Here is a 119,377-nt window from a genome sequence, read left to right on the forward strand (position 1 = left end):
TCTCTTCATAGCTGAAGCGCTCCAGCCCTGGTAACATCCTGGTGAATCTCCTCTGCACCCTCTCCAAAGCGATCACATCCTTCCTGTAGTGTGGCGACCAGAACTGCACACAGTACTCCAGCTGTGGCCTAACCAGTGTTTTATACAGCTCCATCATAACCTCCTTGCTCTTATATTCTATGCCTCGGCTAATAAAGGCAAGTATCCCATATGCCTTCTTTACCACCTTATCTACCTGTTCCGCCGCCTTCAGGGATCTGTGAACTTGCACACCAAGATCCCTCTGACCCTCTGTCTTGCCTAGGGTCTTCCCATTCATTGTGTATTCCCTTGCCTTGTTAGTCCCTCCAAAGTGCATCACCTCGCACTTTTCCGGGTTAAATTCCATTTGCCACTGTTCCGCCCATCTGACCAACCCATCTATATCGTCCTGCAGACTGAGGCTATCCTCCTCGCTATTTACCACCCTACCAATCTTTGTATCATCAGCGAACTTACTGATCATACCTTTTACATTCATATCCAAGTCATTAATGTAGACCACAAACAGCAAGGGACCCAGCACCGATCCCTGTGGTACCCCACTGGCCACAGGCTTCCAGTCACAAAAACAACCTTCGACCATCACCCTCTGCCTTCTGCCACTAAGCCAGTTTTGTATCCAAAGTGCCAAGGCACCCTGGATTCCATGGGCTCGTGCCTTCTTGACCAGTCTCCTGTGGGGGACTTTATCGAAGGCCTTACTGAAATCCATGTATACCACATCCACTGCGTTACCCTCATCCACACGCCTAGTCACCCCCTCAAAAAATTCAATCAAATTAGTCAGACATGATCTTCCCTTGACAAAGCCATGTTGACTATCCCTGATTAATCCTTGCTTCTCCAAGTGGAGACTAATTTTGTCCTTCAGAATTTTTTCCAATAATTTTCCTACCACTGATGTTAGGCTCACTGGCCTGTAGTTCCCCGGTTTTTCCCTACTCCCCTTCTTGAATAATGGTATTACATTAGCGGTTCTCCAGTCCTCTGGCACATCCCCTGTGGCCAGAGAGGTTCTGAATATATGTGTCAGAGCCCCCGCAATCTCCTCCTTTGCCTCACACAGTAGCCTGGGATACATTTCGTCCAGGCCTGGGGATTTATCCATTTTTAGGCCTGCTAAAACCGCCAATACCTCCTCCCGCTCGATGTTAATATGTTCATGACTGCAGCTACGGCGGCCCCCATCCGGAAGATGTACATCTGAGAGGGTCCGCAAGGTAGGTACATGTCTCTGGACCCCGGGGTAAGTGTGCAAGTTGGTGACTTTGATTGTCAGGAGGAAGGTGGTGGAGGCCAAACTTTGTCCCAAGTGACAGAGTGGCCTCCTGCAATGAGTGAGGGTCTCCCCCCACCTGTCAAATGGACCTTTGCAGCTGCCACAGGCTGACGGCTGCAACAGGTCCATTTGAACTGGGAGTGTTTCCTCCAGTGTGGGAAACAGTCCCAGTTTGCTATAAAATCCCACCCCTCCTCACATAATCCCTTAATCAGGTCAGTTAATGACCTGAACAAGCAAAATAAATACTTTCAAGAGGAACCCCGCTGGCTTTAATTGCCTGCAGGATTCCCACCAGCGGGGGATGCGCGCGCACGCCGGTGCGTCAGTGGGGAACCCGGAAGTGGGCGGGTTGGAGCCGGGCTCCCGAACCACTCCGGGATTCTCCGATTTTCGGAGCCCCCCCGCCAGGAACACACCCGATAGCGGGTGCTAAAATGATGCCCAAAGTGTCTGCAAAGGGATATTGACAGGTTAAGCGAACGGGCAAAAATTTGGCAGATGTAATATAATGTGGGAAAATGTGAAGTCATCCACTTTTTGGGAGGAAAAATAAAAAAGCAAAATATTATTTGAATGGAGAAATACTACAAAATGCTGCAGTACAGAGGGATCTGGGTGTCCTCGTACATGAAACACAAAAAGTCAACATACAGTTGCAGCAGGTAATCTGGAAGGCAAATGGAATATTGACCTTTATTTCTAGGGGGATGGAGTATAAAAGCAGGGAAGTCATGCTACAACTGTACAGGGTGCTGGTGAGACCACACCTGAAGTACTGTTGACAGTTCTGGTGCCCTTATTTAAGGAAGGACATACTTGTATTGGAAGCAGTTCAGAGAAGGTTCACTAGATTGATTCTGGGTATGGAAGAGTTGTCTTATGAGGAAAGATTGAACAGGTTGGGTCTATACTCATTGGAGTTTAGAAGAATGAGAGGAGATCTTATTGAAACATACAAGATTCTGAGGGGACTCGAAGGGTAGATGCTGAGAGGATGTTACCCCTCATGGGGGAATCTAAAAGTAGGGGACATAGTCTCAGAATAAGGGGTCGCCTGTTTAAGACGGAAATGAGGAGGAATTTCTTCTCCCAGAGGGTCGTGAATCTTTGGAATTCTTTACCCCAAAAAGCTGTGGAGGCTGAGTCATTGAATACATTCCAGGCTGAGTTGGACAAATTTTTGGTCAGCAAGGGAGTCAAAGGATATGGGGAAAGGGCAGAAAAGTGGAGTTGAGGTAAAAATCAGATCAGCCATGATCTCACTAAATGGCGGAGCAGACTCGAGGGGCCGAACGGCCTACCCCTGATCCTATCTCTTATGGTCTTATTATGGCCTCTCTCACACACACATACTGGCGTACACAAAGATAGTCTTTCTGTTAAAAAAAACCCACTTAAGTCCTGATTTTAACTCAGGCGGGAATCGGGCGGACAGGGCCGAGGAGGGCAGCAAACCATCCCAATCCTGGCAGTTTGAGGCCCAGGAGAGTTTAACTAGGAGGTTACTAGAATTATCAGTTTATTTACAATCTTAAATAACAGGTTTCTTTTTCCATCTGCTCCTAATGATGAACAATATAGTACCAAACAGTACTATTAAAATCAAAATTCTTGGTTGCATCTCCTAATTTCTATGTCAAAACATAACCAAATATTTTGTTGCTGATTTGATTGCCTTCAGCCAGATTTAATATTAAAGATAATCAGACAAGTTACATCATGCCTAGACTGCAATGAGATTAAACCAGAAGTCACGTTAAAACAGAACATGAAGGAAATTAAAGACTTGCTTGCTCAGTTCATTTTAGGATGAAAATATTCTTCTTGTAATTGCTAGCCTTCAAATCCACTTCTTTGCATTTCAGAACAATTAGATTCTAAACAGAAAAAGGTCTGTGTAATTTAGCATCTACAGGAGATGAACTTTCCATGGCCTCTATTTTCCTTTAATTTTGCTGAGGACTCCAAGTTATGAAGCTTTTCCTTCCACAAACCAGCTATGCAACACAACTGTTTATTAAAGAACCTGAATAGAAAATGTACGTTCACACACCCATTATATCTCTCAAAACCTATTGCATTAATAGATAGGTTGCCGCAAACGCACACTCGTTTCTAATGTGAACAAATTTCATATACATTGTCAAATGATGCTGAAAAATATGAGTACATCTGTGCTAATTATCATGAAGAGCTGTTCCAATATATTGATTTGGAAATAAGGTGAAAAAAGCATTACATGAATTTTATTTTTTTAGTGCTCATCCTGAACATGTACAGCCTGACATTAAAATCAATAATATGTTTCTCAGTATTTTCATAAGATGTGAACAACAGGAGAATTTCTCCATCTAGTGTCACACAAATTACCAGCTACTTTGTTTTTATTAATTTAATTAACACCAAGCATTGCCCCTGTTACTCTTGTGAAATCTCTTCTGCATGAAACCTTAGTGACACACTGGCATACATCAGTGTGATGAGCCATTGCCTCTTGCAATGGTCTCACTGCACTTTGCATAAGCGTTGTCACACTTCCAACGAGGGACAGACACCTGCCATATTAGATGCTAAGGCGCCCATTTTTTGCCTGTAAAATAGGTGCGGTACTAACGAATTTCTAGGCCAAATTCTTTTCACCAACAATCTGTAACATAGTCCAACACTAGCTTTGAGTTTTGTTTCACTCAGGACCACCCTGGTTGCTATGCTTCTTGTGGTTCAGTGTTTCTTCCTCTCTTTCACAGGCCATGGGCTTAAAAGATCCATTAGCCTTTGAACTGTCTAGATTACTTAATGTTGTCTCTGCTAATCCCATTTCTAGGTTGAATGTTCCACAGATGGGTGTTCATACTATATAACTGAAGGCTTCCTGGGTTAATTAACATATTAATGCTGTATTGAAGTCGAAAACCAAAGCCACCTTCTGGAAGTCAGACATGCTGGAGTTGGGCAGTCATTATAGACCTTCCCCCGCTTCTGTTTTAAATTGATACAGAACACAATGGGGTACATTTTCATCTTCACCGCATGGGCGGGAAACTGGTGGAGCGGATTGCCTGCCCGTTATAGAACCCCCCCAATTTTCATTCCATTGACTTTTTTATGCAGAGGATTGTCAGGACATGAAATGTCCTACCAGAAACAGTGGGGGAAGCAGAATCAATTATAGCTTTTAAAAAGGAAATGGATAAAGATTGAAAAATAAAAAATGTAAAAGGGTATGGAGAAAGACAAGGGAATGAGATTAAATGGACAGCTCCTTCAGAGAGCTGGCACAGGTATATTGGGCCAGAAAACCTCCTTCTGTGCTGTAAAATTCTGCTACTCTAAATTATGATTCTACAAGTTAACTTGTCTGTTCTCCTTTCACACAAAAGTAGTTTTATAAAGTTTCTGCAAACACGGATGGCTGTCCTTATCTGCAACATATCTTTAATTTCAAAGCAGTTTCATACAGTTTGCTTAATATGATTTTAATGTGGATTCTCATTGAATTTTGTTGGACCACAAAGGTCTCCTGTGCTGCTGCCATGTAGTTCAGCTCTGTCACATGTAAATTAGATCACTATGGATTGCAATCCAGATATGTTTATAGGAAAAAAAGTTACAAATAACTTGACTTTTACTCACGACATATTAACAAATTTTTGTTTAATTATAGGTTGATATTTGTTAATGTAACCTGCTCCCATTAATGGGATCATCTAATTACCGCTAATACTAATACCGCATTGCCACGCACCCGGTCATGTGGCAAACAGAAACTGAAGGGGCGATTTTAACCCTGCCCGCCTAGGAGAAACTAGGCGGACAGGCAATTAAAATTGCCCAGAGGACTCAACCACCAACGTCCCACAACGATCCTACAGGTCCAACTTTAATCTCTTTTGAGCAGGCAAGAGGAACACCCACCAGAAACAAGTGAAGTGCTTCTATAAAAAGGCAGATCGGGCTCCGATTACATCATTGGGGCCCGACTGCTAATTTACTCAGAGGCCTGATGAAGCCATTGTGGTTTTCCCACCAGGCCACTCTAACGGGAAGAGGAGTTGGGGCCAGAAGAGGCCCATAAAAGATGAGTCTTTTTACTTTTTGTTTTACTTTCGTTGTGGGGCTCGGATGAGCAGGAATTCTCCTCCGGGCTCCGCAAGGAAAGTGAAGACCTCCCCTGCCTCCGGGTTCCCCCCTTCCTCCAATTGCGATGCTCTCCCAAACCCCCTAACTGCTGCTTCCCACCAGTTTCAGGCAAGAGACTGACTGAGGCTATGCAGATGAGGTTTGGGAGTCATAACCTCCCAGGTCCCATACTGCCGAGGGTCTCATGTTGCCCGCCTCTGTCCCACCCGCCTGACTCTCACCTGGCGTTAAAAACCTGACTTGAGTGTTCAATTTAACAGACGTACAAATAATTCAATAGAAGGGATTATTATCTTTGGCACTGATATGGATTTGCACATTACAATAATTCAAACTGAGTCTAACAGTAAATTATGTTTTACTAAATGCAAGATTGCTAGCCATCAGATTTCATAAACAAGCATCTGTAAATCTGATCCATAATGCTTATACTATCTGAACCCTTCACTAGCAGTAAGCGTATTATATGTTTGCTTGGTTGGGATATCACAAAAGCTGCCACACAATTATTTTTTTTAAGTTCCTTCATGCCCATTGATAGGCCAATGAAAATCTTGAGGTAAATTTACTGATCCTAATGCTGAATCACAGAGCTTATCATATGTCAACATCATGCTGATGAACTCCCAGGATTTCCTGAGGTTGGCCGTAACTCGCCGTGCCTGATGAGCTCATGGTCCAGACTAAACCCGATGATGGGACTTCTCACCAAAGAGGAATGGAAATTGCAGGTGTCATCAGTTCTTAAAGATATTGGAAGGGATGTAGCCACTTAAAGGCTTACATATGGGGACATAAGTCTCAAAAAAATTATCGAGCTATGGGGAAAGAGCAAGGGGGAGTGGGACTAATTGATAGCTCTTTCAAAGAGCCAGCACAGGCACGATGGGCCAAATTACCTCCTTCTGTGTTGTACGATTCTATGATTCTCAGATAAATTGTTTCAGACTTTCTAAAAGCTTCAAATATTTAAAATGTGTTTATTTCCCAAAAGATTTATGGGGAAAACAAATAATTGCCAAAAATCTAGGGAATACAAAACAAATGTGGAGGTAGGAAATGGATGTGGGTAAATGATGAATGGGTGGAGCCCCAAAACACCTTTTATAAGGCCGGCAAAGTGGAGGTGCATCACATGAGATGGGTGCGAAGAGGATTACACTGTTTGGCTCTCCAAGGCACTTGCCAGAAGCAACATGCCCGACAGGAGGTGGTGTCAGACTCAACCCTGCATACATTGCACAACAACCTGGCAACAGATGTGGAAGAAAAGGTACACCTTAACGAAGCTACCAGGGTAAGACTACCCAACAGTATAATTTACCGGTTAGAAGGCACAAATATACATAGCATAAGGTGTTGCCTGCTAAGCTGTTCCACATTTACTGCTCGCCCATGCCAAGCCCTCACACAGCCTTACAGCTCTTTCATTGGTTATCATGATAATCATACTCCTGGGCACACATTCAAATTGCAATTTAGAATTGATAGCCTAGGCACATCCACAGGTATTCACACATAAAATCAATCTAGCTGCTTGATGTATAGGCACTTCCTGACCCACAGGATGTTAGAGATTAAGCACCCACCCTATGGGTCAGGAAGTGACTATGTGTATATTCCCTCCTTTTACCTATAACATCTGAAAATTTCTCTGTTTCCATAACAAGATGTCACACAATTAAAAGGGCACAGACCCAAACTGGAGGAGGGCTAGGAAATTACAAGCTTTATATTTATTTTGAGTATACCACCCTGGACATCCTTGTACATAAAATATGGAGGGAATAGATGGATTTCTTTCAGAAAATATTTTGGGATACAGTATATGAGTAATTGAAGACATGATATATCATAAGTGTAATATGCTTCGGAGGAACTGGTGACTTTGGACCTATGGTTCCCAAAGCTCTCTACCACTGGGGGTTTCCTCACCTCATGTCTGGGTCGGTTGTAAACTAACTGATAGAGGTTGATTGCCATGATTAGTCAACAACTCCATTATCGTTGTATTGTGCGACTACCAGGATAATTTTTGTCTAGCAATTCCTATGTTCCTATGAATATGAAGGTGAAACTACAGATCTCCCCCAAGTTCAGGGCTGGGACCATTCTTTCCACATTCTGACTTGTTCCTACACAAACATGCACACACAACCATGTAAACATCGGATACGGTTGGTATCTTGAAATGTAAGCTCAGTTTGTAGGTTTGTCTTGGAGCCAGCATTCTAACATGTGTTCCTTTTCTGTCATTGTAGGCCTGGAAAAGCAGCCTGCCTGGACCTCCAATGGCCCAAAATGAGACATCATCACACAGCACCATGCATCCATCTAACCAATGTTGTGTGCATAAGCTATGCTAAAGTTTTGTATACATTAATATAACAATTGCCAGGAATTGCCTTTCTCCCACTCCATTGCCGTAACTCTGGTGGAAGTTCAGCAGAAATCCAGTTTACGTGCAGAAACGGGGTTCCACAGAAGGTACAGCAACAGAGCGGGAAAAGCCCCGAGGAAATTCCCAGCAAATATTACTATTTTTTCTTCAATGTCTCAGATTTTTTCAGCAGTCAAATGGGAAAAATGGCTTCATAAATAATGACATGCTGATGGCAGGAAAATCTCAGCAATATGTCTAGGAACCTCCCATCATCAAAGTGACCTATTCACTATTGGGACAGCTTTATCATTATCACAGGTTGTGCCACTACTTTTGTGGTGTTACCTGTGTTTGCTATCCATAGTATATTTTAGATATCTTATCTTCTAATTGAATGGTATATTTATAAAACATGATAATAAAAGGAAATATTCTGGTAAATATTAACCAGGATTTACTTTCCGCTATTGTTTAATGACTTGTAGTTTGGCATTGATTCACTGTTGACTTTGTCGAAGAACAAATATCATTCTATTAAACATGTCAGTTAAAATTGCACTGTATTAATATGTTGACATGGAATTCCTCTGCTATTTTAAGAAACTCATTATTAATATCATAGCACAATTTAAATGCCATGGTTTCTTGCAATGGAGGCTAATTTTCAGACATTTTTATCTGTAGCTACAATCTAGACTAATTACTACTCAAAATGTGCTCAATTTGTTTCTTATACTGTTAGCTTTGGCTCAGTGATAGCATATTCACCTCTGGTCATGGGTTTAAGTTCCACTACAGGATTTGAGTACATAATGTAGGTTAACACTTCAGTGCAGTACTGATGAAATATGCATTGTCAGAGGTTCTGCACTTTGGATGAAGCCCCGACTGCCCTCTCAGATGGAGGTAAAAGATCCTATGACACTATTCAAAGAGCAGGGGAATTCTCCCAATGTCCTGGCCAAAATTTATCCCTCAACTAACACCATCAAAAGCTAATTGACCAGTCATTTATCTTATTGCTGTTTGTGGAACCTTGCTGCATGCAAATTGATTGTCATTTACCTACAAAATAACAGTGACTGTATTTCAAAAGCAAATCATTGGCTATAAAGTGCTTTGGGATGTCTTGATGTGAAAGGTACTATATAAATGCAATTATTTTTTGTCTATTTTTATTTTAATGCTTGTTTAACAGTGATACATGCTGACTATTAAAAGTATCTGTTCATGCCCTGATGGCTTAGATTCATAGAATAATAGGATGGTTACAACACGGAAGGAGGCCATTCGGCCCGTCGTGTCCGTGCCGGCTCTCTGTAAGAGCAATCCAGCTAGTCCAACTCCCCAGCCCTATCCCCGTAGCCCTGCAAACATTTTCCCTTCAAGTATTTATCCAATTCCCTTTTGAAAGCCACAATTGAATCTGCTTCCACCACCCCCTCAGGCAGTGCATTCCAGATCACAACCACTCGCTGTGTAAAAAAGTTTTTTCTCATGTCGCCTTTCATTCTTTTGCCAATCACTTTAAATCTATGTCATCTGGTTTTGCCAATGGGAACAGTTTCTCTCTTTCTATTCTGTCTAGACCTTCATGATTTGAACACCTCTCTCAAATCTCCTCACAAACGCCTCTGTTCTAAGGAGAACAACCCCAGCTTCTCCAGTCTATCCACATAACTGAAGTCCCTCATCCCTGGAAACATTCTAGTAAATCTCTTCTGCACCCTCTCTAAAGCCTTCACATCCTTCCTAAAGTGTTGTGCTGAGATTGGATACAATACTCCTGTTGTGGCCAAACCAGTGTTTTATAAAGGTTCATCATAACCTTCTTGCTTTTGTATTCCATGCCTCTATGAAGCCCAGAATCCCGTATGCTTTCTTAACTGCTTTCTCAACCTGTCCGGCCACTTTCAATGATTTGTGCATATATTGCCTCTCCTAGTTCTTCCTACAGAAATGTATCACTTCATACTTCTCTGCCTTGAATTTCATCTGCCACATGTCCACCTATTCCACTATGTCCTCTTGAAGTCTATCACTATCCTCCTCACTGATCACTAACCTTCCAAGTTTTGTGTCATCTGCAAATTTTGTAATTGTGCCCTGTACACCCAAGACAAAGTCATTAATATATATCAAAAAAAGCAGTGGTCCTAGTACCGACTGCTGGAGAACACCACTGTATACCTTCTTCCAGTCCGAAAAACAACCATTCACCATTACTCTCTGTTTCCTATTACTTAGCCAATTTCTTATCCATGCTGCCATTGTCCCCTTTACTCCAGGGGCTTCAACTTTGATGACAAGCCTATTATGCGGCATTTTACCAAATGCCTTTTGAAAGACCATATACACATCAACCGCATTGCCCTCATCAACCCTCTCTGTTACCTCATCAAAAAACTCAATCAAGTTGGTTAAACACGATTTGCCTTTAACAAATCCGTGCTGGCTTTCCTTAATTAATCCACACTTGTCCAAGTAACTGTTAATTTTGTCCTGGACTATTGTTTCTAAAAGTTTTCCCACCACCAAGGTTGAACTGACTGGCCTCTAATTGCTGGGTTTATCCTTACACCCTTTTTTGAATAAGGGTGTAACATTTGCAATTCTCCAGTCCTCTGGCATCACCCTTATATCTAAGGATGATTGGAAGATTATGGCCAGTACCTCCGCAATTTCCAGCCTTACTTCCCTCAGCAACCTAGGATGCATCCCATCCGGACCGGGTGACTTATCTACTTTAAGTCATCTAGCCTTTTTAGTACATCCTCTTTATCAATTTTTAGCCCATCCAGTATCTCTTCACTTACTGTGACTTTGGCAGCATCTTCTTCCTTGGTAAAGACAGATGCAAAGTACTCTTTTAGTACCTCAGCCATGCCCTCTGCCTCCCTGCGTAGATCTCCTTTTTGGTCCCTAATCGTTCCTACCCCTCCTTCTACTATCTGTTTACTGTTTACATGCCTATAGAAGACTTTTGGACTCCCTTTTATATTAGCCACCAGTTTATTCTCATACTCTCTCTTTCCCCCTCTTATTTCCTTTTTCGCTTCCCCTCTATACTTTCTATATTCAGCCTGGTTCTCACTTGTATTATCAACCTGACATCTGTCATACCCCCCTTTTTTTATACTTCATCTTATTCTTCATCTCTTTTGTCATCCAGGGAGCTCTGGTTTTAGTTGCCCTACCTTTCTTCCTCGTGGGAATGTATCTAGACTGTCCTCGAACCATCTCCTCTTTAAAGACTGCCCATTGTTCAATTACAGTTTTGCCTGCCAATCTTTGATTCCAATTTACCCGGGCCAGATCCGTTCTCATCCCATTGAAATTGGCCCTCCTCCAATTGGCGATTACAACCTTTGAGGTACTGCTTATTAATCTCTTTCCTAACTCCCTAAAATCTTCCTGCAGGACCTCATCCCTCTTTCTATCTGTGTCATTGGTACCGATATGGACCACGACCTCTAGCAGTTCACTCTCCCCCTTCAGAATGTTCTGCAGTCGTTCAGTGACATCCGTGACCCTGGCACAAGGGAGGCAACATACCATCCTGGAATCACGTCCACGGCCGCAGAAATGGCTGTCTGTTCATCTAACTATAGAATCCTCTATCACTATCGCTCTCCTGACCTTTGTGCTCCCCCCCGTACAATTGAGCCACCCATGTTGCTGTGAACTTGGCTCCGGCTGCATTCCTCAGAGGAACCCTCTTCCCCACCAGTATTCATGGTTAGAGAGTGAGATGCCCTCAGGGGATTCCTGCACTACCTGCCCGGTCCTCCTTGTCTGTCTGGTGGTCACTCAGTCCCTCTCTTAAGCTGTGGGGTGACCACCTCCAGAAACGTGCTATCCATGTAGGTCTCAGCCTCGCGGATGCACTGTAGTGACACCAGCTGTTGCTCAAGCTCCAAAATCCGGAGCTTGAGCAACTCTAGCTGACGACACTTCCTGCACCTGAGGTTGTTTAGGATATGGGAAGTATCCTGGAGTTCCCACATGGCACAAGATGTGCATTTGAGGGGACTGAGGTGCCCTGCCACGCCTCGATTTATTGGACTTAACAGAAACAAACTAAAGACTAAAAAAAAGTACTAAGTCACAAGGGCCAATTTTCCTGGGATCCATGTAAATGAACACAATGCATGGGTAGCACACTGGAATAATGCTATGGCTGATGTCACATTACTGCCCCCCAATTTCCTCTCAGGGTTAATTAGCACGTCGTGGGCATAGTCATGAAGATACAGGAAATTGAAGTGCTGCTATAGGCCTTAAAAGAGGCTGGTTCATCTTGCAGCCTTGGGAGAGCGGATGGAAGAAACAGTGAAGGCTGAGACTGGGTGAACAAATTGCAGCCAAATATCCTGCAGTGTTTCTGAGAAGTTACTAAGTGTTGGAAAATTGAGTCTCTGGAGCAAAGGATCTCTGTGCTCGAACAGCAATTGGCCACAGCATCAGATAGGATGGGACCAGGGTTTCTGGATCATACTCTCCAAAATGTGATTACCCAAAAGACAGTGCTAGACAGTTCGGGGCACAGGGATAATGTAGAGAAAAGAAGAAGTGGGTGGCCATCTGCAGGAGCAGCAGAGGGTCGCAGGACTCACAGGTATAAGGAACTCCTGAGTTACTGGAACTGTCCAACAGATACTTAAGTCCCGATTTTTTAAACCTGGAGTGGGATTTGGCAAATAGGGGCAGGTGAGCACCAATCCCCCTAACCGTAGCACGGTGAGGCCCGGGCAATTCTAACTCCTGGGCCTCATCTGCATGTCCAGGTCAGCTGCCTGCCTGAAACAAGCAGGAAGCAGCAACTAGCTGGCGGGCACGGAATTTCGGGCAGCAGGAGGTTGCTGGCTGGCACCGAAGCAACGGTTGTCAGCATCATGGTAAGTCATGGGGAGGTGATTTCAGGAGGGTCTCACTTTCGGGAAGCGGGGAGCCCAGGGCAGGGAAGGCCTAAACTTTCCTTGTGGAGCCTGAAGAAGCACTTCTGCTCCTCCTGGTCCCACAAGGAAAGTAAATAGAAGTTTTAAACATTTAGCTGTTTTAACCTCTTCTGGCCCTGCATTCTATTTCCACTGTGTTCACCAAACAGAGAAGCCACAACGGCTTCCCCGCTCAGGTTACCAGTTAAAATTGCAGTTGGGGCAGATGATCTCATTGGACTCCGATCTGCATATTTAAAGTAGGATTCCGTACCGTGAAGCATGAGGGTGATAGGCAAGCTGACTACAAGAACAGGAGAGGGGTACTACTGGGAGATTCTACAGTCAGGGGTAGAGACAGCGCTTTTGCAGTTATGACCGGGAGTACTGAATGATATGTTGTCTCCCTAGTGCCAGGGTGAAGACCATTACAGAACAGATGGAAAAACTTCTAAAAAGGTAGGGAAAGCAGCTAAAAGTCATGGTCTATGTTGGAACCAATGACATGGAAGTACCTCTGCGGTGTTGCAGTGGGAATCTAAGGACTTAGACACTGGTTTGAAAAAGAAGACCTTAAGGATAATAATCTCTAGATTGCTTCCTGTGCCAAGTGTTGGACAGCAGAGCTGGTACAGGAGGGAAATAGTCACATTCTTGGGATACTGGAGTGATTTCTGTAACAACAGGGACTATATCAAAGGGATTGCCTTCGCCTGAGTCAAAATGGCTTGAGGAGAGGGTAAATTGACCAATGGGGGAGGAGGGGTGCTCCTCCGGGCCTCCCATAAGTCTTCTGGCCCGTTCTCATTCCCCTCCACATCCATACCCTCCTCTACAGGCCTCACCTGCACACAGCTGATTTTCAATCGGCATACTGCAGCCTGTTTGGTGCCCACAGCTCAATGGAAAAATATTAATGAGGCAAGAAAACAGATTGGACCTCCCAAATGCCAAAATTGGCCATAGAAACATGGAAAATAGGAGCAGGAGTAGGCCTTCGGCCCTTCGAGCCTGCTCTGCCATTCAATATGATCATGGCTGATCCTCCATCTCAATACCATATTCCCACACTTTCCCCATATCCCTTGATGCCTTTTGTGTCTAGAATTCTATCTAGCTCCTTCTTAAATATATCCAGTGACTTGGCCTCCACAACCTTCTGTGGTAGAGAATTCCATAGGTTCACCACGCTCTGAGTGAAGATTAGGAAGGATAACATGTGACTGCAGTGCTGGTACAGGTGGAAAGTATTCACATTCTTGGGACACTGGAGTGGCCAGGCGCAGTGAGGGAACACTGCCAATATCGAGCCTGTTTGCCACCCAAGTATAAAATCTCCCCCAATTTCTCAAAGTGTTTCATATAATGAATTAATTCTGAACTGCTGAGACTGTTGTAATGTCGGCAAATGCTATTGAGTACATTGATATTAGAAATATTTTTAGCATAACGACTAAATGAAACTTCTTGGTACAAACCAGTGAAGACTGACAACTGATAAAATGAGTGTACCTTGAACTGCTGTAAGAGAACATATGAAATTTGGCTTAATAGATAGCAACAGCAGGTACAAGAGTCACACAGGAAAGTCCTGACTTTCATCAAGAAGATAGTTGTGTGCTGCAATAATAAAATCTTGGCAATTCATAGTCCATAACACTCCTGCACATCTTTACTGCCACAGTTTAGGACATCGGCAGAACTCTGAGATTGTGTTTCAGCTTTGTAGCACACACCCGCTCATGTTCTTCTCTGTATATATTTATTACTCTCTGTGTGTTCTATATGGTCATGAGATGTTCCATTGAGTTATTACTGCAAGTGTTGCTCTCAGATTATTTTTAAATGCTGCCCAAAAAATTGGTTCTGGATTTCAGTTTCCAAGTGTGTGAAGTAGCAGGTGTGTCATGGTCAACAGTGAGATACGATAAATATTCGACATGACAAAGTCACCAATGAGTTATGATCAGCCTCTCTGCTGGTAATGACAAACGCTATGTTGTTGTAGTTTGTTTCAATGGAGAAAAAATATAAATCTGTTGAGTTCAAGAAAATCAGATGAATAAGGCTGGTCAGATCACATTTATATTGTGATGTCAATCCACTGGGAATATGATTTTAATTTTTCTGGTGCTATGAAATGAATATAGCTCTAACTTTTATATTTTAAAGAAAGGCATGGAACTATTAACTTTTAAACGTGCTGAATTGCCGTTTTTATTTCTATTTTTATAGTAACTTCCAATTATAATTTAGAAGGTAATGAAAGAGGATATTTTTTCCAATACTCTACCAGACAAGCCTGTAAGATTACAAAGAGATTCTATCATATACTTTTTAAAGAGAAATTGGGGTAGAAATTGCATAGTGACAGATTGCCAGTGTGAACTGGGCACAGGGAACAATCGCTGCACTGGAACAGGTAGGCCCAAGGCCCAATCAAAATTCAGCCTCAGGCTTCATTTAAATTAAACAGGCGAGCTGCGGATACCTGCTACGCATCCCCAGGCAGCTCACGGGTGAAGCGAGCATCAATACCAGGCCGCTGCGGCGTTAGCAGCAGCCCTCAGGTAAGTCCTGGGAGGGGGCTTGGAGTAATCGACAAGGTGGGGGGGGGGGGGGAGGTATCATGAAGCCTGTGGAGTCGGGGGAGAATTCCTGCTCTTGCTGGCTTTACAGGAAAGTGTTCTTTTTTAATAACATTCTTTTATTATATAACTTACCTCTCGTTGGCTGCTGCAGGGGCCGCTGAAGAATCCTGAGCGGGGCAGGCCCTACTAATTTTGAAAAGGGGTCCTTCAACATATTCAATTTACATATTCAATGGGCCTAACACCTGATTTGGGCATCCACCGGGGCACGAATTGAGCAGTGGGATCAATGTCTGCGCAGATTGGGCGTATGCAGTCCCACTGCTAAATTGCATGTGTTACGCCCCATTTATCCCTGAAAATGGGTGCAATGCATACCAATTTCTACCCCATTACATCCTCTTTTTAAATCAGAATTTCAGTGGTTCATTCATAGTCTTCTCTCAAGTGTATTGTCCCATGTGTATATACAGAAATCCCGCTTAACCATTTGTTTTTCACCAGTACTTGAATATCGCTCCTACAGGTTTTTTTTATTATTCATTCATGGGATGTGGGCGTCGTTGGCGAGGCCAGCATTTATTGCCCATCCCTAATTGCCCTTGAGAAGGTGGTGGTGAGCCACCTTCTTGAACTGCTGCAGTCCGTGTTGTGAAGGTTCTCCCACAGTGCTGTTAGGAAGGGAGTTCCAGGATTTTGACCCAGCGACGATGAAGGAACGGCGATATATTTCCAAGTCGGGATGGTGTGTGACTTGGAGGGGAACGTGCAGGTGGTGTTGTTCCCATGTGCCTGCTTCCCTTGTCCTTCTAGGTGGTAGAGGTCGTGGGTTTGGGAGGTGCTGTCGAAGAAGCCTTGGCGAGTTGCTGCAGTGCATCCTGTGGATGGTACACACTGCAGCCACTGTGCGCTGGCAGTGAAGGGAGTGAATGTTTAGGGTGGTGGATGGGGTGCCAATCAAGCGGGCTGCTTTGTCCTGGATGGTGTCGAGCTTCTTGAGTGTTATTGGAGCTGCACTCATCCAGGCAAGTGGAGAGTATTCCATCACACTCCTGACTTGTACCTTGTAGATGGTGGAAAGGCTTTGGGGAGTCAGGAGGTGAGTCACTCGCCACAGAATACCCAGCCTCTGACCTGCTCTTGTAGCCACAGTATTTATATGGCTGGTCCAGTTAAGTTTCTGGTCAATGGTGACCCCCAGGATGTTGATGGTGGGGGATTTGGCGATGGTAATGCCATTGAATGTCAAGGGGAGGTGGTTAGACTCTCTCTTGTTGGAGATGGTCATTGCCTGGCACTTGTCCAGCGTGAATGTTACTTACCACTTATGAGCCCAAGCCTGGATGTTGTCCAGGTCTTGCTGCATGCGGGCTCGGACTGCTTCATTATTTGAGGGTTGCGAATGGAACTGAACACTGTGCAATCATCAGCGAACATCCCCATTTCTGACCTTATGATGGAGGGAAGATCATTGATGAAGCAGCTGAAGATGGTTGGGCCTAGGACACTGCTCTGAGGAACTCCTGCAGCAATGCCCTGGGGCTGAAATGATTGGCCTCCAACAACCACTACCATCTTCCTTTGTGCTAGGTATGACTCCAGCCACTGGAGAGTTTTCCCCCTGATTCCCATTGACTTCAATTTTACTAGGGCTCCTTGGTGCCACACTCGGTCAAATGCTGCCTTGATGTCAAGGGCAGTCACTCTCACCTCACCTCTGGAATTCAGCTCTTTTGTCCATGTTTGGACCAAGGCTGTAATGAGGTCTGGAGCCGAGTGGTCCTAGCGGAACCCAAACTGAGCATCGGTGAGCAGGTTATTGGTGAGTAAGTGCCGTTTGATAGCACTGTCGACGACACCTTCCATCACTTTGCTGATGATTGAGAGTAGACTGATGGGACGGTAATTGGCCGGATTGGATTTGTCCTGCTTTTTGTGGACAGGACATACCTGGGCAATTTTCCACATTGTCGGGTAGATGCCAATGTTGTAGCTGTACTGGAACAGCTTGGCTAGAGGCGCAGCTCGTTCTGGAGCACAAGTCTTCAGCACTACAGCCGGGATGTTGTCGGGGCCCATAGCCTTTGCTGTAACCAGTGCACTCAGCCGTTTCTTGATATCACGTAGAGTGAATCGAATTGGCTGAAGACTGGCTTCCGTGATGGTGGGGATATCGGGAGGAGGCCGAGATGGATCATGCACTCGGCACTTCTGGCTGAAGATGGTTGCAAACACTTCAGCCTTGTCTTTTGCACTCATGTGCTGGACTCCGCCATCATTGAGGATGGGGATGTTTACAGAGCCTCCTCCTCCCGTTAGTTGTTTAATTGTCCACCACCATTCACGACTGGTTGTGGCAGGACTGCAGAGCTTTGATCTGATCCGTTGGTTGTGGGATCACTTAGCTCTGTCTATAGCATGTTGCTTCCGCTGTTTAGCATGCATGTAGTCCTGAGTTGTAGCTTCACCAGGTTGGCACCTCATTTTTAAGTATGCCTGGCGCTGCTCCCTGTCATGCTCTTCTACACTCCTCATTGAACCAGGGTTGATCCCCTGGCTTGTTGGCAATGGTAGAGTGAGGAATATGCCGAGTCATGAGGTTCCAGATTGTGCTGGAATACAATTCTGCTGCTGCTGATGGCCCACAGCGACCTCATGGATGCCCAGTTTTGAGCTGCTAGATCTGTTCTGAATCTAGCCCATTTAGCACGGTGGTAGTGCCACACAACACGTTGGATGGTGTCCTCAGTGCGAAGACGGGACTTTATCTCCACGAGGACTGTGCCAGTGGTCACACCTACCAATGCTGTCATGGACAGATACATTTGTGACAGGTAGATTGGTGAGGACGAGGTCAAGTAAGTTTTTTCCTCGTGTTGATTTGCTCACCACCTGCCGCAGGCCCAGTCTGGCAGCTATGTCCTTCAGGACTCGGCCAGTAGTGGTGCTACCAAGCCACTCTTGGTGATGGACATTGAAGTCCCCCACCCAGAGTACATTCATGTGCCCTTGCTACCCTCAGTGCTTCCTCCAAGTGGTGTTCAACATGGAGGAGGACTGATACATCAGCAGGAGGTTTCCTTGCCCACGTTTGACCTGATGCCATGAGATTTCATGGGGTCCAGAATCAATGTTGAGGACTCCCACGGCCACTCCCTCCTGACTGTATATCACTGAACTGCCACCTCTGATGGGCTCTGTTCTGCCGGTGGGACAGGACATATCCAGGGATGGTGATGGAAAAGTCTGGGACTGTGGCTGAAAGGTATGATTCTATGTCAGGTTGTTGCTTGACTCGTCTCTGGGACAGCTCTCCCAATTTTGGCACAAGTCCCCAGATGTTAGTGAGGAGGATTTTGCAGGGTCAACTGGGCTTGGTTTGCCTTTGTCGTGTCCGGTTTTATTCTTATTATGATTTTTTTTAGCAAGATTGTACAACTGAGTGGCTTGCTAGGCCATTTCAGAGGGCAATTAAGAATCAACCACATTGCTGTGGGTCTGGAGTCACATATAGGCCAGACCGGGTAAGGACGGCAGGTTTCCTTCCCTGAAGAGCATTAGTGAACCAAATGGGTTTTTACGACAATCCGGTAGTTTCATAGCCACCATTACTGATACTAGTATTTTAATTCCAGATTTTATTTAATTAATTGAATTTAAATTCCACAGCTACCGTGGCAGAATTTGAACTCATGACTCCAGATTATTAGTCCAGTCCAAGGGATAGTTTTCTAGAAAAATATGTTTTAGAACCAACAAGAGAACAGGCTGTACTGGATTTAGAGGTGAGTAATGAATCAGAATTAGTGAACAATTTGACAGCAAGGGAGCATCTTGCAAATAGTGACCATGATATGAGGGAGGGGCAGGGGAAGGGGGGAGGAGTGGGAGAGGACAAACAGAGAAGGCAGAGGAGACACTCGGGAGGGTAAGCCAAACAGCCTGACAGTCAGTTTAAATAGGCAAACTATTACCAAATACATGTAAGTACTACATAAAGACATTTAATACGTGTAGGAATATATTATGTAATTAATAAATTAAAATTGAGCAGTTTTAGGCTATAACAAACTATTCCATACTTATTTTTTGGAAGGTCACCTTAAAAATCAAGATGATAGTGGAGCTGGCACAGGCAGCGTAATCAGTGTAACAAGTTTACATAGGCAAATCGCATGTTAAATGTGGGCTTAGGGATTTATAATATGAAAAAGATGACAAAAATGTGGCAACGGGAAGTGAACTGTCACAGATGGGAAGTGTGTGATGTAGTTTAAAAAAATATATTATAGGTAGTTTTATATATGCACTCTTATTATGAATATATAGATTATGGCAGTTCATCTTACTGTAACAGGTTCTAATAAAGGTGGTGAAGTCTTTATATTAAAAAATTCAGCTTGACCAGCTGGTAGGAAATATTGTGGAGATACAGGTAGTATGAAAGTTAAGGAGGATGTTAGGGGCATTACAATTGGCCTCAGCATTGCTGGACCTGGAATGGGATAAAACAGTCAGGACTTCTGCTCCTGATCACTACTCATGACCCCCTGTCTGGGAATTGTGTATGTGAATGACAAATAAGGAAAAGGTCAGGCTTTGCTGTGATACTCTGCCAATTCTCACTGTATAAGCTTACATGTGAAGAATGATCATATGGCTAAGGCACAGGAAGGTGGCCAGCAACCATTGAATCCTACCCAAGCATGAGCAAGTCACTGCCTTTGGGGAAAAAGGGGAGACAATTAGGAAAGAAAAAGGGTTATGATGATTTCATAGTACAGGGATGTTTATCACAAGATAGGTGGAATCCTGATTTTATTTTAATTTAGTAATTGATGATATCAATCCTTAATATTTTGAGCACTTAATATTAATAATTATACATAGTTAGTGTATATTGTATAATCAAAAATATGATGGTTAGCTGTGAAAATCCAACTATGGGTATGGGGATCAGAGTTACACTGAATCCTACACCACCCTCCCTCCCTCCCTCCAACACAGGCACTTATTTTCCAGCAGGGGTCAGTAGATAGTTCTAATGAGAGGTCTTTGACCTGAAACCTTAACTCTCTCCACAGATGCTGCCTGACTTGCTGAGCTTCTCCTGCATTTTTCTGTTTTTATTTCAGATTTCCAGCATCTGCAGTATTTTACTTTTGATAGCAATCAGGAGCAGGAATAAGATTTTCCCCTCCCTAGCCCAGGGATATGAACTACAAAAATTCAATATTATAAATATTCTATCTCTAATGTTCTAGCCCAGACATTTGACACTTTATTTTACTCCAATGAACGATTAAGGATGTTATTCAGCACAAAAAACTATTCATATACAAGTAATTTGCCAGTGTTCAACATTCAGAGTTGCTCCATCCTCAGGGCAGAATTTCTGCCATAAAAATCAATGAATCAGTCTCTCTTGATAGGTGAGTAGATAAATGCAGAATGTGGTATGTTAATCAGTCATACAGACCAGGAAACCGTCATTCCTAGTTTCTGCTCCGTTTGCTCGTCTTACCTATGGCAGAGGAGGGAAATACTATTATCAACCTCTGTGCCCCTGGGTTAGAAAGGGGAAAAAATATCAACCATTCCTCCTCCTGATTGCTTTCAAAAGAAAAATACTGTGAATGCTTGAAATTTGAAATAAAAGCAGAAAATGATGGAAAAGCTCAGCAAGTGAGGCAGCATCTGTGGAGAAAGAGTTAACGTTTCAGGTCAAAGACCTTTTGTCAGAACTATCTATTGACCCCTGCTAGAAAATAAGTGTGTGTGTTGGAGGGAGGGTGTTGGTGCCCCATTCAGTGCAACTCTGATCCCCATACCTATGGTCAAGTAGCTTGTCTATGCTCACACATGAAGATTAGCCACTTGACAAAGTACCACAGTGCTTCAGGCATCCATTGAACAGTATCCTATCATGGGTTACTGCTTTTGGGAGGGGGGATGAGAGAGAATAAGTGGTGCAGTACCAATGCTATCTTACCAGGACTACAATATTAATTATGACTTAAGTAGGCAGAGCAGCCTGTAGCGCACATTCTCACACACTTGCAACCTGATCTTAGTTCTGAAGCATTGCGTGGCAGTTAACTTGGAATGGGTCTGGGCAGGTTGGTTTAGGGAATCAATTTCCTAATTACTTAATTTAAAAAAAATAAAATGTAACATCATAAGGGATTTAGTCATATTAAATTAACATTTTTAGAAAGTAATTTTAAAAAGTATTTAGTTCTTTCAATTATATTCTTGGTATATATACTTATGGTGTATACATAATATTCCAGGGGAATACAGAATTTATTTAACTTAGTGAGGAAGACCTTAAATCGCAAATGCCTTATATATCTCACAGCTCCCAAGTTAGTGTCCACATATATTTTAGAAAATATAGGACGATTAAGTAATTTGCAAATTCTCTATCAAAATTTGTCATTCAAAATGTGATTCCCGCTAGTAGACTATTTTATCAAATTTGTGGGAAAGGGGTACAGTTTTAACATCCAGATCTTACTAAGCAGTGATCATTCATACTAAGTAATAGAAAGATATCAATTTGCCTCCTTCCCCCTCACTTGGAAATTATTGCCTGCTCCGCAGTGGGTGCAGTGGTGGAGCACAGAAGCTGCTCCCGGAGAGCGATCGCACTTAGTTGACAACAGTTAGTGCGGCGCTTTCGCTGCCCCGAGCGGTTTCCTCGGTCACCCCTGCACCGTCTCAGCTCGCAGAGAGAGGGAAAGAAATGAGTGAGGGGGGTACAGGCAGTGCCATGTAGATGACGGCGGCTCTGAGATGTGTCAGTGGGGACCACGCCTTGCTCTCACTGGCGGCCATGTTGCGTTCTTACGACTGAAAATTGCACAGCTTCATCATCACGAGCAGAGAAATTTGAGAAGGACAATTTGTTTGGGGAGTTTTTCTCACGTGACCTTTAAAGAGGTCAGTTTTTACGCCCAGGTAAATTCTGTTTCTATTTTTTTTGCCTTACTATGAAAACATAGCCTATACTGAGTATGAGGATTTCCAATTGCTTCTCTTTCCCTGTGTCTCTGTCTCGTTGGCAGGCTTAAAGCTACTAATGAAGGCCGGGGCCAGGGCCCTTCCCGCTACATTCCTCTACTTAAAGAAAACTGTTGATCCTGACATTCTTTAAATGAATGTGGAAAAAAAAATAACAATCTGCATAGCTGATGGATAGTGTGATGAATAATTATATTGCACGATGAACGTTATTTAGTTGCGAATCGTTAAGCATTGAATTAATAATATCGCGTCTTTTTTTCTCTATTGAAACATGGTAACAAACCAGTCGCGTAAGACTTTGAACTGTAACAGTTGAGTGGACGGGGATATTTGCGGTACATCAGAACAAAAGGTTCGAATATTGGAATTTGATTTGAAGTATGCATCATGTCTTGGATGTTTCGCCATTTTTCATGCAACAATACGTTCCAAATCAACATATTTTATCACTCTCATTTGTAAAAGGTTTTAAACCATCCCCGCCACAGCTGCAGAGTATGTGTGTTCATATATTGTATGTGCGTGGGATAAACGCCGACGGGTTCTGTTATTCGTAAGGCTTTTTGCTTGTGACTAATTTGAGTTTCTAACACAGTGCAAAGGTAAAATTAATTTCATCTGTGGGCTTTTAAACAAATGTGCATTTTAATATTAGCAATATCAAAGTTGCAACAAGACAGGGAACTTGCAGGCACGATGCGGTTTTATTCTGTAGGTGTGTTGAACGGACTGCGCCAACAGTGAAATCATTGTCCTCTGCAGTTTCTGTTGCTGTTAACAGAAAACATGATTTGTGTAAAACTTCCTTTTGCAATGCATCGGTTAATCATTCTCCAGCTTGCGTATTTAAATATTTTTAGCTTAACAATAAATGTTTGTCTCTTTTTTTTCCCCCGTGGATTTTTTTTCCATCCTAACAACTGTCTGGTGGCGCCAAACAGTAGAAACCATAACTTGTGTTCACTTCTCTGATAATCAAACTCAACACCACGTCGAATCGCTAAGAAGATTGAAATCCAGCCTCCCGACCGCGCAGATTGGTTTAATAAAACCGTTAATGGCACAAATTATACCTCGGCCAACCGCTGCTGAGCGCTGGCAGCGGCGGCTGTCACTGTCAATCACAGCCCAGACACCTGCACGAGGAGAGGCCGGGAGCGCACCAGAGCCTCCCTCACACCCTCTTCATTGGCTGTACGAGCCATCAATCATCCCGTTTAACCCGCCCCCTTGTTGGCCTGGCTGCTTCCGAATGAATATTGAAGCTGCCACTCAGCAAATAGGCAAGGGTGTGCAATTCAATGCTGTAGAGGTGGGCTGTCGGAAAAGTGAGGGGAGGGGAAATAGTAAGCGCAACGAGAGCTGATACAATGTATTGACATGTTGTAATTAAAAGGTGAAATGTAATTAAAAAAATGTGGACTTGATACTTTATTTATAACCCTCTTGCTTTGGTGTACTTAATTCTTCACAGAAAGCAGAACGATTGGACTGTGTTGTGTTAGTGTTTAACCGGGACAGACAAAATGCCGAAGCCGGTAAGTAAAGGATGTGTAATGTTTGAATATTTTAAAATAGCATTTTAGAATTCGTTTAACGTGTTTGTTTGCTTTTTGGTAGTAGTTTATGGTTGAATGAGCTAATAAATCCGTTTGTCAGAAAACATTGTGGTTGGACCATGGTTTATAATTCCTTGTGTGGAAGGGGTGCTCTGAAATTCTGTATCGACAGTCTGGTGCTAGTAATTCGTCTCTTTCCTTCTCTTCCACCCCCCCATCGTATTGTAAGCTTTATTTTCTGAGCTGCGTTAAGAGCTTGTGGGGTGGGGGTGGGCGACATGCAAAATTTAAATGACTGTCCCATTAACTTGCATATATCTGATGCTGCTGATATTAGTACTTTCATCTATGAGGCAGCAGTTCTAAAAGTAGGTCTTTCCACACCTCCAGGTCCAGAAAATTCGAACAAGAAAAACCAACAAATAAGAAATATGACCATGAAGAGCATTGAGTTGTACCTTCACCACATGGATTGCAGTGGTTCAGGAAGGCAGCCTATCACACCTTAAGTGAATGGGCCATAAATGTGGGCTTTGCCAGTGATGCCTATATCCTGAGAATGAATTTAAAAAAAATTATAATCTATTTTCCAGTCAAAATGTTGAGGTAATAAACCGTAAACTATCACTTGACTGCAGTTGAAATACAGAGAAAATTGTCTCCTTGATTAAACCCATGCTTTTCCTGCAGTGTATTACCCAGAAGTTGAATGATGTATCTAGGAGCCAAGGTAAATGGCAGGTGAGAGGTGCCTCCTCTCCCAACCCCAATAGGAGCATTTAAGGGGCTCTTGCATGTATTACATGCAAGAAGTTATTCTTTAACCCTCCTCTTCCAAAATCTTTCAACTTTTTGCAGTATTACATTTTTCATGTTTGCAATCTAGGCTGTGTGGCATGTATAATGTACTTCATAAACATAGATGTGATGAGGTCAAGTTTATATTTCCTCTTATGTTGACCATAAATTATTTAGTAATTTGATGCTACTTTTAGTTACACTACCAGTCTTCCTATGGGGTGGAATGTGAGCTGTGAGGAGGATGCAAAGAGGTTCCAATGTAATTTAGACAAGTTGGGTGAGTGGGCAAGAACATGGCAGATGCAGTATAACGTGGATAAATGTGAGGTTATCCACTTTGGTTGTAAAATCAGAAAGGCAGATTATTATCTGAATGGTGATAGATTGGGAAAAGGGGAGGTGCAATGAGACCTGTGTGTCCTTGTACACCAGTCGCTGAAAGCGAGCATTCAGGTTCAGCAAGCAGTTAGGAAGGCAAATGGTATGTTGGCCTTCATTGCAAGAGGATTTGAGTACAGGAGCAGGGCTGTCTTACTGCAGTTATATAGGGCCTTGTTGAGACCACATCTGGAGTATTGTGTGCAGTTTTGGTCTCCTTATCTGAGGAAGGATGTCCTTGCCATGGAGGGAGTGCAACGAAGGTTTACCAGACTGAATCCTGGGATGGCAGGACTGACGTATGAGGAGAGATTGGGTCGACTCGGCCTGTATTCATTAGCGTTTAGAAGAATGAGAGGTGATCTCATCGAAACATATAAAATTCTGACGGGACTAGACAGACTAGTTGCAGGGAGGATGTTTCCAATGGCTGGTGAGTCCAGAACGAGGGGGTTATAGTCTCAGGATATGGGGTATGCCATTTAGAACTGAGATGAGGAGAAATTTCTTCACTCAGGGTGGTGAACCTGTGGAATTCGCTACCACAGAAGGCAGTGGAGGCCAAGTCATTAGATGTATTCATGAAGGAGATAGATATATTTCTTAATGCTAAAGGGATATGGGGAAAAAGCGGGAACAGGGTACTGAGTTAGACGATCAGCTATGATCATTTTGAATGTCGGAGCAGGCCCGAATGGCCTACTCTTGCTCCTATTTTCTATGTTTCTATCCCATCTATAAGATTATCCCTGTACCAAATACATGAGAGGCTTTCTATCACTAAAGTTGATCTCTGATCTAAAGCCAAAGCTTCTACTTGCACTGACGAATAGATTAACATTCATATGAGTACTGTCTTAATCCTGAGCTATAGGCTGCTGGATGTTAATAAATTCTGATGCATGGAAAGACTCCAGAGAAATCTGAGATAAGTACCACCATGCATTAATGTACAATTTTTAAAAGAAGAAAAACATTAACCCAAAGCAGTAATAGTTGTAACTTCTATCCTTTCTGTGTGCCAGTATTTCTTTATTTTATGAAATGAACAAAGCTGACTACCTGGCAATGAGTTGTCATGGAAGCTGGTTAGTGTCTGGAGTGGCCTCTGGTTTTAAAACAAAAAGGTCATTTGATGGTGTTCCTGCTACATTGACTCAGAATTTGCAAGTGAGGAGGGTAAAGCAAATGGATACAAAGAAAAAGTGAACAGGTGTGTAATTTGTTTTTACTGCTATTGGGAAATGAGTTTTCATGTAAAACAAGAATGTGTTCCTGGAGGGAAAAGATGGTAGTGAATTGAAGAATTAATACAGCTGCAGTGACACACTATAATGTGACCTTGAGTCAAAAACTTTGCCAGGCTGAAGCACCAGTGAATGTGGATTCAATAGGAATGGTGAAATGCTAGTCACTTGTTTTAAGAGTGAAGTATGGCTGTTTAAGCAAGGTACATAAATGACTGTATCCTGCACAATTAGGTCACTTTTTAACAAATTGGAAGTCTTCTATTTTAAAAAATCACATTTAAATAACCAATGTTGTCCAGACTTTTACTTGTTTATAGGGCACAGTCCAGTGTGTAAACTTTCTAAAATGATCCTTGTTTGTTTTTGTACATCCTTCACTGACCAGCTGCAACTTTTGTATTCTAGCTACCTTCAGCTAAGCCATGTGTCAAGCAAGACAATTGTTACATTTTGTTAGTGATTTCTCAGTAAAGTGTTCCTGGTAGTTCTGAGCTACTGGCTTTGCACTTGAATTAATGCTGTTGTGGGTGTTGGTGTATAGAAGTCACTACTACTGGAAATTAGATGAGTTTTTAAAAAATTGTGCTCATCAAAGTGAAGGTTGTTCATGCTGGGGACTAGAACACTTTTCAGGCATCCAGTGTCAGCATCAAGGACTCTCTGGTTAGATATAGCACAGCTAGATACGTATTAGAGCTTATATTCTGCCTTACTGCCCCTTTTCCATTTCTCATGCAAGCCATCACACTAGGAACTGGATTGACTTTACCCAAGCTAATTTCACACAGGAGACTTTCACCCCATCCATCTGGGCTGGATTTGAACCCCGCTGCAAGGGTAAAAGTCCAGTATCTAATCCATTGTGCATGCAATTCCCCAGAGTTGTTAGACGCATTGCATAAATAGTCTTGGCAGAGGAGGATGATCCAGTACTTGATCTAAGATCGTCAACAGGTAAATTTGTATAGAATTTCAAAAAATAAATTTGGGGCAGTATCTCTAATATGCTATACATGTTTTTGTTTTATATAAAAAAAATGTTTAGTACAGCTTTTTTAACATTTCCAACTTAGCCAGTGTGAGTTGTCATTTTCTCCCTTCTTTCTCCTCTTCCCCTTCTTCCCCCCGCCCCCCTCCCCTGTGGAAATTTGCCCTTTTGCTTCCTTTAGACAAGTCCAGTTGAGATTAGGAACTTGCAATATTGTTAATCTTGAATCATAGAAGATTGTAAGTGTGTTACATGTAACAATGTGCCATTGTATTAACTTGCTGTGTCTCTGAGCTGCATATGGATAAACACTTAGTGCTGTAATGCTCCAAAAGATTTTCTGTGAACAAATTGGGCATAGTGGCCAGTTGGGGTTTTGTATTTTGAAACTGAAATGCTATTAGGCTTTCCCAGGTGTTCTTTCCTCCCAAGGGTTCTGAGATTTTGGAGAAATGTGAATTTGTTTATTCAGGAAGACAGCTACAGTTTCCAGTAATGAGGTGTGTGATATTAGTTTTCACATGCACCTCCTAGCAAGCTGTAAATTGTCCGAGGGAACCTTGTTCTAGATTTCATAGGTCCAATGTGGTAAACTTCTCACAAACTACAAGAATAATCTGTAAATTATGTAATAGGGAACAAACAATACTAAACATAAAGGCACTTTTAGACTAAACTATTACTGTGACTAGTAATGACTTATGCAATCTGACATGTAATTTTTATAGATTGATACTTTGTGGTTTTAATTGTTACTTAAAATTTGTTAACAGTTGCTTTTAGGAACTTGAACTTTGAGAAACTGTTCTTAGTCTAGAACTTCTTGCAATATTTTTTCATGTTTTGTTAAATAACATTTAGGTACTCATTGACTATCATGTTTTCAAATTTCTTGTATTTAATTTAAAATGCTTTGTAACAATTGGGAGGAATCCAACTGATTTAACTTTGCTTTTGTTTCTTTAAAATATAGTTTGTTAATTGTACCTAGTTTTGTCCTCTGAAGCACCTACACTGGCTTGTACTGTTCTGCAAATAGTATGGAAATGTTCCGAAAGTGACTGATATTGATTCAACATCAAAGGTCAAAATTTGAACCAGTTTTGGATGATCTATCCAAGAACACCTGATAGTTATTACAAATTTCAGGTCTGCCTTAAATATTCTCTCAAAGAAAAAAAATTGCATTTATTTGGTGCCATTCACATCTTCGGGATATTCTAAAATGTTTCACAGCCAATGCTTGTTGTTTCAAGTGTAGTCATTGTGATGTAGGCAAATTTTGTAGCTAATTTGGGCACATCAAGGTCCCACTGACTAATGAAATAAATAACTAACTAGATCCTCTGTTTTTGATGGTGTCGGTTAAGGGATAAATGTTGGCCAGGACACTGGGAGAATTCCCCTGCTTCTCTTCGAGTAATGCTACTGGATCTTTTACATCCACCTGAACAGGCAAATGGGGCCTCTGTTTAACACCTCATCTGAAAGACTGTACCTTTTGTGCAGCAAAAAAATCCTGAAAGGTGACAGTGGTTCTTACTTTTTCTCTGCTGCAGATCTAATCGCTACTGAGTAGGACAAATATAGATTTGTTTCATGCTCAAATTAATTTCTGGCCTGAGCTGCAGTGAGTGAATGTTGTGGCATTTTCCTGCAACAGTGAGAGGGATACTAGAAAAGTCATGCTGTAGTGATATCACCTAGTCCCCTCTAGTGGTTGACCACAGAGGACACTGGCAGAGGTATAGGAGTAGGCAGTGTATTTGCATATTGGCAGTAGAAACATGGAGGCCAATTGAAATTAGGATAACTTGCAAAAGGAGAAATTATGTTTAAAAAGTAAATGTTCTTTGCTGTATTTTATATCAATAATTAACATTTTTAATGTTGTGCAGCATGTTACAAATCTAAGTGTTTGCATTTTAAAATTTTGGTTTCCCGGTGGCTGTGTAAATGCATTATCTGATGCAGTATTGAGCCTTTCAGATCAGGACAGTCCCAGGATTGACACCTAGTCAATACTAGATAGCTGTTGGTTTGGTGATTGAAGCACTACAGCTTGCCTTATTGGACAGAATTTCTGCTCTTGATAATTCAGTGACTCCTGCTGGAAAAATCTGTTAATGTTGACTGAGGACAGGATTAGGTTTGATTGTGATTCTCTCTCCTTCCCCGCAATAGTTATGGTACACACTGATGCACTCTGACTAGGCTTGTACATGAAGAATGGCTACTTGGGGAAGGTACCAGTGGGTTGAAGGTATTTGATCAGGGAGAAGATTTTTTAAGTGAAAAATTGACCTCCATTAAAATTGCTACATAATCTTCTGGTATGTTTAGTACCATATATCTGAACTCTTCAATTGTCCTGTGTGGCTTGTATAGTAAAATACTAATTTTATAATCATTTTCATGACTGAACTGATTTTTTTGTCACTTTGTTTAAGTAATTTAATGTAAACTCAACTGTTTACTTTCAGTCTCTTGCTATGTCATGTTGAATTGTACATGTAAATAATTACGTGGGAGTATTGAATTTAGTGTATTTCTTCTTATGTTTGCTGCTTATAACTGAAGGTTAGCCATAGTAAATACCATGCTGGTTCCAATGGGTACAAAATTTTAATAAGTAGAACTTATTGCACATCATATGAATGACAAGTCATGGGTTAGTCGAGTCCATGTTGTTGAAATGTTGAACCTGGTACTGGAAAAAGCTTTCATTTATACAATGTATAGGTGTTGTGAAAACTTGAGGCGTTGATGATTTTGTAGACCTACCACTATATATGTACATTCTCTGGAAATTTCTTCGCGTCTTCTCCCGATTGACTGCCATAACTTTGGAGGGTCAGCTCTCAAATGAATTTCCACCATTCTTCCACTGATGTTATGGCCGCCAATTGGGAAAACCACCAAGGAAATTCCCGGTGATAGCGTCACAGAAGTACACTGTAGTTTAGTGCAGTGGTTAGATTGGCGTGCTGCTAGTTTGATTTCCCCGATTATTACTTCAGATGTATGTTCGTAATCAGGATGTGCAGTGCTAGAGTTCAGAAATGCAATATGACTTAAATTTATCATAACAAAAGTAGCACGTAAGGAAGAACTTGAATTTACATGGCACCTTCCACGACCTCTATGTCCCAAAGCATTTCACAACCACTCAGTACTTTTTGAAGTGTAATTCGCTGTTGTAATGTAGGGAAATGTGGCAGCCAATTTGTGTACAGCAAAGTCCCACAAACAGCAATGAGAGTGATGTTAGTTAAAAGAATAAATATTGGCCAGGATATCAAGACAACTTCTCCTGCTGCTCTTCGAATGGTGCTATGGATCTTTTGCATCTACCTGAGGGCAGACAGAACCTCAGTTAATGCCTCATCTGAAAGACTGCGCCTCCGAAAATGTAGCACTCCCATAGTACTTCACTGAAGTGTCAGCCTAGAGTGTATGCTCAAATCTTTCTTATATTCATTCTCTGGATATGGGCGTTGCTGGAAATCTCAAGTGGTGCTTGAATCTGTAATTGTCTGACTCGGAGGCATCAGTGCTGCCATTGAGCCAAGGCCTACACCTGTTAGCATGTATAACATGAGCAACTTAATCAGCTCATTCAAAAAAAAGTGGCTGAAACCAGCATTTTGATACTTAGCTTAATGTTTGTAAATGGACTCTTGCAGACATTTACATGTGTGTAGGATTGGCTATGCACTTCAGTTGCATCTCTGACATGGACACATGTGCATACTTCTCTAATTTTATTGTTAATCAGAATAAAATGCTTCTGTCAAGTAGAGCGCAAGTAGATATAAAGTATCCTTTACGCTTTTCTGCAGCCCTGTACTGCTTCATTGAATGTTCCCACTTCCTGCACTAAATATCCTCGTTGGCTCAGATTACTGCTTTCTTGATTTTTGCATGGGGAAGTGTTTGCATTGCAAGCTTAGGACTTACAACGGCTCCAGTAGGGTTAGGAAATCCCAATGGCGTTTCATGGAGGGCTGTTGTAGCTGACAAAAAGGGTTTTTAAAAAAAATCTTGGTCTGAAGTGGATTTAAACCCATTTTATCACTTAGTCCCCCTCCTGAAGTGGCCATAATATTTATACATATGGTATTTGAATTGGGATGATTTTTATTTGGGATTTCAATTCTCTGCTTTAAATTGAAAATTTGACGTGATCAAATCAATGTGACACCTGGTTGTGGTGCAACTTGCAATTCAGGAATATCACTAGGATTTCAGTAAAGTGTCATTGTTGGCAAGTAAAATTTTGATATGTTAATTATAGATTTTGTTCTAACCAGGTTAGAGAGATTTTGAGTCGTGTAATGTTTGGGTGAAGTACTGGTGGTTACAGATCTGTAGTGGTGGAAGTAGTTTGAAGAGACCAATTACAAGTATTGCGTCAGAATTGTATTGGCACAAAACCACATTGCTTTGGCTTAAGTGCAGTTTTTCATATAGTATGAAGGAATATAGCCTAAAGTGTTAATTCTCTGATCGTGTAATGTACAGTGGATCCTTTAACTGTCGTAATGGAGGAGACCATCACCCCAACCCCTGCTAGATAATAGTCCCCAAATTGCCATTCAAGTATTTATTTAAACTAACTTCATAAACTACTTTTCTTTATCGTAAACTGAACTTTAAAAAAAAAATTGTGGCAGCCGTGACTCCTGCAAAATCTTTGATTAAGTGGTTCTTGAAACCTATTATATAGGTTTTTCTTAACAAATTCTGAGTTCCTATCAGTCTTTAGACCCAAAGCTTTGACTTCTGCAAAAAATTCTGGGGAATAATTGAAAATGCCGATAATGAAAACCTGGATAATCAAGGTTATGCTGTATCCATTGGAAATTTTGCAAGCATAAGTGCTTGGAACTTGCCATGTTATTATGGGCCTCTTGATCTATTATTCAGTCAAGCTGTTTCACTGAAAACTAACTTACAAGGTCAGCTTGTTTTTAAAAAAAAAATTAAAATGAAGCCATTGCTTTTCAACGTTTCAGGCATACAGGCCTCTTGAAGGGCTGTACACCTGAAACAGTAACTAGTCCTTTCTCTCAGCAGATGCTGACTGACCTGTGGATTTGTGGCATTTTCAGTTTTTTGCCTTTCATACTTGTATAAAAAAAGTCCTCTGGTATTGTGGTACAAGTATAAAGCAGTGATGAATCTGATTAATATTTGAATTTACATATTACATATTCAGCACATTACATACAGTACTTCGATGGTTACTGTAACTTACCGCATTGTCATCTTGGTAATGAGCTGAACAGCTTTTTGCTTTATATAAAAATAGACTTGTAATATTTTTCTAGAAATTAAGTGCTGACTCATGCTGGGGCATGGTTCCATGGGCACTTGTATCCACCTGATAGTTCATCTAAGTGGTCATTATTCAGATGTGAAATTGATGTTGGCGGTCTGTTTGATCGAGGGGCTCATAATCGATCCTTTACTTGATGTCCATTCACGTACGCTTTCCAGTAAGATTTGCTGGATAATCAGACCTTTTTGGAGAAATAGTGGGAGAAAGCAACAGAATTTGTAAAATAGTCAACACGGCTTTTTTTGCATTTTTATCTTTGGTTTTGTACCTTGGCTGTTACATTTTTTTTTACGAAGGAAATCGGGGAATGCACAAGAGATCAGAATGGAGTTGGTGGCATGGGCTGAAAACCGTGGCGGTGGCAGAAGGCAATGGCTTTAGTCTTCCCAATATTTAATTGAAGGAAATTTCTTCTCATCCAATACTGGATGTCACACAAACAATGTGACAAATCAGATGCAGTGGAGGGGCTGAGACCCCTTCGTACCATACCATTTAATACAAAAGCATATCTAAAAAGGCACTTCTAAATCCCTTTACATGCAATTTTTTTTAAAAAAGGTAATATTGAGCCAGGCTGAAGCTTGCTGTAAAATAGTCCAGACCAGACCATAGAAGATAGTGATGGCACTTAGAAAACCTAGGCTAAGCTGTGAAAAAACCATGTGAAGGAGGTCCCACTTAATTATCGTTGTGGGCATCTTGTGTTCAGTAGCTGTATTGTATAACTTGCTGCAACCTCTGTTCATAAACCTATTGAAATAGGTCGTATCTCCTAAAAGTTTTTTTTTCTACATTACATAAAGGAGGATTTTCTCAATCAAGAAATCGGGTTTCCTTGCATTATGGTCTTAACTTTTTTTTAAAATCTGCTTTTGAAGGTATGTTTTACATGGAGGCAATTTGTGGTGTCGTTAACCAATTATGAAGGTTGCCCTGGAGTCCCATTAGCGGATTTTATAATTACTTGGATGAGCTTCGTAAAGCCACTGGGAAAGCTTTGGGACTGATGTTTTGAGGGTGTATTTATGTGTAGCATCATAACTAGAGCATTGCAAGTGCATAGCAGATGAATAAAGATGCAGTTAACTTATTTTCCTGGTTCTTATCAAGTTTCTTTAGATGGGAAACTTATATTAATGGCAGTGGGAGATTTATAATAGAAAATGTTTGGCCCTTAGTGATTTTAAACTTCAACCATGCATATTATACATTGACAATTAGATTGGGGAAATATGGGGATGTTTATCCTTAGAATGGACAGTATTAGTAAAAGAACAACTGCCTTGATGTAGCAAATAATTTTCTGTTTTTTGTAATGTGCCCTGTAGTCTGACAATCTGCTAGACTTTCTGGCAGTGGCATTACATATATCTGTCATACTACTTTTTTCTATATATTAAAAAGCTTGTATTTTGTAGAACCTTGTGTAATTAATGGTTAATTTGTAGGTTTAAAGTATCTGATAGCAATAACTTTTTTAAGGGGGAAGCAAATAGACATCAGTCTTATGCTGAGAACAAAGATCAGTTGTAGCCATACTGTTCAAAAATAGAAGAAAATGCAAGGCCATCTACCAGTTTAAGACTTGAATAATTAAGAGTTGCCCTATACTGACTTTTTTGTATTAAGTACTTTGCATTTATCCTGCTGGTAGTGGTGTGAATTCTACAGAACAGTTAAACTACAATCCTTTTTAGTTGCTTTGTGTCTCTTAGCGTCTGAATTTGGACTAGCACCAGCAAAAGTAATACCTATTACAATGTCTCATCAAAGTTGGTCCATCTTTTGAGCGATGGTCAAAACCTTTCCCACTTCGACTCATGCTGGTGAATAGTTCTAAGTATGTGTGGCCAAGTGAAATGGGCAGTGTTCCACTAGGAAGCCAGGATTCCTCTTAAAGCTTGGAACACCAATCTTTGATACAGTGGATCATATATGATCCATTCAGTATTATTTGGAGGAAATCAGTGTCATTCAATCTTTGTTAGCATGAAAATAGGTACAGAGGAGGGAGGTCTGTTAGCTCATCCTTCCATAGAAACCTACAATCTCTACCATCACAGCATCTAAATGCCTCTTGAATGGCTTCACTGCCCTACCTTAAAGACCATTACCGATATTAATCACTCTCATCGTGTAAAGAAGTGCTTTCTGTCATCAGGCCTGCACTTATCGTTTACTAGTTTGAACCTATATCCCCTTGTCCTACAACCTATATAATATAAATTTGCTACATATCCAAATGAGTATGTGACATATCGGTATTCATAGAAATACACAGCTGTTGCAACATAGAATTGGAGGAAATTTTGGCTCATTCAGGACTTGATGTTGGCCATACAGTCTGACAACACAGGAAAATTGCCCAAGTATGTCCTGGCTACAAAAAGCAGGACAAATCCAATCCGCCCCATCAGTCTACTCTCAATCATCAGCAAAGTAATGGAAGGTGTCGTCGACAGTGCTATCAAGCGGCACTTACTCACCAATAACCTGCTCACTGATGCTCAGTTTGGGTTCCGCCAGGAGCGCTCTGCTCCAGACCTCATTATAGCCTTGGTCCAAACATAGACAAAAAGCTGAATTCCAGAGGTGAGAGTGACTGCCCTTGAAATCAAGGCAGCATTTGACCGAGTGTGGCACGAAGGAGCCCTCGTAAAATTGAAGTCAATGGGAATCGGGGAAAACTCTCCAGTGGCTGGAGTCATACCTAGCACAAAGGAAGAATGGTAGTGGTTGTTGGAGGCCATTCATCTCAGCCCCAGGACATTGCTGCAGGAGTTCCTCAGGGCAGTGTCCTAGGCCCAGCCATCTTCAGCTGCTTCATCAATGACCTTCCCTCCATCATAAGGTCAGAAATGGGGATGTTTGCTGATTGCAGAGTGTTCAGTTCCATTTGCAACCCCTCAGATAATGAAGCAGTCCGTGCCTGCGTGCAGCAAGACCTGGACATCATCCATTGGGCTGATAAGTGGCAAGAAACATTCGTGCCAGACAATGACCATCTCCAACAAGAGAGACAGAGTCTAACCACCTCCCCTTGACATTCAATGGCATTACCATCACCGAATCCCCCACCATCAACATCCTGGGGATCACCGTTGACTAGAAACTTAACTGGACCAGCCATATAAATACTGTGGCTACAAGAGCAGGTCAGAGGCTGGGTATTCTGCGTCGAGTGACTCACCTCCTGACTCCCCAAACCCTTTCTACCATCTACAAGGCACAAGTCAAGAGTATCATGGAATACACTCCCACTTGCCTGGATGAGTGCAGCTCCAACATCACTCGAAGCTCGACACTATCCAGGAAGTGGCACCCTATCCACTACCCTAAACATTCACTCCTTCACCGGCGCACTGTGGCTGCAGTGTGTACCATCCACAGGATGCACTGCAGCAACTCGCCAAGGCTTCGACAGCACCTCCCAAACCCACGACCTCTACCACCTAGAAGGACGAGCAGCAGGCACATGGGAACAACACCACCTGCATGTTCCCCTCCAAGTCGCACACCATGCCGACTTGGAAATTTATCGCTGGGTCAAAATCCTGGAACTCCCTTCCTAACAGCATTGTGGGAGAACCTTCACCACATGGACTGCAGCGGTTCAAGAAGGCAGCTCACCACCACCTACTCAAGGGCAATTAGGGATGGGCAATAAATGCTGGCGTCGCCAGCGACGCCCACATCCCATGAACAAATAAAAAAAAAAGGCAGTGCAGGTGAGGTAGAGCTGGGTGGCATCAGTATACATGTGGAACCTGACATTGTGTTTTCAGATGAAGCTGTCATGGGGCAGCATGTAGATGAGAAATAGGAGGGGGCCAAGCATAGATCTTTGGAGGTCTCTAGAAGTAACCGTGCTGGGGCAGGAAGGTAAGCTATTGCAGGAGGCAAAGGCTGCAGATCGGTCGAGAAGGATGAGGAGGGATAGTGCACCACGGTCACCATCACAACGGATGTCATTTGTGACTTCGATTAGGGCTGTTGAGGGGGGCGGGGGGAACTCTGATTGGAAAGGCTCAAACATGGAGTTTTGGGAAAGATGGGCATGGATTTAGGAGCAGACAATACGTTCAAGAATTTAAGAGAAGGAGATGTGGTAGTTTGGAAGGTAGAGGGGTCAGAGGTGAGTTGTTTTTGAGGGAGCTGCTGACTGCAGATTTGAAAGGGAAGGGGACAGTACCTGAGGAGAAGGAACAGTTTACAATATCAGCTAGTATAGCAGCCAGGAAGGGAAGTTGGGTGGTCAGCAGTTTAGTGGGATTAGTGTCGAGAGAGCAGGAGGTTGGTTTTATGGACAAGGTGAGCTCTACGAGGGCATGAGGGGAAATACCAGGGAAAGATAAGGGTTCAGGGCATTGCCACTGACCAGAGGAAAAATCCCAAGTAATCCTTCTCTTGTATTTACAGCTGCCACATTAAAGCTTCAAAAAAAAAATGTCTGCATGATGGTTGAAGGAAAACCTTCAGTTTTTATACATTATCCTAAAATATCCTAAGTGAAGTAAACTCAAGTTACAGAAGTGGTAACAAAAACAAATACTGCACAGTACATTCCTTTTACTACAGAACATTAAGCACGAACAGGTGCCAGTGTTGTCATTCTGCTCTGATTAACCAACTAGTGGTTCTTCACCCACTTCTTGTTTTTTATTTATATATATATATATATATATATATATATATATTTTGTCCATATAATTCATTTCAATGTTTTCCATTAGCTTGGAAAAGCAATTTTCTTTTTTTCCATTAACTATTCTGCTCGAAGATTTGCATGTAGGTTCCGCTTATAATTTCATTAATGGCTGTAAACATGGTCCCTTGTTTTTTATGTTTAAATATAAATTGTCTCAATAATATCTCTTGCTAATCGAGAAAAATGAAACCATTCATAAAGTCTGGAAAAGAGCTGCTATGGTTTGCTGCAGTGTGCTATTTTGTTTTTAACCCTAGGTTTTCTGCACATTTTCCTCCCCCCCCCCCCACCACCATGAAAAATAAATATAAGCCTAGCACATTGGTATAAGTCCATATCTTCAATAAGGCTCTTAAACATTGAAGTTAAGTATTATGTTTATTAAGCATACAGTACATGCAATAGTACTTAAACATACCATTTAAAAGTAGTAGTTATAACCATACCTGATGAGGGTTGGGGATTCAAACATGTTACAGTTCTGCATTCATATCTTTAGGCCTTTATGAATCCAAATCCTCATGACAAATTGCCACTTTTTATACAGTTCTCTCAATCCCTCTATGTAACAATCCACACTTCTGCATTATATAAAAGTTAAAATACAACACAATATAAGGAGAATTTAATTGACTTATCCCTTATCAATAACTTTTTAGTTTTCCTTGCTTAACAAGCTCTTGTTGAGCTAATGGGTTAATTCCCTTACTTCGTTATCTTCTCAATAGTTTCACTCGTTCTATGTAATTGCTATTCTACCAAGTGAAACCTTTAATTATAGGTCTTTCTGTTTCATTCGCACCAATTAAAAAGGATGTTTTCCTTTGCAGAACTAACTTTTCTCACACTTACAAATGATTAAAGTTCTCTGAAATGTTAGGAACCAGTATCTTTTTTTAAAATTTGTCGTCTTACTTCATTTTGAAACTGACCATTGCTGCAGGATCAGCCCTGGCCCAATAGTACTCTAAATTGACTTGTACTTTCCTGCTTAACAGACAAAGGCTAAAGGTTAACATTACTGCAATATAAAGGGAAATCATTAGTAGACTTGAGATCAGTCTGATTTAACCCCTCCTTTACAATGGGTAGATGAACAAAAGGATTAAGGGGTGAATAACTCCTATCTCGAGTGCAAAAAAGCAATCAAAAAGGCTAATGGATTGCTGGACTTCATCACATGAACCAAGTACTACTACAATTGTGGAGAGCTGGAATATTGTGTTCAGTTTAGGAAGCATATAGTAAGTGGTCTTGGAGAAAGTCCAGTGATGAAAGCACTGATTTATGTTTAAAGAATGGGTAAATTTAGATTTTATTACCTGGAGATGAAGGTTGAAGGGCAATCTAATAGAGGCTTTTTTAAAAAAAAAATGATGAGAATTGACTGGTTTGATGGGGTCTGACCTAGCCCTCTAGTAGTGGAATTGAGTACAAGGCCTCATAATCTTTGAATTTAAGCTGTGCTAATCAAAATTGATTCTAGAAGAAGCTTCACATGGAGTTGCAAGATTATGGCACACATTTCCTCAGGCTATAAATGCAAATCCATTGAGGTGTTTAAAAGAGAGATAGCTACTTGGGAAGCAAATGTTGAAGCGAATAGAGAAAGAGCTGGGGATTGGGATTGAAAAGATAGCAGGCTAGAGGGGCTGAAAGGCCGTTGCTATTTCTAATTTACTTCAGTACCCTATAGATTGTTCTGTACATTTGTGATCAGCTTGCCTCATTTGATAGCACTCATAGCTCTGAGTCAGGATTTGGGCATATAATCTAAACTGACATTGCTAGTGCAGTACTGAGGGAGGGCTGCATTCAGAGATTGAGATCACATCTGCTTGTTCTGGTGGATTTTAAGGATCCCGTGGTACTATTCAAAGATGAGCAGTGAGTTATCCTGGTGTTCTGGCCAACATTTCCCCACCAAAAACTGATTATTTGTTGCTTGTGGGACCATGCTGTATGCAAAATGACTGCATTTTTATACGTCAGTGTACTTCAAATTATGTGCAATGCTTTTTCAAAGATGTGATACCATGCTATGTAAATGAAAGTAATTTTTTCTCTTGCATTCATTGTTTTCAGTACTGGGTTAGTATCTCTAACCCATTTTGATCAAGTTCAATAACGGATCACATCAGTACTTGAAGCTAAAGATGATTGTTTTAACAATGCTCTGGGAAATTGCTGAAGGACTTCCCTGTGTTGGGTCCTAAGACTGATCAGCCCTTGGATCTAAACTGCCTTACAAGGCAGTAACCTATTATTACAGTTCACATCTAATTATAGATAATTTTGGAACAAAATGTCAACACTAGAAACTTAATCTGCCTCCAGTTGTACAGTTGGTTATTTTGGCAAACATTGACAGTTTCTAATTACTGTGCTGATTCTGTGCCTCTGGGTTGCATTTCAAGTAATGTGTGAGAATGCAACTGAGAAATGAAGCTGTTTTGCAGCCAGGTTTCTCTTATTTTGTGCATCGTCTCTGTGTGATGTGACTAGAATGCACGGAATGTTGCTAACTTTGTAAGGTTAATGCACCTGAATTGAATTAAATGAAGGAAAAACTACCCAGATAATCAGCTTTTAATGTTTGTTTTAGCCAAATCAGAAAATATTAGCAAAATAACATTTTGCTTCCTTTTTGTTCCATTTTTATTTTAGGTATATTCAAAATCTGCATCTAAAATCTATTAATTTCAAAGGAGGAGTAACTGAAATGCCAATAGCACAGGTTTTGTATTAACCTTTTAACAGGGAGGCATAGATTCAAGACTATTTTCTGCACTTGAGTTCATATTATGCTGTCGAACACTGGTGGGGAGGAGAAAGAGAAATCGTAGCCATACCTGGGAATGGGCAACTTGCTGGCTGCCTCAACTGTGCAATGGGGATCCCTAAAAATGGGTAGGCAAGAAAGGAATAATGTAATATTAAAGCTTTTAAACTATAAAGAAATGATCCATATGTCTACCTGTTGGATTCCTGATTAAAAGATAATGCTGTGATTGGCTTTATAGTGTTTATAAAATCCCTAGTATACTTTGTTTACCATCCAAATGTTTGATACAGATTGTTCCCTCCATTTGCCTTTTTTTCTTTTTCTTCCAGTTTGAACTTAGTTTGCTATCCATTTTAAACTGGGCAAATATTACCTGTTAACAATGAATATAAATTTAAAAGATGAGAGGAATCATGGAGCACGTCCAGTGTTCTGAACTTTCCAAATATAGAAACCTAGGCCACATTGAATGATGTGGTCCACTGGTGGACTAACATGCTGCACCAACTATTTTAACACAACCTGTCCAGTGGACATTTTGGTGCCCTTTCCCTTTTTGAAGTTTAATTATTTTAATGGAAAATTCCTTTTTTAAAATGTCAGCTTCTGTCTGCACATTATGTGGGGCACTGCAGTGTTGAATGTAATAAAAGGTGAAATGAGAGTGATTACCCTTTCATTCTTGCAGACATAGTCCTTTCCTGACCAGGTTTGTTTTATATTGCTTAGGTGCTTTTAGACATATAGCTGTCAAAAGCTTTGACTATTCACAATTTTTTTTTCTTACAGCAAAAATTTGGATAACATTGACTTTCAACTTATTAACCTAATCCTTCTACCCAGAGCTTCCTTTTAGATCAAAATTATGACTACTCAGATATTAATCCAGTTTGAAAGACTATCTTGTTTTCAGTTTTTTAAAAAAAAATGAAAGCTGCTATTTTGGATAAACTTTCTGGTTCAGATTGCAAATGATTCCTCCATGGCAAGTATTTTTCTTGACTGCTAGATAGTTTAATATCAGTGGTCATACACTTCTATTCACACAGAACAGTGCCCAAAGTGGATTTGCACTTATGATCTATCTGCACTGTCTTCCTCCTTGGATTGTGATTTTTGGTAATGCCAAGCCAAAAAATAGGCTAATGCCTATACAATTCAGATAAAGGAAACTGCTCTTATGCATCTGTAAATCAAAATTGGGACTTAAGTACTAGCACAGACATCCCTGTTGTATGTTTGCTGTTGATGCTTTTTTTTGCACAGGAATCCATGGCACAGATAATTAGGAATTTCTCTGAACTTTTAATTCAAACCCGTTGCTGTTACAGCTGGCTTGAAGGATTTTTTTTTTGGTAAATTAACCGCTCTCCATTGCTCATAGTCGCTTTAGAGGAAGTACTGTTTTATTACTACAAGAATGTATACTATGAAAAACAATATTATCAAAAATACTGTGCAATTATAACAGCCATCCATTCTCAAATCTTGTGCCTATGTGCAAATCCTGTCAACTTTTTTCCATTATAAATTCCTATATTCAGATTTTTTTTAATGGAAGTTACATATATAAACTTGTCACTCTCCTGTCTGATGGTACTGCAGCACCTCAAATTTGCATCTCTAAGCTCCTTGGCTTGTATTGCATCCAAAATTGCCATAAGTTTTGCTATTTAACTGTATTTAATGTAAAGTCAAAGTATTATATAAAAATAAGGACAATGTATGATTTTAAAATGAGGACTGAATTATGTCTGAGTACCCTGGTCCAGTTATCCTCTGTCCTCTTAAACCCCACCTGAGCTGAAGACTACACTTAGCCACTGGACAGCTGTTGAGCATTTTGAGTGATTAGCATTTCTGCTTTTGTGCTGACTAAAATCAGCTAGATCACACCTCCGATATTCCTGGGCTGTAAGGATTTGTTTACTTTAAATTGTTATGTAAATATCCCTCAGAGATTGGACATCCAAAGCAGATAGAGGGAACCTCGGGAGTATGTCAACTGGAGTGGCAGCTGCAAGCCAATGATGAAGTGCACTTTTATTTTCAGCAGTCCTGTGCACCAGGGTAACTGGGAAAGGTTCAATTTTGCATTACTGCATTTTATTCTTCATCTCAGTCTGAGACCCAAGGGTGAATTTCTCACTTCATTATTGAAGAACATTAATAACACTCAGTTATGTGTTGTCTTCTCAGAACCTAAAACCTCAATGTTAGTTGTATTCCAAAAGTCTCTGTCCAGGATTCCACAACTCCAGTGTTATGGAGATTACTGATCTTCCAGTTATGAGTTGTCTTCTCAGAATCCAATCACTGAATAACTATTCTATTTTGAATGAATCTGTCTAGAATTTTCACTTCACTATGATGGCGATTTGCTTCTCAAAACTGAAGCCCTGAATTTTATATTGAGTGCATTTACACTATAACAGTGTGGTGTGCAAGAGTAGAACTGCTGTTTAAGCCCTAAATGTTCTCAGTTGCTGTCCAGTAAGTCCTGGTCCGGAAGATGCATATGTGAATGTCGGGTAAAAACAAGATTGGGCTTGGCTATGATGCTGTACAGTCCAATCGCCTGATCTCGTTTTTCCTCTAGACCACTGACACTGGGGATCAACCTCATTGCTCTCATCCGCACTGCCTCCAGTGTTTGAATGTGTCTCCTGTTTCTTGATGACCAGAACTCAAATATTCAATGTGTGGTCTGACCAGAGCACTATAAAATTTGATTACCTCCTCTGACCTATATACTCTTTTGGCACGGTAGTTGAAAATCCTATTAGCTGTTGATTGCTCCTTTGCATTGGTTGAACATGATTAGCGTTGAATCTACTGACTTGTAGGCCTCTTCCGGGTTCATTGGTGCTGAAATTGCTAACGCTCATGAAGTATCGTGTTGTCTTTTTTTCTTCTTATGTGTAGACTTTATATTTACCTTAAATTTCATCTGCCATTATTCTGCCCACTTATACTTTGTCCAACTCATTCCATAATTTCTGATTTCATTGCCGCTCCTAGTTTGGTATCAACCGCAAATGTGACCACTTTGCATTGAGTTTCCGAATTCAGGAAATTTATGTAAATTGGAAACCGTAGTGGTCCCAGCACTATGCCCTGAAGCATCCTGCTCATTTTCTCTTTTTCCCCCCCCCCCAATTTGGACATAACTAATTCTTGTTTCAAACCCTTCAAAATGATTCATTTTGGTAGGAAGAATGAGGGGAGGCAATATAAACTAAATGGTACAATTTTAAAGGGAATGTAGGAACAGAAACACCTGGGGGTGTACATACATAAGTCTTTGAAGGTGGCAGGACAAATTGAGAAATGCCTTTTTTAAAAAAAAAGCACCAAGAGGTCCTTAGTATGTGTGGAGGCATAGAGTACAAAAACAAAGATGTTATCCTAAATCCTTATCAAACACTGGTTAAGCCCCAGCTGAAGTATTGTCCCATTCTGGGTGCTGCACTTTAGGAAGGATGTCAAGGCCTTAAAGAGGGTGCTGAGGAGATTCACTAGAATGGTATCAGAGATGAGGGACTTCAGTAATGTGGCAGGACTAGAGACTCTGTGGTTGTTCTCCTTTAGAGCATGGAAGGTTATGGGGAGATTTGTGAGAAGTGTTCAAAATCAAGGATTTTGATAGAGTAAATAAGGAGAAACTTTCCAGTGACAGAGAGGTCGGTGACCAGAGTACACAGATTTAAGGTAATGGGCAAAAGAACCATAGGCGACATGAGGAAACATTTTTTTATGCAGCAAGTTGTTATGATCTGGAATACTAGAGCTATGGGGAAAGAGCTGGGAGGTGGGACTAATTTGATAGCTCTTTCAAAGAGCTGATTTGGGCTGAATGGCCTCCTTCTATGCTGTATCATTCTATGATTCTAGAACTAGTTTGTCATCTATTCCTAGGGTTTACCTTGAAAACCCCACAGCTTTGCGTTTTAATAGCCTTTTACTTGGAAATTTCTCAACTTTACAAATCGAGGTACATCCTACCCACTCGGGTTGTCGCTTCCTCAAAGAAGTCGAGTATGTTGGTCATGCAAAATTCTGCCTTCTGAAACCGTGCCGCCCACTGATGATTAGGTTATTGTACAGTTTACTGCTGATCAATTCTATTTTACGTGGAACAGAAGGAAGACTAAAGTCTTTAGTTGCACGTGTCTCTTCACCCTTGTTGAATATGGGCACCACAGTAGCCTCAGTTGGCCAATACCATCAATTTTAGATGGCTAGTTTTAGCATTCCAATGCTGGCTTTTTTTTTGTTGCACTTTGTTATAAGGCTTGCTCTGCGAGAATGATCAAACTGCTACGTGTGCACGTGTCCTTGTGTAGAAGGTGTTCAGTTTCCATTTATGGAAGCATTGGAGGAGGTGAAAGTTGGTGCTTGAATGAAGCCATATAAGAAATTACAGTAACTAGCCTTTTATAATTGTATACGTGCACATCTGGAGGATTGGGTGGAAATGTTTAAATTGTGTGCTTTCACTTTGTGTATGGATACAGTTGAGATTACACTACCAATGTAGTACAAGTTTGAGCTTGAATTTTAATGGTAACTAATTTGATTTACATCCATTCAACCCTATTGGGGGAGGAGAAATTATTTCATGGAGCATTGCCACATAAATTTAAAAAAAAATTATAACCACATTTTGATTCTTGACATACTGGGTTATTTTCTAGAATGGGCTTTGAGTGTCTAATTCCTGATCAAGTCACACATGTATAAATATTGAAATTATTCATGTTATCTTTCTGTTTATTGCTCTCTCATTGAACTTCTCATTGAACTTCTCATTTACCTGAGGAAGGAGGAAGCCTCCGAAAGCTTGTGAATTTAAAATAAAATTGCTGGACTATAACTTGGTGTTGTAAAATTGTTTACAATTGTCAACCCCAGTCCATCACCGGCATCTCCACATCATTGAACTTCTCATTAGCCTTTTGTTTAAAAAAAAATCTAGTATTAAAATATATTTCATTTGCATGTTCTCTAATCGATTAAGAGTCTATTATCATACATGCAGTCTGTCACTGAAAACTCTAACATGCTTTGCAAAATGACCCCAAATTGGAAGCTATAGTTAATACTGAGGAAGACTGACAATACAAGATGTTAATAAACTTGCGGAATGGGTGTGTGAATTTCAATATAGATAAGTCTGAGGTGGTATATTTTGGCAGGAGGAATAAGGAGGCCCCATACTCCTTGAAAAATAAGAATCTAAATGGGGTAAAGGAGCAAATGGATCTAGGGGTACAGGTACACAAATCACCTAAAAGTAGTGACGCAGGTTAATAAAGCCATTTAAAAAAAACAAAGCAAGCACTGGGGTTCATATCTAGATGGATAGAATAGAAAAGCAGAAGTTATGTTAAACTTGTATTGAACCTTGATTAGACCACACTTGCTGTGCACAGTACTGGTCTCCATATTATGAAAAGGATGTAGAGGCACAGGAGAAGGTACAAAAATGATTTACAAGAATGATACCAGAATTGAGAGGTTATACCTATCAGGAAAGATTGAACAGGCTGGGACTCATTTTCTCTAGAAAGGAGAAGGCTGAGGGATGACTTAATAGAGGTCTTTAAGATTATGAAAAGGTTTGATATGCTAGACGTAGAGATGATGTTTCCACTTATGGGGAGCCCAAAACTAGGGGCCATAAATAGAAGATAGTCACTAATAAATCGAATAGGGAATTCAGGAGAAACTTCACTAAGAGTGGTTAGAATGTGGAACTCGCTACCACAAGGAGTAGTTGAGGCGAATAGCGTAGATACATTTAAGAAGCTATATATACACAAGGGAGAAAGAAATCAAATGTTATGCTGATAGGGTTAGATGAAGAGGGGTGTGAGGAGGCTCATGTGGAGCATAAACACTGGCATGGACCAGTTGGGCCGATTTGGCCTGCTTCTGTGCTGTACGTTCTATGTAATGTAAAATAATTTGTGACTTTTTAAAATGATGGTACATTGATCTATTGTTTTCAGAGCAGTGTTACAAGTGGGAGATGAAGTTGATGGGATAGACATCCTTTGTTTAAGCCTCATTAAACAGGCAATCAACTTGCATAAAATCATAAATGCTTATCTAGCAATAGCATTGAGCAAGCTGGTTGCAAAATTACCCTTTCAGCTAGAAATAAGATAACTTACAAAAATCAAAGAACTAAAGGTTTGGGTGAAGTAATCAAAGCTTTCAGTAACAATTCATAACTTCAAAAATTTTACAAAAAGCTTTAAAACTCAGTAAATCTTGCAGTAGCCAACTATTCTTGGCAGGAATCTATAGTTTTTTTAAAAACTAATCAGCCATGAATTCTGTAACTATTGACTCAAAAGAATGATTGTTATACACAAGATCAACCTAAATAATTCTGAACATCTCCAACTGGTGCAGTTTGTCTTTTTGTTACATTGTTTATGAAACCTTTCCAAATAAATGTATGTATTGATTTTTTTAAATATATAATGACTTGGGTGTACAGGGCACAATTTCAAAATTTGCAGATGACAAAACTTGGAAGGGTAATGGACAGTGAGGAGGATAGTGATAGACTTCAAGAGGACATAAACAGGCTGGTGGAATGGGCAGGCACATGGCAGATGAAATTTAATGCTGAGAAGTGATACATTTTGGTAGGACGAACTAGGAGAGACAGTATAAAGTAAAGGGTACAACTCTAAAGGGGGTGCAGGAAGAGAGACCTGGGGTATATGTACACAGGTCATTGAAGGTGGCAGGACAGGTTAAGAAAGAATACGGGATCCTGGGCTTTATAAATAGAGGCAGAGAGTACAAAAGCAAGGATGTTATGTTGAACCCTTATAAAACACTGGTTCGGCCACAATTGGTGTATTGTGTTTCATTCTGGGCACCGCATTTTAGGAAGGATGTGAAGGCCTTAGCGAGGGTACAGTAAAGATTTACCAGAATGGTTCCAGGGATGAGGGATCTGTTATGTGGCTAGACTGGAGAAGCTGGGATTGTTCTCGAGCAGAGAATGTTGAGTGGAGACTTGATAGAGGTGTTCAAAATCATGAAGGGTCTAGACAAAGTAAATAAAGAAAAACTGTTCCCATTGGCAGAAGAGTCGCGAACCAGAGGATATAGGTTTAAGGTGATTGGCAAAAGAACCAAAGGCGTCATGACTAATCTTTATGCAGTGAGTAGTTAGGATCTGGAATGCATTGCCTGAGAGGATGGTGGAAGCAGGGTCAATTGTGGCTTTCAAAAAGGAATTAGATAGGTACCCGAAGGAGAAAAATTTGCAGGGCTACAGGGAAAGAGCGGGGGAGTGGGACTAGCTGGATTGCTTTTGCAGGCTCGATGGGCTGAGTGACTGCCTTCCTATGCCATAACCATTCTATGATTCTAAATTTGTGATTCAAAAAGGTTAAAAGTGGTTAAAGCCTAAAAGTGGTTAAAGCCAAATACTGGCTGTTTGTGAAGTAGTACTTAGTCACTGGAAAAGCCCTGGTTTTTGGCTCAGAGGAATTAAAAGTTGGATTTTAAGTATGAAAGAGCCCACATTCATAGCAATTACGTTTGTGTAATTAAACCTAGAGTTTAAAAAAAAAAAATCATATTTGAGCAGAGGATATCACTGAAAATACTTTCATATCGGCCTCCTGAACTTTAGCAACGGATATGTGAAACATCGAAGACTGTTATTCTTCCTCTGAAGGCAGCCATTCACCAGTGCTGGAGCGCATGAAGCTGACATCATTGTGGATTAAAAATGCAAAAGAATGAAAGCTAGATGAAGAGTTGGAATCTAATAATTGATAAAGATGGTGAAAAGGAAGAAACAAAGTATTGTTAGGCTGAAGATTGGAAGAATCTGCTAGCACTTTGTTTTGCATCTGTGATGATCTTAAGCAAGATAGAAAACCAGAAGTGGTAGATTCTGTTGAAATGGAGCTTGAAACTTACATGCATTTTTCAATTGTCACATTTCTCTCTCCAAAAAGCAACTAAAATCTGACCTGACACTGTGTTTACTTAACAGATTTTGGTGACCATAACAGCAGAATAATAACACTGCCTTACATGATGAAATACTCTTGTGCTTATAAAACCAGGGCACCACTTGATTTACCATGATCCACTAATATAATTAAAATATGTATTCAAAACAGTTGGGCTTAGTAGCAGTATTTCTCCCCTTTCCTCTTCTCGTGAAGGCATGGCTAATTGCTGGAATATAGCTCTATTGTTGTTGGCTGCTCTTCAGTATCTTGACCAGAGACACTTTATTCATGTGAGCTTTGAAGGTGTGTTGACTGACTACTTGACTGCAGGGGCTATCCCAGCTAAACTCAATCCTGTGTTGCCCAGCATTCATATGCCCTTCCAAGAGGGATCACTGCATAGTAATCAGGAATGGGAACCTTGATTACTTTTGCTTTTCAGCTCCTTCCCCCTAGAGGTGGTAGGGCTAGATGTGGAACCCATGCTGTCTTCCTTCAGATAAGATCAGTCACCCTTCATGCAGAGTGGGGATCAAATCTAGAATATTTCTAGTTTAAATGACTCTGCTACTCAGGGATTAAGTTGCAGAGCCATTGGAGGAGTTCCATGGATACTGCTTAAATTGAAGATGACACAAAGGTGTCCCTGTTATCATATTCAGGGTAAGATGCCTGTTTACTGGTTGCCTGCATTGTTTGTCAATGGGAGTACATGCAGGAATGGGTTAGAAAATTGGTGTGCTGCCCCAGGCACTTTTTGTGCGGCGATGCAGCAGGTGTTCTACTAACGATAATGGGATAGTCAGATAGTGAATGGTACCCTATTATTTGAAAGGAACATGATATTCCTGTACAATGCTCTTGAACTGTCATTGATTTTCAAAATTCACTATACTGAATGCAATATGTCGAACTAATAGTCTATCACTGAAATATACAGGACAGTGAAATGTTATGCAACTAAAGTGGCATACTATTTTTTGGAGAAATAGGGTGCTAAAATATTTCAATGAAGAATAAACTGGTGATTAACTGTGCATCTAAAGGGTGAAACCCTTGATGCGGATTCAAAATTTATAACCATGCTTATTTTCACTCTTACAGCCAGAAAGTGTGCAAACTTGTTTTTGTCTTTTCTGAACCTAACCAGTAATTGGCACATCATGTGCTACTAATTATTTTTCATGGATGAAGGTAATCCCCTGATGCTTCAGTTATGTTTCAAAAATATTTTTAAACTTCTTCTGGGAGTATAGTAATAATTATAGCACTTTAAGGGATTTGTATAGAAATGATAGTTTCTGGTTATTCAAAGTAGGAGAGTGTTAAAATGGTGACTTAGTCTACAAGATTAGTTTGTATTTTTTTTCTTTTTCTACTCCCTCAAATAATTACAAAATTGATTTTATGGCTTGCTTGTAGATAACTAAGTTAATAGATTTAATTTTCTGCCTCTTGACAGATCAATGTACGGGTTACTACCATGGATGCAGAGCTAGAGTTTGCCATCCAGCCAAATACAACTGGCAAGCAGCTCTTTGATCAGGTAAGTTTAATCATCTTGTTCACTTCATAGGGTCAAAATTTCTAATTTTATTTAGAAGTGAAGCTTATCTTAATTTTGCTATGTGGCTGAAAGTTCAAGTGAATTCCTATTACACTGCTTTAGAGTATTAAAGCTCTTCAGTTGAAGTCACAATAGCCATCTGCATTTATATAGCACCTTAACATAGTAAACATCCTAAGGTATTCCACAAAACAAATGAATGCTGAGCAGCAATGAAAGAAATGGGGGAGATAGCCAAAAGCATGGTCAGACATTTTGAAGGTGAGTGGAGGGAGTTAGCAAGGTGGAATGGTTTAGCAAGGGCGATTGAGAGTAGAGCCAAGGCAGCTGAAGGCTTGTCCATGAATGATGGAGGGCTGATGCACAAGAGACCAGCAGGTCACAGGCTGGCACGTAAAGGCGGAGGAGGTTGCAGGTGTAGAATGTGAGACCATGGAGAGATTTGCAAATATGGATAAGGATTTTGAATTCAATATGTTGACAGGACAGCATAGACAGGGATGATGGGAAAACGGGGCTCTGTGGGACAGGATTAGCCAATTAGGCAATTTAGTTTTTGCAGGGTGGAATTCATAAGGTTGCTGATAAGGGCATTTGAGACGTTGAACCTGGGAGGTATTAAAAGTACAGAGAAGGGATTCAGAAAGAGGCAGGCAGTTTTGCAGAGGTGGCAGTGAAGTGGTCTTGATGATGACTGGGATATGAGGTCTGAAACTCAGCTCGGGGTAGAATAGAACACTGAGGTTGTGCACTATTGGGTTCAGTCCGAACAACTAGGAAGTTGGGAAGAGTCCGAGGCAAAAGTGCAGGGGTTGAACAAAGTGGCTTCGATCATGTGGATTTGGAGAAAGTTCTGGCACATCCTTAACTTGATATCAGACAATCCTAACAGCATCGTATTGGTTGTAGAGTTGAGAGTCGCAGCAGAAGTAGAGCTGGGTTTCATCAGCATATATGTGGCATGTTTTCCATGTCTACAGAAAATGTTGCGAGGAGCAACGTGTAAAGGAGAGGGCCAAGGATAGAATGTTTGCCCAAGGTGATTTGAGTGGGGCTGGGAGGTGAAGCAATTGATAAAAATTGGTCTGAGTAGGAATGGAACCAAGTGGAGACGGTGGCAGGATAGAATGGCCAACTGTTGAATGCCAGTGGATGGGTTAACAACAACAGCTACTTGGTCTTGCGGCTGGTCGCACTCCCTCACTCTGGCTTTAATGTCCTTTCTATAATGGCTTGCAGAAAAGTGCATGACAGTATTCTAACTGTAGCTGGAACAATATTTTGTATACATTCTTCATTACTACTTTACTCTGTAAGCTATGCATCTAAAATATTAAACCCAAAATTCAGTTGACCTTTTTATCACTGTACCTGCATTTACACTTTCAAACATTTATGTATTTGAACCTCCTAGGTGTCTGTGTTCATCCACACCTTTCATAGTTACATAAAGTCTGCAGTACTGAAACAGGCCATTCGGCCTAACCGGTTCATGCCAGTGTTTATGCTTCACGCGCGCCTCCTCCCACCTAATCATCTAACTCTATCAGCATATCCTTTCTCCCAAGTGCCCTTGTGTGTTTATCTAGTTTCTCAAATGCATCTATGCTATTTGCCTCAACTACTCCTTGTAGCGTTCCACCTTCTTACCACTCTTTGGATAAAAGAAGTGTCTCCTGAATTCCCTATTTGATTTATTGGTGACTATCTTTATATTTATGACCTCTAGTTTTGGACTCTCCACAAGTGGAAACATTATCTCTGTCTACCCTATTAAACTGTTTCATAATCTCAAATACCTCTATCAGGTCACCTCTCGACCTTCTCTTTCCTAGAGAAAAGTGCCCCAGCCTGTTCAGCCTTTCTTGATAAGTGTATCCTCTCGGTTCTGGTATGATCCTTTATGAATCTTTTCTGCACTATGGAGACCAAAACTCTGCACAGTACTCAGTGTGGTCTAACCAAGGTTCTGTACAAGAATGACATAACTTCTCTGCTTTTCAATTCTGTCGTTCTAGAAATTACTTTTTTATGGCCTTATTAACCTGCATCGCTACTTTTAGTGATTTGTGTATCTGTAACCCTAAATCCCTCTACCCCGTTTAGACTCTTATCTAAGCAGTATCAGTGTCTTTCTATTTAGTGTATACTCCCACTCATTTTTCCTCCCAAAATGTATTATCTCACACTTAGTTGCATGGCATCTGTCACCTGTCTACATGCTGAATTTTTTTTTACAGTTTTTGTCAAACCTATTTTTGTGTCGGGATGTTTCAAATTTGAGCTCCCTACACACAAGTGCAAACTATGTATGTATACCAAGAACAAAAGTGCACCCAGCACTGACCCCTGCACTATTCCACTTCCAATCCTAGCAATGCCCATTTACCCTAATTTTGTTTCCTGTTTATCCAGGCTGCCTCATTTATTCTTGTATCATACATCTGAATTTTTCTAACAAGCCTCTTGAGGCACCTTATCGGATGTCTTTCAAAATCCTTATATATTACACCTACACATTTCCTTTATCTCCAGTTGGTTACTTTTTGAAAAAAAAGTGTTTGCCGAATACTGCTTACCTTTAAATCTGGAAATAAATGGCTGGTATCAGCATAAAGGACTATGAAGCTGTCGGAATATTGTTAAAAACCCAATTGGTTCACTGATGTCCTTTAGGGAAGGAAACCCGGTCTGGCCTATGTATGACTCCAGTCCTACACCCAACATGGTTGACTCTCAACTGCCCTCTGATGTGGCCTAGCAAGCCACTCGGTTGTATCAGACTGCTACACTGCAGCAGTTCAAGCAGGCGGCCTGCCACCACCTTCTCGGGGCAACTAGAAATGGGCAACAAATGCTAGCCTTGCCAGTGATACCCACCTCAGTGATTTTTATTTTTAAAACTGCTTAAATGCTTAATAATTTTCTCATTATGCCTTTTGAAGCCAGCCCATGCTTATAAATGGAAACCATACAGAAGATATTTTGGGTGCATGCATAAAGTATTAACTAAATGTAGAAAATATGCCTGTCTATTCTGTGAGGATAATTTTAAAATCTAACTTCTGTTGATGCTCAAAATTCCTAATTTTCATGCTCCTTTAGCAAACTGTGAGCTACTGACTTAGGATTACTCCATTAATGTGTTTTGGAACCTTGTTGAGCTACCTGGCATCTTTTTTTCACTTGAGGCAGAATAATTAAACATTCTAGTTGACTTATATCATTGTTAATGCAATTGAATTAAATTTTTCACTTTAGTCCAATGCATTAATAGTTAAATATATATTGGATGCTTGGGAGTGATTTTTATGGCATTCTATTTAAGGAGTTCAAATGATAGTGATCCATGACAACTCAGATCAGATTAATGCCTCAAAATTGCCCTGAAGATGTTTTCAGTAGTTTTATTCTGTCTTTTTGAGCTGACAGCCAGTTCACTGTCATGTCTGCCATTTGCATTGAAGGATTAATGACCAAGGTGTTGCTCTAAGCTAATTAACAAGTGCATTGGTATCGATTTCTGTAAGATTCTTTTTCCACTATATATACTAAACTAATTGGGAACTGAATTTGTAACAGGGTACTTAATTTACATTCAAATGTAAATTTTAATTTCATGAATTGTAATATTTATGGTAAGGGATTTTGAGCATCCCAGTCAGTTAATTATAATGAGTTTGTTATTTGCCCCTTAGACAACATTTCACATCAGATACTACATTAGTCTTTTAGAACAAATTTAGTAATGGTTTGCTAATTCTTTGCTAAGATACTTAGATGTGGAGATGCCGGTGATGGACTGGGGTTAACAATTGTAAACAATTTTACAACACCAAGTTATAGTCCAACGATTTTATTTTTAATCCCACAAGCTTTCGGGGGCTTTCTCCTTCCTCAGGCGGTGTGGAAGGGGAAAGCCCCCGAAAGCTTGTGGGATTAAAAATAAAATCGTTGGACTATAACTTGGTGTTGTAAGATACTTAGAGTACAGGGACCAGGTGAAAAGGGGATGCGATTTAAAGTTTTTTTTTTAAGTGAGACTTGCTATGTGTATTCACATTACTGATATTCAACCAACAATTGGATTGTTTGACAACTTTTTTCCCTCGCTGAAAGAAGAGGCTTACACAAATGCAAGAAAAGTGGAAGTCAACAGACTGGGAGAGCTATAAAAAGCAACTAAGGGATTCAAATAAAGTAATAGGTGTAAAAGGAATATGAAAAATCTTGCAAGGGATATCCAAGTTAACAGCAAAATATTTTATAAATATATTGAGAGAGAGAGAGAGAGAGACTGCTAAAGAGGAATGTGGGCCCATTAAAAACAGATGCAGGCAAGATTTGTTAATTGAGTACTTTATATCTGTTTTCATACTCTTTTTCCCTTCCCCCTCCCCACCTCAAAAGGCTGGATGCTGGGGCAATTTAAATTTTCAAGACTGATAATAGATTGTTAGCTAAGTATTGTATCAAGGGATATGGACCAAAGGTGGGTAAATGGAGTTGAGGCACAGATCAGCCGTGATCTAATTGCATGGTGGAATAGGCTTGAAGGGTTGAATGGTCTACCCCAGTTGTTATGCTCCCTCAACCATTTGTTGAAACTCACATTGCACACTTCTCTGGTCCCATATTTGAAAGTAAAATGTGTAGTATATTGCTGTAATGGTATTTTCCAGCATGAATAGGTGAGGTTTGCTTTATGCTGAAATATTTTGGCTTACACTGACTAAATGTTCTGTTTTATGATTACAATAGAAATTACTAGATATTAAGCTAACTTTCAGATAACTTGAATTCATGTTGACTTGGGATCATAAGCTTAACATAATTTTGAAACGTTAAATGTTTGTGGAATGGTACTGATGAATGTTCCTATTTCAGGTTGTAAAGACCGTAGGCCTACGAGAAGTGTGGTTCTTTGGCCTACAGTATGTAGACAGCAAAGGATACACCACATGGCTGAAATTAAACAAAAAGGTATTTTTTTATATTCCCCTGTGAATCATTTTATTTCATAAGGACTGGAAAAAAAATTCCACCAAGAAATATTTTGAAAATATCACTAACTGCAGCACATACATTTATTTAACATGGATTGTTAGTTATTTTAAAAGAAAAAAAATCATGTCAGACATTTAATAGATACTGCTAATCAGTAATCACAAGTCACAAGAAGGACTCTGTTGTACCAATATTTAGAGCATACTTTCAGTTACATGCTTTTATAATTAGGGTATTTCCACTTGATGTGTGATATCGCCATTATTTTTAAATTTCAAACATCGAGTCAAAATCTAATCTGGATCCGTAGTTTGTGTAACAGCAAAATTCATTTGCTAAATTCTTAGTGGTTTGGAAAAAATTGACACATTTTAATAGTAAATTCACTGCTAGGTCATCCATGACTGCACCAGTACAAAGAATATTTCCTTTTGTTAGATATTTGACTATTTGTGCTGAGACACTCTTCTGAGAAGTAGGGTGGATTAACGCTAACTATATCACAGCTGTGAGGCTGGAAATCATCATGTAAATTCAGAGGGTTGTTACAGAAAACAAACTTTTCTCCATAAACAGAAAACTGCCTGTTGTAATCCAACCGAACAGTCAAGAACTCTTCAGTCCAGAGCTGTACCAGTTTCTGATGTACACTTCAGGCACTGTGCAAGCTGTTCTTCCACCACTTGAGGCAAATAGCATAGGTGCATTTGAGGGGAAGCTAGATCAGCACATGAGGGAGAAAGGAATAGAAGGGTATCCTGATAGGGGTAGATGAAATAGGGAGGGAGGGGGCTCGTGTGGAGCATAAACGCCGGTTCAGACCAGTTGGGTCAAATGGCCTGTTTGTGCTCTAGTCTCAGTGTAACACTTCCTGCAATTCCAGTGGCCTCCCAGGCTAGCCCTAGAGCAGTTTCATCACTGCACCAAAACTGCCAGCTTTCTTCCATGGACCCAACAGAATAATTATTGAACTCTGGATATTCCTCCTTCTTCTGATCCAGATAAAGCTCTTGGTGGGTTACTTGCCTTCTAATTGAACCCCAAACATTAACAGACAAACCCAGAGCCCCTCCTTTACATATGCTTCCACCTTCCATTTAGACACCAAAAGTAATTTTTTATTTTGGCTGGGGTTATACATGGGTTTTCTAAGTTATGAAATTGTATGTTTAAATTATCCAATAATGTTTGCAATCTGAATCATGCCTGAAGAAGGCTTTGTCCTATATTTGGTTCTAGTTGCATGTATGGTAGGTATTTTTCAAACATTTCTTTAAAAACATTGTCCATTTAAAAAAAAATATTGTCAATTTTTTAATTAATTGAAGCTGTAGTGCTACCAATTTTTGGTACAGAAATTCTTCAGTGAGTTTGTGCTTAGTGGACATGCTGCTGTTCTGACAATTTTCTACTTTATTCAAAATGCCAGAAAATGTTTGCAATGCATTTAGGCTCAGCATAGTTTTGTTCAATCATTGTCATTTTTTGTGTTTAAACATATCTAGTAAAGTTTATGGCAGGGGATTTGCTTTTAAAAGATGTGTGAAATGGCAGGCTTAAAAGCTACAGAGCTTGAAGTACTGAACTCTTGTCCAGAGGGCATCAAATTTGGATTCAAGCTTTGACCTATATAAAACTGCATGAGGTTGTTGTGGGAAGTTTTGCCAGTTCTTCCAACACTAAATGAGAACATTGTATATCAGATGAATGGTCCCATTTCAGCCAAAGTGAAATGCATGACTTCTCTACTTGCGGACTAGCATTGCTGGTGACTTTTGTATGTGAACAGGAAGTGGCTGTGCCAGAGCAAACTTTAATATGCTGTAGGCTGGGGTAATATTTTTATACTATTGTGGTTATGGAATGCTGGATGTCTTTGACAGGATTTGAAACAGAATTTTTGGACACTAAGGGAATCAAGGCATATGGGGATAGGGTGGGAAAGTGGAATTGAGATAGATGATCAGCCATGATCTTATTGAATGGCAGAGCTGGCTTGAGGGGCTGTATGGCCTACTCCTGCTCCTATTTATTATGTTATGAAATACTGATGCACAACACAAAAACTGACAAAAAATTGTATTTTTCATTCGGGGGTGGTGGTGTGCGGAAGAAGAGAATGGAGAAACAATCTTTAGTAAATAATGCAAGTTGCTGTGACTAGGCTATAAACTGTTATTTTAAAAAAAATCTTCTGCTCATCAAGGTGAGGGATGGAAGTGTGGTAGAATGGAACGCTTCCCATTTTAGGCATTCCATTGTCAGCATCTAGCACTTCCAGCTCCGATGTAGCACAGCCAAAGTAAATCTCCCTGTATTCTAACACATTATACCTCCATGCCAACTTCAGAGGAGTACCCCCTACTGCACGTGTGACATTTTTTTGCAATTCCCATACCAACCACCCTGTGATCTGAGTGAGATTGCTAAATTAAGGACAGGTTACGCTGTAGGTCACTGCCTGCTACGAACTTGATTGAGACTGTCCCTTGAATGAGACTGTCCAAATTCATTTCACATAAGACTCTTACAATGGAAGTCCTCAGTCTGCTGGCTGTATCACTTTGGGCTGGATTTGAAACCAGGTACCAGATGTGAAAGATGAATATTGAAACTACTAATCCACCTAGTTCCCATGGGTTGTAACTTCAAGAAAAAATTTCCATATCTGATTTAAAAAATACACACCTCCAATTTTAATTGAATAGTTATGCTATTTTCTGTACTAATTGATAGATATATGTAAAAGTACACAAATATAGTTGCAGCCAGGGTGTGTACTACTTCTGCTCTGAGCCACGTGGTTACTTTATGGAGCTGAAAAAATATTAGGTTAGCTTTTTTTTCGCTCTCGCTCTTAGTCTTTATTGCAGACACTGGTCTCTGTTCACTTGCAAGCCCGGACGGTGAGTATTGGCAGGCTGTTCATTTGGCATTCCAGCCAAGCCCCTGTCATTGTTTGATAGCATTCAAGAGTAGGAACCCTGGCCATTATTTGCTTTCCTCTCCCTAATATTTTGTAATGGCCTGGAGACTCTTTTATACCCCCCCCAATAGCCTGAGATATCTTTAAGAAATCTTTTTACCTCCCTCCCAGATTATTTACATAGCTTTGGTCTGTGGAGGACCCAAATACACTTTACCTACTTGAAATGTTGAACAGAACATTATTCGTGTTCTCAGTTTAATAATTTTTAAAAAAAATGTTCTCTTGACCATACCATTTTGTATGCTGTAGTGAAGTACATGGTATTGCTTTGCATCTTAACATAAAATATTGCAGTTAGATACTGTTCATCTCAACACTGTTTGTCCACATCAGGCTTGACCTCCCAGCATTTACTGTTTCACATTATTTATCCATTTCAGTGCTGAATGAATATGGATAAATATGAAACATTGGAATCAATGTACAATCAATTATCCAAATAGGGTTTCTCTAACTGTGTGAACAGTGTCCCATAAACACCTGTTGTACAAGGTTGCCCTCTTAAGTGTCAGTTAGACCAGTTGGGACTATCAATTGTAGCTGAGAAACTTTTTTTGCAATTTGTATATATTCTAGGTAACTCAGCAGGATGTGAGAAAAGAGAATCCGCTACAATTTAAATTTCGGGCAAAGTTCTTTCCAGAAGATGTGTCTGAGGAGCTGATCCAGGAGATAACGCAACGTCTCTTCTTCTTGCAAGTGAAGGAGGGTATTCTTAATGACGAAATCTACTGTCCACCAGAAACTGCGGTCCTGCTTGCTTCTTATGCTGTGCAAGCCAAATATGGGGATTTCAACAAAGAGGTTCATAAATCAGGTTATCTAGCCAGTGACCGACTTCTTCCCCAGCGGTAAGTAGAACCAAGTTTATCTGTGCTTGCGCTTTATTTTAAACAACTGCTGCTACATGTAAATTGAATATTTTCCTATCTCCTGATCAATCTCTTACCAAAAGTTTTGTGTGGCTTCAAATGTTCACCATGTGGTCAAACACAATTTTTTTCATGTGGCCACTGGATGTCTCATGATAAATACCAACAAAGAAATGAATGTGATACTTTGTCTTTTTCTCTCCTGCCCCCCACCCATGTCTCATTCCCATTGGAGCAATAGGGGTACCCCTTGATAACTGGCTGTATTCAGACATCTTTCAGATTAAGATGGGAGTGGTATGGGTAGATTCTGGAAGTAGTCTGGTTTTGTACTGGAGACATTTTATAACCCTAATTTTTTTTAAGATATAGATTTTTGTACTCCAAGGGAATCGAGGGATATGGGGATCGGGCGGAAAGTAGAGTTGAGGTCGAAGATCAGTTGTGATCTTATTGAATGGCAGAGCAGGCCTGAGGGGCCGTATGGCCGCCTACTGCTCCTATTCCTTATGTTCTTGTGTTCTTTTTGAAAGTATGTTTGTTACATAGGAATTGTTAGATGAAGAAAGGACCAAGGTCCATTCAGTTTGCCGTCTACCATCCTGGTAGTCGCATGATACGATGATAATGGATTTGTTGACAAATCATAGCAATCAATCTCTCTCAATTGGTGATTGTTTTTCTCGTTATCCCAGGAGTTTATTTTAAATGGAGATTCTGTGCAAATGAGGAAACCCATGGCATTCGGGAGCCCTAAAATAGCCATGGCATAGTAAAATTAGGTTCAATCGAATCCTCTTCCAAAAGTTGACCACTTTATTGTCTTCTAAGACCCCTAGGTCTCTTTCAGCTACATTTTTAGCTGTTTCAACACCATTCATGAAGTATGCATGTGGTCTATTTTTCCTTCCTATGTGTAGCACTTTACACTTGTCTGCATTCAATTTCACCTGCCATTGTTCTGTCCACTTATATTTGTCCAACTCATTTTGTAAATTCTGAGCTGCCTTTTCTGATTTAACTGCCCCTCCTAGTTTGATATCAACTACAAATTGGACCACCTTGCATTGAGTTTCTGAATCCAGATTATTTATCTAAATTAGAAACATTACTGAGCCCTAACTTACCCCACCCTGTACTTCCATCCACTCTGGCATAGCTCCTAACAAATAAAGGAAAGAACTTGCATTTATGTAGCGCTTTTCACGCCGTCAGACCACCCCAAATCGGTTTCCAGACAATGAAGTACTTGTGAAGTATAGTCACTGTTGTAATGTAGGGAAAAGTGGTAGCCAATTTGCACACAGTAAGGTCTCACAAACAGCAATGAGATACATGACCAGATAATTTTTTAGTGATGTTGGTTAAGAGATAAACATTGGCCAGGGCACTGGTAGAATTCCACTGCTCTTCTTAGAATAGTGCTATGGGACCTTTTACGTCTGCCTGAGAGGGTAGACAGGACTTCGGTTTAATGTCTCATCCGAAAGGTGGCACCTCACAGTCCATGGAAGTGTCAGATTTGATTATGTACTCAAGTCTCTGGAGTGGGGCTTGAACCTATGACCTTCTGATTCAGAGGCAAGAGTATGATCAACTGAACCATGGCTGACACTTGATACTTTTTTCCTACCCTTGAATCTCTTTCCTTTCCATTCCAAGGTTTACCCTGAATCCCCACAGCTTTGAGTTTAATAGTCTTTTGTGTGGAACTTTATTACGAGTCTTTTGGAATTTGATCCTGTGACATTACTGAAAGGAGAGGAGGGAGTTCTCTTGGTGTCAGAGCCAACATTCTTTTCTCAACAATTACCAACAAAAAATTGACTGGGCATGTATCTCTTTGCCATTTTGTGTCACTGCATCCAGAAGTATTTCACTTGTGCAATATTTATAAACATGTTGGTTACATGATAATGCATTATATAAATGCCAATTTTTTCACTTGAACATTGCATAGCTCTTAATGCAATGAAAACTGATCTCTTGTTACTTTCTAGCAAAAGACCTATTTTTATGAAATTCTCCTTCAAATAGCCTCCATGGTTCTTTATTTTTTTGGCAGGGGGCAGCACAGTCAAAAACAAAGGTTGGCATCTTTTACATTTTTCTGTGTGTGCTCAGGGCCCCAGCCCATTGCCAGGCTAGTTGTGGTGGACCCTTGTATGCAGAAAAAAACTAAGGCATGATACACATCCAATAGTTATCATTTAGATTTTCCCCTTTTTCTTTTCGCTGTCCTTTATCCTTAATTTATTAGCATCTTGGAAATGTTATTAGAAGTTTTCATTAATTGATCTGGTGGAAAGACCTATGTTTACTACCCCAATTATCTTCCTAATAGGCTATTGTGTTGAAACTGCCAGGTGTTGTTTGAAAACTTACTAGGTAATAGTATGTGTCCTTGCATTCATCCTGTTCAAATATCTGTTTTTATAAATGAGATTGAGGCTTGGATTGATGTATAGTTAAGACCATAATCTTAAAAAGGCATGTGTTGGGCTGATGCTATCTAACAGCTGGAGTAACAGATGGTGGGTGTAAATTTCTAGACCACCATTACAGCTTTTTAATAAAGATGCAGTATGTTAAGGTTTTGATGGGCTTATCCTGGCAGGTATGTAGAATAGTTGGAAGAATTCAGTGGTCCATTTTTTGGAAGAACTGTCAATACAAACATGTTGCCACTTACAAATTTGGCTGTTTTGGTATGTTTTTAAATGTTAATATTTACATTATTTTACAGATTTAAATGGCACTGACTTTTTTTTGTTTAAAGCAGCAATACTTTTTTTTATAAGAACAAACTTGCATTTAAATTTGTCCATTCATGCCCTCAGAATGCCTCTAAGCACTCCACAACTAGTGAATTACTTTTGAAATGCAGTCACTGTTACGTAGGATCTATGGCACTGCAAGGTCCCGCAAACAACAAATGAGATAAATCACTAGTTAATCTGCTTTGGTGGCGGCGGTCGAGGAACGAATGTTGGCCAGGATTCCTGGAAGACTCTCTCTTCCTTGAATAGTGTCCCGAGATCACTCGCATCCACCTGAACAGGCAGAGGGTTGCTCAGTTTAACATCTCATCTGAAAAATGGCACCTCCGACCAGTGCAGTACTCCTTCAGTACTGCACTGAAGTGTTAGCCTGGGTTATGTGCTCAAGTCCTGGAATGGGGCTAGGCGCACAACCTTCTGACTTGGGTGAGAATGGTATCATTGAACCGAGCTGACACTTTATACATATAAATTAATCAATTTGGGTATTGAACTAATTTGTCTGGTTCAAATTTATAATCCGTTTGTTTCAGTGGACTGCATTGCAAAACAAATTAAGCAATGGAAGATGGTCAGTAATTGCTGATGTCTCCCTTCATTCCGTTCATAGTTCCTAATTATTTTTAAACTTTGAATTTTCTTCTCCCTTTTTCCCCATTTAAAAAAAAAAGACAATTTTGCTTTGTAGAACACTTGCCACTGTACATTCTTCTTGAATTGGTACAATGTGAACTGTCCACATCTACAGTCATTGACTGTCAGATAGTGTGATTGAAGCAGGGTGAGACTGATCTTATCAGTTTTTCCCTTGTTTATATACTGCTCCAGTTAATAACCCAGTTCAGAATTATTTTTGAAAACTATTGCAAGTGATCAGCTCTGGGACTTGAATTTGACCTTTGCTTGAAAGTGGAGGATTTAATTGTCTGATTAATTCTGAATCTCTGCTCCATTCCAGTAATTGGACCAGGATCACTTCTTCAATATTTGACTGAGTATTGAACCTCGTAGTCTGATGACTGCGGAATAACTGTGGGTTGATGATCAATATAAAGTTTGTGTTCTGAAATGTATTTGCTGATCCAGAGACAAAACTTGTTGTGCTTCTTCTGTAAAGGACAGGAGGATCTGTAAAATTTACAATTGGTTTATTTGTGTTTACTGTGATTTTTATTTTAGATTTTGCATTCCAGGGGTTATACATATGTTGAAATGTACATTGAATCTAATGGCAGAGATTACTACATGCTTATACCTGTTAACCCTGTTTTTAGTGTTTAACACAAGGATTTAAATGACACTAGCTTTATTGCCTGAAGTGCTTGAAGATCTTGGATGTTGGCTTAATGCATTAGTGTTGAGCAATGTTAGACTAACATCAAACTCTTTAAACCTTTCATTTTCTACTATGTGTTCTTTGTTAGTGTCTTGGAGCAGCATAAATTGACAAAAGAGCAGTGGGAAGACAGAATACAGACGTGGCATGAAGAACACCGAGGAATGCTGAGGTAACATTCTGAAGGCAATAGATGTGCTTTTTGTTCACATTCGTCTTCTGAGATGTCTGAATTATTATGTGTGTTCTGTTGTGGGTTTCTTATTGGATATAGTTTTTATATACTTTTTTGGAGGGGGAGAGATTAAAAATATTTTTTTTGCTTTTCATGAGTGCTTTTGTGTATATTTTTATATTAATTAGAATATAGAAAACAATTCATTGAGTATGTTCTGAAGATTTAACCCACAAGGACCTCTATCCCCCAGCCCTCCCCCTCAAAAATGTATATTTGGAGTACTCTAATTGCACATGCTGTTGATCAATGTTGCTATTACTTGCTGACATTAAAGTAATGGGAACACTAAAAGTGAATGTTCATGCCAATAATGGGAGAAGATGGTGAACAAAATACAGGTGCTTCACCTCTTTCTCCCCCGCACCCCCCCCCTCCCAAAGGGAGATATGCACATTGTGTTGAGAAGACGGCCTATGATGCAACTGCATATTGTACTCGTGTAAGTGGTAGTGAACAAATGTACAGATGCACGAACTGCAGAGAATGTGTCAGAAAGGAGTTAGTTGCTAAATTGGAGAAACTCTACTTCCTGAATGGGAGAAAAGCAAACCATCCAAGAAACCAAGGCATAAGTCATCTTGGGTTTGAATGTAAATATTGAAATCTGTATGTTGTCACCTGTTAGGTACTAACTCATTATTCGTTAAATGCCTAGCTAGAGCGAGGAGAAATTCAGCAGAGGTTCCGCCTCTGTGTATCCTTTGTCACTCCCTTAGATGGCTGTAAAGTTTTATGTTTTCACTATATTATAGCAATAAAAGAATAGTCAGTAAGTTTGAATTCTAAAGAATACATGATGTGAAATTGAAGATTGAGAAATTACAGATCTCAAACCACAATGTAAATAGATTCTTCAGTGGTTCAGGTTCCAAAGGGCAAAATGTAGCAGTGCCCCAAAAAATTTGAAAGTATTAAAAAATCGCTCCCCAATTGGTTGTCCCACTTAAGGAAAGTTTAAATTATTTTAAAGATTAAAAGAACAATTAAATTTTGTGCCTTTCGCTATGACATTGCAACATGGGTACATTACTACAAAATGAATCTCCAAAATTTCAGATTGGGTTTTGAAGGTGCCTGTGTGAATGGGACCTCTAAACCCAAAGTCAACTTGGGAGTGATTCACTGAGTTCTGTTGAAGCATGAATGCATTCTTAGATACTTGAGGAATAGTATACCTGTCACCAGCATTGTCTAGACATTGTGGTATGACACTGATCAGATCTCACATGGAATATTGTTTGGTTTGGGACACCATGCAACAAAAAGGTTGCATGTACATTGGAGAGGTTTCATTGATGAGGAATAACTGATCCCCAAGTGTAAAGCAGATAAACTGAGGAAGCCCTACAATCTAGGGAGAAAGTTGAGGCGATCCCCATTGAGGAATTCACAATATTAGATAAGAAAGATAAACCCAGTAAACGTGGGTATTGGGACCAGAGAATGTAACTATAAACTAGTGAAAATGAATTCAAAACCAATAATACTGTTTTTACTCAAAGGGTGATAAATGTTAAATGGAGACAGACAATTAGGAACATCCGAGTAGCTGTTGGATAATAGCTGCGGTCCTGAGCATGGCACCATGGGGCAAAGGACTACACAGGGAGGCACAGTGAAGTGTAGAAATGAGTATCGAATCCCCTATGACCAGTCGGGCACAGACAGACATTTCAGTGACCGCCGACATGAGTCCCACATGGTGTGTTGCCTCCCTGGTGCCAGGGTAAAGGACATCACGGAAAGGGTGCAGAAATTCTGTGGGGGGGAAGGAACAGCCAGAAGTCGTGGTCCACGTGGGTACCAACGACATAGGGAAGAAAAGGGATGAGGTCCTGCAGCCAGAGTTTCAGGAGCTAGGGAGGAAGTTAAAAAGCAGGACCTCAAAGGTGGTAATCTTTCTATTACTCCCAGTGCCACGTGATGGTGACTACAGAAGTAGGAAGATAAAGCAGACTAATGCGTGACTAGAGACGTGGTGCAAGAGAGAGGGCATCAGATTCTTCGGGCATTGGGACCTGTTCAAGACTGACGTGTTGCACCTCAACAGAGCTGAGACCAATGTCCTTGCGGGGAGGTTCACTAGTGCTGTGGTAGAGGGTTTAAACTTATTTGGCAGGGGGATGGGCACCACGATGTACTATTAGAAAGGAGAAACGAGGCACAAAGGATTGGGAGAAACAGATAGCACTAGAGTAAGAAATAGATGTATTAGTCGGGTTCAGAATGCGAGAATACAAGAAGATCGGAGAGAGGTTTAGAGTGCATGTGTGTAAACGCACGAAGCGTGGTAAATAAGGTTGGTGAGCTGCAGATGCAAATAGCCTCATGGGAATATGATGTAGTGGCGATAACTGACTCAAAGGGCAGGATTGGATACTAAATATCCCTGGATACAAGGTGTTCAAGAAAGATAGGGAAGGAAAAAAAAGGGGGGTTGGCAGTATTGATTAAGGAGACTATTGAAGTGCTGGAGAGAGATGTCCTTGAGGGGTCAAGGACAGAATCTATTTGGTTAGAGTTAAGAAACAATAGAGGTGCTATTACACTATTGAGTGTATTCTAAAGGCCACCAACTGGTGAAGGATACAGAGGAACAAATTTGCAGGGAAATTAGAGATGCAAGAACTATAGATAGTGATAATGTGGGATTTCAACTATCCTAATATGGACTGGGATAGTGATAGTGTAAAGGGCAAAGAGGGGGAGGAACTTCTGAAGTGTGTTCAGGAAAACTTTCTTGATCAGTATGTTTCCAGTCCAACGAGAAAGGAGGCATTGCTGGATGTAGTTCTGGGGAATGAAGTGGAGCAAGTGTCAGGGAGGAACATTTAGGGAACAGTGATCGTAGTATCGTAAGGTTTAGATTGGTTATGGAAAAGGACAAGCAGCAATCTAGAGTAAAAATACTTAATTGGAGGAGGGGCCAATTTCAGTGGGTTGAGAACAGATCTGGCCCAGGTAAGTTGGAATCAAAGATTGGCAGGGAAAACTGTAATCGAACAATGGGCGGCCTTTGAAGAGATGGTTCGGGTATATTATTTAAGTACATCCCCACAAGGGGGAAAGGTAAGGCAAGGGGGATTAATAAAGAAAAGCCAGCACGGATTTGTTAAAGGCAAATCTTGTTTAACTAAGTGCATTGAGTTTTTTTATGTAATGAGGGTTGATGTTTATATGGACTTTCAAAAGGCTTTGGATAAAGTGCTATATAATAGGCTTGTCAGCAAAATTGAAGCCCGTGGAATAAAAGGGGCAGTGGCAGCATGGATACGAAATTGGCTAAGTGACGAGAAAGGGAGAGTAGTGGTGAACGGTTGTTTTTCGGACTGGAGGAAGGTATACAGTAGTGTTCTCCAGGGGTCAGTACTAGGATCACTTTTTTTGATATATTAATGACTTGGACTTGGGTGTACAGGGCACAATTTCAAAATTTGCAGATGACACAAAACTTGGAAGGGTAGTAAAGTGAGGAGGATTGTGATGGACTTCAAGAGGACATAGACAGGCTGGTGGAATGGGTGGACACATGGCAGATGAAATTTAATGCAGAGAAGTGCAATGTGATACATTTTGGCAGGAAGAATGAGGAGAGGCAATATAAGTTAAATGGTACAATTCTAAAGTGGGTGCAGGAACAGAGACCTGGGGGTATATGTTCACAAATCTTTGAAGGTGGCAGGGCAGATTGAGAGTGTAGGATATGGGATCCTGGGACTTTATAAATAGAAGCATAGAGTACAAAAACAAGGAAGTTATGTTGAACCTTTATAAAACACTGGTTGGGCCATAACTGGAATATTGTATGCAATTCTGGACACTGCACTTGAAGGATGTGAAGGCCTTAGGGTGCAGAAAAGATTTACCAGAATAGTTCCAGGAATGAGGGGTTTCAGTTACGTGGATTGACTGGAGAAGCTGGAGTAGTTCTCTTTAGAGTGGAGAAGGTTAAGAGGAGATTTGATAAGTGTTCAAAATAATGACTGGTTTAGATAAAGTAAATAAAGAGAAACTGTTGCCATTGGTGGAAGGATGGAGAACCAGAGGACATAGATTTAAGGTGATCGGCAAAAGAACCAAAGGCGACATGAGGAAAAACTTTAACTCAGCAAGTAGTTATGATCTGGATTGCACTGCCTGAAAGGATGGTGGAAGCAGATTCAATTGTGGCTTTCAAAAAGGAATTGGGTAAATACTAGAAGGGAAAAAATTCAGTGCTAGGGGAAAGAGCGGGGAATGGGACTAAGTGGATTGCTCTTGCTCTTATCAAGAGCCGGCAAGGGCTTGATGGGCCGAATGGCCTTCTGTGCTCTAATTCTATGATTCTAACAGTGGGGCAAGCTTAGATGGGCTGGAAGGCCATTTATCCTTTGCCTACACTATTTAAGAACATAGTAGTAAAGGCCAATGAACCGACCAGAGTTACGCGTGTCAGGTTGCTATAGAATCATAGAAGGGTTACAGTGTGGAAGGAGGTCATTTGGCCCATCAAGTCCGCACCAGCTTTATACAAGAGCAATCCAGCTAGTCCCACTCCCCCGCCTTATCCCTGTAGTCCTGCTATTTTTTCCTTTCAAGTGCTTACCCAGTTCACTTTTTGAAGGCAATGATTGAATCTGCTTCCACCACCCCGTCGGGCAATGCATTCCAGATCCTAACCACTCACTATATTTAAAAAAAAAAGTTTTTCCTCGTCACCTTTTGGTTCTTTTACCAATCACCTTAAATCTGTCCTCTGGTTCTTGACCCTTCTGCCAATGGGAACAGTTTCTCTATCTACTCTGTCTAGATCCTTCATGATTTTGAATACCTCTATCAAATCTCCTCCCAACCTTCTCCGTTCAGCTTCTCCAGTCTATCCATGTAACTTAAGTCCCTCATCCCTGGAATCATTCTGGTAAATCTCTTCTGCATCCTTTTCGAAGGTCTTCACATCTTTCCTGAAGTGCGGTGCCCAGAACGGGACACAATCCTCCAGTTGTGGCCGAACCAGTGCTTTATAAAGGTTCATCGTGAATTCAATACTTTTGTACTCTATGCATCTATTTATAAAGCCCAGGATCCCATATGCTTTTTTAACTGCTTTCTCAACCTGCCCTGCCACCTTTGACTATTTGTGCACATATACCCCCGGATCTCTGTTCCTCCACCCCTTTTAGAGTTGTGCCCTCTAATTTATATTGCCCCTCTGTCTTTCACATGAATGTACCTTTACTGTAATGGCCTATGTAAGCTTTGCACATTTATTTATTGTTTCTGCTGTGACCAACTAATGTACAGGAAGATTTTTTTAACCCGCAATATCCATAGCGCATATAAAACCTTTTGCTATTGAATATAACATTCTTCAATCAATATCTGTGCATGTATTCAGCATTTTGAAGAGCTTGATTCACATCAGTGATTTTTTTTTCTAAACTGTTACTGCATATTCAGGATATCTTTCAATTAATATATCCAGCACATGTAAATGTGATGTATACTAAGGGTGTTGCATGATCATTTAGTTATGAATCAGGCTGGATTAATTAGGATTGACAAACCAATTGTAGTTCAATTGATGTTTGTTTGTGACACTTTGTTTATAGTACTATCGAATATTTATTTTTACTTTTCTGTTAATAGGGAAGATTCAATGATGGAATATCTCAAGATTGCTCAAGATCTTGAAATGTATGGTGTCAATTACTTTGAAATCAAGAACAAAAAGGGAACAGAGTTGTGGCTAGGTGTTGATGCGCTTGGACTTAACATCTATGAACATGATGATAAGTAAGAGAACAGTATTCAAAATATTTTCTCAATTAGATTCATTTTTTAAAATGTAAAGCTACAGTTTAATATGATATTAAAGAAGAAAATTATCAGAGAATGAATGCATATTGAAAAGCTATTTTAAAAAAAAATGTGGGTGTACTGCTAATAACTTGGTCACTAAGTGATATGGTACTGAGCCATCTGATCTGAGGTCCCAGGTTTGGTTCTTGGTCTGTGGTAGATTAGCTGATCTAGGCTGAAAGAGCAGGATAGGGAATAGTAAAAGAATCCACTGGGTTTCTGCTCATGTGCTTATGCAGTGATCTGCCAAGCTTATAGTCATCCTTCCTAATATCTTCTCCGTTTGGCTGGGTGTCAGTTTTTGTCTGATTATGCTTCTGCATAGCACCTTGAAATGTTTTCCTATGTTAAAGGCACTATATAAATGCAAGTTGCTGTTGGGAGAGAGACGTGATCTGGCTTGCTAATGTCCTGCAATTGAACAGCTCATCACCACCTCGGCATGCACACAAAGAAGAATAAACACAATTTTTTCTCTTGTGGGGGGGGGGGGTGCCCTCCCTCCGAGCCATTCTTACCTGACTGCTCCTCTTTGCATCACCCAGTCATACCACCTCTCATTTCTCCCCTCTCAGGTACTTTGCCCCCAATCCTTACTGCAAAGCATCATTACTCCTCACTGCCACCCTCTGTGCCTCTCTCAGCATTCCCCGAAGGGTCTAGCGAGGCACTCGTTGCTGACTCCTTACGAATAAGAATCCGAACTTCCCTATCCTCCTCTCTCGCTGACCTTCCTGCCCAGCAAGTGTGCTGCGGACAACTCCCGGCAACCTCCTTATTGTTCTCACTTAATTCCCTACTGCCTCGTTGAATCATGGGTGACCGCACGGAAGGAGGCCATTTGGCCCATCGAGTCCATGCCGGCTCTATGTAAGAGCAATCCAGCTAGTCCCACTCCCCCCACCCTTTCCCCGTAGCCCTGCAAATTTTTTCCTTTCAAGTACTTATCCAGTTCCCTTTTGAACGCCGTGATTGAATCTGCCTCCGCCACCCCCTCGGGCAGTGCATTCCAGATCCTAACCACTCGCTGTGTTTTTAAAAAAAAAAAAAGTTATTCTTCATGTCACCTTTTTTGGTTCTTTTGCCAATCACCTTAAATCTGTCCTCTGGTCCTTGACCCTTCTGCCAGTGAGAACAGTTTCTCTCTACTCTGTCTAGACCCTTCATGATTTTGAATACCTCTATCAAATCTCCTCACAACCTCCTCTGCTCCAAGGAGAATGACCCCAGCTTCTCCAATCTATCCATGTAACTAAAGTACCTCATCCCTGGAATCATTCCAGTAAATCTCTTCTGCACCCTCTAAGGCCTTCACATCTTTCCTAAAATGCAGTGCCCAGAACTGGACACAATACTCCGGTTGTGGCCAAACCAATGTTTTATAAAGGTTCATCATGACTTCCATATTTTTGTACTCTTTGCCTCCTATTTATAAAGCCCAGAATCCCGTATGCTTTTGTAATCACTTTCTCAACCTGCCTTGCCACCGTCAGTGATTTGTGCATGTATACCCCCAGATCTGTCTGTCCCTGTATCCCTTTTTAGATTTGTGCCCTCTAGTTTGTATTGCCTCTCCTCATTCTTCCTACTGAAATGTATCACTTCACGTTTTTCTGCATAAATTTCATCTGCCACTTGTCTGCCCATGCCACCAGCCTGTCTACATCCACTTGAAGCCTGTCTCTATCCTCCTCACTGTTTACTACCCTTCCATGTTTTGTCATCTGCAAATTTTGAAATTGTGCTCTGTATATCCAAGTCATTAATATATCAAGAAAAGCAGTGGTCCCAGCACTGACCCCTGGGGAACACCACGGTACACCTCCCTCCAGTCCGAAAAACAACCGTTCACCACTACTGTTTCCTGTCCATTAGCCAATTCTGTATCCATGTTGCTACTGCCCCCTTTATTCCATGGGCCGCAATCTTAATAAGCCTACCGTGCGGCACCTTATCAAATGCCTTTTGAAAGTCCATATGCACCACATCAACTGCATTGCCCTCATCTACCCTCTCAGGTTAGTTAAACACTATTTGCCTTTAACAAATCCATGCTGGCGTTCCCTAATCAATCCACACTCATCCAAGTGACTGTTAATTCTGTCCTGGATTATTGTTTCTAAAAGTTTCCTCACCACTGAGGTTAAACTGACTGGTCTGTAGTTGCTGGGTTTATCCTTACACCCTTTTTTGAACAATGATGTAACATTTGCAATTCTCCAGTCCTCTGGCACCACCCCCATATCTACAGATGCTTGGAAGATTATGGCCAGTACTTCCTCAATTTCCACCCTTCTCTCAGCACTCTAGGATGCATCCCATCCGGACCAGTGACTTATGTACTTTAAGTCAGCTAGCCTTTCTAGTACCCCTTTTATCAATTTTTAGCCCATCCAGTATCTCAACTAGATCATCTTTTACTGAGACTCTGGCAGTATCTTCTTCCTTGGTAAAGACAGATGCAAAGTACTCATTTAATACCTCAGCCATCCCCTCTGCCTCCATGCGTAGATCTCCTTTGATTCCTAATAGGCCCCACCCCTCCTCGTACTACCCGTTTAGTGTTTATGTGCCTGTAGAAGACTTTTGGATTCCCTTTTATGTTGACCGCCAGTCTATTCTCATACTCTCTTTGTCCCTCTTACTTCCTTTTTCACTTAACCTCTGAACTTTTAAAATTCTGCCTGGTTTTCACTTGTGTTATCAATCTGACATCTGTCATACGCCCCTTTTTTTCCATCTCATCTTACTCACACTATCTCTTGTCATCCAGGGAGCTCTGGCTTTAATTGCCTCATGGAAATGTGCCTAGACTGTACCCGAACCATCTCCTTAAAGGCCGCCCACTGTTCAATCACAGTTTTGCCTGCCAATCTTTGATTCCAATTTACCCTGGCCAGATCTGTTCTCATCCCACTGAAATTGGCCCTCCTCCAATTAAGTATTTTTACTTTAGAGTGGTCAGTGTCCTTTCCCATAGCTATTGTAAACTTTATGATGCTATGATCGCTGCTCCCTAAATGCTCCCCCCACTGACACTTGCTCCACTTGACCCACCTCATTCCCTAGAACCAAATCCAGCAATGCCTCCTTCCTTGTACCCCGCCAGCGAATCAACAATTCCTGCCCTTCTGCGCATTTCCCGCTAGAATGTCTGTTCGCTTGTGAGCAAGGCCCTTGCCACCCACAACCTTATTGTGGATGATTGCACTGATATCATGGCTTTGCCTTGGTACATGGCTGGTGACACCTTGACACTTACTGAAATCTCCCACCTTGTTGTACTTTGTACCAGGTGCCCTGCCATGGTAGTAATGTGGCCTTTATCACCAAATCACATGTTGGTCTTCGCCTCCTACTCCTCTGGCACCCTATTCCACCCCTCCTTATAATCCTTGTTCTCTACCTCCCAAGTCCTATCCCAAGGTTCTCAAGATTTTTCTTTCCTCCCTCTGCACTAAGCAACTTGTTGGTAATTTTGATATCTATCTCTACTCATCTTGCCTTCTCTCCTGATTCCACTGCTCTACTCTCCTCCCTTAAACCCCCCTCTCCATGTAATCACTCCTAACCAGTTCATTGCTGCGTTCCTAACTTTGCAATCCCTGTACTCCCATTGTTGTGATCAAGACCAGGCCATCTCAATCCACTTCCTTGTATCTCCCATCACCCACATCCCCTAGACCCTTCTAACCCCACTTTCTTCATATTCCCCTTCAAAAAAAATCTCTCCCCAAGTCACTTTCAACGGTACTTGCATACTCCCAACTGCCAGCCTAATATCTTCCATTCATGACGACACATCTGCAACTGTCATTCTGCTCAACCACTCCCCCACTTCCACCTTTTGATGCCCTAAGCCCAGTCATTTTTAGCCTTGCAAAAGCAATACAATCACTATAAATCTCAACTGCAGCATATCAGATAGAATCCCAGCTGGGACCTGCAGTATATATTTGTCCTCTATTGCTGCAACAGTTCCTCTGCTGTCTGGCATAAAGTAGAAAAACATATTAGGCAATGATGTAATTTACTGATGGCCTCACTAATGCCAAGAAAGTGTAGGTGTGCTGCTCTGCAGAGCTATTTATACATTGGGAAAATTTATCTGGACTTTGAAAAGTAAAAGATCTGTGTATTTAAGGGAATTGTGCTCTCGCATTGCTATCAAGTTTCAGTCTGTACACTTGAAAGAAAGTACAGTCCTTGTTTTCATTGGGAGAAAATAAGTTAGAATTGTACTTTTATTAATGCAATTTGTAATTTTTATTCAATAGATTGACGCCAAAAATTGGGTTTCCTTGGAGCGAAATAAGAAACATCTCATTTAATGACAAAAAGTTTGTCATAAAACCTATTGATAAGAAAGCTCCAGTAAGTATAACATTTTGAACACAAATATTAATTTTCACTACTTTGTGAATTTAGTAGGTTACAAATGATTTTTGAATCTTTTTGATTTTGAATGATTAAATGACAATGAATGTTCAGCAATACCACTCCCTCCTAACATGTTCCTTGGGAACAGAACATTTAGTACCTTGTAGCATAGTTGGTATGCATTATAGTGACTGCCCACTAAGAGCTCAAAGTGTTGAAGTCCATTAGCCTTATAACAGAGTCCTCTACAATAGAGCATTATTAGGTTGGAGTCTAGTTGTTTTAACAATTTAAAACCTTTTGTAGCATTCTATTCATAGTTAACAGCATATGTCTGTCTCTGTTTCACTCTCGCTCACTACCCCTCACTCTCGTTCTTTCTTATTCTAACCACCCAAACGGGGTGAGAGGTGTTTATATTCCCACCAGGTGTGTGTGTATCCCTTAATGTAAACCTGTACATTATGATCCACATTAGTCATGAGTTGGATTGGATCCTGTTTTTCTCAATTGGTCTGAGAATTTTTTTGGGAGGATCAAAATGTAAATAATTGAATATTTCCCCCCATAGTCTGAGATTAAAACGTTAGGTATATTTTGATGCCACATGGTCTAAACCTTATGCTAAGGGGTCGGTAACATAATGTATCATGCTGTTTGAGGAATGGGGAGAATGAAGAAAAAAATTATGTACTGTTATCTCCAATTTGGAGCCTAGAAAATTAATCTGACTAGTGAGAAATAATTGCTCTTGGCAATGAGATAGTGTCATGTCTCTATTGTCTTCAATCAAGTTAAAGTCTCCTGATTAAAATGGGGTACAGTTGCGAGGTATGATGCCGAGTCCTCAAATAATTACTTGCATGATTAATTTTCCGGACTCAATGAGCTGATCAGCATGTCTTTCTTTCTTCCCCCTTATTCTCTGCCGTCTCACTGCAAGCCAATGTTAAATTTTATTATCACCTACCCAACAAATACTACTATAAAGGTAGCAAATCCCCGTGCAAACTAGGTAATGGAGCACATAATTAAACACATACTCCAATATGGTTGCACAATACTTTATCCTTAATATTCCTTGTGTTTAATGTTTTTAAACTTGTATTCATAATTAAAATTTTACTATACAGCAGCTAGTCTGCTGATTGGAACTGCGATATCTTCATTTTGTTCATGCTGAAGTGTGAAGTTTCTGATCTTGGGCTTGGCTTCCATCGTCTCTACCACTCCAGTGAAAACAATACTTGACAAGTATTCAAGCATTGTGCTTCAGATAAATTAAGGTTGCAGTTTTGGGATGCTAGGCACTGTATGACTGGATAAATATTTGAGGTGGAGGAAGATACAGGGCTATGGAGAGAGCGGAGCAGAGAGATTAGTTTTGATTCCTCTAGGAAAGAGCTGACAGACATCATGGGCTCACTGGCCGCCTTCAGTGCTGTAAATTTGAATGATTGTATGATTTTGAAACCTTTTGTATTATAGCCTTGTCCTGGAGGCATTTTTTAAACATTTCCTCAGACATGCAAATTATTTCAGAAATCTTAATTTTTAGCTTTGAGCTCTTCCAAGAACTGTTTGCTGAATCTTTGAGGACCTGCATGTTTCTGTTGTCATCACCATGGGTGAGGAAAGGAACCAGAAGGGGGGTCATTATTGAAAAGTGGCACCACAATGAGGGTTACAGTAATGATGGGTTTGGATTTAAATTGAGATGTCAAGCACTCTTTATTCATACTTTTAGGTTTCTGTAGGATGTGATGTAAACAAACCTTCGGGTTTAGTTCTGTGTATTCCGTTTTTGATGTATAGCCTCAAGCTCTAAGAAATCTAATTTTTATGCCTATGCACAAATTGTTCTGACATCTCATTGTCTTAAACATGAATATTTTATTAGTTTCTCAAAATTATGCATGTATTAATAAATAATTAATGCTGACTCCATGTATATACTATGTGCTCTACATGGAAACTTGTCAATTTTCTGAAGGTTTTCCAACAAAACTTTTTGTTTTGCATCTTCAGAAAAGCCAAGATTACCATTCTGTAGTGCATAGAAGAAGGGATTCCTCTCAGATGCAGAGCAGAATCTCAAAATACTTTTCTGCATTACAAGTGCCACAAATCCTGATGCATGAGTGGAAGGCAGGAGCTGAATTTTTTTTTTGAACAGTTTGCAAGTTCAATTTGGGGATCATCTTTATTAACACTGGGCAGGATTGCTGGTTTAAATAGCAAATTAGGCAAGACACTGCAGCAAAGAACTAAGTTTTTTTTTGTCTTCAGATGAGCAGTTCAAAATAATTCAGTGCTTTTGGGCAAAAGTTCTACATAAAGGCAGCATTCTGAGAGGGAATTGAACTTGGCTATATGTCAACTTTGGCTGCAAAATTTTGCTTATCCACTTAAAATATCCCACTGATATTTCTGATGGTTCTAAAAACAGTTGTATTTGCTGTGGAGATGTGCTTTGGATTTTGGAGCCTATAGTACTCCTGTGGTGCTTTATTGAAACAATGGTCGAGTGTTTTTGGCATTGCTTTAGATGTCTTAGCTAGAGTTAAGATGGATGCTACCCTCCTTCCCCAAGATACAAAATGGAGGACTGCCAACAGTATGCTTATGGGAAAGTAGCAAATGCCTTTGTTCAGAAACCAATTAATTCAAAGTTGCATTGGTGGCTGAAAGTTTATTTGAAATGTTCATATATGCAGATTGACAGTGATATGGATGATTATTATCTCCAAATAGCAAGCTAGTAGAATCATTCTTTAAGGAACAAAACCTGATTTAGGGAAAATATACAATGGGAATAGCAATTTCTAAACATTAACCTCATCTCAACAGGTGTAAAATATGTTAAACTCTGTTTACTTGCAAAGAAATGACTAACATTCAGTGGTGTAAATCACAGCTTGGGCTGTTCAGATGCTTTTCTGGAAGCAAAAACTAAACTCACTGGGTGAATTGGATCTCATTCTCCACATGCAGCATCTTATTTTGAAGGCCTACCAAGAGATAAACTTGAATGCTTTATGCCCACAAGTAATTTCCACCCACCCCCATTCGTCCATCACTGTTGGTGGAGCTTTCAGTCACATCGGTAGAGCTGATTCCCTAGATGTCTTCCCTCCTTAACCTTAAGAAATCTCTTCACACACCGGCCCCTTTCCCTCTCCTCACTCTGGAAAGTTTTCTACCTTTTTTGAAATTTCTATATAAGTTGTAGTAATAGTATCCATTGAAAAGTCCTGTTCTTTCCCATGGTCTTAACACATACTGTTTGAAAATGGTGTGTAACTTTTTATGGACTGATTGTGCTGTTTGAGTATCTTGCTGTATGTATTTAATGTACAAATCTCACCAAGTACTGTTAGCCTGTTTACATTAGTCTGGTGACATGTTATGTTTCTGCCTTTGGAGGTGACCAGGGAATATGGTGGGCATTCTACATGTTCTCCAGTAACAATGTACAGCAATCAGTTGGTGCACTAGCCAATACACTGCATGAATAAGGACCCAAATTTGACTGAATAAGGAACTCTCTGCTTATAGCAACTGTCTAGCCACAGGCATGAGAGTAAATGTTGGAAAACAACCTAAAATATGAGTCAGGAGAGATGATGGAATTGCTGTTTGAGGCAAAACAGTTTACAGGCTATCATGTTGGTCCATGTTTATTAATAGTAGGTGTGCAGTCAATTGCCACTTACGAAGATGCCCCAGGAAAATAGGGGTTTTCCTTCCCAAACCTGCAGCGATATTCCTGTTAGCCCAACATGTGACCAAGAAGGCAGTTGTAAACAAGTGCACAGCACTCTTGGGCCTTCAACCAGCAGATGATGAATTTGGTCTTCTGGATCTGGGGCTAACTGATCTGCTTTATTACTGAGAGGTGATATTTTTAGTATATTCTGTAGTAAATAGAACAATTTCTTTGCCATGATTTCTGAAAGGAATTTAAAAACTTGAGCAGTTTCAAAAATTGATTACTTATGTATTTGAATTTTAACTCCAGTATTTCCTCCTGCCTCGTTTTCCCACCCCTTCTGCCTCTTTGTTCACACTGACCTGGTTACAAAAATGTGCGGTGGAATTTTGTGATAGTTAATCATTTATATTTGATCATGATCAACATCGTAACATTATTTTACAATTTCTGGTACCTTTTTGAGAGTGAGTTTAATGCAGTAAAGCTGATGGCAAAATGTAAACATAAGTAATTATAGTTTTAGACTATGTAGTAATTTGAATGTTATGACCGTGAGCATTATGTTGACACGTACTCATTTTTACTTTGTAAAATTATTTTTATATAGGATTTTGTATTTTATGCTCCACGCCTGCGAATCAACAAACGAATTCTAGCACTTTGTATGGGAAATCATGAACTCTACATGAGAAGGAGAAAACCCGACACTATTGAAGTACAGCAAATGAAGGCTCAGGCCAGAGAGGAAAAACATCAGAAACAGTTAGAAAGGTAAATAAGAGTCAACTTCACTTTCCCTTTCATTGCCACCCTATATAAGCCCATCTCAGCTGGATTGCAGGGTGGCGTTGATGTGGGTCTTGCCTTTACTCTGACCTCTCACCTGAAAAAGGAGGGTTGCTCTTTTAATAATTACTTAATGCTGGCAACCTTTGCATAAATTCCAATTAGGAAGTAATTGACTTTCAACAACCAGCATTTAAATCAAGATCAATTTGTAGAAGAGGGCTTTAGCAACAAATAATGTTTATATAGCACTCACGTAAAAGACTGTCTGTGCCTACAGACGGGACAGATAGATATTGAGCAGGATGTGACAATTTGGTGGGGGAATGAGATCAAAAGCACGGCTGAAGAAATTGTTTTCATTGGAGACTTAATAGTAGGAAGAAAATTTCAGAAGCCAAGGGCACAATGGCTGAAATATTGGCCTCTATGATGGAATGTGAAGAGCAGGGACCAAGCAGTGCTCCAGAGTTGGAGGAACAGAGAATGGGCCTAGAATGTATGGATGGAAAAGATTCTCTAGTAGTCTAGATTGGGCAGGGATTTGAAAATTAGTTGGATTATCTTGAAACTAATACTCCTAGGATCTTGATATTGCCTCTACCTCTGCTCTCCCACACCAAGTTTTTCCGCAGGTTGTTTCATAAGCTGTCAACCGTGGCTCAGTGGTAGCACACTCTCCTGTGTCATGGGTTCAACCCCCAGTCCAGAGACTTGAGCACATAATCTGGGCTGACACTTTAATGCAGTACTGAGGACGTGCTGTACTTTTGGAGGTGTAATCTTTCAGATGAAATGTTAAACTGAGGGCTCGTTTGCCCCCTAAGGTTGACATCAAATAGTTGCATGGTATCTTTTAAGAGCAGAGACATTCTCCCATTGTCCTGGCCATCATTAAAAGAAAAAAGACTTTTATTAATACATCAGGACATCCCAAAATGCTTTACAGTCAATTAAGTCACTGTTGTAATGTAGGAAACGTAGCAGCCAATTTGCACACAGCAAGATCCCACAAACAGCAATGTGATAATGACCAGATGATCTGTTTGGTTGAGGGATAAATATTAGCCAGGACACTGGAGAAAACTCCCCAGCTCTTTTTCAAAATAGAATCTTTTACGTCCACCTGAAAGGGCAGACAGAGCCTTGGTTTAATGTCTCATCTGAAAGATGGCGCCTCAGACAGTGCAGCACTCCCAGAGTACTGCACCGGAGCGTCAGCCTCTATTTTTATGCTCTGCATCTCCGGAGTGGGACTTGAACCCACAACCTTCTGATTCTGAGGAGAGCGTGCTACTACTGAGCCACGGCTGACACAAATTAACCCTGAACCAACATCTCAAACAGATTATTTGGTCGTATATCTCATTGCTCTTTATGGAAACTTGCTGGGCACAAATTGGCTGCTGTATTTCCTACATTACAAAGCTGCAAACACTCTGGTTCAGTCTAAAACAGTTTTGCCATGCTATTCAACATCTATCTTTCCCAGTCCCTGTATTTAATCCCAAAATGCATCATCTCACACTTCTCTGCATTAAATTGCATTTGTCAACTTAACAGGCAATCTGTTGCTCCCCTTTAACCTCCAATCCAATTAATTTTGCCTTTCGCCTCCCCGTCATCCTATTCACCTTCTGAGCTTTCCTCTTGTTCTTTGAGATTATGCCATCTTCTGTGCTCTTCTTCCTCCCAGACTATATTGAAATCCAAAACTTTTACTGTAACTAATTATTTGTCAGACCTTAAAACTGGAATCCTTTGTCTTTCCTTCCTATTCCAATATTTAGGCTTTCAAAACTCAAGCTTGATACTGCCTAATAACTGCTTCCTGATTTAACTCAATTTCTCAATTACTCACTTCCACCTTAATACCTGTTTTTGGCAGCTCCCCTTGCTTTGTAATAATAAAACAGACTAACCAAACAATATTTCCCAGTTCTGAGAGAGTCTTACGATCTGAAACATCGACTGACTTCTATTTTTCCACAGATGCTGCCTGACCTGCCAAGCATTTCCAGGTTGTTCTGTTTCAATTTTCAAATAAGTGTAGCTGTTGTATAATCTTTTTTCCAAATGCAAGCAATATGTCCATTACTGTGTAGACATGGAAGTTGTTTTAGTAAAACAGTGACGGTTCCAGATATCGGTGGTGGAAAGCATCTCAAGGCATCGTCCTCTTTTTGCCTGGTTGAGAATATGTTCTTCCATCTGAATTGCACAAGATGCTTGCTCAGATTGAAAGAAAAACCCTAAATATAGTTGAATAGAGGGAGTACTGTGTTTATATAGTTGCTTAATGTTTCAATAGTCAGTGCTCATTTATCCTCCTTTTCCTTCACGCCCCCATCCATGGTAAAAATGTTTGTATGTAGAAATTGAAATGTCCTTCATTTAGGCAATATGGTATTGTTCCTTTTTATGCTGGTCTAGGGAAAGTAACCTTCATGAAATATATGACTCATAAATTGTTTGTTTTGAATACATTGGGGCAACTGAACAAGAGAGCCGTATGTGTTCTTTGCAGTATTTTCTTAGATATGTTAAAGGAACATCGCTGTCATGTTAAACTGTGCTGTCCATGTGCTCTGCAAATTTGCCTACTGTTGTGCCTTGTGCTGTCATCAATCATGTGAGTCATTTACAAAAAAAAACTCTTGCCGTTAAAACTACATCACAAAGGTCTCTGCTGAAATAGGCTGAGTTGTTCCATTTGAACAAATTCTATATTTGCCTCTGATTAGGGAACATGACTTCATAACTCCAAATGTTCTGGAAGCTCAGGGACTCCTGTTAGGCTCTGTGTTCACATGTGGTACTTATTTGGCAACTACTTTCTGCCATCTGCTGATCGACAAAATAAATCACACAATATCTGCATATTCCTAGCACTCTAGCTAAGAAGACATCCCTTTACAAATGGAAATAAAAATTCTGTAACCCAATAAACCTAAAGCTGTTATCTAGTATAGAGAATTGTAACTAAGGAACTTACTATTATCGGACATTGTGTTACATATATTTCAAGTAATATATAAATGCAAGTCCTTTCCTTCCTTAATCCTTGAAAGAGAGACTTGCACTTACTCAGAATTAACATGTTGCTCATATCTAAAATGCATCATACAATGAATTATCTTGTAGTGCAACTATTGTTATGTAAACAAAACATGGTGGCCATTTTGAACACAGGAATGCACTGTAAACTGCAGTGGAATGACCAGTTAATCTATTAACGATGGTTGAGGGAAGAATGTTGATAGGAAGAAGATTGAAATTAGTGTGTGGGGAGGGAGGAGGAAGAGTGGAAATTAATTTTATTGCTACGTTTTTATCAGTTCCCAGAAAAACACACAAACAAACTTTTTTTTAATAAACTAATCACCATTGGCTTCATCCATTTACAAAATATTTAGCAAACAGATTTTACACTATATATTGTTTAACTGCTCAAGTCACTTAAATTTAGTTAATTCATTCAGTATTGTTTCAGTATATGGCTACAGTAGGGTGCTACACAAGCAACCCAAAGGCTGCAAGTTCAAATCCCACTATGGCAAGTTGTGAAATTGAATTTAATAAAATCAGACAATTTAAGGGCTAGTGCCAGAAAAATAACTCTGCAAGCTGTTGGATCGACACTCAGAACTCAACTGGTTCGTTAATGTCCATCAGGGAAGGGAGCCTGCCACATCTACTTGGTTTGGCCTACATGTGACTTCAGTCCCACATTACATGGTCGATTCAGTTGTAAATAATTGCCACAAAGTTCAAAAATAAGAGGGTGAAAAATCAGATTGACCTATCTGCAATGACCCAGGCATTTTATCAAGTCAAGACTTTGCAGGGTCGACTGGGCTAAGTCCTCCTTGCTAACATCTGGGGATTGGTGCCCAAGTTGGGAGAACTATCCCACCAACAAGTATAGCAACAGCCTGACATAGATATGATTTGGTTCGTACAACTATCAGTCAACATTAAAGATTCCTCCATCACCACATCTGGATATGTCCTGTCCCACTGGCAGGATAGAACCACTAGAGGTGGGAGCATAGTGGTATACAGTCTGGTGGGAGTGGCCCTGGGAGTCCTCAGTATTGATTCTGGACCCTTGGAAGTGTCAGCTTCAGGTCAACAATGTCAAGGAAACCTGTTGATCACTGCCTACCACCCCATCTCAACTGACAACTTGGTACTCCTTCATATTGGACATCATTTGGAGGAAGCACTGAGGAAAACCACAGCACATAATATAATCTGGGTGGAAAATGTTGATGTATACCTGTCGCAGATATATTTGCATTAGAAGGAGTAACCACCGTATAATCTTGTCAAAACCAGGCCTCCACAATGAGGACATCCTTCAGCATGTAGTGTGGCACGGCTACAGATCGAGCAGCCCTAAACTGGACATCCATGGCATTGTGGACCCATCAGCAGCAGAGTTGTATACCACCACACTCTAACCCCATGACCCAGCACATCCCTTACCATCTGGCTGGGATATCAACCCTGGTTCAAAAATGGGATGTAGAAGGGTGTACTAGGCGCAGCATTGTGCATACCTTAGAATGAGATGCCATCCTAGTGAAGTTACTACAGGGCTACCTGCATGTTAAACAGCAAAAGAAGCAAGCTAAAAACAGAGCTCATCAGTCCTGCAACCAACTGATATGAGCAAAGCTCTGTAGCCCTACCATATGCAGTTGAGAATGGTGTGGACACTACAGCGACCAAAGGGAAAAGGAGGTTCTATGAACAGACCATCTTCAACCATGGTGGAGACGAGGCTGAAGTGCTGCAGGTGTCTTCAGCCAAAAGTGCCAAGATCCTTTTTGGCCTCCTCTTGAAATTCTCACCAATCTGGATGCTGGTTTCCAGCCAATTTCGTTTACTCCGTATGACTAAGAAGCAGACGAGTGCACTGGACACAGCAAAAGCTGTAGACCCTGAAAATATCCTGGCTGTAGTGCTGCAGATCTCTGCACCAGACCTAGCTGCTCTCCTAGCTAAGCTATTCTAGTACAGCTATGACATTGGCATCTACTTGACAATATGTAATATTGCCCAGGTAACTTCCATTTACAAAAAAACTGTGTAAATCTAATCTGGCCAATTACTGCCCTTTCTGCCTCCTCCCATTCATCAGTTAAGTGGATTAAAGGAGTCACCAATACTGCCCTCATTGCTGTTTTGGGAGCTTAGCCAGCACATTTGCCTACATAAGTCACTGCACTACAGTTCAAAGTGTTCCTTAAAGTTTTGAAGATTTCTGAGATGTGATCAGATGCTTATCATATAGGATAGGTACAGCATAGGTGAGGCCAATCGTTCTTGTGACAGCTCTTTGACAGAGCTATCCATTCCCCTGTTCTTTTCCCATAGCCCTTCAAGTATTCATCCAATTCCCTTTTGAAAGTTAGTATTGAATCTGCTCCCACCACCCTTTCTGGCAGTGCGTTCCAGATCATTACAACTCGCTGCATTTATAGTAAAAAAAAAGTTTCCTCATGTTGCCTCTGGCTCTTTAGCTGATCACCTTAAATCTGTGTCTTCTGATTACCGACCCGTCTGCCACTGGAAACACTTTCTTCTCATTTACACTCCAAACCGTTCATGATTTTGAACACCTATCAAATCTCCCATTAACCGTCTCTGTTCTAAGGAGAACAACTCCAGCTCCTCTAGTCTCCATATAACTGAAGTCCCTCATCTCTGGTACCATTCTAGTAAATCTCTTCTGCACCCTCTAAGGCCTTGACATCCTTCCTAAAGTATGGTGCCCAGAATTGAACACTAACTAGTGCTTTATAAAGTTTAGCATAGCTTCTTTGTTTTTGTACTCTGCCTCTTAATAAATCCCAGGATCCCATATGTTTTTTAAACAGCCTTTTCAAATTGTTCTGCCACCTTCAAAGATTTGTGTACAGGTCTCTGTTCCTGAACTCCCTTTAAAATTGTACCATTTAGTTTATATTGCCTCACCTCATTCTTCCTACCAAAATGCATCACTTCACACCTCTCTGCGTTAAATTTCATCTGTCACATGTCTGCCCATTTCACCAGTCTGTCTGTGTCCTCCTGAAGTCTATTACTATCTTCCATGTTGTTTACTACATTTGAGTTTAGTGTCATCTTTGAAATTATACCCTCTACACTCAAATCCAGGTCGTAATAAATATATATAAATATATATAATTTATTTATTAAAGAGCAGCGGTCCTAATACTGACCCCTGGGGGACACCACTGCATACTTCCTTCTAGTCTGAAAAACAAGCATTCACCACTACCCTCTGCTTTCTGTCCCTTTGCCAATTTTGTGTCCATGCTGCCACTGTCTGTTTAATCCCATGGGCTTTAATTTTGCTAACAAGTCTATTATGTGCTACTTTATCAAATACTTTGAAAGTCCATATACACATCAACTGCACTACCCTCACCAACCCTCTGTTATTTCATCAAAGAACTCAATCAAGTTAGTCAAACACTATTTTCCTTTAACAAATCCATGCTGACTTTCATTTTATTAGCCCATACTTTTCCAAGTGCTGATTTATTTTGTCCTGGATTATTGCCTCTTAACAGTTTCTCTACCATCGACGTTAGACTGTAAATGTGTAACATTTGCAGTCCTTTGGCACCATCCCCATATTTAAGGATTGGAAGATTGTGGCCAGAGCCTCTGCAATTTCCATCTTTACTTCCCTCAGTAACCTAGGATGCATCCCATCTGGACCAGGTGACTTTTCCACTTTGAGTACTGCCAATCTTAAGTACCTCCTTTATCCATTTTTATCCTATCTAATATCGTTATTACCGCCTCCTTTACTGCTACAATGGCAGCATCCTCTTCTCTAGTGAAGACAGCTGCCAAGTATTCATTTAGTGCCTTAGCCATGCACTCCTTTCACAAGAAGATCTGTTTTTTCGGTCCCACGCTTCCTTTGACTACTCTTATTTATATGTTTGAAGGGAACCCAGAAGTCTTTTATAATGTTATCCACTAATCTGTTCTAATACTCTTTGCCCCTGTTACCTTTTTTAGAATCCTAGGTTACAGCAAGGAAGGAGCCCATTTGGCCCATCGAGTCCATGCAGGCTCTATGCAAGAGCAGTCCAGCTAGTCCCTTTCCCCGTAGCCCTGCAAATTTTTCCTTTCTAGTACTTATCCAGTTCCCTTTTGAAGGCCATGATTGAATCCGCCTCCACCACCCCCCAGGCAGTGCATTCCAGATCCTAACCACTCGCTGTGTTTTTTAAAAAAAAAAGTTTTTCCTCATGTCACCTTTTGGTTCTTTTGCCAATCACCTTAAATCTATGTCCTCTGGTTCTTGATCCTTCCGTTAATGGGAACAGTTTCTCTCTATCTACTCTGGACCCATCATGATTTTGAATACCTCTATCAAATCTCCTCGCAACCGTCTCTGTTCCAAGGGGAACAACCCCAGCTTCTCCGGCCTGTCCTTGTAACTCATCCCGGGAATCGTTCTGGTCAATCTCTTCTGCACCCCCTCTAAGGCCTTCACATCTTTCCTAAAGTGCGGTGCCCAGAACTGGACACAATACTCCAGTTGTAGCTGAACCAGTGTTTTATAAAAATTCATCATGACTTCCAAACTTTTGTACTCTATGCCTCTATTCATAAAGCCCAGGATCTTGTATGCTTTTTTGACTGCTTTCTCAACCTGCGCTGCCACCTTCAACAATTTGTGCACATATTCCCCAGATCTCTGTTCCTGTATCCCTTTGTGTTGTGCCCTCCAGTTTATATTACCTCCTTCCTGCTGAAATGTATTTTATTAGGTCTCCTCTGTACTTTGAATTCAGCCTGGTTCTCTACTGTATTATGAACCTTACATTTGTCACGAGCTTTCTTTTTCTATTTCATTTTAATCTCTTTTTAGTCGGCCAGGGGGCTCTTCCTTTCCCCCTTTCTTTCTAATCTTTAATCTTTTATCCTGGTGCCCATTCTCCCCCCACCCCCTCCCCCACAGCACTAATTAACCTCCCAGTGAGGACATTGGTCCCAGCTCTGTTGAGGTGCAACCTGTCCATGTTAAACATCCCTCCTGCCCCAGAACTGGTCCCAATGCCCTAGGAATTTGAAGCCCTCCCTCCTGCACCATTGCTCCAGCCATGCATTAACCTGTCTTATCCTACTATTCCTATACTCACTAGCACACAGCACTGGGAGTAATCCAGAGATTACTATCTTTTGTGGTCCTGTTTTTTAACTTCCTCCGTAGCTTCTGAAACTCTGACTGCAGGACCTCGACCCTTTTCTTTCCTATGTCATTGGTTCCCACTCGAATCATGACTTCTGGCTGTTCCCCTTCTCTTTTACCCCCTCCCCCTTCAAAAGGTTCTGCACCCTCTCAGTGATGTCCTTTACCCTGGCACCAGGGAGCAACACAACATGCCAGACTCACGTAGATTGCAGAAACGCCTGTCTATCCTCCTGACTATCGAATCCCCTGTAACAACTGCATTTCTTTTGCCCCCTTGTGCAGCTGAGTCTCCCAAGGCGCCATGGATTTGCTCCTGATTGCACTCCCCTGAGGTGTCACCACCCTCACTGCTGGTTTGAGAGTGCCACAATCCCAGGGGACTGCTGCACTGCTTGCCTGTTCCTCCTAGTTTGTCTGGTGGTCACCCACTCCCTCTCCACCTGAACACTCTGTACCTGCAGGGTGGCCACCTCCTAAAACGTGCTATCCATGAAACTCAGCTTCCTGTATGCACTGTAGTGATACCAGCCACCCCTCAAGCTCGGAAACCTTGAGCTTGAGCAGTTGGTGACACTTCCTGCACATGTGGTTCTCCAGGAAACTGTTCTGGAGTCCCCATATGGTACAGGATGTGCATGCGATGGGCCCCAGCTGTCCTGGCATGTTAGCTAACAGTTATTTAAACTTTGTTTAGCTTTAAGGCACTTTACTGTTTATCTGTCATTAAAACACGAACCGCTAAATACTAGCCAATGAACTAAATACTTACATACCCATGGTGCTCCTCCTTGCCTTGTTTTGATTCCTCTTGCGTCTCCCTTTATGCTCTGCTCAGTCTAGTCTATAGTGCTTTGGTTTAAATCACTTAGTACCTCCTTCCCCCTCTGCACCAAATTCCCAGTCGAATGTCCTCACTCTGTTAGTGCTTCACTCCATTAGGGGTACAATCTGTCTTTCCCAACCTCTCTGCTCAATATAAATGGAAGTCTTTCTTTTCTTGCAGGATTACCATTAACAGACTTTCGTAGAGAGGTAATGCTGAAATATTATACCAAAGAATTAACCACGTGTTGCTCTCCTTTACTGTAGTTCATGAGTGTAGCCCTCATTAACAAGATATTTGGGTAGTTTGGTTCCTATGCATCTAGTATTCAGTTCTAATGAAGGGTACATATCTGAAATGTCAGAACCAATTTTTGTCTTTATGGGTGCTGACTGACCAGTATTTTCACTTTAATTTGATTTCCAGTATTTGCATTTCTTTCTCTGAATATTTTTGTCTACTGCCTTTTTTGACTGATTATTCCATACACCTGTCATACACTGAATAAAGTGGTGCCACTTAATCTGCCTAAATTTATGTTCTGGCTCTACTGGTCTGTCTGACTTTGAAGTAATATTTTTGGTTTAATTTATTTTTACTTTGAGGTCCCCCCCACTCCCTTAACCACCACCTTATTGGAACTTCCGTGAGCTATCTTAATAGTTCATCTCAAAGTTGGGATCAATCTTTTTGCTCTTCACTGCACCACCTCACACGTGAATGCACATTTTTTTGCTTTGTTTCTAAAACAAGCCTCTCTACCCACACCTCCCAAGATGTCATCTACACCCTCAATTGCCTTGACCTATTACACTTGCTATGCCACTCATAGAATACTTAAAAATATATATATTGTCCTATTTGATCTGTAGTTGAGTTCATCTATTTTTGTTTTTAAAAGGGCACAGCTGGAAAGTGAAAAAAAGAAGAGAGAAATGGCAGAAAAGGAAAAAGAGAGGATAGAACAGGAGAAGGAGGAGCTTATGGAGAGACTTAGACAAATTGAAGACCAGACGTTAAAGGCTCAGAAAGGTAACTGTTTATATCTTGACCACTTGTGCAGTATAGTACCATATATAGAAAAAATGCAGTCATTTCAGCCCATCTGGCTCAAACTTTTTGGGTTTATGTTCTAGACTGCATCTTTGCGAAGTGATATCTCTTTTTGTTAATTTATTCCATGTTCTCGAACTTTGAAATACGATGAGGTTAGCCCATAAGTTGCATGTTTTTCTTGTGGTTTTAAAGATGGGATTCCTATCCTTTGTATACCTGCTTTACAAACACCTTTTTCTGAGTCCACTTTATTGACTCCGTTTATTATTCATTTCTTCCCCCTCCAAAGTGGAGAGGAGGGGTGGAAAAGTGTGTGTGTGTGTGTGTGTGTGGGTTGAGCTTGGTGGCTCAAAAATCTAGGATTCTGCCCCAACCAAATTAATGACTATACAGCAGGAAGGCAGTATAACTCTTCCAATGTTTGCTTCAACTGTAATTTATTCTGGAAATGGAAGCTAAAAGTCAGTGCCTTACCCACAAAGTAAAATTATCTTTAGATTGCTATGCATACTGAAATCATTGAGTCATTCCTATATATTTGATTTCCTTGAGGCTAGATACTAGGAATTGACAGTTCTTAATGTGACTGTAATTAAGAAAGTTATTTGCAATTTTTTGGCTTAGTGTGTTATAAGCTCGTTTTGTTCCAAGATGCTTTTGAGCAACTAGTGGCAGCTTTCAGCTAAAGGATTAAAAAAAATGTTTTCCAAATACTTGAGGTATAATGAACATACCTTATCTATCCCTTTTGAAAAGATTAGGCAGAACAATGAATTCCTGCAAACGCAATCAGAATTTAAACCAGTACAGAGAATGAGATGCACAGGAAATAACAGATCTTTTCGTACTAAATTACCTTGCTAGAGTAAAACATTAGTAATTAGTTCCCTCAATGCAATTAAAGGCTTTATCTGAATGCATGGAGCATTCGTAACTAGATAGAATTAGTATCACAAATAGAGATAAATGGGCTTGATCTAATAGCCATTACAGATACATGGTTGCAAAATGACCAAGATTGGGAACTAAATATTCCAGGGTACATGACGTTTAGAAAAGACAGGCAGAATGGAAAAGGAGGGGGTTTAGCCCTAATAATAAAGGATGACATACGGACAGTGGTGAGAAAGGATCTTGGCTCAGATGATCAGGAAGTAGAATCAGTATGGGTGGAAATAAGAAATAACAAGGGGCAGAAAAACACCGTGGGAGTAGTTTATAGGCCCCCTAATAGTAGCTATACCATTGGACAGAGTAGTAATCATGAAATAGGAGCTTGTAACAAAGGTAATGCACTAATCATGGACTGTAATCTTCTTATAGACTGGGCAAATCAAATTGGCAAAGGTGGTTTGGAGGACGAGTTCATGGAATGCATTAGAGACTGTTTTAGAGCAATGTGTCATGAAACCAACCAGGGAACAGGCTATTTTAGATCTTGTATTATGTAATGAGACGGGGTTAATTAGTAATCTCTCAGTGAAGGGTCCTCTGGGAAGAGTGATCATAATATAATAGTCACACTCAAACTCAATGTGAAATTCTATCTGAAACTAGTCTTAAACTTAAAGCCAATTACATAGGTATGAGGGGCGAGTTGGCTAAGGTAGATTGGGAAATTAAATTAAAGGGTATGATGGTTGAAAAGCAATGGCAAACATTTAAAGAAATATTTCAACATTCTCAACAAATATACATTCCATTGAGAAATAAAAACTCCACGGGAGAAAAGTGATCCACCCTTGGCTAACTAAAGAAGGTAAGGATAGTATTAGATTAAAAGAAGAGGCCTATAATGCTGCCAAGAAGAGTAGTAAGCCTGAGGATTGGGAGAGTTTTAGAAACCAGCAAAGGACGACCAAAAAATTGATGAAAAGGGAGAAAATAGAATATGAAAGTAAACTAGAAAGAAATATAAAAACTGATTGTAAGAGCTTCTACAAGTATGTAAAAAGGAAGACAGTAGCTAAAGTAAACGTTGGACCCCTAGAGGCTGAGACAGGAGAAATTATAAGAGGTTCAGGAAATGGCAGATGTGTTAAACTAATATTTTGTATCTGTCTTCACAGTAGAAGACACAAAGCATACCAGAAATAGTGGGGAACCAAGGGGCTAATGAGTGAGGAACTTAAAGTAATTATCTGTAGAGAAAAAGTACTTGAGAAACTAATGGGACTAAAAGCCGATAAATCCCCTGGACCTGATGGCCTACATCCAAGGGTTCTAAAAGAGGTGGAGGCATTGGTTATGATCTTCCAAAATTCCCTAGATTCTAGAACCTTCCCAGCGGATTGGAAGGTAGCAAATGTAACCCTGCTGCTCAAGAAAGGAGGGAGAGAGAAAACAGGGAACTACAGGCCAGTTAGCCTGATATCAGTTGTCAGGAAAATGCTGGAATCCATTATTAAGGAAGTGGTAACAAGGCACTTAAATAATCATATGATTAGGCAGAGTCAACATGGTTTTATGAAAAGGAAATTGTGTTTGACAAAATTTATTAAAGTTTTTTTGAGGATGTAACTAGCAGGGTAGATAAAGGGGAACCAGTGGATGTAGTATATTTGGATTTTCAAAAGGCATTCGATAAGGTGCCACATAAAAGGTTGTTATGCAAGATAAGGGCTCATGGGGTTGGGGGCAACAGAATAGCATGGATAGAGGTTTGTTTAACGGATAGAAAACAGTAGGGATAAACGGGTCATTTTCAGGTTGGCAGGCTGTAACTAGTGGGGTATCGATAGGATCAGTGCTTGGACCGTAGCTATTTTCAATCTATATTAATGACTGACGTAGATGAAGGGACCGAGTGTAATGTATCCAAGTTTGCTGACGATACAAAGCTAGGTGGGAAAGTAAGCCGTGAGGAGGACACAGAGTTTGCAACGGGAGATCGACAGGTTAAGTGAGTGGCCAAGAAGGTGGCAGATGAAGTATAATGTGGGGAAATGAGGTTATTCACTTTTGTAGGAAGAATAGAAAAACACTTTTTTAAATGGTGAGAAACTATTAAATGTTGGGGTTCAGAGAGATTTGGGTGTCCTGGTACAAGAAACATAAAAAGTTAGCATGCAGGTACAGCAGGCAATTAGGAAAGCAAATGGCATGTTGGCCTTTATTGCAAGGGGGCTGGAGTACAAGAGTAAGGAAGTCTTACTACAGTTGCACAGGGCTTTGGTGAAACCTCACCTGGAGTACTGTGTACAGTTTTGGTCTCCTTATCTAAGGAAGGATATACTTGCCTTTAGAGGTGGTGCAATGGAGATTCACTTGATGAATTCCTGGGATGAGAGGGTTGCCCTATGATGAGAGGTTGTGTAGAATGGGCCAATAAGCTCTCTGGAGCTTAGACGAATGGGAGGTGATCTCATTGAAACATAAAATTCTGAGGGGGCTTGACAGGGTAGAGGCTGAGAGGTTGTACCTCCTGGCTAGAGTGTCTAGAACTAGAGGGCATAGTCTCCAGATAAGGGGTCGGCCATTTAAGACCAGAGATGAGGAGGAATTGCTTCACTGAGGGTTGTGAATCTTTGCAATTCTCCACCCCAAAGGGCTGTGGATGCTGAATCATTGAATATATTCAAGGCGGAGATGGATAGATTTTTGGACTCTAGGGGAATCAAGGGATATGGGGATTGGACAGGAAAATGGAGTTGAGGTTGAAGATCAGCCATGATCTGATTGAATGGCGGTGTAGGCTCGAGGAGCCATATGGCCTACTCCTCCTATTTCTTATGTTCTAAGTAGTGTTTGAAGAATACATAATTATATTTGTAGAAAGAGTCAAGAACACTACCTTATATGAACATTTTTCTTCTGGATAAAGACTGCACTATCCTTCCTACCATTCTTTCAGGTAGGGTGTGCAATTGCAGTGTCCAATACTGTCCTGGGCATAGTTGGATGTATTTAGATGGCCAAAATTGGAATGTAGTTTCTTTCGAACAAGGAAACCAATATGATGCCTATCTCCAAATATGTTAACAGCAGATTTGAGTTTGTAACAACTCTTGTCAATGTTATCTTTGTATTGGGATTTACTTAGTGTTGTGACTGACTCTAGATATGCAGTAAAAATGGTTTAATGGGAACATGTTATATGCTGTGTATAACACTCTATTCATGCCAGATAGAAACGGGCATAAACTCATTTGTACTATTCTAGTTTGCACTGCGTTCAAACTGCTATGTCTGACTCCTTGGATCGCTCGGCAAGTTTGTGATGACTAGATGAGCCATGAAGACTGGGAAGATCCTATAAATCACAGTCTATGCCAAGTTATCCAATCGTAGCCATGATTTCTGCTGGAAGTGTGTGTTCGTTTGTTCGTTCCCCTGGTTGAATTATTTGACACTTGCTGGGCAAGGTAATAGAGGGTGACCAGTGCCAAAACCAGAATTAAAAGAAAAACTACCTGTGTCACATCATCTAACCAATTATCCATTTAGACTGGTAATGGCAATATTGTTCTGTCCTATATCTTCTGTGTTGGTCACTCTTGCATCTTCCTGGTCCAGGTTGGCAACCACCTATCTACGGTGTAATTTAATGTGCAATAGGCACAGCTTCATTTGTCTTTCAATATATAAATAAATTGTTAAACCATTAACAAAATCTTTTTTGGACAAGTGTACACACATTTCTATTCATAAATGGAACAGTAATTTTGATTTATAAAAATACTTCAAATAGAGCTAGAAGATCAAACCCGTAGAGCTTTAGAACTTGAACAGGAAAGGAAAAGAGCAAAAGAAGAGGCTGAGAGACTAGAGAAAGAGCGTCGCAATGCAGAAGAAGCAAAAGCTGCCTTGGCCAAACAGGCTGAAGATCAGATGAAGAATCAAGAGCATCTGGTATGAATCTTATTTGTCTTTGTCAATTATAAATCAACTAACTGGAAAGTTGCTTCTCAAGAATTTGTATTAGCAAGTTCTGGGTGCTCTCTGCTGAGTCTGGAAATCTGAATTGGCATGTCAATACAGAGGAAGGAAAATTAATTGTAAAATCCATATCCCATTGAATAGGAGTCTTCCTAATTTTTTTTAGAAACTTTCCTAAATGGGATTGGGACAGAGCACAATACATGAAACTTAAGTGCCATTTGCAGGTACTAACTATATTCTATTCTTTCCCTTTCCTCCAATTATTTCTCCTCCCCAAATTGTTTTGTAATATTGATAATAACTAGACTTTAGACTTTATGTATTTAGACATAAGAAAGTTTTGCCTTCAAGAGGTTGTTGCTGTTGGATGTCAATCTTTGTGTTTTAAAGTAAAATCCTTACTAGATCAGAAGAATCCAAATAATGATCATTAAATATTTTGGGGCATGAAAAGTTGTGCAGAGTAATATTCGATGTTAGGCTGACTGGCCTGTAAATGCCGGGTTTATCCCTCTCCCCTTTTTTGAACCGGGTTTAACATTTGCAGTCCTCTGGCACTGTCCCATATCAAAGGAGGATTGGAAGATTGTGGCCAGAGCCTCTGCAATTTCCACCCTTCCTTCCCTCAGCCACCTAGGATGCATCCCATCCAGACCATGTAACTTTTCTACTTCGAACGCTGCCAACCGTTTAAGTACCTCCTCTTTATCTATTTTTATCTTATCCAATTTCTCTACTACCAGGTTGGTGCGACCTAACCTTTTTTTCCAGAAGCCATGTTGGGAGTCTGTAATGATCCCTACTCTGTCTTGGGGCTCTTAGAAGGAATCATTCGAGAAACTCTAACAACTTTTAAATCGCCTATATGTATCTAGGAAACAGATATATCGGACAACCAACTTTTCTGTTTGTGCTGTTACATTTCCTCATACCATATTCTTCTTGCACCATTTTTCTAATGAAGCTCTCATCAAACACCTTCCGAAAATCCTACTGAAAATCGACATATCCTACTCTCCATTCCCTTTATCCAATTGGCCAGTTTTTAAAAAAAACTTTAATTAGTCAAGTACGACATGCCTTTAACAAATTAGTGCTGGCTGTTCTTGATTAACCATACATTTCCAAATGCTCAATGAGGGAAGGGGTTACAGGTGTTTGATTTTTTTCTTTTCTGCATACCTAGAAGTTAATTTTGAGCACTGAAAGAAACATATAGGGGGGTGATTTTAAACCCCAAGAGCAGGTGGGTTGGGGGCAGGTGGGAGTTGAAAAGTTATTTTTGGGTCACAACCGCAACCCGGCTTCATTTCTGGGTTTAATGTCTGCGCGGAAAAGTACAGGCTTCCCACTGGGAATGCAAAGTCCAAAGATTTTGCAGTCTCGACCCAAAAAACAACTATTTTCAACTCCTACCCACCCCCAACCCAACTGTTCTTGGGGTTTAAAGTCACCCCCATAGTTGTGGTATTGTATAATTTTCAGTTAAATTTTAACTATGATTAAAGAAGTTTCTTCCTTTTTAAGGCGGCTGAACTTGCTGAATTTACTGCCAAAATTGCACTTCTGGAGGATGCCAAGAAGAAGAAGGAAGTGGAGGCCACCGAATGGCAACAGAAAGTAATTCAATCAGCTGTGTTAACTATTTAATCCAAGTATTCTCAAATACAGTTAAGAAAACATTGTTTATGGGGGCAAGGGCAGATACTGATGAACTGAAGTAATGCTGCTTCCAAATGAATTAAGCCAGTTTTCTCACTCTGGGAATTTTGCACCAAGTAATAGAAAAAAACTCTTGGATAATTAGCAGATAGGTCTTGCCATCGTAATTATTATATTGCTAATTTAGAAGATAACATTTGGGAAGTGAGTGAAGAACTTCTGCCAGTATAAATAGGGAATTTTTTTTTCCCCTCCCAACTTTAGGCTGTCACAGCTCAGGAAGATTTAGAAAAAACCAAGGAGGAGTTGAAGACTGTGATGACAGCTCCTCCTCCACCACCTCCACTAGTTATTCCGCAAGCTGAGAATGAGCATGATGATGAGCAAGATGAGAACAATGCTGAAGCCAGTGCTGAACTCTTATCAGAAGGAGTAGCAAACCACCGCAGTGAGGAGGAACGCATTACTGAAATGCAGAAGAATGAGCGTGTAAAGAAACAACTTCAGGTGAGCAGACCAGTTGTCAGGCGTCTTTGAGTAGGCTGTAAATTATTTCAAATGTGCAATCCTTTATAATGGGAAAGGCAAATTTCAAAGATGTCTCAGAAGTTCACAACAATGCCCATTATAACATGAGGTTAAGGGAGCATTAAACCAAGACACTAGTGTTGAATTCAATAATTGAATTCATCATTAGTGTGTGTTTCTATATTGGGTTTACCTTTTTTAAATGTGTTTCCATCTTCTTAATAATTTCTGCTTTTTAACACAAAATCAAACTTTTTTTTTCCCTCCTGAGATTTGCATCAACAATGTGAACTTTTATAAAGTTTTTCACTTCTTGCCTCATTTTTGCTTACTTTTGATAAATGTATATTCCACCTGCCCTCCCAGTTGAGTTGCTTTGAATTCTGTCTGAGCAATATTAGAATACTATATAGTTTAAATTAAACCAGAATGACTCATCTCTTCCTGTTACTGCGTCCATCATCTCATCGCTATGCCCATCATCCAAGAGGGAGAACCACAGATTTTCCTTTGAACTTTGAGTCACCTGATCATCCATCCCTGCTTCTACTTTGTTTACAAAATTAAACTTGCTTTTCTCTCCTAATTCAAAATTTATATTTTTGTTGAATAGATTGATTTTGTAACAGTGATCCTTGGTCTGTGCAGTGGCACTGCATTTTGGCACCCATAATATGGCATCTGTTAAAGCAGTCAGTAAGCACCTGTGGCACTGAAAGCATGTGTACTAGGCATGTTCTGGCCCTAAATTTTATTCATATTAGCTCCATAAAGAGCTTGGGGCACCTGAACAGTGTTCTAGAGGTTCAGTGTTTGTATGAAACAGGCTTTACAGGGAAAGCCCCTTCCTTTGTGTTGGTTCCTTAGGTTTCATGGGAGGGATTTGTTGCCAGTAGTTTCTTTGGAACTATTTGTTTCTTTTGGTGTTTGCCTGTTTTCATGTTAATATATTTCTCTGTTTGGATGCTTTGCAACAATTCAGTTTAGACACCTTTTTAAAGCTGGACCCCATCTGCCTCTTTGCCTTCATCAACTTTTTGCAGTTTTGAAGCAGTTCCCTTTTTAAGGACATCCAGCAGTCCTTTACCAGTTGCCCCCATGGCACACCCATTGGGTCATGTGCTGTGCTACCAGGAGTGGCAAATATATACTTATATTAGCTGACTTTGCATTATGGTCCAATGGTCAGCAGGAAGCATTGCAGGCACGCACTGCTCTGAAAAAGTAGTGGTGCTGCTGTGCCCAGACTGTATTATCAGCCCCCATAAGTTTTTTGTTTTTTTTTCCATTCAGCATCCTCTTAGGCTTGATTCATTACATCTGCAGCACTGGAGCATTTTATTTCTCAAAATTGTCAAACTAAAATTAACTTAGCTAACAAATCATTTCATGACTACAGTCAAAGACATAACCTGAGCTCTGGTTCATCTCATTGGTGCCATGCAATCTTGTTTTCTTTGTAGTCCTATAACCTCACATTGAGATTGAGAGTTTCTCCAATTGTAATCTGAATGAGATGCAAGAAGAGCAAGAAACACCTCTTTTAGAAATATTCAACACCAAAGCAACATCCAGTTTGTGTGGACCTGCTTGCTAAACACCATAAGACAATCCTGTGTTCAAATATCCTGTGCATTTCAAGTTCCTTTTTCCTTCTGGTTTATTATATGTTCTTATTAAGGTAACAAACTTAAGAAATAGGAGCAGGAGTAGGCCATCTGGCCCCTCGAGCCTGCTCCACCATTCAACAAGATCATGGCTGATCGTCTACTGCAATGCCATTTTCTTGCACTATACCCATATCTCTTGTTGCCTTTAATATCTAGAAATCTATCCTCTGTTTTGAATATACTCACTCACTGAGCCTCCACAGCCCTCTGGGGTAGCGAATTCCAAAGATTCACCACCCTCTGAGTGAAGAAATTTCTCCATCTCAGTCCTAAATGGCCTACCCCTTATTCTGAGACTCCCCAGCCAGGGGAAACATCCTCCCTGCATCTACCCTGTCGAGCCCTGTAAGAATTTTGTATGTTTCAATGAGATCACCTCTCATTCTTCTTAACTCTAGAGGATACAGGCCTAGTCTACTCAATCTCTCCTTATATGACAATCCTGCCAGCCCAGGAATCAGTCTGGTGAGCCTTTGTTGCACTCCCTCTGGCAAGTATATCCTTCCTTGGGTAAGGAGAACAAAATTGTACACAGTACTCCCAGGTGCAGTCTCACCAAGGCCCTATATAATTGCAGTAAGACATCTTTACCCCTGTACTCAAATCCTTTTGTAATAAAGGTCAACATATGATTTGTCTTCCTAATTGCTTGCTGCACCTGCATGTTAGCTTTCAGTGACTCATGTACAAGGACACCCAGGTCCCTTTGAACATCACATTTCCCAATCTCTTACATTTTAAAAAATACTCTGCTGTTTTTCCTACCAAAGTGTACAACTTCACATTTTTCCACATTATATTCCATCTATGTTCTTGCCCATTCACTTAGCCTGTCTATATCCCCTTGAAGCCACTTTGCATCCTCCTTATAACTCACATTCCCTCCTAGTTTTGTCATCAGCAAACTTGGAAATATTACATTTGGTCCCCTCATCCAAATCGTTGATATAGATTGTGAATAGCTGGGGCCCAAGCACTGACCCCTGCAGTACCCCACTAGTCAGTCTGCCAACTTGAAAAAGACCAGTTTATTCCAACTTTGTTTTCTGTGTTAACCAATTCTCAATCCATGCCAGTATATTACCCCCAATTCCAAGTGCTCTAACTTAGTTCACCAACCTCCTGTGTGGGACCTTATTGAAAGCCTTCTGAAAATCCAAATACACCACATCCACTGGTTCCCCCTTATCTATTCTACTAGTTACATCCTCAAAGAATTCCAATAGGTTTGTCAAACATGATTGCCCTTTCATAAATCCATATTGACTCTGCCAAATCCTATTATTTTCTAAGTGTCCTGTTATCATCCTTTTATAATAGATTCTAGCATTTTCCCTACTACTGCTGTAATAACCACACCTGACATTTATTTCTGTGGAATAATGAGTGTTTTCTTCTGCCCCTAGTTAGGTTATCTACCTTCAGGATTGTATTCCTTAATTCTCAAAGTTTTAATCACTACATAACCTAATTCCCAGCCTACCTACTGATTTGGGAATTTATATTTTTATAAATATTTCTTGTACAAGCCTTGTTCAGGAGACTCAATGTCCTGTGCCATGCCTTATAAACAATATCCTTATAATCTGCTGCTCAAAATCTCATTTGTGCCTTTGATACCTCCAGACTTGATTTCTAGTGGCCATCTCAACCTCCTGAGCTCCACCCCACATTAACTCATCCTGAAATACTCTGCCATCATTCTATCCCACAAAGTCCCTGCTCAGCTATCTGCTCTAACCTTGCCAAGTGCCATTGGCTCCCCATATCTCAGTACATCAACTTCTCATCTACAAATTCCTTTACCTCCTTACACTTTCCTGCTTCTGCCACCTTCTGCATCCATACATCCTTGATCACACCATGCACTGATCCAACTCTGGCATTTTCCCTCTGCCATTGGTGCCAGAGCCTTCAGCGATTCTTGCGTCTCACTTTGGAACACTCTTTTCAATTGTCTTCGGCCACCTCCCTCTTGCTGCTCTGGGCAAAATTTTTTTTGCATTATTAAGTGCTAAACAAATTTATTGTTGACCATGTTCAGTATTGGTTTCGACTTCATAAACTGGTCTGACAGACCACACCATTCATATTAAAGCTTGATTATTCATTGTTGTGTTTTTCTTTCCTCCCAGAGTGTGTTTGTTTGCAATTTAAAGGACAAAGTCCTATCTTCTGCTAAATTCTTGGCTAGGTCTATTTTCAGACCTGAAATATGTGCAGCCCTATCTGAACTGTGTTGGCATGCTTAGCTTTTCAGCTCTAAAAAAAGGAAAATACTCAAAGTAATTCTGATTCTCAATACTGGCATTTCCTGCTTAAAACTCACTTGTTCTGTGCCGCAAAAGCATAGAATCATATTGTTCAGAAGGAGGCCATTCGGCCCATCATGCCTGTGCCAGCTCTTTAAAGGAACTATCCAATTAGTCCCACTCCCCTGCTGTTTCCCCATAACCTTGCAAATTGTTCTTTTTTCAAGTATATATCCAGTTCCAAGCAGTATGTGGAAAAACCTCGTGTCACTTTAGCTAATCTGAAAGCTTCAAAGTGACATGCCTAGCCATTTTAGGGTGTTTACTTAATAAACTTTTTTTCCTATAATCAGAAAGGTATAACCCCAAATTATTCTGCTTCCTGTGTATTGTGCATATTTTATTTATATATTTAATTTGTGGAGACATGTAAGCCAGCTAATAGAGAGATATTCTCAGTAATTGTGACAAGCCCCCCACACGATATGCATTTGAAATGTAAAGGTAACTGAAGATAGATTCAGCAGATATTATGGCCTTTCACTTAACTAGCTGAAATTCTGTTCAGCACACTCCAGATGAATGAACCTTCGGCTGTTAAGAATCCAAAACGGACATCTATATTCTGTACATCCTTGAAGCTTCTAGATCATCCAGTTTTCTAGCTAAATTAAAAACATTAGATGCGAGCTGTGATTTTTTTTTTCTTTGAAAGACGACTTAAACTATGTTTGTTTAACAGGCACTAAGTTCTGAATTGGCCCATGCCCGCGATGAGACAAAGAAAACAGTAAATGATGTCATCCATGCTGAGAATGTTAAGGCAGGCCGCGACAAATACAAGACCCTTCGACAGATACGGCAAGGCAACACAAAACAGCGTATTGATGAGTTTGAAGCTATGTGAGAGTGCAGTTACTTTATATTATGTTCTTTAAAACAGCTGAACCACTAGCAGAGGAACAAACAGCCCTGTACAGCTAATAACCGTTGTGCTTCACCTTGCCAAAATATTGTACCAGTTAGACCTGTGTGAGTTGGATGTAAATTTTTAAGGCAGTTGGTAATACCCTTTAAGCATTTTACAGTACAATTAGTAGAACTTAGCTGGAAGTATTCAGGAAATATACTGATTTTTGTTAAATAGGCATATTTCATTTTGGTAAAATGCATGTATGAAGTTTGGCTTGGTCTCTATAGCTTGCTGTTAGAGGTGTATAAAGTTAATATAGAACTGTTGATACTTTGTGAGGACTTAAGCAAACTGCCTTAAATTGAGGAGTCAGCAAAATTCAGGTCTAAATTTCAGTAACTGAGATGTAACATCTGAATAAAATATCATGTCAGATTGAACATCTTTGTAGGAAAGTTGGTGTTTCATGTCCTGTCATCATAGATGGTTTTCTTTGTCTACCTGTTCACAAAGACTTGTTCAGCAGATAGCAGGTCCTAGTTTCTAGCTGGACTGCTATCTGCTGAAGCCACAGTGAGCAATGCATTGGCATTAGGTTTTCTGTGTCTGCACAGAGCAAATTGAAATGTAGCGTATATTAGCAAACTATTTTGAATGTTAGGCCTTTCTGGCAGGGGAGCATATGAAAACATCAGTCCCAAGGAGGGGACAGTATACTACCTCAATATTATACACATGATGAATGGCCAGTCAAACACCCTCTCTCAAAGTGTGAACTTTGTGCAAGATATCACTTGTGATTTTAATCTTGCAGCTTTGCTTCTTGAGCACCCTTTTTTCCTAAAATTCTGAATGGTTAGTAAGGTTGCAATACTTGTATTGATCAGACCACTCAATGTTGTATATGTAAAATGATGTAGGCACATAGAGGTTTTTGTATTACACTTAATATTTTTGTTGCTGGTACCCAGGTGGTGGTTTTTCTTCTAGTTGTGGGAGAATGAGTGAATGTGAGTGTGTGCGCACGTTTCAGGTGAATGATGCTTCTTGAGATAAGAGGATGAGGTACTGAAGTAACTTGCATTATTAAATCCAAGTGGTGAGTGGCAAGTTACGATAGTAGGAAGGACAGTGCATGTTGTGACAATTGGCTGTCTGTTAACTAGCCACATTTCCGGAGCTAAATAAACAGTCATTGAAGATATACTGTATAAACTGTTAATTTTAGATTCAGTGCCCTTGCTTCTTCTGTAGTTGGTTCAGCTAACTTCCCATTGGTATTATGCACTCTCAAATCAGCATTTATTATCTGTAATGATGGTTTATTGAAATTGCCATTTATAGTTGAGCATTTAATGTGCCCAGTAGGCTAAAGATAATGATGGGCAATTCTATTGCGCTCTTTTTGTGGCTATTATTGCAGGTAAAGTTTTGATTTACATCATGAATAAACATCTAGTTTTTTGTAATTGCAGGTGAGATTTTTGTTTTCATTATATGCTGAGGGACAGCTGGCAATTCTTGAAGACTGGTTTGTGAATGTTGTGCACATGCTTCAAAATGCTTTGTGGGGTATTTCTACTTGCAGCGTAATAGCATACTGTTTTGATACATCATAAACATGCACTGAAGCATGAACATTAGTATTTGTATAATGTTCAAGCAGTTTGCTAAAGCAAGTTGAAATACTGTGCTTCCAATAGATTTTTTTTTTTTGTTCCTGAAATGTGTGCACTAACATTGATGTATCAGTGTATTGGTATCAGTGTTGGATAATACAACCAGTTATTGTGTTTGCAGTTTAATATAGCTGTATGGGCTAGATGACGAGAATGTTCCATTTATACAATTGTGCAACTATTTTCTGATCATACAAGAAAAGATTTCCAATGTATATTGACTTTAAAAGTTGTATGGCTAAAAATGCAACCACTAGCAGTATAGAACACCTAATGATATAAAATGCATTGGTTTGTTTCTTCTGAAATTACCTTTACAAATGCTTTTCCCCGGCACCATGTACCGTGTTGTACAATTGAGCATAACTATTTTGAACAACATTCATTGGTTAACAATAAAAAAAAATGTAAAAACAGGTCTGACTCTTTCATTCCTATAATTATGGTTTCTCTTTGACAAGGGTTCCTTCAGTGTGCAGGTGTGGAGTAATAATGGGCTTGAGGGATGTTGTAAGTCAGTAATCTGAAGTGACGTCGACTGAGCAATGCTTCAGTGATCTACTAAGATCTCAACTCTGGTGTCTTGGAATATTCTAAAATGCACAATTCTTTCAATATTTTATTAGGTTAGGTGGAAAGAGTACTGTTTCATGAGGACTACACATCTAGATATTGTACAGTATGCCAATTTTAGATTTTGTGAAATCATACTAATTTTTTTTTCTCACTTGGATTTTTTTCCCCCTCACAATATGATGTGCTATTCTTCAACCAGGTTGAAAACTGATCAACCGATGGTAGTCAGTAACTGACTTTAGGTGTGTTAGAAAATGCTGGTTGACTTGGTCAAATATTCTTTACTACCGCCACCCCCCACAACCTGCCCAGAAAAAAAAATCTGGGAATGTGCCTTGTTTAATATTTCTATTCAAAGTGCATGGAGGTGAAATGGAATATTTCCTTTAAGATGATTTCTTAATTAGAATAAATTTATATTAATATGCATATTCTCATTATCCTGACTGGTTATAATCCAAGTAAACTTCGATCTATATTCATGGGTTTCTGTTTAATATACCTAGCCTACCCAGTGAAACAACCACAACTTTTATGTTGCATTGTAGCTTTGAGAAATGAGAAGAGAAATGCATTGTGTTGACCTTTTGCAACAGTACACATACTGTGAACATTTCCTCACTGCAGCTGAAAGTGCAGTCATAGTGGAGGTCTAAATTAGGAGTTTGATGTATTCTTAGAAATTCTACAGAATGGAGGTTTCCAGCCAATGAGGATGTTTTGTCATCTCCATTCTTCAAATAATTTTATTTTAAAAAGTATCCAGCTTCTGAATTTGGTTTGGATTTGATACATTTTTATGTTTAGGAGCAGCTGAGCTGTGTCTACTCCATAAAGTTTACCAATTCTGACCTCTGCTGGACAATAGGAAGAAATGAAGTAAGAATGTAATTTTAATCATGTTCAATAATATGAACCTGTTTTTGGCTGTTGCCTTAGAATTACTGTGGTAGTTCCTGAGGTAAAACAGGTTTTATATATTAAAAACTAGGCTAAAAATTGATGTTCACCCAGTAAATAAATTTGAAGACTGATGTGATTTGGACCATCTCCTAGCTCCATCTGTTTTTCACAGCAGATTCCAGTTTTGTTAGGTGAACCCATGTTCCCACTGAGCAAAAATTTGCAATTTATGGCATGTGGTGAATGGGAGTAGCATGCCTTGGTGTTAACAATTTACCACTTGACCAACACATCATGAAAGCCCACTGTATATTCCTGCTCTCTTCATAAGCAGAAAAACACCAAGTTGTCGGACTCTAGGATTCAGGATAAAACTACAAATCTGATTATTTTGCAAGATAATTACAGATGAGGAAGGCCATTTGGCCCATCTTATTTCAACCACCTAGAATAATCCTAAAATTCCCCCATTGTGACAATCAATTTGTTCTTAAATGATTCCAGGTTTTTGCCTCCAGTCCTCTTGGAATCCATTCCACATGTTGATGACTGTGTGGAAAAACTTCCTGATATTGGTTATAAATTTGTTCTTAACTAGTTGAACCTGTCTTTTCTTGTCCTACCCTTGCAATTTAAAATAATTTTCTGGATTTACCTTTTCAATAGCATTTACAATCTTGTATACCTCCTGATAATCACATGTTGGATGCCTCCTTTCATGGCTGAAGTAACAAAATTTCTTCTGTCTCTTATACTTATCCCTCAGACTAGGGATCAGCTTTGTAGCTCTTATCTGCACTGCCTATGTTTGAATTACTCCCTTATGTCATGATGACCAGAACTGGACACTACTCAAGGTGTAGTCTGACCAGATAACTAGTTTCACCATGACTTCCTCTGATTTGTGTTCTACTGTTTGAGCTATACAGTTCAGCATTCTATTGGCTTTATCGATTGCTGTTCTGCATTGGTTGAATATATTGAACATTGAGGTTGATGACTCCTAGGTCTCAACTTCATCCGTATCTACTTAACACCATGCATGGAGTAAATGTGTTGCCATTTTCCTTTTGATGTGCAACACTTTTTATACTTGTCTCTTTAATACCATATTTTGCCCTTCTCATTCATAATTTCTGAGCTGCCTCCTGATTGTCCTCCTAATTTAGTATTACCTGCAAATTTGACCAGTGAGTTGTGGCTGTAAATTAGAAACATTAATGGTCCTAATAATACCTGGGGCAACCCACTCAGTACTTTCTCCCCACCCCAATGTAACTCCTCTAACCAGTGCACATTGGCTGACAGGTAGAAAACAATTTCTTATCCACACCCAAGATGTACCCTGAACCCCACAGCTTTTTGATGGCCTTTTGTGTGGAACTTTGTCAAATGCCTTCTGGAATCCAGGTACAATATGTCATGGGGCTTACTAATGTCCATTTAAAAAAAAAGACTTCCTTAAAGAAGTCAAGATTAGTCAGGCAGGATCTTCCCCTTCTGAATCTATGACTACTAATATTTACTAAGTTGTTGTACAGATATTAAATTTACAATTGATTCCTTGATTTTTACACAGGATTGAAGAAAGACTGGGTCTGATTTTGTCAACCTTTTTGAATGAATGTTTCCAATCTACTGGTTGCTTCCCCCTGTTTAGGGATTCTCATTATTTCAGTGCCTCAAGTCTCCTCCCTAGTCTCGTGAGAGGATAAATACCATTTTTCTTTAGGGATTTAATGCTTTTGGAATCCTTTTAGCCTGTCTAAGACCTCTATCATTTATATTCATTTAATTTTGCTTTGGTTAACCACATTGCTCGAGTCTTTAACTACTACCTCCCAAGTATTCACTATTCAGAATGTTTATTATCTTGTCCTGTATTCCTCTTTTCTGACTGCCCTCTTACTGCTTAAGAATTGAAGGAACTTCATACTTTTTTTGTACCTAATACACTTGGCACATCTCTAGGTTCCTAATCCACCATAGCCTTTCTTAACTTTGTCACTATGTTTGACTTTTTAAACTTCAATTGCTAATCATCATTCACATCTTGCATGTGGTAGTCACATAGAATGTTGAAATCTGCTCTGATTTGGATTAGCTCCTGTGAAGCCCAGATGTTTTTGTTTCCATAAGGCAACACAGCTGTTTGTGTGCTATACTGTTCTGGTCAGAAAAGCTGCTATGAGATTAATCTGTTACAGATGGAAATTCTGAGAACGGTCTTGTCTGTTCATGGAGAGATTCAAACTACAGTTCCTCTATCAGGATTCTGTCCCTGCTAGTCCTGAAACGGTCCAAATCAAAGTCACATGACAGCCTGTGACTGTGGTGCACCATCCCTCCTCATCCTTCTCAACCTCTCTGCAGCTGTTGACCATGCCATCTTCCTCTCCTCCGTTGTCCAGTTGAGTGGGACAGTCCTTACCTGGTCCCACTCTTACCTAACAGTCGTAGCCACAGAATCTCCTGCAATAGCTTCTCTTCCCACCCTGCACAGTCACCTGGAGTCCCCCATAGATCTATCCTTGGCCCCTTCCTATTCTCATCTATGTGCTTCCTCTCGGCAACATCGTCCAAACATACATCAGGGTCCACATGAACACTAAAGACACCAGCTCTAACTCACTACCACTTCTCTCGACCCCTTCACTGCCTGAGTTGTCAGAATGTTGTCCATTCCCATATCCTCTGTCAAAAAAAACTTATTCCTCTGTAACTTAGCATGCCCCCTCCTTCAGCCCATCTGTTAGTCTCTATAGCTTTAATATCCTTTTCTATAATGGAGTGTCCAAAACTACATACAGCACTGTGTGGCCAGCCACTGCCTTCTACAAATGTATTACTACTTTACTCTTGGACCTTCTGTCTTTAGTTATAAAATCCAAAATACTATTTATGGTTTTATCTACCTGTACTCAGACTTTAAGGGTTCAAATATATAATTTCCTTTGGTCTCTGTTCATTCATTCCCTTTGACATTTTTCTGCTGCATACCAGAGTCCTTTTATCTCCTGCCCAAACTGTATTACCACACCCCATTCTCAATGATGGCGGAGTCCAGCACGTGAGTGCAAAAGACAAGGCTGAAGCGTTTGCAATCATCTTCAGCCAGAAGTGCCGAGTGGATAATCCATCTCAGCCTCCTCCCGATATCCCCACCATCACGGAAGCCAGTCTTCGGCCAATTCGATTCACTCCACGTGATATCAAGAAACGGCTGAGTGCACTGGTTACAGCAAAGGCTATGGGCCCTGACAACATCCCAGCTGTCGTGCTGAAGACTTGTGCTCCAGAACAAGCTGCGCCTCTAGCCAAGCTGTTCCAGTACAGCTCCAACACTGGCATCCACCCGACAATGTGGAAAATTGCCCAGGTATGTCCTGTCCACAAAAAGCAGGACAAATCCAATCTGGCCAATTACCGCCCCATCAGTCTACTCTCAATCATCAGCAAAGTGATGGAAGGTGTCGTCGACAGTGCTATCAAGCGGCACTTACTCACCAATACCTGCTCACCGATGCTCAGTTTGGGTTCCGCCAGGACCACTCGGCTCCAGACCTCATTACAGCCTTGGTCCAAACATGGACAAAAGAGCTGAATTCCAGAGGTGAGGTGAGAGTGACTGCCCTTGACATCAAGGCAGCATTTGACCGAGTGTGGCACCAAGGAGCCCTAGTAAAATTGAAGTCAATGGGAATCAGGGGGAAAACTCTCCAGTGGCTGGAGTCATACCTAGCACAAAGGAAGATGGTAGTGGTTGTTGGAGGCCAATCATCTCAGCCCCAGGGCATTGCTGCAGGAGTTCCTCAGGGCAGTGTCCTAGGCCCAACCATCTTCAGCTGCTTCATCAATGACCTTCCCTCCATCATAAGGTCAGAAATGGGGATGTTCGCTGATGACTGCACAGTGTTCAGTTCCATTCGCAACCCCTCAGATAATGAAGCAGTCTGAGCCCGCATGCAGCAAGACCTGGACAACATCCAGGCTTGGGCTGATAAGTGGCAAGTAACATTCGCGCCAGATAAGTGCCAGGCAATGACCATCTCCAACAAGAGAGAGTCTAACCACCTCCCCTTGACATTCAACGGCATTACCATCGCCAAATCCCCCACCATCAACATCCTGGGGGTCACCATTGACCAGAAACTTAACTGGACCAGCCATATAAATACTGTGGCTACGAGAGCAGGTCAGAGGCTGGGTATTCTGCAGCGAGTGACTCACCTCCTGACTCCCCAAAGCCTTTCCACCATCTACAAGGCACAAGTCAGGAGTGTGATGGAATACTCTCCACTTGCCTGGATGAGTGCAGCTCCAACAACACTCAAGAAGCTCGACACCATCCAAGATAAAGCAGCCCGCTTGATTGGCACCCCATCCACCACTCTAAACATTCACTCCCTTCACCACCGGCGCACTGTGGCTGCAGTGTGCACCATCCACAGGATGCACTGCAGAAACTCGCCAAGGCTTCTTCGACAGCACCTCCCAAACCCGCGACCTCTACCACCTAGAAGGACAAGGGCAGCAGGTGCATGGGAACAACACCACCTGCACGTTCCCCTCCAAGTCACACACCATCCTGCACGTTCCCCTCCAAGTCACACACCATCCCGACTTGGAAATATATCGCCGTTCCTTCATTGTCGCTGGGTCAAAATCCTGGAACTCCCTTCCTAACAGCACTGTGGGAGAACCGTCACCACACGGACTGCAGCGGTTCAAGAAGGCGGCTCACCACCACCTTCTCGAGGGCAATTAGGGATGGGCAATAAATGCCGGCCTTGCCAGCGACGCCCACATCCCGTGAACAAATAAAAAAAAACCTTTGTCACATCAAATTGCATCTGCCACCTGTCTGTCCATTCCACTGACTTGTCTATGTTCTGAAGTGTTCTACCATTCAAGGATTGAAAACCTCAAGTAACAGCAGCAACAGAGCTAGAAAATCTTCAAGTGAATTATACAAGCTTCCACCTTTCAATGCGAATCTAAATCATGATGTGGAGATGCCGGTGATGGACTAGGGTTGACAATTGTAAACAATTTTACAACACCAAGTTATAGTCCAGCAATTTTATTTGAAATTCACAAGCTTTCGGAGGCTTCCTCCTTCCTCAGGTGAATGTTGTGGAAATGAAATCCTCGAACCCTTAGAAGGGTTCGACGATTTCATTTCCACAACATTCACCTGAGGAAGGAGGAAGCCTCCGAAAGCTTGTGAATTTCAAATAAAATTGCTGGACTATAACTTGGTGTTGTAAAATTGTTTACAATCTAAATCATGACATAGGCCAGCCAAAAACAGCTGAGAAAAATCAGATGGGACCTCACTACATCTGCCAGTTTCCATTTGCCCCAAACATGGTTCATGATGTCAAAGGGGAGGGATTTCCCACAGCAAATTATCACCTGGCTGCCAGGATAAATCTGGCATATATGCCAGTTAAGGGCTCACTCACTGTAATTGTGGTCTGGAAGACCCCAGCAATAGAAATAACTTTTCCACCTTGATCATCTGTCTTACAAAGGAGGTTTATCAGCTGTGTTTGCTGGATTTTGGGGGAACCCAAGATTTTCCCACAGTGACACTAACACCCGCCATAGGCATTCAAATCAGTTGACCATGTTCTGATGTAGTAGGGCCAGCAGAGATTACTGGTGCCTGCTTCACCATTATTTTGCTGGCAGAGCAGGGCCAAGGATTTTCAGCCCATTAATCCAAATTGTAGAAAACAAAGACTTAGTATAACATTGCTTGCAGGTCACAACAAATAATCTAAAACAGTAGACATCGGCAGTGGATATTATTGTTCATTAGTTGACCTTTTCCAGTTCCTGAACTATCTTCTATACCACTAGAAGATCACTTCTTAAATGTCTCCTTTTGTGGTAATTCAGAACTTTGACATTAAAGATCAGCCCTAAGGCTCTTCCCTGCATTGCCCCCAGTGCTTGGATGTCTGCCTTGTGTCTTAGCAACTGGAGCTGAACACAATACTCAAGCTGTGGTCTGAGTAGAACACTACAGTTTTTGATCATCATGTCTTTTGACATTCTACTGCTTTGTAGTCCAGCATTCTGTTGGTTTTCTCAATGGCTGCTCTGCATTGATTGGACACACTGCATACAACTCTTAAAACCCATAGATCTCAACTTCATCCATAGCTATTCAACAGCATTCATGGAGTATGTGTTTATTTTTCTCCTAAAGTGCAATACTTTAATGTCTGCATTAAATTTTCAGGTATTAATCTGCACACTTACATATTTTGTCTAACTCATTGTAATTTCTGAACTGCCTCCTTCAATTCCACTGCCCCTCCTACTTGGTAGCTGCAAAATTGACCAATTTGCATTGAGTTTCTGAACCCAAGTCACTGATGTAAATTTTTTAAACAGTAGCATCCCAACCCTGAGCCTGGACTCCCCACTCAGTACTTTCAGCCACCCCAACAGTGCTCCTCCAACAAGTACCCATTGTTTTCCACCCTTCAGCCAATTTTGTGTCCATTTCCATGGTGTAGCCTGAATCCCCACAGCTTTGAGCTTATCTTGTAGCCTTTTCTATGAAACTTTATCAAGTGTCTTCTGGAAGTCTATGTATACCATGTCATAGACCACTTTAGATGTCACTGCCTCGAAGAGGTGGGTTAGGTTGGAATTCATGTTGACTGTCTGTTGATTATCTATACAATAACAACTAGTAATCACATTTTCTTACTGATTTTGTTATTTTACACCAAATGGTAAACTAATGGATCTACAGTTTAATGCATATGTAACAAATCATTACATCAAAATGTCTCAGCACATCAGTAACTTACTTTGAGTGCAGTGACTCTTGCACAGACAAAACATAGTTATCATTCAGTGCCAGCAACATCCCACAAGAGCTACAAGTATAATAAGCAATTTATTTTTGGTGGTACTGGCAGAGGGAAGAATATCTACCAGCACCACCATAACAAGCAGACTGAATCTTTATTTAATTTCTCAATGGAAGAACCACACTTCCCACAATACAGCACTTGCTCAGTACTGAAGTGCAGTGTTAGTCTGGATTTCAAGATGCTCAAATTTGTGTATGTACTTTGGCTCATTCTGGATCAGAAATTATATAGTAGAGAGTATAATACCACAAAGAATCAGAGGAAAAATTAAACTAGTGAAACTAACAGTGACAAGATTTGATTACACTTTAATTAGTTTATTGTATTCCAAAATGAAATACCAGTATAAATTTTAAAATGCAGCAAGTATATGCATACGAGAGCTCTTATTCCTCTAGGTTACAAATTTAGTTGAAAGCTTTGTTTTTACATTTTGAACACCCATTAAACAGCACAAATTAACAGTAGCATGCCTGTAATAATACACTTTAAACACTACAGTGTATTTGCAGTTTCAGAATTCAAAGCCAGTGGTTCATAAGTTGGTCTACCATTTTTTTTGTTTGAAATTCAATATCCAGAGATGCAAAACAACTCAACAGGTCTGCATAAAGACCACGTCTATACCCTTTTGCTTGCTCAAAATAGGAACATAAAATATATTAATTAACTGTCATACTTGTATAGTAGCCAGATATTCACATGCTTAATATGATTGTAGACTATGTTGACACTTCATCAAGCTGTATGCCATTTCACTATTTTGATATAATTGTAGCCCTATTATGTTGAGCCCAAGGGAAAGATGTTTGACTACAGGGTTTAAAAAAAAAGTAATTTATGAAAAACCTTTAAAAAAGTGTAACATAATTACCAGCTTTGTACTTCAATCTTCCAATGTCTTTACCAAAAATCTGCTGCTGTTCATTTATTTCTACTTCCTCTTCCCCAACCCCTGCCCCAACAAGAGGTTGGTTAAGGAGACACTATCAATTCAGTCCTTTGGCTCACTCCTGGAATAGATTATATCTTGTAGGGCAGCTCCTAATGTTGCAATGGACCCCATAAAAATTTGGCAGAGATTTGGAGACAAATCACACGTGACCCCCGTTTCATATTTTGATCAGCACCAATGGTATAGTTTTTGGCCAGCTACTGTAAAGGCTTTGCACACTTGAAGCATCTAGGAGATCCTTTTTTTGATTAAATACCTGTAACAAAACACTAAAATATTTTAAAGATATTTAGGGCAAAATAGAATTATAATAACATAACAACAAATGGAAAATAGACAGCTGTGAAGGGGAAGAACTGCTGTATGTGGTGCTGGAAGGTTGAGTGGGTGATATTTCCAAGGCCATGAACATCTAAAAAATGTCTATGAATGTTAAAGGTGCTCTATAAATGCAAGTTAACGTAGTAAAAAGTCCCAAGGCACTTCACACATGTGTTAACAATATTTGACTGAGGCACATGAGATATTAGGACAGGTGACCAAAAGTTTGATCAAAGAGGTAGGTTTTAAGGAGCATGTAAAGGAGGAGAGAGGTGGAGGCAGAGGGGTTTAGGGAAGGAATTCCAGAGCTTAGAGCCTAGGCAGCTGGAAGCACGGCTTCCAATGGTGGAGTGATGAAAATTGGGAATGCGCAAAAATAAGTTTTTATTAAGCCATTCACTTGGTTAACATGTAGAATTTACATAGATTTTAAAACATTTGTTTTGCAAATTGCATAAAAGGTTATCACTCAAGTTAGAAAATTTAAAGCTATTTTCATAAACATTTCCTGATTCAGTTATAATACCTTATGTAGCATCCAGTATTGAATAATGAGAGTTTTATGGGTGTTGCCCCACAACATGGAAAGTAAGCTGTGAGGAGGACACAAAGGCTATAGTAAGGTTAAGTGAGTGGGCAAGAAGGTGGCAGATGGAATATAATGTGCAGAAATGTGAAATTATCCTATGATAGGAAGAACAGAAAAACAGAATATTTATTAAAGGGTGAGAGACTAAGAAATGTTGGCATTCAAAAGGATTTGGGTGTCCTTGTACATGAATCACAAAGTTAACATGCAGGAACAGCAAGCAATTAGGAAGGCAAATGGTATGTTAGCCTTTATTGCAAGGGGCTTGGAGTATAATTCGGATGCAGAATTCTTAAATTGCATTCAGAAGAACTTTTTTTTTTAGCCAGTACATAGCAAGCCACTAAAGATGGGGGGTGGGGGGGCAGTTCTGGAGTTAGCTTTCGGGAATGAAACTGGGCAGGTGGAAGGAGTATCAGTGGGAGAGCATTTTGGTGGTAGTGATCATAATTCAGTTAGATTTAGCTTAGTTACGGAAAAGGACAAAGATAGACCAGGAATAAAAGTTCTAAATTGGGGAAAAGCCAATTTTACTAAGTGATTTCGCAAAAGTGGACCGGAAACAGCTACTTGAAGGTAAATCAGTGTCAGAAGTGGGAGGCATTCAAGGGATTCGGAGTAAACATGTTCCCACAAAGAAAAAGGGTGCGACTGCCAACTCTAGAGACCCCTGGATAACAAGGAGCATATAGGGGAAGATAAGGCAACACCATCTGCATGTTCCCCTCCAAGTCACACACCATCCCGACTTGGAAATATATCGCCGTTCCTTCATCGTCGCTGGGTCAAAATCCTGGAACTCCCTAACAGCACTGTGGGAGAACCTTTACCACACGGACTGCAGCGGTTCAAGGCGGCGGTTTACCACCTTCTCAAGGGCAATTAGGGATGGGCAATAAATGCCAGCCTCGCCAGCGATGCCCACATCCCATGAACGAACAAAAAAAAAGGGAAGCTTATGTCAGACACCAAGAGCGCAATGCTGCAGAAAGCCTAGGAGAATAGAAAGTGCAGGGGTGAAATTAAAAATGAAATTAAGAAAGCAAACAGAAGGCATGAAAAGTACTAGCAATTAAAATTAAGGAAAACCCAAAGAAGTTTTATAAATACATAAACAACAAGAGGATAACTAAGGTTACCTGTTTGGTCTCTAAAAGGTCCTACTCTTTCCTATGTATGGAGGCAGAAGATGTGGGTATGGTTCTTAATGAATACTTTGCGTCTGTCTTCACAAAAGAGGGGGATGATGCAGAGATTGTACTTAAGGAGGAGGAGTGTGAAATATTGGATGGGATAAACATAGAGAGGAAGTGATTATGGGTTTTGCATCTTTGAAAGTAGATAAATCACCAGGCTCAGATGAAATGTATCCCAGGCTGTTAAGAGAAGCAAGGGACGAATAGCAGAGGCTCTGACCATCATTTTCCAATCCTCCCTGGCTACAGGCACAGTGCCAGAGGATTGGAGGACTGGAGGACTGTTAATGTTGTACCATTGTTTAAAAAAGATAGACCGAGTAATTATAGGCCAGTCAATCTAACCTCGGTGGTGGGCAAATTATTGGAATCGATTCTCAGGGACAGCATAAATAGTCATTAGGAAAGGCATGGGTTAATCAAAGACTGTCAGCATGGATTTGTTAAGGGAAGGTCGTGTCTGACTAACTTGATTGAATTTTTTGAGCAGGTAACAAGGAGGATCAAGAGGGTAGCACATTTGATGTAGTGTACATGGATTTTAGCACGGTTTTTGACAAGGTCCCACATGGCAGACTGGTCAAAAAGGTAAAAGCCCATGGGATCCAAGGGAAAGTGGCTAGTTGGATCCAAAATTGGCTCAGTGGCAGGAAGCAAAGGGTAATGGTTGACAGGTGTTTTTGCGACTGGAAGGCTGTTTCCAGTGGGGTCCCGCAAGGCTCAGTACTAGGCCCCTTGCTTTTTGTGGTATATATTAATGATTTGGACTTGAATGTGGGGGGCTTGATTTTCAGTTTACAGATGATACAAAAATTGGCCGTGTGGCTGATAGTGAGGAGGAAAGCTATAGACTTTAGGAAGATATCAATGGAGTGGTCAGGTGGGCAGCAAAGTGGCAAATGGAATTCAATCCAGAGAATTGTGAGGTAATGCATTTGGGGAGGGCAAACAAGGCAAGGGAGTACACAATAAATGGGAGGATACTGAGAGGTGTAGAGGAACAAAGGGACCTTGAAGTGCATGACCACAGATCCCTGAAGGTAGCAGGGCAGATGGATAAGGTGGTTAGAAAGGCGTACGAGATACTTTATTAGCCGAGGCAGGGAGGTTATGCTAGAACTGTGTAAAACATTGGTTAGGCCACAGCTCGTGTGCTGCGTACAGTTCTGGTCACCACGTTACAGGAAAGATGCGATTGCACTGGAGAGGGTACATAGGAGATTTACAAGGATGTTGCCAGGGCTGGAGAATTTTGGCTATGAGAAAAGATTGGAAAGGCTGGGGTTGTTTTGTTTGGAACAAAGAAGGCTGAGGGGAGATTTAATTGAGTTATATAAAATTATGATGGGACTAGATGGAGTGGAAAGGGAGGACCTATTTCCCTTAGCAGAGGGGTCAGTGACCAGATGGCATAGATTTAATGTAATTGGTAGAAGGATTAGAGGGGAGCTGAGGAGAAATATTTTTTCACCCAGAGAGTGGTAGGGGTCTGGAACTCTCTGCCTGAGAGGGTGGTAGAGGCAGAAACCCTCAACTCATTTAAAAAGTACTTGGATGAACACTCAAAGTGCCGTAATCTACAGGGCTATGGACCAAATGTTGGAAAGTGGGATTAAGCTGGATAGCTCTTTTTCAGCCGGCACGGACGCGATGGGCTGAATGGCCTCCTTCCGTGCCATAACTTTCTATGATTCTATAAGAGTAAGGAAGTCTTGCTACAATTGTATAGGGCCTTAGTGAGACCACACCTGGACTACTGTGTAGAGTTTTGGTCATCTTACCCAGGGAAGGATATACTTCCCTTAGAGGGGATGCAACGAAGCTTCACTAGATTGATTCCTGGGATGAAAGGGTTGTCCTTTGAGGAGAGATGGAGTAGAATGAGCCTATATTCTCTGGGGTTTTGAAGGATGAGAGATGATCCCACTGAAACATAAAATTCTGAAAGGCTGTTTCCCCAGGCTGGAGAGTCTAGAACTAAGGGTCAGTCTCAAGATAAGGGGTCGGCCATTTAGGACCGAGATGAGGAGAAATTTTTTTGCTCAGAGGGTTGTACATCTTTGGAATTCTCTACCCCAGAGGGTTGAGAATGCTCAGTTGTTGATTATATTCATGACTGAGATCTACAGATTTTTGGACACTAGAGGTAATCAAGGGATATGGGGATAGGGCGGAAAAGTTGAGTTGAAGTAAATCAGCCATGATCTTATTGAATGGCAGAGCAGGCTCGAGGTGCCGTATGGCCTACTCCTGGTCCTATTTCTTATGGTCCTAATCTCAGTTGCATTAAGAGTGCCACATTAAAGCAGGAGCCAGAAGTAGGTAGGCAACCTATCTGCCCATTTGGTCAAGGGAAGAGTGTATGTTGAGTGAGAAAGCGAGAAAAAGGGGTGAAAAAAGGGAAAGGAAGGAAGGAAAGGGTATGCACACCATATTGGCAGGTGTATTTACTTTTTCCTACTACTGTGAGTTCTAAATTAATCTCAGAATGGGCAATGAAAGAATAAAGGGTAGCTGATCAGTCTAGGGCTTGGAGGGTTAAGGGGGTGGGATCATGTTACATTAACCAATGAAGAGGAAACATGGGAGTTACTGTGACCCATTAGAAAACTTTTTAATATTTAAAAAACTGCCACCTAGGAGATTGAAAAAATAAGCCACACAGGCTTTGATTGCAGCACCATAATTCTAATTAGGGAAAAATGTCAATTCATTTAAAAACCATTTTTGTGCTTTGCATATCAGAATGGAGGAACTAATTAAATACAGACCAAATTGTAAACCACTAGTTGCTCCTGCTATGACAAACAGGATTTTGTCACTAAGACTTACACATTATTTGGGTTAACTAACCCAAATTGTTTTTCAATTTAGTACAGTATTTTGAAAAGTTTCATAAACAGACCACATTATAGGCAAACAGGTGCTTCACCATACAATTCTACTATAACACTAGTTATGAATCCCGCACCTGAGATGGATGGGGCCACATACTCATGACCATATACCATTATTCTGTCATGCAGATTAATGATGGCCTTTTTGCAGGAACATTACGATGGGGGTTTTTTCCTATGGCTATGAAAAATTTTAAAATGATTAATGTTCTATGTGCTGTACACTGTTCATTAACACATCACTGGTTTTAAAGGTTCTTAAGCCTCATAAGCAGGGCATAAATTGAAACAATTTGCCACAAATATGACTCAACTAATAGCTCACTTTATTTTGTGCTGAGATAGCAAACTGTAATTATATTTTTTAACATGAAAACCCATCCTATTTAAGAAAAAACATTGGGAATTCACAACTTCCAGCCAACTGTGAATTCTGAGAAGAAAAGCAGAGGTTCTGTAAATAGTCCCAGTTCTGAAAAGAATCTAATCAATCAGAGCTGACTGACCCATACAAGTCAACAGAATAGGAGGAAAAGTAAATTAAAAGATTCTCCCATGTCACCTGAGCTTGAGAGGAAATAGAAAGATGCATAGCGAGCCTCTCCCTGAATTGTTAAACTACCCATCTTAAATATGGCTATCTTTGTTCTACAATTATTGTTAAATTGGGTTAACATATGAGGGGAGAAATAGAATCACCTGTGAAAACTAACCCTTTCATAACCCTATGCTATATTCAAGTGACTCTCCTCCATTTGACTGTATGCAAGGGCTTGTTCTGGCCTACTGGCAACAGTATAGTCACAGGTACACAACGTGATACATGCATATTTAAATCCAAATAATTACCACTCCAGGTCAGAACAAAGGCAGTATCATAACTTTGTAATTGAAGTCTGAACTATAATTTAAAGAATGAAGAAAATCACATCAACGGTCAGTAAACCAACATTTTTCCTCATTCAATCTCCACGTTAATAAAGTACATTGAGCAGTGCAGAAATCAGAAGTGGGACTTTAGTCTAACGCCCCCAAGGCCACTTTGGCTCCTATACTCAATGAAAACGCAAACTGTTCTAGATAACCGTTTCACAGATAACATTTCCGAGAACGCTACACTTCAGCCTACAACATAACAGGTTCCAACCCATGGTTTTATTCAGCAACAGCAGCCCGAGTCACTGACTCCCAAATAATTCTAGTGATTGATCAAACAATAGAGAGAAGACAGGAAAATTTGCTTACTCAACACACCCAAGTCTGTATCGGAAACCTTGCAGATAGGTGTCTTCCTCCAATGTAAATTTAAGAGCCAGTAATAAGTGAGGTGGTTTTCAACATGCTCATGTCTCTGCCACTGTTGGAAGGTATACTCTTCCCTTCTTCATTCTTCTCATTTTCAGACTGGTAGATCCCAGGATTGTAAATGACTGGTACCAGGCAAAGTGGAAGTTTCATTTGAACTCAGCCCAAGCATTGATGGTGAACCACTAGCTTCCAACATCAAGGCTGATAATGAAGTAATTACACTGATCTCCTGAACTGGTTTCGACCATCTGAGGGGGTTAGAGAGGAATTTTCGGGAGTACCTTTTCCCTTTTTTTTTGCTCCGCCCAGGAGATTACATGGCTGCAGGAGAGGTGTGGGGGGGGGGGGGGGGGGAAGGAAAGAAGTGTTTACTCATGATGCTCCAGCCATCATGCAGGCTTGATGAACCAGTTGGTCTTTTCCTGCCTGTCACTTCTGTATGTGCTTGTGGTTAATACAACAGATCCAGCCAATTGCTCAGAAATGGTAGCAATAGCCAATGACATGAACCCAAGGAATGTCTTCACAAATTCCCTCCCCCCACCCCATAGTAGATTCTTCTGTTGCAAAATTTAATCTTGGATTTGAGAAGTCAATCAGATTCAATGCTTCCCATTGAGCTTTGATATTGGTATTAAGTAGGATTAAATCCAAGCTGATCCAGAGGTGACCATTTGGATGTTCTCATCAATAGCCCTAGTACACTGCCACGGCATAACATCTGGCTAACTGCAGTACTTCAGTATCTGAATATTGAGCAGATTTATGACTAATGCTAAGGAGTTACTTTGCGACCTAGAAGATCCAGCCACCTTTTCTGCTGATGCACAGATTATACAGGTGCTGCATCTTTCACCGACTGCTCTCTTGTGCAATTGTTGCCTTCTGGTAACTCCTTGTCTGACTTAGAGCTATCGTAACACTTGCAAAACCTGAAAATCTCTTTGCTTCAGGGTAAATAGAACTTGGCCGTCCTTGTATCATGAGGATCTTGCATCAAGCCCTTCTACGAAGCCTGGTGGCAGCTTCAGATCTCATTGTTGCATGCCTTCTGCTGTTGCATACGTATCAATCAGTGGGAACAATCTAGCATATTCAACCTTGAACCCAGGCGCTGGCTATAATGGAGCACCAGTCAACTGAAATAGAATTCAGATAGATACTGATGGCTGAAGACTATGTAGGTATTGTGTAAATAGGAGGTCACTGAATTTCCAAAAAAAGCACCTCATATTTTAGGGAATGGGGTAGAGGGTGGGGTAAAAGGGATGTTGAATAATCAGCAAAAAAAAGCCTGGGCATGTAGTACTCTTATTTTATCTGGTGTCAGTTTGGTGCAAGATTGCTGCAGACAATGGGAGAAATAATAACCGTGGCACAGGTCTTATGTGCAGCAGAATAGGGAATAATCCTATACAGATAATTTTCCAACTTTGAGCTACTGGCAGGAAGCCTCACCCACTGGCAATAGATGTTGGAAATTTGGGTGTGCACTGTTCATAATGGTTGGAAAATTAATTCCAATAGTTGGAAAATAATGCACAGCGCACAGCTGAAATTTTGATACGAGATTTCTTACCAGCAGTGCGAAGTCATAAAATTATCCCTCATTTGTGGAGAAATGTGGCAGAAAATGGAAGAATCTATAGCAATTCAAACAGTTAAGAGACATGCTCAGAGCAAGGAGTGATTGTAGCAAAGACTATGGAAGAAAAAGGCAAGTTAATAGTGGAATCCCCTTGGGATTAAGCTTGTGGAAGATTTCAAAAATGTTACACAAATTAAGGCACTAATAAAACTGGCATTTTTTTGATTCCTAGAAATTTACCTATAACTTTCTGAAGTAGAAGAAAACTATTCCTTTAAACAAAGTTTCTCTTTATGCCATGCTCACAAGTTCACCCATCAAAATAAATGAAAATAAATGCTACTTTTTAGATATTTGAAAACTGATGCAGTATAATACACACAAGGCTTGATCAGGATATCACAATAACTTAGGACAAAAATAAAGAAAATTTCCATCAGGTGATAGCTACAGCCAAAGTTTTGACACCGCCCATAAAATGACAATTCACATGCTTTTGGCCCAATCCTACATGATTACAGTCCAGTGACAAATGTTCAAAGCAGATGTTTGACGGGCAAGAATATTAATAAATATGCCAGCATTTACACATTATATAAATAACTGCAATCATTTAGCAATAGTTAAACAATTAAGATAAAACATGCAAGTGTTTACAAATTTAGACTTATTTCATTAATATTGCATGAACCACCTTAGATTTTCAATATAACCCAATTTTTTTTA

The 119,377-nt window shown here is 40.5% G+C and overlaps 1 protein-coding gene and 1 pseudogene across 1 annotated transcript; one reads left to right on the top strand and one right to left on the bottom strand.

The window, feature by feature from the left end:
• The first annotated feature begins 21,986 nt into the window (after positions 1 to 21,986).
• On the top strand, positions 21,987 to 101,835 carry LOC137322900 (radixin). Its single transcript, XM_067986112.1, has 14 exons — positions 21,987 to 22,338; positions 23,879 to 23,942; positions 49,680 to 49,763; positions 54,672 to 54,767; positions 58,357 to 58,631; positions 62,857 to 62,940; positions 68,632 to 68,778; positions 73,122 to 73,218; positions 77,547 to 77,710; positions 87,680 to 87,810; positions 92,525 to 92,685; positions 94,243 to 94,335; positions 94,642 to 94,884; positions 99,570 to 101,835. Exons 2-14 carry the CDS (start codon positions 23,931 to 23,933, stop codon positions 99,732 to 99,734), a joined length of 1,752 nt encoding a protein of 583 aa, XP_067842213.1. The 5' UTR covers positions 21,987 to 22,338; positions 23,879 to 23,930; the 3' UTR covers positions 99,735 to 101,835.
• On the bottom strand, positions 55,059 to 55,888 carry LOC137322614 (EEF1A lysine methyltransferase 1 pseudogene; annotated as a pseudogene).
• Positions 101,836 to 119,377: the final 17,542 nt, after the last annotated feature.

This window comes from Heptranchias perlo, chromosome 6, assembly GCF_035084215.1.
Source record: "Heptranchias perlo isolate sHepPer1 chromosome 6, sHepPer1.hap1, whole genome shotgun sequence".
Classification (NCBI taxonomy): Eukaryota; Metazoa; Chordata; class Chondrichthyes; order Hexanchiformes; family Hexanchidae; genus Heptranchias; species Heptranchias perlo.

What these genes read in the sequence shown, in the direction of transcription:
- LOC137322900 (XM_067986112.1), top strand. An exon ending in GCAAGCAGCTCTTTGATCAG is followed by an intron (nt 49,764 to 54,671) that starts GTAAGTTTAATC and finishes TTCCTATTTCAG; the next exon opens with GTTGTAAAGACCGTAGGCCT. An exon ending in CCACCGAATGGCAACAGAAA is followed by an intron (nt 94,336 to 94,641) that starts GTAATTCAATCA and finishes TCCCAACTTTAG; the next exon opens with GCTGTCACAGCTCAGGAAGA.